This window comes from Gossypium arboreum, chromosome 5 (genome assembly GCF_025698485.1).
Source record: "Gossypium arboreum isolate Shixiya-1 chromosome 5, ASM2569848v2, whole genome shotgun sequence".
In the NCBI taxonomy this organism is placed as follows: Eukaryota; Viridiplantae; Streptophyta; class Magnoliopsida; order Malvales; family Malvaceae; genus Gossypium; species Gossypium arboreum.
Window position 1 is genome coordinate 31,191,370 of NC_069074.1, and position 122,963 is coordinate 31,314,332.

Here is a 122,963-nt window from a genome sequence, read left to right on the forward strand (position 1 = left end):
ACATATAAGGCACGTCCTCTAATTATTTTGATAAAATTTACGGTGAATTTTATAAGTCAAGACAGGGGATCCAGAATTCGCCCTGTCCCTGTTCCGCGAGAAATTAAATATCTCCTATCATACAGCTCATATGGATGTTTCGTTTCTTTCATATGAAAATAGACTCATCAAGCTTCGATTACATAATTTATTCATTATTTAATTACGTTTCTACTATTTTTAGTGATTTTTCAATCTCACATCACTGCTGCTGTCAGCATCTGTTACTAAAACAAACTATGCCTATTTCATGATTCCTTCTTGATCTAACTAATACTTCATCAAGCATATCACAATTTGTGACCATGACTAGCCATGCCAAAGGCTAATCATCACCGTGCATCTTCCTACTACATTATTACCATATCATGAATTTAACACCGAAATAATGAGCCATGACATATGGCATAATAATCGGGTAGGCCTCAACCAATACTCAACCAAAACCGAATTACCAAGACTTGTGTCCAAACATCATAGAACCAAATTCAACCGAACATTTATGCCATTTTCGCATGGCTAAAAGTTTACATACCAAATTTCAAACAAAACATTATAGCCTATACATGCCGAAATGTTCTTCTAGACCAACTAAGAAGAAAGTACCAAAATGGTTGCTAGTTGGTGTGATGACTTTGATGACGGTCCCGAGCACGCAAAAAGGATGAATCCAAGAAACCTAAAATAGGTGACAAGCAAACACCGAATGAGTATATAACTCAGTAAGTCATAAGCATTCCACAACCATCCATTAACAAAATTATCACAAAATGAAACAATGAAACGAGGCTAAGTGCTCCATCCATACCGAACTATACCATAGTTCCTTAGACCTTTCGGTTCAATCTCATACCAAGTCATACATTCACATTTCATATTCTATTCAATAGGATATTTGAGGCAATTTCCATACATCATCTCATTTCCGTTACAATCATACAACTAAATGACCTTTCGTCTATTCCACGATAAACTTTATGTACGTGACTTCAATTATAATCGTCCACGTGGGTTCAAAACTTACCAAGCTCAATTCCAAGTATAAACATAACGTCCATTCGCCATAAAATCAAAGTACTTACCCCTTCCGCTGTCCATGATCAACTCGATAAAGTCACACCCTCCATGTAAATAATCGATCGAAGATATATATTGAGTTCGCACACATAGTGCTTAATAATCGATCACGCACACTTAGTGCCATGTGATTTAAGCTCGCACACATAGTGCCATATAATTTGAGCTCGCACACTTAGTGCCATACATTTCAAGCTTGCACACTTAGTGCCAATCTCGTCACCGTGCACACTTATTGCCCGCACACTTAGTGCCGAAACCAAACACTCTACACATTTCACTACCTTTTTACATTCAACAATGTCACCATTCCATACACAAAAGATTTTTATATACATTTGGTTTTATTGAACGTAATCGCATAGATATCCTGCTCATTTAAATCGACATCAAACATATGCTTAATGACTTACCTTGTGTTAGGTAAAACGGTTCCAACTCGGCTACTCGATGTTCTTTCCTTTGCTTTTGCTTGATTCGCCTCCTATAACTTCTTGAGCTTAATCAATAAATTAACTAGATTAACCGTCTTGCTAAATATTTATATCAAAATATTAATGATTTCATAGCATAGGAGACACATGGCAAATTCATATCTTTCGACCTTATGCTTTTGAGCTATTCGGCCAATAACCTTATGCAATCACCATACTATCAATAATTCGATCACACATGCATATGCATACTTGGACATTCGGCAATCACCCTTGCTAATTTTCTCATCATTTTTTGTCGGTTATATACATACATAATCCTAAGGTAATATCGCGAATGGGCTTACATATATATGTATATATATAGCCGAATATGCAAAGCTCAAACTCAAAACCACATAAGCTCCTAAGTGATGGCCGAATATGTATATATATATATATATATATATATCAACTATACTATCACTTTTAATTCATCTAATCACAAAATTTCATTTCATGAACACTTGACCCATTTCTCACAAGAATGAAACAACAACTAAATGAACATCCCATTTTACCCCATATGGTAGAATGCTTCATTTGTTACCCAACTAACAATTCAACAAATTCAACCTCATTACAACCTCTACCTATTCAATATAACATGAAAGCAATCCTCCACCCCTAAATTAGATTCGGAAATCACTTAACCCATTTTTACCTCAACTTTCAAGTTAAAAGCAATTAACCACTCACCCTATCCTACATTACTATCCATTTTAATGACACTAACACATCTACTAAGAGTTTCAAGCTTCTTGGCCGAATTTCAACCTCAAAATCCTAAGTCTAATCTATAGGATGAGTAGAATTTGAACTAATCATCTCAAACATGCATAGATTTTCAAGAATCATTCAATACATACCTCATTCTAGCCATCTTCCAAGCCAAAATCAAATAACCAAATCTCCCTTCCTTCTCCTCACTCACGGCAATTGCCAAAGAAGAAAAAGATGAACACTCCTTCTTTCCTCCTTATTTTATTCATCTTTTTCTTTTTAATTACTTTCTTTAATTTATTTTAATTGTTAACTAATAAATTATTGCATTGAAATTCAACCTAAAGGATGGGCATCATGGCATGGCCGGCCACTATAAAGGAAATTGGGAAATTTGACATGCAAGTCCACCCTTGTGTTATCTTACATTAATAAGCCATTCAAAATTAGCCTATCATATTTCACTATGTCTCATATTGATCCCTATTTAATAATTTCTCATGCAATTGGCAAAATTAGTGAATGAAACTTCCACATATGCATGTACACACATAATAAGCATAGAATATAACAATTAATTATTTTTATGACTCGGTTTTGTGGTCCCGAAACCACTTTCCGACTAGGGTCATATTAGGGCTATCACAAGTGGGTATTTTGGAGATAAAAGAATTCGTAACACTAGTTGAACGAGCCTGCAAGGTGGAAGAACTTGGAAGGGAGAAGAAGAAGGCTGAATTTGAAGCTAGAGACTATCGTAAAAGATCGACGGGTAAAGCTCCATTTTCGGCTGTAAAGAAGTTCACGGAGGACACAAATAAATCAAGGATGTGACAGCCCTAAATTGGCCCTAGTCGGAAAGTGGTTTCGGGACTGCTAAACCGAGTCATAAAAATCATTAGCTGTGATATTTGATGCTTATTATATGTATATATGCATGTGTGAAAATTTCATATTTGAATTTTGTTGTATTGTAGGTGAATTTTAGTAAATAGGACTTATGTGATAAAAGTTTGAAATGTGATAGAACAAAACATAAGGACCTATTAGTGCATGTAAGAAAAAGGAGGGACTTGCATATCAATTTCCCCCCCCCCCAATTAGTAGTGGCCGGCCATGCTATGGGTGGAAACATGTCTCCAACATGTTATGTTAATAGTGTATGTAGGAAACAATTAAATAAAAAGCTAGCATTAAAGAAATGGAAAAAAGGGGAAATGATGAACAAAGAGAAATGGTCTCATGCATGCCCCCCTTGTTGCCGTGAGTTGAAGGAAAGAAAGAAAAAAAAAAGAAAGTGTTCATCCTTGGTTCATGCTTGGCCGAATTGAAGGAGAAAGGAAGAGAAGGTTTGGTCACCCTTGAGCTTGAATTAAGGTAAGTGAGTTCATGTTGGTTCTTGAAAGGTTAGCATACTTTAAGCTAGCTACTAAGTTTCCTACTTAGCCATGTCAAAACCTTGATGATGAATGTCTTGAGGAAAGAAATTGGTCTTTCTAAAAATATGAATGGTTAATGTTTATACTAGTAATAGCCGAAATAAAGATGCTTGATGTCATGAGTAAATGTTGTTTATATGTTTGGAATTGAGAAAAGAAAAAAGAAAAGAGATTGATGTTTAATCACTTAAGGATTCGGCATTGTTTAGGATGACTTAGTTAATATGTGATTTTGGGTATTTTGAGTTTGAAATGTAAGTATATGTGTGTGCTTGGTCATAAGAGTTTGCTAGAAAATTTTGTTGGTTGAGTGATTAATGGCCGAATGAACTATGAATGTTATGAAAAGAATGTAGGAAGCCCAAGGTGTGAATTTTAGTCTCGGTGATAGGAAGGATTCGGTTGGTGTTTTGATGTTGTGGATGAGACATGAAGTGTTTGGCCATGGTGTTAAAAATGTTGTGCTTGTGTTAAACTTAGAATCAATTTGCTAAATGGTTAGTATAGCTATGGATGACCGAATATGAGAGCATGATTAGATGAAGAGTTTGGTTAATTGATATGTGGTAAATGTTAAGTGTTAAATGAAGTGGAAATGATAGATTGATGTTGCACATTCGGCTATAGTTAGGCAAATTGATGATTTTTATCTTGACTTAGATAATTGGCTATAAGTCGAATAGCTTAAGAACATAAGGTAGAAAGATATAAATTTGCCATGTGTCTCCTATGCTATGAAATCATTAGTATTTTGATATAAATATTTGGCAAGACGGTTAAACTAGTTAATTTATTGATTTAGCTCAAGAAGTTAGAGGAGGCGAATCAAGCAAAAGCAAAGGGAAGAATGTCGAGTAGCCGAGTTGGAACCGTTTTACCTAACACAAGGTAAGTCATTAAGCATATATTTGATATTGCTTAAATGATCGTAATACCTATGCAATTGTGTTTAATGAGATGAAATGTATACAAATGTATGTGTATGAAAAGATGATATTGTTGAATGTAAAAGAGATAGTGATGTGAGTAGAGAGTTTGCTTTCGGCACTAAGTGTGCGAGAAATAAATGTGTACGGTGACGAGATTGGCACTGAGTGTGCGAGCTTGAAATGTTTGGCACTAAGTGTGCAAGCTTGGACTATCTGGCACTATGTGTGTGAGCTTAAATCACATGGCACTAAGTGTGCGTGAACGATTATTAAGCACTATGTGTGCGAATTAAATATAGATCTTTGATTGATTATTTTCATGGAGGGTGTGACTTTGTCGAGTTGATTATGGACAGCGGAAAGAGTAAGTACCTTGAGATCATGGCTAATAGACGCTATGTTCATGCTCGGGGTTGAGCTTGGTAAGTTTGAACCTATGTGATGATTTCAATTGCATTCACGTAAATAAGGTATCGTCGAATGGACAAAAGATCATTTAGTTGTATGATTGTAACGGAAATGAAATGATGTATGGAAATTGCCTCAAATATCCTATTGAATAGAATATGAAATGTGAATGTATGACTTGGTATGAGATTGAACCGAAAGGTCTAAGGAACTATGGTATAGTTCGGTATGGCTGGAACACTTGGCCTCGTTTCATTATTTCATTTTATGATAATTTTGTTAATGGATGGTTGAGGAATGCTTATGACTTACTGAGTTATATACTCATTCGGTGTTTTCTTGTCACCCATTTTAGGTTTCTTGGACTCGACCTGTTTGCGTGCTTGGGACCGTCATCGAAGTCATCACACCGGCTAGAAATCTTTTGGTATTGTCTTCATAGTTGATCTAGGAGAACATTTGGCATGTATAGGCTCTTTTGTTTTGTGAACTTTGGGTTGTAAACTTTTAGCCATGCGAAAATGGCTTATATGGTCGGTTGAATTTAGATCCAAAACACTTATTCATGAGTCTTAGAAATCTTAATTTTGATAAGGTGGTCATAATTTGTGATATGCATGATGGATGATTAGTTATGTCATGGAAGAATTATGAAATAGGCATTGTTTACTTAGTAATAGATGCTGACAGTAGCAGTGATCGGAGATTGAAAAATCACTAAAAATAGTATAAGTATAATTAAATAGTGAATAAATTATGTAATTGAACCTTGATGAATCTACTTTCATATGGAAGAAACGAAATGGTCATATGAGTCGGATTTTAAGAGATATTCAAGTTTTCGCGAAACAGGGCCAGAACTGTTTCTGGATCCCCTGTTCCGACTTTGAAAATTCACTATAAATTAACTAGAGAGAATTAGAAGTTATCCTCTATATGTAAAGGCTTCTTTGTGAGTTTAGTTTATTTAGAAACAAACGGCATAAGTGTTGGAGCCCTGTACAGGAGGATATCCAAGTCGTAGTGCGCAAAGGTCAGTGTAGTTGAACCCTGAAATAGGGGAGACTTTAACTAATACACTGTACTAATTGGCTCGACAAAAAATTCTAGAAAAAATGTGTAGATGGAATTATTAGTCTAGTTTCAGGAAAAATTTACGGAACTGGTTTTCGAGTTCTGGAACTCGAGATATGATTTTTTAAGGTGACAATGGCGCAGATTAGCTAGCTTTGCACGAATGTAAATTAACAATTTCTAAGGGGGAAATAAGTGAAGTAAGCCCGGTAACACCTCGTGTTCAACTCCGGTAATGGTCACGGGGTTGGGGTGTTACAGAGGACGACTGCGGGAATTTTCATTAGAGCACGACCATCGACGGACTCACGAGCTACTTCGGTTGCTAGTGTGGGCAATAATCGTCAAGAGAAACCTAAATGCCCCCAATGTGGAAGACGACACATGGGTGAATGTTGGGGTAAGTCTACTAACAGGGCCTGTTACGGGTGCGGTTCGAAGGACCACTTCATTAGAGATTACACGGAACTTGATGAGAAGAATAAGATGCAAGGTGCAAGACCTAGTGGAACGACGGCTAGAGGTAGACCACCGAGAATTTCAGGAGGTAGGGGTGGTAATCAGAGAGGGGCCTCTGATACGGCTGTTCGATCCGAGACCCGTGCTCCTGCTAGAGCATATGCCATCCGCGCACGAGAGGAGGCATCCTCCCCTGACGTTATCACTGGTACATTCACTCTCTTTGATACTAATGTGATTGCATTGATTGACCCTGGCTCTACTCATTCATATGTATGTGAAACCTTAGCATCCAATAAGACTCTACCTGTTGAGTCTACTGAGTTCGTAATTCGAGTGTCAAACCCTTTGGGTCAATACGTGCTTGTTGATAAAGTGTGTAAGAGATGCCCTCTAATAATCCGAGAATCCTGTTTTCCGGCCGATTTGATGCTTTTACCGTTTGACAAATTTGATGTTATACTTGGTATGGATTGGTTGACCGTACATGATGCAGTGGTGAACTGCAAAAGGAAAACAATTGATTTGAGGAGTGCAAATAATGAGGTAGTCCGAGTTGAGTTACTGATTTAAAGGGGGTGCCAGCGATAATATCTTCAATGACCGCTCAGAGATATGTGAAAAAGGGGTGTGAAACATACCTTGCGTATGTATTTGATAGCAAGGAGACGGAAAGGAAACTTGAATCAGTACCAGTGGTTTGTGAGTATTCAGATGTTTTTCCGGAAGAGTTACCGGGGTTGCCACCGGTTCGAGAGGTGGAATTCGGCATCGAAATTGTACCTGGTACCACGCCAATCTCAATAGCCCCGTATCTTATGGCATTAACGGAATTAAAGGAATTGAAAGTTCAATTACAAGAATTGACGGATAGAGGTTTCGCTCGACCGAGTTTTTCACCATGAGGCGCACCAGTACTGTTTGTGAAAAAGAAGGATGGAACCATGAGATTGTACATCGACTATCGTCAGTTGAATAAAGTGACAATAAAGAATAAATATCCGTTGCCATGTATTGATGATTTGTTTGATCAATTGAAGGGAGCCTCAGTGTTTTCAAAGATAGATTTGAGATCTGGTTATTATCAGTTGAGGGTTCGAGACTCGGACATACCCAAAACTGCTCTTAGAACGAGGTACGGTCACTACGAATTCTTAGTGATGCCGTTTGGGCTCACTAATGCCCCTGCGGTATTTATGGATTTAATGAATCGAGTTTTCAGGCCATACTTGGATCGGTTTGTGGTTGCGTTTATTGATGATATTTTAGTTTATTCACAAGGTGAAGCTGAACATGCCGAGTATTTGAGATTAGTATTACAGATTCTACGAGACAAACAGTTATACGCAAAATTCAGTAAATGTGAATTTTGGTTAAGAGAGGTTAGCTTTTTGGGACACGTGGTGTTTGTATCGGGTGTCAGAGTGGACCCGAACAAAATTTCGGCCATACTCGATTGGAAACCTCCAAGGAATGTTACTGAAGTTAGGAGCTTTTTGGGACTTGCCGGATACTATCGGCGTTTTGTAAAGGGCTTTTCGATGATAGCTGCACCGTTGACAAAACTACTTCAAAAAGATGTTGAGTTTGAATGGTCGGAACACTGTCAGGAAAGTTTCGATCGACTAAAAACCTGTTTAACCGAGGCCCCAGTGCTAGTACAGCCGGAGTCCGGCAAGGAGTTTGTCATTTACAGTGATGCATCCTTGCTTGGGCTGGGTTGTGTGTTGATGCAAGAAGGTCGAGTTGTGGCTTACGCGTCGAGACAATTAAAGCCGCATGAGAGAAACTATCCGACCCATGACCTTGAATTAGCAGCCATAGTGTTCGCTTTGAAAATATGGCGACATTACTTATTTGGTGAGAAGTGCCATGTATATTCGGATCACAAAAGTCTCAAATATTTGATGACTCAAAGAGACTTGAATCTGCGCCAAAGACGTTGGCTCGAGTTGTTAAAAGATTATGAGCTTATCATTGATTATCACCCGGGAAAGGCTAATGTGGTTGCGGATGCTTTGAGTCATAAATCACTATTTGCTTTACGAGCGATGAATGTACATTTGTCTGTTCTATCAGACAATGTGTTAGTAGCAGAATTAAAGGCCAAACCATTGTTTATTCATCAAATTCGTGAAGCTCAGAAAGTTGATGATGAATTGGTCGCAAGATGAGCTGAATGTGTTTCGAATACGGAATCGGAGTTTCAAATTGATGACGACGATTGTTTGAGGTTCAGAAGTCGTTTGTGTGTTCCAAGAAATTCAGAACTTATTTCGATGATTCTGAATGAAGCTCATTGTAGCCGAATGTCAGTCCACCCGGGTAGTACTAAAATGTACAATGACCTGAAGCGCCAATTTTGGTGGCCCGGTATGAAACGAGACATTTCTGAATTTGTTTCAAGGTGTTTGATATGTCAACAAATGAAAGCGGAACATCAAGTGCCATCGGGATTACTTCAGCCAATCATGATACCTGAATGGAAATGGGATCGAGTAACAATGGACTTTGTATCTGGGTTACCGTTGACCCAGGATAAGAAAGACTCAGTCTGGGTCATTGTCGATAGATTGACCAAGTCTGCTCATTTTATCCCTGTCCGTATAGATTTTTCGCTCGATAAATTGGTAGAATTATACGTCTCCCCAAATTGTTCGGCTGCATGGGGTACCTATTTCCATCGTGTCGGATAGAGACCCAAGATTTACATCACGATTTTGGAAGAAACTACAAGAAGCATTGGGTACTAAGATGCATTTTAGCACCGCATTTCATCCCCAGACTGATGGCCAATCTGAGCGAATAATTCAGATACTTGAGGATATGTTGAGATGTTGCGTATTAGAGTTTTGTGGTTCATGGGAAAAATATTTTCCTTTGATTGAATTCGCTTATAACAATAGCTTTCAGTCAAGCATTAAGATGGCGCCTTACGAGGCTTTATACGGTCGCAAGTGCCGTACCCCATTATTTTGGACTGAACTTAGTGAAAGTAAAATCTTTGGGGTTGATTTGATTAAGGATGCTGAGCAGAAAGTTCGAGTAATTCGTGAAAGTTTGAAAGCCGCTTCGGATCGTCAAAAGTCGTATGCGGATTTAAGGAGAAAGGACATTGAATATCAGGTTGGGGACAAGGTATTTCTCAAAGTTTCACCCTGGAAGAAGGTGCTTAGGTTTGGCCGTAAGGGCAAATTGAGTCCGAGGTTCATCGGTCCGTATGAAGTATCTGAACGAGTTGGGCTAGTCGCATACCGATTAATTTTACTCCCTGAGCTTGACAAGATTCACAACATTTTCCATGTCTCGATGCTTCTACGATATAGGTCCGACTCGTCGCACGTAATCACTCCATCTGAGATTGAGATTCATCCTAATTTGAGTTATGAAGAAGAACCGGTTCGCATTTTGATGCGTGAAGTAAAAGAGTTGCGAAATAAGAAAATCCCATTAGTGAAGGTGTTGTGGCATAAACACGGAATTGAAGAAGCCACTTGGGAACTTGAGGACTCTATGAAGGATCGATATCCAAAATTTTTCACCGGTAAGATTTTCGGGGATGAAAATTTCTTATGTGGGGGAGAGTTGTGACACCCCTAATGTGACCCTAGTCGGAAAGTGGTTTCGGGACCACAAAACTGAGTCATAAAAATAATTAATTGTTATATTCTATGCTTATTATGTGTGTACATGCATATGTGGAAGTTTCATTCCCTAATTTTGCCAATTGCATGAGAAATTATTAAATAGGGATCAATATGAGACATGGTGAAATATGATAGGCTAATTTTAAATGTCTTATTAGTGCATGTCAACACAAGGGTGGACTTGCATGTCAAATTGCCCAATTCCCTTATAGTGGCCGGCCAAGAAAGATTGATGATGGGCAATATATTTGTTTGGATTAGAAATTATAATAAGAAATTTGGTTATTGGGATAAAATAAAATAAAGAAAGGAATTAAAAAGGAAAATAGGAATAAAATAAGAAAGGAAGAAGGAGTGTTCATCCTTTTCCTTTTGCAATTGCCGTGAGTGAGGGAAAGAAAGGGGATGAAAAGAGAGTTCTCTTTTTTGTTGAACTTGGCCGAATAGAAGGAAGAAAGGAGGGGAGAATTTCGGTCACTTGAAGCCTTAGGGAGGTTAGTATATTGTGTTAAATTTGTGAAATGTTTACTTGTTTTAAGTAAATGATCATGGTTCTTGCTTAGCCATGCTAAAATGTTCAATAATGATGGGTGAATGGAGCATTCAGCCATGGTTAAAGGGGGGAACTTTTGATTGTTTAAGATAGTTTAGTAATATGTGATTTGGGTATTGTGAGTTTGAGATGTAAGTATATGTGTGTGCTTGGCCATAGGAGTTTGCTAGGAAATTTTGTTGGGTGAGTGATGAATGGCCGAATGAACTATGAATGTTATGAAAAGAATGTAGGAGGCTTAAGGTGCGAACTTTAGTCTCGGTGATAGGAATAATTCGGTTAGTGTTTTGATGTTGTGGTGATGAGGCATGAAGTGTTCGGCCATGGTACTAAAATGTTGTACTTGTGTTAAACTTAGAATAAAATTGTTATATGGTTAGTATAGGTATGGATGACCGAATATGAGAGCATGAATAGATGAAGAGTTTGGTTAATTGATATGTGGTAAATGTTAAGTGTTAAACGAAATGGAAACGATAGATTGATGTGGCACATTCGGCTATAGTTAGGGCCGAATGAGGTGTATAAAATATTAAAGCATGCTAGAATTATACATTAGTGAGAATGTGTAATTGTACTAAATTCTCTACTTGAATTCGGTTAGGTATAGTCATGGTATGAGCTCATTAAGGATGCTTATAAGTGAATGTAGCTTTAGTTAACCTTATGTGCCATGCGTGTGCTAAAATAATGATTTGGATGTTATTATAGGTGTATGGTTGGTCTTATTATTATAAACAAGGGTTGAGTACCTTGAATTTCTCTTTGATGTTCAAAATGATTAAATCAATTTAATTGTTAAATTAAGCTCAAGAGCAAAGGGGAACTAAATCGGATAAAGGAAAGGAGAAAGCAATCGAGTAGCCGAGTTGGAACCGTTCTACCCAACACAAGGTAAGTCATTAAGCATATGTTTGATGTCGAATTAAATGATCATGATACCCATGCAATTACGTTCAATGAAATGAAATGTATATAAATGTATGTGTATAGAAAGATGATATTGTTGAATGTAAAAAGGGTAATGAAATGTGTAGAGTGTTTGGTTTCGGCACTAAGTGTGCGGGCGATAAGTGTTCACGGTGGTGAGATTGGCACTAAGTGTACGAGTTTGAATTGCATGGCACTAAGTGTGCGAGTTTAAATCACCTGGCACTAAGTGTGCGTGACCGATTATTAAGCACTATGTGTGCAAACTCAATATATATTTTCGATCGATTATTTACATGAAGGGTGCAACTTTATCGAGTTGATCATGGACAACGGAAAGAGTAAGTACCTTGAGTTCATGGCGAATAGGCGCTATGTTCATACTTGGGGTTGAGCTTGGTAAGTTTTGAACCTATGTGATGATTATAATTGAAGTTCACGTATATAAGGTATCGTGGAATAGATGAAAGGCCATTTATTTGTATGATTGTAACGAAAATGAAATGATGTATGGAAACGCCTCAATTATTCTATTGAATAGTATATGATATGTCAAAGTAGGACTTGGTATGAGATTGAACCGTAAGGTCCAAGAAACTATGACATAGTTCGGTATGGATGGAGTAATTAGCCTCATTTCATTGTTTCCTTTTGTGATAATTTTATTAATGGATGGTTGTGGAATGCTTATGACTTACTGAGTTATATACTCATTCGGTGTTTGCTTGTCACCTATTTTAGGTTTCTTGGACTCATCTTTTTGCGTGCTCGGGACCGTCATCGAAGTCATCACACCGGCTAGCAACTTTTGGTACTTTCTTCTTAGTTGGTCTAGGAGAACATTTCGGCATGTATAGGCTATTATGTTTGTTTGAAATTCGGTATGTAAACTTTTAGCCATGCGAAAATGGCATAAATGTTTGGTTGGATTTGGTTCTATGATGTTTGGACACAAGTCTTGGTAATTCGGTTTTGGACGAGTATTGGTTGAGGCCTACTCGATTATTATGCCATATGTCATGGCTGATTATTTTCGGTGTTAAATTCATGATATGGTAATAGTGTAGTAGGGAGATGCTCGGTGATGATTAGCCTTTGGCATGGCTAGTCATGGTAATAATTTGTGATAGGTATGATGAATTATTAGTTAGATCAAGGAAAAATCATGAAATAGGCATAGTTTGTTTTAGTAACGGATGCTAACAGCAGCAGTGATGTGAGATTGAAAAATCACTAAAAATAGTATAAATGGAATTAAATAATGAATAAATTATGTAACCGAAGCTTGATGAGTCTATTTTCATATAGAAGAAATGAAACGACATATGAGCTGTATGTTAGGAGATAATTAAATTCTTGTGAAACAGGGCCAGAGCGATTTCTGGATCCCCTGTTTTGACTTAGAAAATTCACTGTAAATTGTATCAAGATAATTAGAGATCATGACTTATATGTACAGATTCCTTATCGAGTCTAGTTTCATTAGAGCCAAACGGAATAGGCATTGAAGCCCTGTACGGGGAGATATTTAAATCGTAAGGTACAGAGGTCAGTGTAGTCGAACCTTGAAACAGGGGAGACTTTAACAAATAAACTGTACTAATTGGCCCAAACAAAAATTCAATAAAAATTCCACCATATAGATATATGAGTGTAGTTTTGGGGAAAATTTACAGAATTGGGTTTCAAGTTTCAGAACTCAAAATATGATTTTTAAAGCGACTACGATACAGTAGCCAGCTTGCCTGGAACATACATAGAAAAAAAAATAGGGGGAAATAAATGAGGTAAGCCGGTAACACCTCGTGTTCGATTTCCGGTAACGGCCATGAGTTCGGGGTGTTACAGTTTTCACATTTCAATTCCATAACTTTCTGTCTACATTTCACTATAGCATCATGTAGTGTCAATCAATTCATACCCAATATGACATCAAATTCATCAAACGGTAACAACATCAAGTCGGTCAGAAAACAATGACCTCTAACTATCAAAGGGCATTTCTTACATACTTTATCAACTATCACATGCTTTCCTAACCGATTTGACACCTTCATCATAAATTCTATAGACTCGACAGGTATACTCATACTAGATGTCAATTTCATACACACATACGAATGAGTAGAGCCAGGGTTTATCAAAGCAATAACAATAGTATCGTAGAGAGTAAAATTACCAGTGATCACATCAGGAGAAGTTGCATCTTCACGAGTATGTACGGCATAGGCTCTAGCTGGAGCTCCAGCTTTAGACCTCACTGTTGTATCTTGTGTCACATTCTTACTGCCGGATCTATTCCCAGCATTTCTCAAGGATTTTCCCCTAGAAGTTGTGCCACTTGGCCTTAAGTTCTGAAATCTTTCTTTCTCTACCATCTCGGAGTAATATTTAATATAGTGGTCTTGAGAACCACACTTGAAGCAATATCCTTCACTCACCCTATAGTTGCCAAAATGACATCTCCCACATTGTAGGCACTTAGGTTTGGAAGGTTTGGTGTTACCCACACTTGCCACAGATGTAGCCTAAGATATAAAACTAGAATTCTGCTTTCTACAGTTCCCGTATGAATGTCCAGCTGACACATGTGGATGAGAGTACATCTCTCTAGATTTCTTAGGCTGAGATGGCAACGACTTACTCGGATATCTCTTTCTTGTGCCTCTAGCCTCAGACTCAGCTTTCTTCTTTTCTTTGACCAATTCTTCGGCTTTACAAGCCCACTCAACGAGTACCACAAATTCTTTCAACTTAAGAATACCCACTAATGTTTTAATAACTTCATCAAGCCCAACTTCAAATCTTCTGCACATCTTAGCCTCAGAAGATACAGATTGCCGAGCATACATACTGAGACTGACAAATTCTCTCTCATATTCATCAACTATCATACGACCCTGTTTCAAATCCAAAAGTTCATTACGCTTCTGATCGATGAACCGTTCACTAATGTATTTCTTTTGAAATTCCTCTTGAAAGAATTCCCAAGTAACCCTCTCTGGTGGTACTACAGATATCAGCGTTCTCCACCAATGATACGCTGCATCTCTCAGAAAAGATATATCACATTTTAAGCACTCATCGGGTGTACAGGATAGTTCATCAAATACCCGTATTGAAATTTCTAGCCAGCACTCTGCCTTCTCAGGGTCGTCATTGGCATTTGCCCTAAATTCCTCAGCACCATGCTTTCGAAATTTATCAACAGGAGTTCTAAAGAATCTAATAAAATCTATATTTTGAGACATCATGGGTATGGGTTGAGGATTGGTGGAGGTGGGAGAGGTTGAACGTTTGGGTTCGTTCGAATAAACTCTGTATACCATGCATTCATCACGTGGAGAAAGGCTTCTCGGCCTCCTTCTCTTCTATTGATAGTTTTGGGTCTACTCTCAGATGGCACCACCCCTTCAGCAGTAGTAGGTGCTTACTTTCTACATCATCTGCTACTGCTCTGTCGGGATCTATTTGCTATATGAAAACACACTTTAAAATTGTCAGGAGTAGTCACACTATCATAATATATATGACATGTATAGCTAGACTCATACACATGCTACATAGTCTGAGAACCGACAAACCGTAGCTCTGATACCACTAAATGTAACACCCCTTACAAGCATCCGACACCAGGACTGTAACACCCCGAACTCATGACCGTTACCGGCTTACTTCATTTATTTCCCCCATTTTTTTTTGTTCCAGGCAAGCTGGCTAACTGTATCATAGTCACTTTAAAAATCATATCTTGAGTTCTGAAACTCAAAATCTAATTCCGTAAATTTTTCCCGAAACTAGACTCATATATCTATATGGTAGCATTTTTTTAGAATTTTTGGTTGGGCCAATTAGTACATTTTATTTGTTGAAGTCTCCCCTGTTTCAAGGTTCAACTACACTGACCTCTATACATTACAACTTAAATATCTCCCAGTACAGGGCTTCAATGCCTATGTCGTTTGTCTCTAATGAAACTAGACTCGATGAAGAATCTGTACATATAAGGTATGACCTCTAATTATCTCGATAAAATTTATAGTAAATTTCCAAAATTAGAACAGGGGATCCAGAAATCGCTCTGGCACTGTTTTGCAAGAATTTAAACATCTCTTAACATATAGCTCATGTGGTTGTTTTGCTTCTTCCGTATGAAAATGGACTCATCAAGCTTCGATTATATAATTTATTCATTATTTAATTCCCTTTCTACTATTTTTAGTGATTTTTCAATCTCACATCACTGCTGCTGTCTGCATCTCTTACTAGAGTGAACTATGCCTATTTCATGATTTTCCTTGGTCTAACTAATAGTTCATCATACATATCACCAATTATGACCATGACTAGCCATGCCAAAGGCTAATCATCACTGAGCATCTCCCTACTACACTATAGCCATATCATGAGTATAACACCGAAAATAAATCAGCCATGACATATGGCGTAATAATCGAGTAGACCTCAACCAATACTCAACCAAAACCGAATTACCAAGACTTGTGACCAAACATCATAGAACCAAATCCAACCGAACATTTATGCCATTTTCGCATGGCTAAAAGTTTACATACCAAATTTCAAACAAAACATAATAGCCTATACATGCCGAAATGTTCTCCTAGACCAACTAAGAAGAAAGTACCAAAAGGGTTGCTAGTCAGTGTGATGACTTCGATGACGGTCCCGAGTACGCAAAAAGTCGAGTCCAAGAAACCTAAAATAGGTGACAAGCAAACACCGAATGAGTATATAACTCAGTAAGTCATAAGCATTACACTACCACCCATTAATAAAATTTTTACAAGAGGAAACAACGAAATGAGGCTAAGTACTCCATCCATACCGAACTATGCCATAGTTTCTTAGACCTTACGGTTCAATCTCATACCAAGTCCTACATTGACATTTCATACACTATTCAATAGAATAATTGAGGCATTTCCATACATCATTTTATTTTTGTTACAATCATACAACTAAACGACCTTTCACCTATTCCACGATGAACCTTATGTACGTGACTTCAATTATAATCGTCACATAGGTTCAAAACTTACCAAGCTCAACTCCAAATATAAACATAGCGCCTATTAGCCATGAACTCAAGGTACTTACCCTTTCCGCTGTCCAAAATCGACTCGATAAAGTTGCACCCTTAATGTAAATAATTGATAGAAAATATATAGTGGGCTCGCACACATAGTGCTTAATAATCAACCGCGCACACTTAGTGCCATGTATTTTAAACTCGTACACTTAGTGCCATGCATTTCAAGCTCGCACACTTAGTGCCAATCTCACAACCGTGAACACTTATTGCCCGCACACTTAGTGCCGAAAACCAACCACTCTATACGCTTCACTTCCTTTTTACATTCGACAATTTCATCTTTACATACATATACATTTGTATACATTTCATCTCATTAAACACAATTTCATAGGTATTACGATCATTTAAATCAATCCCAAATATATGCTTAATGACTTACCTTGTGTTGGGTAAAATAGTTCCAAGTCGGCTACTCGATGACCTTCGTTTTTCCCTTGTTGGACGCCTCTCCTTTAGGATCTTGAGCTTAAACAAATAAATTAACTCATTTAGCTGCTTTGCTACATATATTTGTATCCATATTTTAATGATTTTGTAACATACGGAACAACATGGTAAGATTTTTATCTTTCTACCTTATGTTCTTAAGCTATTCGGCTTATAGCCAATTAATATCACCTTACTATCAATAATCTAATTAATGTTTCAATTTCTCCAATGTTGAATGCAACATCACTTCCCATCATATCATCTTCTCAATATATTTACATCTAGTCATATATATGAAATCATGAATCAAATTCAACATATTAGCCAATATTTCCCCTTTAGCCGATTATCTAAGTCAAGATAAAATCATCAATATGCCTAACTATAGCCGAATGTGCAACATCAATCTATCATTTCCATTTCATTTAACACTTAACATTTACCACATATCAATTAACCAAACTCTTCATCTATTCATGCTCTCATATTCGGTCATCCATACCTATACTAACCATATAACAAGTTAATTCTAAGTTTAACACAAGTACAACATTTTAGCACCATGGCAGAACACTTCATGCCTCATCACCACAACATCAAAACACCAACCGAATCATTCCTATCACCGAGACTAAAGTTCGCACCTTAAGCTTCCTACATTCTTTTCATAACATTCATAGTTCATTCGGCCATTCATCACTCAACCAACAAAATTTCCTAGCAAACTCCTATGACCAAGCACACACATATACTTACATCTCAAACTCACAATACCCAAAATCACATATTAACTAAACTATCTTAAACAATCAAAAATTCCTTCCTTTAACCATAGCCGAATGCTCCATTCACCCATCATTATTGAAAATTTTAGCATGGCTAAGTAAGAACCATGATAATTTACTTAAAACAAGTAAACATTTCACAAATTTAACACAATATACTAACCTCCCTAAGGCTTCAAGTGACCGAAATTCTCCCCTCCTTTCTTCCTTCTATTCGGCCAAGTTCAACAAAGAGAGAACTCTCTTTTCATCCCAAAATTTCTTTATTTTTATTTCTTTTTAATTGTTAACTAATAATTAATTGCATTGAAATTCAACCTAGGGGATGGGCATCATGACATGGCCAGCCACTATAAAGGAAATTGGGAAATTTGACATGCAAGTCCACCCTTGTGTTATCATGCATTAATAAGCCATTTAAAATTAGCCTATCATATTTCACCATGTCTCATATTGATCCCTATTTAATAATTTCTCATGCAATTGGAAAAATTATAGAATGAAACTTCCACATACTCATGTACACACATAATAAGCATAGAATATAGCAATTAATTATTTTTTATGACTCGGTTTTGTGGTCCGAAAACCACTTTCCGACTAGGGTCACACTAGGGCTGTCACAGGGACAGGGTACGAGGCATTACCAAAGTTGTACTCATACATTCATGTAAAAATCGGGCTATAAAATTTTTATTTAAAGCAACTTCATTCATACATACACAATTGTCCTTAATACGGGCCAACGATGCCCAATCCAACCAACGAAAAAGGTTCGAGACTAAATCAAGGACTTTAGAAAAGTTTGGGAAATTTTCCCTAATACAAAGCCACATGCTGTTGTGAGACAGGGGACAAGCCCGTGTACTCTTGACACGCCTATGTCCTCCGGCCGTGTAACTCTCTGACTATAACGTCAACACCAATTTAGGGTCACACGGCCGCATCACACACCCATGTGGCTAGACCGCGTGTTCAATTAAAAATAAATGAATTTTTCATAAAATGGCACAGAATTCACACGGCCAGAGTACACATTTTTATCCCATGCTTAACACATTTATGGATGATTTCTCCTTAGATTTGGTGAATTCGATGCTCCTAATTCTTTAATTTCATGTTTTATACTTAGGTGAGCATAGGAGAATAAAAAGAGTGAGAAACAGGCCGAAAACGGAGAAAATGGACCCACATGGGAAAGTAACACAGCGTGGACTTCCTTACACGGGCATGTCCCACAGACGTGTCTCTTTGGCAGGATCGAAGCATGACTTACAAGGGTAGACTACACGCCTATGCCTATTCAACAACCTTGACCACGGGCCGGAGTAATCGTACACGGTCGTGTCCCTGCTGAGCCCAAGTATAACCCTATTTGGAAAAGGCCAATTTTGAGGGCTCTTAGGCATTCTAAAGCCTATTTAAACACCTAAGGAGGTATTTAGGAAGGGGGACGCAGAGTAGGAGGCAAGAAATTACTCAAGGGAAGCCGATTGGTCTATCTCAGAAGCTGGATTCATCATCAAGACTGAAGATCTTCCTTCAATTTTCATTTAGGGGTTTTGGGTTTTCTTTATGTTTTGTATTCATTATTCTTCTGAGATGTTTTCTTCTATAATTATGAACTAAACCCCCTAAATACCTAAGGGGAATGAAACCTAAGATGGATCTTGTTATTATTATCTGGATTTTATGATAAATATTTGACTTGTTCTTAATTATGTGTTCTTGATTCTTGTTTTAATATTCCAGGATATTGATTCGAGTTAATGCTCTTATTTAGAGGAGGAATAGACCATGTCTAAGAGTAAATTTGTCATAATTAAGCGGAGTTGATTGCACTGCCAGAGATAGGGTGATAAGATTTTACCAGATTAGGGTGAAACCTAATAAGGGGATCCATAGATCGAGTTAATGCAACACTAGGTGTTAATTAGAAAGAGATTTCAATTAATCAACCTAGGTTTAGACGTTATTAGTCTCGAGTGAGATAATAATATAACTTAGGGATTTTTACGGATCAAGTTAAATGAATAAATCGTTTGATTCAGAGTCAAATAACAAGTGAAGTTGATACGTGATATTCGTGACAGGTTTTAAATATTTATAATGAATCGTTCTTGAAACTAACTATTATCACAATGAAGGAAAGTGTACCTATCGAATAGTAGTATAGCTTTAGCAAGACTGGATTATCGAACCCAAAAGAATTAAAAGTACTAGTATAAACTTTCTTTTTATTATCTAGCCAAAACAATAAAAGGGTTTTTTTAGCTAACTAATTAATTAAACTAAGAAACCAAAGAAAAGAAATCCAGGGAAAATACTTTTTGGAAAACTCAATTGATTAAGACAATACCTAAGGAAAAATCCACCTAGACTTCACTTGTTATTTGACTCTGAATCGGATGATTTATTCATTCAACTTGTTCCGTAAAGATCCCTAAGTTATATTATTATCTCTCTTGAGACTAACAATGTCTAACCCTAGTTTGAATAATTGAAATCTCTTTCTAATTAACGCCCTAGGGTTGCATTAACTCGATCTATGGATCCCCTTATTAGGTTTTACCCTAATCTGGCAAAATCTTGTCACCCTATCTCTAGGCGCACAACCAACTCCGCTTAATTATGACAAATTTACTCTTAGACAGGGTCTATTCCTCCTCTGAATAAGAGCTTTAACTTGAATCAATATCCTGGAATATCAAAACAAGAATTAAGAACACATAATTAAGAACAAGTCAAATATTTATCATACAATTCTGATAATAATAACAAGATCCGTCTTAGGTTTCATTCCCCTTAGGTATTGATCGCGTGATTTCGTGATAGGTTTTAAATATTTATAATTACTCGTTCTTGAACTAACTATTATCGCGATGTAGGCAAGTGTACCTATCGAACAGTAGTATAGTTTTAGCAAGACTGGATTGTCGAACCCAAAGGAGCTAAAAGTACTAGTAATGACTGTGTTTTTATTATCTAGCCTAAGAATAAAGAGGTTTTGTTTTAATTAACTAATTATCTAAACTAAGAATGCACAGATAAAAGAATTGGGGAATTGCTTTTGGGAAAAATCGATTGACTTAAGACAATACCTAAGGAAAAATCCACCTAGACTTTACTTGTTATTCGCTCAATCGCATTTATTTATTCATTCAACTTGTTCTATAGAGATCCCTAAGTTATGTTATTATCCCTATTCAAGACTAACAACGTCTAATCCCTAGATTGAATAACCGAGACTTTTCTCTAATTAACACTCTAGGGTTGCATTAACTTGATCTATGGATCCCCTTATTAGGTTTTGCCCTAATCCGGTAAAATCTTGTCACCCTATGTCTAGGCGTGCAATCAACTCCACTTAATTATGAAAAATGTACTCTTAGACAGGGTCTATTCCTCCTCTGAATAAGAGCATGTCTTGAATCAGTATCTTGGGATATCAAAACAAGAATTAAGAACACATAATTAAGAATAAGTTAAATATTTATCATACGATTTAGAAAATAATAACAAGATTCGTCTTAGGTTTCATTGCCCTTAGGTATTTAGAGGTTTTAGTTCATAACTAAATAAGAAAACATCTCAGAAGAATAAAGAATACAAAACATAAAGAAAACCCAAAACTCCTGAAGGAAAACTGAGGAGAGATCTTTAGTCTTGATAATGAATCCGGCTTCTGAGATGGATCAATCAGCTTCCTTGGAGTAATTCCTTACTCCCCCTTCTCTGTCTCCCTTTTATTCCTTCTCTAGGGTGTATTTATAGGCTTTGGAATGCCTACAAGCCGTCAAAATTGGCCTTTTTGAATTGGAATCAACTTAGGCTCGGCAGGGACACGCCCATGGCATACGCCCTTGTTCGATTACTTCAGGCCGTGCTCGAGCCTGCCAAATTGACACGACTGTGTGGTCTGCCCATGTGAGGAGGTCAAGGCTGTGTTGATTTCGTACTTTGGCCCATTTTCTCCATTTTTGGCCAATTTCACGTTCCTTTAGCTCTCCTACGCTCTCCTAAGTATAAACATAAAATTAAAGCATTAGGGGCACCGAATTCACCAGTTCTAATGAGAAATCATCCTTAAAATGCATTAAACAAGGGGTAAAAATATGTATAATTTATGGTTTATCAAATGCCCCCACACTTAAGCATTTGCTTGTCCTTAAGCAAAATTCTCAACTCATAACCAAAATAAATTCTTCTCAACTTATAATTTCTATCGATAATATCTCAGAATAATCCATAGGTAATCATACTTTGAGAATTCAACTAAAAGAACATAAAAGTTTCAAACATTCCAAGTTGAGTATTTAATCATGCAAACATAGGTGTCTTTCTGCATCTAAGTAATTACCTTTGATTTAGAATATCATAGAGTTTCACATCCTCACTAAAGATTTACTCAAATCACTCGAGGTGTTTAAAGAAAATAAATGAAGCACTCAATAGTCAATAATGAAAATTCATTACCATAGGCTTGCATGAAAATCAAATCTCCACCACTATAATTTAAGATGATACATCAATCAAAAGGTCTTTAGAGGGTTGTAGTGAGGCTTGGTTAGGGGGTATGGTCACAACCTGAAAGGAAGGGTTAGAATCAAGATTGAATTGAAAAATTGCCTAACTAGAAAAAGAGTTAATCTTCACTTGCGTACAACAGAGCTTCTTCTCAGAATATGAAATTACAGATATATATACATAGTTTTTTTTGTAGAACAAGTTAAAATAATATAGACTAACTATTAAGAACAAAACATAGCTAAGCAATCAATTCAACTCAAATCTCAACAAAAATAGGGATTAATTTAGGGAATTTCAATAATAATGGGTTAAAGGTTAATATTGAGGTTAATACAAGGAATGACTTGTTAGGCTCAAATGGGTTTACCAAGGGTTAATGTGGAGGTAGGCTTTTCATGGCATGAGTGGGTTAATCCTAAGTGCCTTAATCATTTTGATATATCAAATCAAATAGTGTGATCTCGACATGCATAATCAAGCAAGTTCTAGAATAACAGTTCAATACTGACGCACTCAAAGCAATAATAAAAGTGAGCATGAAAGGATTAATAGATGCTCAAAAGGCTCAAAAGGCTAAAAAATCTCACAAAAAATTATGGCTTTTTGATGTTAAGACTTGTGAATCCCAATTCAAAGTAATACCTAGACTTGGGAAAACAACCTATATATTTAAATTCTTAAAAATCAACTTATCATGCTTGATTCTCTAATGTCTTAAAGTTTAAACAATCAATGCATAAATGCCTATGTTTTAATTCAAGATATATCAATCAAAATCATAAATCAATTAAAATTTATCTTAAATATGATAGGAGAGCTTTTTAAGAAAACAAGGCAGTTATTCAGGGATTTTTCTGATAAGGAAATGAATGCCCCCCCCCCCACATTTAAGATGTACATTTCCTCAATGTACAAAGATAGGTATTATAGAATATAAAAATAAGATAGGGAGAGAAGTGAAACTTTCTGTATGATGAATTCCTCGAACTAGAGTTTTGGAGAGTGATCGGTTCGAGAGTGGTGGAGGATACCCCGGTAGTCGTAGAGGTTCATTAGTCCATAAGTCCTATGCCAAATGAATATTATATCTAGTGGTAGCTATGGTCATGGTCGATTAGGACATGGCAGTCATGGAGAACCTTTCCTGGTGGAGTTTTAGTTCCTATGTGACGGTGAGCTTAAGAGCTCTATATAACTGTGATAAAATCAGGAACTTTTTAAGGGATATTAGGAAGAATAATTACTCAAAAAGGAATAATCGAAATTAATAATTAAAAATAAAATTCTAAAATCTGCTAAAAAAGTAAAAATAAAAGTAGTTTTAATGAAAATAAAAAGCATAAATAATAAATAAATGTTTTTAAACATCTTCATCGTTGGATGGTTCGCGAGGTGGGACTGGCGATGAGATGTGGAGGTGTTGACAAATCTGCTATAGAATAGCATCAATGTTGTCAAAATGTTGAAAACACTGTTGCTCGAATCAGGTAAGGCACTCAGAGATGTCAGCACATGAAGCCGCTACATGAACTAGACGAGAGGGTGGTGGTGGCTGAGTCGGTAGGCCCTCGTGCTGTGGGGGGATATCATCAGGAATGTCCTCATAGGCCTCCTCTTTGGTACATTGGGCGAGACGGTACTGGGGAGGGTAGGTTCCTCGGCGCCTCTCGATCATCCTCATGCTAAGCATGCTCGAGATGCCTTGTGGAGACATCTGGCCGATGAGGGCGAGGGATGATTCTTGGGTCACAGTGTTGAGGAGCTCAAAGTGTTGTGCCAGCTTAGTCACGTAGGGGCCAATAGAGATGACCCCCTTCTGATACCACTCCGTTTGGTGCTGAATTGCAAGGGCGATGAAATAGGCAAGGTCGATGACGTGCCCTTATGACATGCACCATAAGAAGTTAGCGTCGTGGATGTTGACGACACTAGTGCTCTCTCGTCTTCCTGTAATCGTGTGAGCTAAAATAGCGTGTAAGTACCTTAGGGATGGTGGGAGAACTGATGCCTTGGAGCGGCTAGGATTGTAGGAGGCCGTGCTAGGGGCCAAAGTGTGCCAGCACTTCGGGGGAGAGAAATGTATGTGGCAATTCAGAGCATGTAGTTCATTCTCCTCCTTGAACTCCTCTGTATATAAGCCTAGTGCAGCACCAAACTCTGGGACGCTTAGCTGGCAGATTAATCCGCCTAGGCAAAATTGAACCGTGCTGAGATCATTGTAGTTTGTCATTACGGTCTGAAGATGAAACGTTGAGCATAGTTCCATCGTGAGCTCAAGGTATGTTGGCTCGATAATCCCAAAGAATAGCTCCCAAGGGTCAGTGGTTAGGAGGGCTTGGATCGAATCAGCCAACTGAACCTATTCTACAGCAGCCCAGTCGATGCAGTGACCCGCAATTAAAGGTCGGGCCCGAAGTATTTGGAACAGTTCTTCTTGGGGCCCTCGGGGGAACTGTAGGAGAGGGTGACGAATTGTTGCAGTGGGACCCGTAGAAGAGGACGCTCCCTTCCTTTTCTTTAAAGTAGGTACGGCGGTTTTCTTTCCTCTTGAAGACGACATTTGTGAGCCTGTAATATAAAGAATAATAATAATAGGTAAACGAATTCGAAAAAATAAAAGGCATGAATTTGGAACTAATTATTTCAGCCAATACTATTAATATGAAGCAAACTCTACCACAATAACAATGAGAATGAGAATAGAAACGTAATGGGTATGATGTTCTCCTAATCTCAATTTAACACAGAATGTATGATAACTAACCTAGGAATGCAAATTAAATGATATACATTGGCATGGTAATAGCATGAGAATAAACATAGTAATGTCATTGGTATGAGGTGTTCCTAATAACTTGATTTAACACAAAATGTATGATAACTAACCTAAGAATGCTAATTAAATGATAGAAAAATGAAAAATATTTCAAAAGATATGAAGTTTAGGTTGATAATAAGCATTAGAAATAAGTAAAATAGAAGTGAAAGGAGTAAACAAATGCTAAGGGAAAGAGATTGAGCGTAAAAAATGAAGTGGGAAGCGGCACACGGGCGTGGTAGGGAGGCCGTGTGGAGTTGCAGTGGCTAGGGTTAGGGTTTTTGAATAGGAAAGAAAGTGAATAGTGCAGGGTATTTATAGATTTTGGGCCACACGGCCAGGGAACACGCCCGTGTCCCCCAATTTCAGCCCAAGTGATTTGCGAATTTCAAATTTGGGCGCGTCTGACATTTAGTACACGTCCATGTTTCTCAGGTGTGTGGGTTCACACAATAATGTAGCATGGTCGTGTCTAGCTTCATTCGCTTCTCCCATGCTCGTGTGTGCAAGCCCCACGCCCATGTTAATTTAACAGGTTCGACCACGGGTGTTCCACACAGGCGTGTCGCACGCCCGTGTTGTTTTGGCAGGCTCGCCCACAGTTCTTCCACACGGGCGTGTTGCACGCTCGTGTTGTTCTGGCAGGCTCGACCATGGCCATATCACACGGCCATGACATTTAATCGTAGCCCGTGTTGGGGAAATCTTTTGCCTTGTTTTCACACGGCCTTAAGCACGCCCGTGTGCTTGGCTGTGTCTTTGTGGAAACACCTATATTCAAGATTTCTATTAGTAAGTTAGGAGTTAAATATCAAAATGTAAAGAAATTAATATTGTTAGTGCTCGGGCTGCCTCTCAAGAAGCGCTTATTAATTGTCTAAGCTCGACTTACCTCTCCAATGAATGGTCATGGTGGTTTGAAGAGTTTATAGTCCTCATTCCTGCTATCAATCTCATCAAAATAAGGTTTTAATCGGGTGTTGTTTACCTTAAAAGTGCTGAACTTGGGATGACTCACCTCCACCGTACCAAATTGAAAAATACTAAGTACCGTAAGAGGGACTCCCTCATTCGGTGTGGTAGTGACAATGTGAGGATCTGGAGCATCTAATAAGACCTTATCATCGACCTTAAGTTGATTTGGAGAGGTATTGGCTCGTTTTGGCGTAGTTTCGATTTACGGGTGTTCTTGGTTTGTGCGTCTGCCATTCATCGAGTTCCTTGATTTGTAGTCTTCGATCTTCATGAATAGTGTAACACCCCGTAGCCGAGACCGTTGCCGGAGTCGAACACGAGGTGCTAACAGACTTAACTCATTTATTTACACCGTCCATTTTAAAATTTCTAGACAAGCTGGCTAACTGCATCATTGTCACCTTAAAACTCATATCTCGAGTTACAAAACTCAAAAACCAGTTCCGTAAATTTTTCCTAAAACTAGACTCATATGTCCATCTACACATATTTTTCTAGAATTTTTGGTCAATCCAATTAGTAGAGTTTTTTAGTTAAATTCTCCCCTGTTTCAGGGTTTGACTACTCTGACCTTCATGCATTACGACTTAGATATCTCCCTGTACAGGGCTTCAATACTGATGCCGTTTGTTTCTGAAGAAACTAGACTCGAAAAGGAATCTGTGCATATAGGGCATAACTCCTAATTATCTCTGGTTAATTTATAGTAAATTTCCAAAGTCGGAACAGGGGACCCAGAAATTGCTCTGGCCCTGTTTCACGAAATCTTAAGCATCTCCTAAAATACAGCTCATATGATCGTTTTGTTACTTTCATATGAAAATAGATTCATCAAGGTTCGATTACATAATTTATTCACTATTTAATTCCATTCCTACTATTTTTAGTGATTTTTCAAATGCACATCACCGCTGCTGTCAGCATCTATTTTTAAGGTAAACTTTACCTATTTCATGGTTTTCCATGGATCAACTAAAATTTTATCATACATAGCACCAAAATGATCATGATTAACCATTCCAACGGCTAATCGTTACCAACATTTCCATAACACTCCATGAACAACATACAAAATGATTATAGCGCTACGCTCAAAATATATATAAGCCATTTTCGCATGGCTATCCAAATATATACATTACCGAAACGTACATGACCAACAACAAAAGGGTAGTCCTATACATGCCATTAACAGAGTTCGACCAAAAGAGTACCAAAAGGGCTTTGATAGTGTGGATGACTTCGACTTTGACACTCCCGAATCCGATAGCTGACGAACCAAAATCTATAAAACAGAGAATCAAAGAAATGGAATAAGCATTTAATGCTTAGTAAGTTTTGAGTAATGAAATCATGCACAACTGAAGTATAGCATTCATATGACTAAACGAATAATTTTCATGTACACATATTCTCACAATCATACTTACTTCACATTTCCAACCCTTATATTCATACATAGGGAATCAACATGACTAAAGGCCGGAAGCTTGTTACTCGATTGAGCGAATACTATTTAAAACGAATCGAACTTTCCGATGCACATACAAAACATACCTCATCGTTGGGGTTTTACGAGCGTATTAATTGAAATTATTACAGCAAGATTGTTCATTCCCAAACCAAGTACCTTCGGGATTTAGCCGGATATAGCTACTCACTCAAATGCCTTCGGGACTTAGCCCGGTTATAGTAACTCGCACAATCGCCTTCGGGACCTAGCCCGGATATAGTAACTCGCACAAATGCCTTCAGGACTTAGCCCGGATATAGTAACTCGCACAAATGCCTTCGGGACTTAGCCCGAATTAGTCACTAGCACAAATGCCTTCGGGACTTAGCCCGGTTATCATCCGAATATTCATGCACATATCAATAAATCATGACACATCTATATTTCAATTTTCATAACTAGAATTCAAATACAAGTCACTTATCAAGCATTATCATTTTCGGCTCAATAGCTACATACAAAGAGCATGATTTTGATTTGCTTATAACATGATCTAATCGAATCATAATCTAAATTTCATCACTCGAAAACTTACCTCGGATGCTGTTGAACGATTTCAACGGCTATTCGATCACCTTTTCCTTTCCTTTATCGGATTTAGTTCCCCTTTGCTCTTGAGCTTAATATTAACAAATAAATCGATTTAATCATTTTGAACATCAAAGAGGAATTCAAGGTACTTAGCCCATATATATTAGGCATTAGAGTCATATATGTATGAAATCATGAATCAAATTCAACATATTAGCCACTATTCTCCTTTAGCCGATTTTCTAAGTCAAGATAAAGCCATCAATATGCTTACCTATAGCCGAACATACAACATCAATCTATGTATTCAGTCATGTGGCCGAATATGCATGTCTATGTTGAGGCCGATTATATACTTAATACATTCTACAAATATGGTTACTCGTATTGACTAAATACCATTTTGTTTCAAGTTCAAAATCTTCATATTCGGCATTAGCATCAAATATGATAGCCAATTCTTCCCACTTTGATTCTATGCCTCCATTTAATCATAGTTTGTTCAAGCACTCATACAACAAGATTCATCTAATTTAACAAGAAACAAAAACTTTATTCCTCCATAGCTACAATGGTCGAAAGATCTAGACATCTCAATACCGAAATTTCTAACATGAGTTGCCTAAAGAATTTGGTAGGGAGTTCAAATTTATCTAACATTTCAAGTAACTTAACACATCCATATATCTAACATGATAGTAGTATCAAGACATCAACTAAAATTTTGAAGCCTCTTAGCCGAATCCTAACTCTCCAACAATCCCAATTTCACCCATGAGATAAATAGAAGTAGGCTAATCCTCCAAAGGATGTGTAAACTCCAAAAGCAACATTGAACATACCTTAATCTAAAGAACCACCTTGGCCGAACTTCCCCTCTTCTTCTTCCTTCAATTCACGGCCAAGAAGAATCAAAAGGATGAAGCTTTTTTCTTCTTTTTTTTTCTAGTTACGGAAAAATGGGGGAGCAAGGATGAAAAAACTTTGGTTTCTCCTCCCACTCCCCTCATATTTTATTGTTCTTAACACAACATGTTGTCACAAAATGTTTATAATATGTTTTACCCATCACATTTTGTCTATCCTCATTGTCATGGCCGACCACTACTATCAAAGTGGGGAAATTGACATGCAAGTCCACCCTTTTGATTACATGCACTAATAGATCCTTATAGATTAACCTATCACATTTCAAAAGTGTCACACATAAGTTCGATTAACTAAATTCACATGCAATTAACTAAATCGAAGCTTAAAACTTTCACACACTCATATTCACATATTTTAGACAATAAATATTATACTCAAATACTTCGGTGACTCGGTTTAGCGGTCCCGAAACCACTTTTCGACTAGGGTCAATTTAGGGCCGTCACAACTCTCCCCCATTTAAGAAATTTTCGTCCCCGAAAATCTTACCGGTAAATAGGTTTGGGTATCGTTCTTTCATAGAGTTCTCGTTTTCCCAAGTAGCTTCTTCGATCCTGTGTTTGAGCCATAACACCTTTACTAACGGAATCCTTTTGTTTCGCAACTCTCTCACTTCACGAGCTAGGATACGAATCGGTTCTTCTTCATAACTCAAGTCAGATTGAATTTCAACCTCTGATGGACTAATTATGTGCGAAGGATCGATCAGAACGTCGAAGCATCGAAACATGAAAAACGCTAGAATCCTTTCAAGTTCGGGGTAAAAGCAACCTATATGCAATCGACCAACTCGTTCGGAGATTTCGTACGGCCCAATGAATCTCGGACTCAGTTTGCCCTTACGGCCAAATCTAAGTATCTTTTTCCAAGGTGAAACCTTAAGAAACACTTTGTCCCCCACCTGATACTCAATATCTCTTCGTTTAAAATCCGCGTACGACTTCTAACGATCGGATGCTGCCTTCAGACTTTCACGAATTTTTTTTTACTTTCTGCTCAGCATCTTTAATCAAATCAACTCCGAAAATTTTACTTTCACAGAGCTCGGTCCAAAACAATGGTATACGGCATTTACGACCGTATAAAGCCTCATAAGGTGCCATCTTAATACTTGATTGAAAACTATTATTGTAAGCGAATTCAATCAAAGGTAAATACCGTTCCCATGAACCACTAAACTCAAGGATGCAACATCTCAACATATCCTTGAGTATCTGAATTATCCACTCGGATTGACCATTGGTTTGGGGATGAAAAGCAGTGCTAAAATGTAGCTTGGTACCCAAAGCTTCTTGCAATTTCTTCCAAAATCGCGAGGTGAATCTCGGATCTCTGTCTGACACAATAGAAATAGGTACCCCGTGTAATCTCACAATCTGAGAAATGTACAATTCAACTAGTTTATCCAATGAAAAATCCGTACATACGGGGATAAAGTGAGCCGACTTAGTCAGTCTATCAACAACAACCCAAATCGCATCTTTCTTACTTGTCGATACTGGCAACCCAGATACAAAATCCATCGTGACTCGATCCCATTTCCATTCAGGTATCATGATCGGCTGAAGTAAACCCGTAGGCACTTGATGTTCCGCCTTCACTTGTCGACATATTAAACACTTCAAACAAAATCGAAATGTCTCGTTTCATACCATGCCACCAAAATCGACGACGATCGTTGTACATTTTCGTACTCCTCGGGTGAATTGCCATTCAGCTACTATGAGCTTCGTTCAGAATCATCGAAATAAGTTCCGAATTTCTCGGGACACACAAACAACTTCTGAACCTCAAACAATCGTCATCATCAATTTGAAACTCTGATTCCATATTCGAATCACATTCAGCCCGTTTTGCAACCAATTCATCGTCGACTTTCTGAGCTTCACGAATTTGATGAATCCACAATGGTTTGGCCTTTATTTCAGCTACTAACACATTGTCGGATAGAACAAACAAGTGTACATTCATCGCTCGTAAAGCAAACAGTGATTTATGACTCAAAGCATCGGCAACTACGTTAGCCTTTCCCGGGTGATAGTCGATGACAAGCTCATAATCTTTCATCAACTCGAGCCAACGTCTTTGTCGCAGATTCAAGTCTCTTTGAGTCATCCAATATTTGAGACTTTTGTGATCCGAATATACATGACACTTCTCACCAAATAAGTAATGTCGCCATATTTTCAAAGCGAATACGATGGCAGCTAGTTCGAGATCATGGGTCGGATAATTTTTCTCATGTGGCTTCAATTGTCTCGACGCATAAGCCACAACTCGACCTTCTTGCATCAATACGCAACCCAACCCAAGTAGGGATGCATCACTATAAATGACAAACTCTTTGCCTGATTCGGGTTGCACTAGTACTGGAGCTTCAGTCAAATAAGCTTTCAGTTGATCGAAACTTTTCTGACACTTCTCTGACCATTCAAAGTTAACGTCTTTCTGAAGTAGTTTTGTCATTGGCGTGGCTATCGTCGAGAAACCTTTTACAAATCGTCGGTAATAACCGGCGAGCCCCAGGAAGCTCCGAACTTCAGTAATATTTCTTGGAGGCTTCCAGTTAAGTATGGCTGAAATTTTGCTCGGGTCAACTTGAATACCCGATGCAGATACTACATGACCCAAAAAGCAAACTTCTCTTAACCAGAACTCACATTTATCGAACTTAGCATATAACTGTTTATCCCGTAAAACTTGTAGCACTAATCTCAGGTGCTCAGTATGTTCGGTTTCATCTCTCAAATAGACCAAAATATCATCGATAAACACAACTACAAACCGATCCAAATACGGTCTGAAGATCCGATTCATCAAATCCATAAATACCGCAGGGGTATTAGTGAGCCCAAATGGCATCACTAAGAACTCGTAGTGACCGTATCTAGTTCTGAAAGCAGTTTTGGGTATATCCGAATCCCGAATTCGCAACTGATAATAACCCGATCTTAAATCTAACTTTGAAAAGACCGAGGCTCCCTTTAGTGGATCAAACAAATCATCAATACGCGGTAACGGATATTTATTCTTTGTTGTCACTTTATTCAGCTGACGATAGTCGATACACAACCTCATGGTTCCTTCATTCTTTTTCACAAACAATACTAGTGCACCCCAAGGTGAGAAACTTGGTCGAGCGAAACCTCTACTCGTCAACTCTTGCAACTGAGCTTTTAACTCCTTTAACTCGGTTGGTGCCATACGATACGGAGCTATCGAAATCAGTGTAGTCCCAGGTACAAGCTCAATACCAAACTCTACCTCCCGAATAGGTGGTAAACCCAGTAATTCTTCGAGAAAAACATCCAGGTATTCACATACCACCGGCACAGATTCAGGTTTCTTTTCTAACTCTTTGTCATCAAGTACATACGCAAGGTATGCTTCACACCCCTTTCTTACATATTTCTGAGCCAACATTGATGATATTACAGCTGGCAACCCATTCAAGTCCGTAGACTCAACTCGGATTATCTTGTTATTTACACCCCTCAAATCAATGGTTTTTCTTTTGCAATTTACAATTGCATCATGTACGGTCAACCAATCCATACCGAGGATAACATCAAATTCATCAAATGGTAAAAGCATCAAATTGGCAGGAAAACAGGAACCTCGGATTACTAGGGGACATTTCTTACACACTTTGTCAACAAGTACATAACGACCCAAGGGATTCGACACTAAAATTACGAACTCAGTAGACTCAACAAGTAAAGTCTTACTGGATGCTAAGGTTTCACATATATAAGAATGAGTAGAACCAGGGTCAATCAAAGCAATCACATTAGTATCAAAGAGAGTAAAAGTACCGGTAATAACATCTGGCGAGGAAGCATCCTCGCGTGCGCATATAGCATAAGCCCTAGCAGGAGCACGAGCCTCAGATCTGGTTGTAGCGTCTCTAGATCCTCTCTGACCACCACTAAGATTTCCCGTGTTTCTAGATGGTCTACCTCGAGTAGTGGTAGCACCCGGTTTCCCACTTTGATTTAAATTCTGTTCAGACAATCTCGGGCAATCTTTAATGAAGTGGTCAACCGATCCGCACTTGTAACAGGAGCGGTCATGGAATCTACAACTCCCTGAATGCCATTTACCATAATACGGCACTCCGCTCGTCTCGACGATCATTTCCAACATCGGCGATCAAGTGACTCATGTACTCACAAGGGTCGATCACGATCTCGTCTAGAAAACCCAAAATGTCTCTAGACCGCCTAAGTCATCTCTAAATTTCTTCGACATCTTGTTGAAAGGGCTTTCCAAGATCTCTTACTGAAACTCCTTTGCTCCTATATCGGCTTTTCTTTTCTCCTTCTCGAGCTCCTCGGCTTTGCAAGCTCGCCGACAAGTACCACAAATTCTCGATTTCTAAAATGCCAACATACGACTTTATATCATCGCTCACCCATCCTCAAACGCTTACACATCACACTTCAAGAAATGCATTCTCGAGCGCATCGCTAAGTCTTACAAACTTTCGCTCATAATCGAGAACCGACATGGAACCTTGTTTAAGTTCAAGAAACTCCTTCGCTTTTGATCAATGAATCTCGATCGATATACTTTTTTCAAACTCGGTTTGGAAAAACTCCCAAGTTACTTGCTCTCTGGCACGATCAAATCAACGATTCAACCAATAGTAGGCGTAATCACGTAGCAAGGAGATAGTACACTTTAGGCACTCATCGGTGTGCAAGATAGCTCATCGAAAACCGAATAGTGTTGTCTAACCAAAATTCAGCTTGCTCGGCATCATCGCTATCCGTAGCTTTAAATTCAGAGCCCGTGTTTTAGATTCTCATCAACTGGGGCTTATTTGACCTTATTTGGTCGATTCATGGGAGGTATTGTAGGTACGGGGTTGTATTAGTCGGGAATGGAGGTTGTGGGACACCAGATTGGTTCGAATGTATTGGTTGAACCAATCATTCATCACGCTATAAAAAGCTTGTCTAGCTTCATCATTCGATTACTAGCAATAGGTTGAGAGTCCGGCACCTGTCCCTTGTGTGGGAGTAGGCGCTACACTCTCAAGATCATCACCACTGCTCGGTTGGGATCGGATCCATTTCTATAAGGAAACACATTTTAACTGTCAGAAATCACCACACTATCAAATAAACACATAATGGCATGTGTAGCTAGACCCAAACGTATTACGGTAGTCCTAGAATCGACTAAACCGTAGCTCTGATACCAATAAAATTGTAACACCCCGTACCCGAGACCGTTGCCGGAGTCTAACACGAGGTGCTAACAGACTTAACTCATTTATTTACACCGTCCATTTTAAAATTTCCAGACAAGCTAGCTAACTGCGTCACTGTCACCTTAAAACTCATATCTCGAGTTACAAAACTCAAAAACCAGTTCCGTAAATTTTTCCTGAAACTAGACTCATATTTACGTCTACACATTATTTTCTAGAATTTTTGGTTGAGCCAATTAGTACAGTTTATTAGTTAAAGTCTCCCCTATTTCAGGGTTCTACTACTCTGACCTTCATACATTACGACTTAGATATCTCCCTGTACAGGGCTTCAATACTGATGCCGTTTGTTTCTAAAGAAACTAGACTCGAAAAAGAATCTGTGCATATAGGGCATGACTCCTAATTATCTATGGTTAATTTATAGCAAATTTCCATTGTTGGAACAGGGGACGTAGAGATCGCTCTGGCCCTATTTCACGAAATTTTAAACATCTCCCAAAATACGCCTCATATGATTGTTTCGTTACTTTCATATGAAAATAGATTCATATAGGTTCGATTACATAATTTATTCACTATTTAATTCCATTCCTACTATTTTTAGTGATTTTTCAAAGCCACATCACTGCTACTGTCAGCATCTATTTTTAAGGTAAACTTTACCTATTTCATGGTTTTCCATGGATCAACTAAAATTTTATCATACATAGCACCAAAATGATCATGATTAACCATTCCAACGGCTAATCGTTACCAACATTTCCATAACACTCCATGAACAACATACAAAATGATTATAGCGCTATGCTCAAAATATATATAAGCCATTTTCGCATGGCTATCCAAATATATACATTACCGAAACGTACATGACCAACAACAAAAGGGTAGTCCTATACATGCCATTAACAGAGTTCGACCAAAAGAGTACCAAAAGGGCTTTGATAGTGTGGATGACTTCGACTTTGACACTCCCCAATCCTATAGCTGACGAACCAAAATCTATAAAACAGAGAATCAAAGAAACGGAATAAGCATTTAATGCTTAGTAAGTTTTGAGTAATGAAATCATGGACAACTGAAGTATAGCATTCATATGACTAAACGAATAATTTTCATGTACACATATTCTCACAATCATACTTACTTCACATTTCCAACCCTTATATTCATACATAGGGAATCAATTTGACTAAAGGCCGGAAGCTTGTTACTCGATTGAGCGAATACTATTTAAAACGAATCGAACTTTCCGATGCACATACAAAACATACCTCATTGTTGGGGTTTTACGAGCGTATTAATTAAAATTATTACAGCAAGATTGTTCATTCCCAAACCAAGTACCTTCAGGATTTAGCCGGATATAGCTACTCGCTCAAATGCCTTCGGGACTTAACCCGGTTATAGTAACTCGCACAATCGCCTTCGGGACCTAGCCCGGATATAGTAACTCGCACAAATGCCTTCGTGACTTAGCCCGGATATATTAATCAAGACAAATGCCTTCGGACTTAGCCCGAAATTAGTCACTAGCACAAATGCCTTCGGGACTTTTCCCGGTTATCATCCGAATATTCATGCACATATCAATAAATCATGACACATCTATATTTCAATTTTCATAACTAGAATTCAAATACAAGTCACTTATCAATCATTATCATTTTTGGCTCAATAGCTACATACAAAGAGCATGATTTTGATTTGCTTATAACATGATCTAATCGAATCATAATCTAAATTCCATCACTCGAAAACTTACCTCGGATGCTGTTGAACGATTTCAACGGCTATTCGATCACCTTTTCCTTTCCTTTATCGGATTTAGTTCCCCTTTGCTCTTGAGCTTAATATTAACAAATAAATCGATTTAATCATTTTGAACATCAAAGAGGAATTCAAGGTACTTAGCCCATATATATTAGGCATTAGAGTCATATATGTATGAAATCATGAATCAAATTCAACATATTAGCCACTATTCTCCTTTAGCCGATTTTCTAAGTCAAGATAAAGCCATCAATATGCTTACCTATAGCCGAACATACAACATCAATCTATGTATTCAGTCATGTGGCCGAATATGCATGTCTATGTTGAGGCCGATTATATACTTAATACATTCTACAAATATGGTTACTCGTATTGACTAAATACCATTTTGTTTCAAGTTCAAAATCTTCATATTCGGCATTAGCATCAAATATGATAGCCAATTCTTCCCACTTTGATTCTATGCCTCCATTTAATCATAGTTTGTTCAAGCACTCATACAACAAGATTCATCCAATTTAACAAGAAACAAAAACTTTATTCCTCCATAGCTACAATGGCCGAAAGATCTAGACATCTCAGTACCGAAATTTCTAACATGGGTTGCCTAAAGAATTTGGTAAGGAGTTCAAATTTATCTAACATTTCAAGTAACTTAACACATCCATATAGCTAACATGATAGTAGTATCAAGACATCAACTAAAATTTTGAAGCCTCTTAGCCGAATCCTAACTCTCCAACAATCCCAATTTCACCCATGAGATAAATAGAAGTAGGCTAACCCTCCAAAAGATGTGTAAACTCCAAAAGCAACATTGAACATACCTTAATCTAAAGAACCACCTTGGCCGAACTTCCCCTCTTCTTCTTCCTTCAATTCACGGCCAAGAAGAATCAAATGGATGAAGCTTTTTTTTTCTTTTTTTTTCTAGTTACGGCAAAATGGGGGAGCAAGGATGAAACAACTTTGGTTTCTCCTCCCACTCCCCTCATAATTTATTGTTCTTAACACAACATGTTGTCACAAAATGTTTATAATATGTTTTACCCATCACATTTTATCTATCCTCATTGTCATGGCCGGCCACTACTATCAAAGTGGGGAAATTGACATGCAAGCCCACCCTTTTGATTACATGCACTAATAGATCCTTATAGATTAACCTATCACATTTCAAAAGTGTCACACATAAGTCCGATTAACTAAATTCACATGCAATTAACTAAATCGAAGCTTAAAACTTTCACACACTCATATTCACATATTTTAGACAATAAATATTATACTCAAATACTTCGGTGACTCGGTTTAGCGGTCCCGAAACCACTTTCCGACTAGGGTCAATTTAAGGCCGTCACAAATAGGTCCTCTACTATTGCTTGAGAATGACTCGTGTGCTTCCTTCAGACTCATTTTCTGCAAAGTAGGAGGAGCTATTTCAGATACTACGCGCGCGACCCCTCACTATAGGTCGTTGCATCGACTGGGCTACTGTAGAGCAAGTCTAGCTAGCTGATGCCATCCACGCCCTCCTATCCATAAACCCATGGGAACGGTTCTTCGCTATTACAGAACCCACTTATTTAGAGTTAATTTTAGAATTATGCTTCACTTTTTACCTGCAGGTGGAGATGACAAACAATGACAACCCCAACACCATTCAATTCCGATTAGGCGGTCTAGTTCGCGCAATGAGTGTCCCAGAGTTTGGAGTCGCTCTGGGACTTTACACCAATGAGTTTATGGAGGAGGAGGACATGAATGCACTACCATGCAATATCCACATTTCTCCCTCCTTGTGCTGGAAGGCTTTGGCACCACTCTCTTCCACCTACGACCCCAGCCACTTGAAGGCCTCAGCTCTCGCCCCTTCCCTACACTATCTCCATGCCATATTGGTACACACCTTGATCGGAAGGAGAAAGAGCACCGGCGTCGTCAACACCCATGATGCTACTGAGTTGGCATACTTCATCGCCTTCACCATTCACCATTAAACCGAGCGGCATCGAAAGGGAGTAATATCTATCGGCCCCTACGTGACGCGCCTCACTAGACACTTCGGTCTCCTTAACACTGTGGCCCAGCCATCAGCGCTTACACTGATAGGTCTGATGTCCCACAGGGCATCTCGACTATGTTACACATGAGGATGATCAAGTGCCAACGTGGGACCGATCCTCCTCAGTACTGTCTCACTCATGCCATTGACAAGGAGCCTTCACCAAGCCACCTAGAGAGCGACCAGTTCATGCGGCTGCTTCATTGGAACACCTTTTCGACCGACTCACTCACTTCGAGTAGTATTGCACTACACAGTTTGAGATGATTCACAAGCGAGATCGGCAACGTGATAGATAGATAGACGACATGTAAGCCATGATGCAGTAGCTGTGCCAGCACTTTCACATCGCCGCTCCAGCGGCACCACCTAAGGGCCCCACTGACGAGGACCATTAAATCCTCCTATCTTTTTATTTTTTTATTTTTATTTTCATTTCAATTTTATTATTTTCTTTTGAAAGACATATCTGTATTAGTAAATTTTACTTTCTTCATTTTTCTGGTATTTCTAACAAGTAATCCCACTACGCTCTCTTCCGCATCCACTCTTAATAAGCTCTTCATGATTCTACAAACTTCCAAGCAAAGTTGCTAGGAATATTTTAATTATGAAACAAATGGGGAACAATACCTCACTAGCGCCATGTTCAATGACCCAATTTCTTCATCTAGCCAAGAACTATGGCAGCTACCACATTCCCCAAACACTCCAGCCTCAGAATCAAGCTCCGCATCCATATAACAGGGAGTTTCACCTCCTTCCCTCTTATGATTTTCTTTATTTTGAATAGTCTATCTTTGTACATTAAGGGCAATGTAAATCTTAAGTGTGAGGGGTGAACATGAACATAATGCCTAACTTTTTGCATTATTCTCAAATCCCTGAATTTGGTCTTGTGCTTAAGTGATTTTCTCATAATATTGATCGAATGAATGCTGAGTGATCTATAATTATTGTTGATATGTCATGAATTAGACCATGGGAATTATGCATGATTATTTGATTACAGGACATTAGAGAATCGAGCATGATAAGTTAATATTAATGACACCCAAAACCTAAATTTTTGGTGAGATTTTTGAGCCTTTTGAGTATATAGCTTTCTTTCTTGCTCACCTCTTTTATGGTTTGAGTGTGTCAACATTGAACTGTTATTCTAGAACTTGCTTCGATTATACATGTTGAGATCACACGTATGATTTGATTTACTGAGATGATAAAGGCACTTAGGATTTAACCCACTTACTCCATAAAAAGCCTTCCCACATAATTAAACCCTTAGTAAATCCCCTTGGGCCTTCTAACCCTTTTTATTGATTAACCCTCATCATTAACCCATTAACCCATTATTGTTGAAATCCTCTTACTTAATTTACCCTTTTTTATCGAGATTAAATTTAATATTGTTACCTCACTATGTTCACCATTTTTTGTTACTGAATCATGAAGTATGATTTCTATATTGTATTGACTTGATTTGTTCTTAAAAAAAAATCTCAGTATTATTATTGTAATCCTCAGCAAGCTAAAGTTGTCTTGAAAAAAAGAGAGCTCATGTAATATAGTTTTAGATATTTGTTTGTGATTCAGTAATTAAGTTTTTGATTGTGGGGTAATATATTGAAATTATCTCGATTCTAACCTTTTTCTCTTCAGCTTGTATCCATACCCGTAACCTAAACCCTGTTACAACCATGCAAAGACCTTTTGATTTGTGTATCATATCATTTACAAGTGGTGGAGATTTGATTTTCATGCAAGCCTATGGTAATAACTTCTCATGTTAGACAATCGAGTGCCTAATCTTGGACCTTAAACACTTTGAGTGATTTGAGTGAATCTTTAGTGAGGATGTCATCTCTTGTATATTTAGGACTAAAGTTAATTACTTAGAGGAAGGAGATTACCCATGATTTTATTATCAAAATATTCAATTTAGATTGTTTGAAGCTTTTAATGCCCCTATAGTTGAATTCTCACTGTATGATTTTTCGTGGAATAGTTCGTAACATTATCAGTAATGATTATGTGATTGAAAGGAATGAATTCTAGTAGTTAATGAGAGTTTTGCTTGAGGACAAGCAAATGCTTAAGTGTGGGGGTATTTGATAAACGCCAAATTATACATATTTTTACCCCAAATACCTAGCATATTTATGGATGTTTATTACTAGATTTGTGGATTTTGGTCCTCTTAATCTGGTTATTTCATGTTTTGTACTCAAGAGAGCACCAAGAGTCAAAAGGACCCAAAAAAATGAGCTAAAAAGGGACAAAACGGACCAAATCGAGAAGATGACACGGCCTAAGCCTTGCCACACGGGCAACTCACACACTCGTGTCTTTCGAGGGTATCGACCAAGGCTTTCACGATTCACACGGCCTGGCCATTGACCCATACGGACGTGTGCAATTTAACGGATCGAACACGGCCTGGCAATCACGTCACAGGGCCATGGCACACAGGTGTGTCCCTTTCCAAGAAGTTGTATTTTACACGAAAAAAGGATACTTAGGGAGGAAGAAAGCCAATCCAAAGCCTATATAAACACCCTAAGTATGACTTAGAAAGGGGTTCTCCTCCAGAACTTTTCTGGAGTATAGAACCACACTCTGTGAATTACTTAAAGGAAGCCAGATGATCCATCCCAAAAGCCGGAGCTACTCTAAGACTGAAGATCTCTCACAGAATTCCTTCAGGGGTTTTAGAGTTTTCTTTATGTTTTGTTATTTTCATACTTTTGAGATGTACTCTTATTTTATTATGAACTAAACCCCTTAGATACCTAAGGGGGTTGAAACCTATGATGGATCTTGTTATTATTATCTGAACTGTATGATAAATACTTGATTTGTTCTTAATTATGTGTTCTTAATGCTTGAGTTAATATTTCAGGCATTAATTCATGATTTGATGTGCTTATGCAGAGGATCAAAAGTCCCTGTCTAAGAGTAGATTTGGCATAATTAAGCGGAGTTGATCGAACGCCTAGAAATAGGGTTGATTGAACACCTAGAAATAGGGTTACGAGATTTTGTCGAATTAAGGTGAAACCTAATATGGGAGTCTGTAGATCGATTTACTGCTTCCCTAGGGGTTTTAATTAAGAAAGAGATTTCAATAATTCAACTGAGGGTTAGACGTTATTAGTCTCGAAAGAGATAATAATATAGGTTAGGGAGTCTCACGGATCAAGTCAAGTGAATAAATCGTCTGGTTCAGAGTTAGATAACAAGTGAAATCTAGGTGGATTCCTCCTTGGGTGTCGCCTTTATCAATTACTTTTCTTCAAGTCTTTTTCCAAATTTTCTCTTTGCTTTAGTTTAATTAGTTAATTAGTTTAGTTAATCAGTTTAATAAACAACCCCACTTTATTTCTAGGTTAAATAACAAAAAAGATAGTTATTACTAGTACTTTTGGTTCCCTTGGGTATGATATCCAGGTCTTGCCATTACTATACTATTGTTCGATAGGTGCGCTTGCCTTTTCGTCATGATAATAGTTAGTCTAGGTTTGATCTTCATTATAAATATTTATTATTTGTTTTGTATCACGCGATTATTAGGTTTAGTAGATTGGTTTAAATGAGCACCTTCAATTCCTTATGTGTTGCCAGAATTGCGAGCTTGAAGGGTGATTGTTTCGTCTTCCACCCAGAGTGTGAGTTCACCTGTGCCAACATCAATGATGGTTTTAGCAGTTGCCAAAAAGAGCCTTCCTAGAATTAAGGGAGTGTTGCTATCCTCTTCTACGTCTAGAATAATAAAGTCAATGGGAAATATAAATTTATCGATTTTAACTAGCATATCTTCAATAATACCTCTAGGGAATCTTATAGTTTTATCTGCTAATTGAATGCTCATCCTAGTCTATTTGGGTTTCCCGAGACCTAGTTGCTTAAACATTTTGTAAGGAATGACGTTGATACTAGCCCCTAGATTACCTATTGCATGATTAACATCTAAACTACCAATTAAGCAAGGAATAGTAAAGCTCCTCTATGCCCTCCTTTTCCTCCTCCTTTAGGGTGTATTTATAGGCTTTAGAATGTCTAAGAACCCTCAAAATTGACTTTTTCTGAGTTGGACTTAATTTGGGTTCGACAGGGACATGTCCGTGTGACACACCCGTGTGCGATTACTTCAGACCGTGGTCAAGCCTGTTAAATAGGCACGGGCGTGTGGTCCACCCATGTGTCGTACTTCGATTCTGCCAAATTGACACGGCCATGTGGTCTGCTCGTGTGAGATAGTCTAGGCCGTGTTGATTTCGTACATTGGCCTATTTTCTCTATTTTTGGCCCGTTTCTCATTCCTTTCACTCTCTTATGCTCACCTAAGTATAAAACATGAAATTAAGGCTTTAGGAGCATTGAATTCACCAATTTTAAGGAAAAATCATCCATAAAATGTGCTAAGCATGGGATAGAAATATGTATAAATTACGGTTTATCAAATACCCTCACACTTCAGCATTTGCTTGTCCTCAAGCAAAATCCTCAACTCATAATCAAAATAAATTCTTCTCAACTTATAATTTCTATCGATAATATCTCAAAATAATCCATAGGTAATCATACATTGAAAATTCAACAGAAAGAACATCAAAGTTTCAAACATTCCAAGTTAAGTATTTTATCATGAAAGCATATGTGTCTCCCCTCATCTAAGTAATTACCTTTGACTCAAAATATCACAGATTTTCGCAATATCCTCACTAAAGATTCACTCAAATCACTTGAGGTGTTTAAGGATAATACATGAAGCACTCAATAGTCAATAATGAAAAGTCATTACCATATGCTTGCATGGAAATCAAATCTCCACCACTATATATTGAGATGAACATCAATTAAAAGGTCTTTAAAGGGTTGTAACGTGGCTTTGGTTAGGGGGTGTGGTCACAAGCTGAAAGAAAAGGTTAGAATCGAGATTGAATTGAAAAATTGCCTAACTAGAAAAAGTAATTAAACATCAATGGAATACAAGTGAGCTTCTTTTCAGAAGATGGAATTTAGATACTGCGACTTAACAGTACCGAATTACTACTAATATGTAAGTATGAATTTTTTTTTGTTAGGAACAAGTCAGATACATAGAAGAGAAAAATATAGCTAAGCAATTAGTTCAAATCAAATCTCGACAAAAATAGGGATCAAATTAGGGGATTTCAACAATAATGGTTTATGGGTTAATATTGAGGGAAAACCAATTAATGGCTTGTTAGGGTCAAAGGGGTTCACTAAGGGCTAATTATGAAGGTAGGCTTTTGTGGAGTGAATGGGTTAAACCTAAGTGCCTTTATCATTTTGACATATCAACTCAAATGGTGTGGTCCTGACATGCATAATCAAGCAAGTTCTAGAATAACAATTCAATGCTGACGCACTCAAAGCAACAATAAAAGTGAGCATGAAAGAAATGATAGATGCTCTAAAGGCTCAAAATCTCACAAAAATTATGGCTTTTTGATGTTTAAACCTGTGAATTTCAAGTCAAGATAATACCTAAAAACTTGGGAAAAACAACCTAAAAGTTTTTAAATTTTCAAAAATCAACTTATCATGCTTGATTCCCTAATGTCTTAAAGTTTAAATACTCAATGCATAAATGCCTATGTTTTAATTCAAGACATATCAATAAAAATCATAAATTAATTAAAATTCATTCTAATAGTGATAGAAATGATTTACATGAGAATAAGACACAATTCAGGGATTTCTAATGATGATATAAAAGACCCCCATACTTTAGATGTACATTGCCCTCAATGTACAAAGATAGATATAATGAAAAAGATAGATTTATAATCATAAGATAGGGAGAGAAGTGAAACTTCCTGAATGATGAATGAATTCCTTGAACTGGAGTTTTGGAGGATAATCGGTGTAAGAGTGGAGGAGGATACTCTGGTGGTGGTAGAGGTTCATTAGTCCATAAGTCCTGCACCAAAAGAATATTATATCTGGTGGTAGCTATGGTCCTGGTCGAGCAGGACATGGAAGTCGTGGAGAACCTTTCCTGGGGTAGTTTTTAGTTCCTATGTGAGGATGAGCTTTGAAGGTCTTTCTGACTGTGATAAAATCAGGAACTCTTTAAGAGGTATACTAAAGCATAATTACTCGTAGTGACATAGCCGAAGAATAAAAATTGTAAAAACTCAAGATAAAATAGTATTAAAAGAAAATAAAAAATAATTTCAAAATATAGAGATAAAAATAATATAAAATAAATAATACGTGTTTATAGAGAAATTGGGGCACACGGCCGTGGGGCACGCCCGTGTGCTCTAATCTCAGCCCGTGCATTTCGTAGTTTTCAAAATTAGGTGCATTAGTGTACACGGCCATGTTGCACGACCGTGTCGATCTTCGTTCGCTTCTTAGACGCCCGTGTATGCAGGCGCATGCCCATGTTAAATTGACAGGTTCACCCACGGTTTCAACGACACGGGCATGTCGCACGCCCGTGTTGTTTTGGCAGATTCACCCAGGGTCCTAACTCACGGCCGTGGCGACTTATCGCATCCCATGTTGGGGAAAATTTCACCCTATTTTCACACGGCCTAAGGCACACCCGCGTGCCTGGCTGTGTGTGCTTTAAAAAGCCTGTGTTCCATGATTCGGTGAGTATGTTAGATGTTAAAACTAAAATTTAAAGAAATTAATTCTGTTAGTGCTCGGGTTGCCTCCTGAGAAGCGCTTATTTATAGTCTAAGCTCGAGTTACCTCTCTAGTGTGTGTTCATGGTGGCTCGAGGAGTTTACACTCCTTATCCCTGCTTTCAATTTTATCAACGTAAAGTTTAAGACAAGTGTTGTTTACCTTAAAAGTGCCGAATTTGGGATGACTTGTAACACTCCGTACCCGAGACCGTCGCCGGAGTCGGACACGAGGGGTTAACGGGCATAATCCACTTATTGCACAGACCAATTTAACATTTCCAGACAAGCTGGATAACTGCGTCATCGTCGCCTTAAAAATCATATCTCGAGTTCCAAAACTCGAAAACTGATTCTGTAAATTTTCCCTGAAATTAGACTTATATATCCATCTGTGGATTTATTTCTTGACTTTTTGGTCGGTCCAATTGGTACAGTTTATTAGTTAAAGTCTCCCCTGATTTTGGGTTTGACTACTCTGACCTTCATGTATTACGACTTGGATATCTCCCTGTACAGAGCTTCAATACTCATGCCGTTTATTTCTAATGAAACTAGACTCAAAGGGGAATCTATAAATATAAGGCATGACTTCTAATTGTTTCTGGATAACTTATGGTAAATTTTCAAAGTTGAAACAGGGGATCCAGAAACCGTTCTAGCCCTGTCTCACAAGAACTTTAATATCTCTTAATATACTGTTCATATGATCGTTTCGTTACTTTCATATGAAAATAGATTCATCAAGGTTCAATTAAATAATTTATTCACTATTTAATAACATTCCTACAAATTTTAGTGATTTTTCAAATCCACACCACTGCTGCTGTCAGCATCTGCTTCAAGGTAAACTTTACCTATTTTGTGGTTTCCATGGACCAACTATAGTTTTGTCATACATAGGTCCACATATGATCATATTTAGCCATTCCAATGGCTGATCATTTGCCCAACACTTCCATTCCAGTCCATAGTCACATCATGAAACCATATATATATATACATAAACACAAATGTTCTAATGCCATACCCCACTTCTACGAGCCATTTTCGCATGGCTGTACACATATACATCACAAAAAGTACTTGAAAACAACAAAGGGTAGTCCTATACATGACATATCCCGAGTTCAACTAAAAGAGTACCAAAAGGGCTTGGATAGTGTGGATGACTTCGACTTCGATGATCCCGAATCCGATAGCTAACGAGCAAAATCTAGAAAACAAAGAGCCAAAGCAACGGGGTAAGCATTTTTATGCTTAGTAAGTTTCAAATAATGAAATCGGCTTTGACTAAAGTATTACATTCACATAGCTAAATGAATCACTTTATTAATACACATTCTCATAATCATACTTACTTCACACTTCATCAACATATACACACATAAGGTATCAACCTATCTAAGAGCCGAAAGTTCGTTAGTCGATTGAACGAACACTATTTCAAACGAATCGACTTTTCCGATGCACATGCAAACATACCTTATCGTTTGGGTTTTTCGAGCGTATTAATTGGATTTATTACAGCACAAAACGCTCACCTTTAAACCAAGTTTCTTCGGAATTTAGCCGGATATATCCCCAAGCACAATTGCCTTCGGGTCTTAACCTGGGTATAGCAACTCGCACAAATGCCTTCGGGTCTTAGCCCGGATATAACAACTCACACAAATGCCTTCGGGTCTTAGCCCGGATATAACAACTCGCATGAATGCCTTCGAGTCTTAGCCCGGATATAATCACTAGCATAATTGCCTTCGGGACTTAGCCCGGGTATCATTCAAATGCTCATGCACACATATATCAATAATCATGACACATCCATATTTCATTTTCGTTACTAAGGCTCAAACACAAAACATTTATCAAACCTTTCCAATTTCGGCTCAATAGCCACACACAAAGAGCATGATTTCAATTGACTTTATAACGTAGTCCCTACGCACATTCGGCTGTCCGCCATAATATGACAAATCATTTCAATATAATTCAAGTAGGGTCATTACTCGAAGACTTACCTCGGATGTTGTCGAACGGCTTCTACGGCTATTTGATCACTTTTTCCTTTCCCTTATCCAACTGTGGCCCTCTAAGCTCTTGAGCTAATTCACACAAATTCAACTTATTAAAGTCTCACTTGCTAGCTTATGGCCGAATACACATATCATTAACCCAATATCAAATAACTAAGCACTTTAGTCAATTCTCTTTAACTATGCACACATTCGGCACTTTCATTCACCACTCTACCAAGCATGTGATATTCAATCACAACCAACTTACATTCGGCCCTAGCTCATAACAAGGTAGCTGATTATCTAAGTCAAGAATAGGCATCAATATGCTTGCCTCTAACCGAATGCATGCACAACAATCCACCTCATGTGGCCAAATATGCATGTCCATGTTGAGGCCAATTATATACTTCAAAACCGAAACATCATCATATGTAAATGTATACCTTGAGATAGTATATATGTCTTACCAATACATCATGTGCAAACATATATATATATGTGCAATAGCCGAATCACAAGTTGATTATAACCACATATAGACATATATCCAAAACACAAATTTTACCTATCATGCAATAAGCATAAATCACACATATGAATATACCATGGGCGAATACATCACAACACCATACCCTTTCAATTTTTGGTCATGGTTAAACAAAGAACTTAATGTCTCACTCAAGGATGCTAAAAAGGAGATTTAAGAGTTATCAATCCCCATCACATGCATCATTAACAAGCTTCACATTTAGCATGCAATGATATCAACACAAAATTTACCTTGGCCGAATACCATCCCCATGACATAGCAAAGATTTGAACCATGGGCTAATAAGAACATCAAGCTAGCAACTAAAAACATGCATGAATCTCATGGCACAACATCAAACATACCTTAATCTTGATACAAGTATGGCCAAACCTTCTCCTAATCCTCTTCTAAACCAAACATGAAGCAAGAACCCCTTTCCTTCCTCCTTAGGATTTTCGGCCAAAAGAAAATGAAAAGGATGAACAATTTTTTTTCTTCTCTTTTCTCCAACACACGGCAATGGGGGGGGAAATCACACCCACACACATTTTTTTTGTTTCTCTTCCTACAACCTTTAATTTTTTATCATTTTTAACATCATCCATTAACAAAACATGTTATGACATGTTTTCTTTGCCCATCATCCTTGTCATGGCCGGCCACTAGGCTATCTTTAGGGAAATTTGACATGCAAATCCCTCATTTTCACAACATGCATTATTAGGCCACTTTGCATTTGCCTAGCACATTTCTAAATTTTCTCACATAAGTCCTACTAACTGAATTCACATGCAATCGACTAAATCGAAGCTCGAAACTTTCACACATTCATATTTACATATTCTAGACAATAATTATCACATTCAAATATTTTGGTGCCTCGGTTTAGCGGTCCCGAAACCACTTCCCGACTAAGGTCGCTTTAGAGCTGTCACAACTCTCCCCACTTAAGAAATTTTCGTCCCCGAAAATCTTACCGGTAAATAGGTTTGGGTATCGTTCTTTCATAGAGTTCTCGGTCTCCCAAGTAGCTTCTTTCATTCCGTGTTTGAGCCATAACACTTTCACTAGCGGAACCCTTTTGTTTCGCAACTCTTTCACTTCACGTGCTAAGATACGAATCGGTTCTTCTTCATAACTCAAGTCAGATTGAATTTCAACCTCTGATGGACTAATTACGTGTGATGGATCAGATCTATAACGTCAAGCATTGAAACATGAAAGACGTCGTGAATCTTTCCGAGTTCGGGGCAAAATCAATCGATATGCAACTAGACCGACTCGTTCGGATATCTCATATGGCCCGATGAACCTCGGACTCAATTTGCCTTCTGACCAAATCGAGTATCTTTTCCAAGGCAAAACTTTAAGAAACACTTTATCTCCCACCGATACTCAATGTCTTTTCGTTTCAGATCCGCGTCGACTTCGACGATCGGAGGCTATCTTCAGACTTTCACGGATTACTTTTACTTTCTGTTCAGCATCTTTAATCAAATCCACTCCGAAAATTTTGCTTTCACCGAGCTCGGTCCAAAACAATGGTGTACGGCATTTACGCCTGTACAAAGCCTCGTAGGGTGCCATCTTAATACTTGATTGAAAACTATTGTTGTAAGCGAATTCAATCAAAGGTAAATATCGTTCCCATGAACCATTAAACTCAAGGACGCAACATCTCAACATATCCTCAAGTATCTGAATTACCCGCTCAGATTGACCATCGGTTTGTGGATGAAAAGCGGTGCTAAAATGCAGCTTGGTACCCAAAGCTTCTTGCAATTTCTTCCAAAATCACGAGGTGAATCTCGGATCTCTATCCGACACAATGTAAATCGGTACCCGTGTAATCTCACAACTGAGAAACGTACAATTCAAATAGTTTATCCAATGAAAATCCGTACTCACGTGGATGAAGTGAGCCGACTTAGTCAGTCTATCAACAACAACCCAAATCGCATCCTTCTTACTTGCTGACAATGGCAGTCCGGATACAAAGTCCATTGTGACTCGATCCCATTTCCACTCGGGTATCGTGATCGGCTGAAGTAATCCTGAAGGCACTTGATGTTCCGCTTTCACTTGTTGACATATTAAACATCTAGAAACAAAGTCGAAGATGTCTCGTTTCATACCATGCCACCAAAACTAACGTTTCAAATCGTTGTACATTTTCGTACTCCCCGGGTGAATTGCCATTCGGCTACTATGAGCTTCATTCAGAATCATCGAAATGAGCTCCGAATTTCTCGGGACACACAAGCGACTTCTGAACCTCAAACAATCGTCATCATCAATTTGAAACTCTGGTTCCATATTCAGAACACATTCAGCGCTTTTTGCAACCAATTCATCATCGACTTTCTGAGCTTCATGAATTTGATGAATCAACAATGGTTTGGCCTTTAATTCAGCCACTAACACATTGTTGGGTAGAACAGACAAGTGTACATTCATTGCTCGTAAAGCAAACAGTGATTTACGACTTAAGGCGTCCGCAACCACATTAGCCTTTCCCGGGTGATAATCAATGTCAAGCTCATAATCTTTTTACAACTCGAGCCAACGTCTTTGTCGCAGATTCAAGTCTCTTTGAGTCATCAAATATTTGAGACTTTTGTGATCCGAAAATACATGGCACTTCTCACCAAACAAATAATGTCACCATATTTTCAAAGCAAATACGATGGCGGCTAGTTCGAGATCATGGGTCGGATAATTTCTCTCATGTGGCTTCAATTGTCTCGACGCATAGGCCACAACTCGACCTTCTTGCATCAATAACCCAACCCAAGTAGGAACGCATCACTATAAATGACAAACTCTTTGCCTGATTCGGGTTGCACTAAAATTGGAGCTTCAGTCAAATAAGTTTTCAGTTGATCGAAAATTTTCTGACATTTCTCCATCCATTCGAACTTAACATCCTTTTGAAGTAGCTTCGTCATTGGTATGGCTATCGTCGAGAAACCTTTTACAAATTGTCGGTAATAACCGGCGAGCCCCAGGAAGCTCCAAACTTCAGTAATATTTCTTGGAGGCTTCCAGTTAAGTATGGCTGAAATTTTGTTCGGGTCGACTCGAATACCCGATGCAGATACCACATGCCCCAAGAAGCTAACCTCTCTTAACCAGAACTCACACTTGCTGAACTTAGCATATAACTGCTTATCCCGTAATATTTGCAACACTAATCTCAGGTGTTCAGCATGTTCGGTCTCATCTCTTGAATAGACCCAGATGTCATCAATGAACACAACTACGAACCGATCCAAATATGGTCTGAAGATCCGATTCATCAAATCCATAAATATCGCAGGGGCATTAGTGAGCCCAAACGGCATCACTAAGAATTCGTAGTGACCATACCTCGCTCAAGGCGCTTTGGGTATGTCCAAATCTCGAATTCAGAATCGATAATAGCCCGATCTCAAATCTATTTTGAGAACACCGAGGCTCCTTCAGTTGATCGAACAAATCATCGATCGCTGTAACAGATATTTGTTCTTTATTGTCACTTTATTAAGTCGACGATAGTCGATGCACAACCTCATGGTTCCGTCCTTCTTTTCACAAACAACACCGGTGCACCCCAAGGTGAAAAACTCAAAGAGCAAAACCTCTATCCACCAACTCTTGCAACTGAGCTTTCAACTCCTTTAATTCCGTTGGTGCCATACGATACGGAGCTATCGAAATCGGTGTGGTCCCAGGTACCAGTTCGATGCCAAACTCTATTTCCCGAACAGGTGGTAAACCCAGTAATTCTTCGGGAAAAACATCTGGGTATTCACAAACCATCGGCACAGATTCGGGTTTCTTTTCTAACTCCTTGTCATCAAGTACATACGCAAGGTATGCTTCGCACCCCTTTCTTACATATTTCTGGGCCAACATTGCTGATATTACATCTGGTAACCCCTTTAAGTCCGTAGACTCAACTCGAATTATCTCGTTATTCGCACACCTCAGATCAATAGTCTTGCTTTTGCAATTTACGACCGCATCGTGCATGGTCAACCAATCCAAACCAAGAATAACATCAAATTCATCGAACGGCAAAAGCATCAAATCCGCAGGAAAACAGGAACCTCGAAATACTAGGGGACATTTCTTACACACTTTGTTGACAAGCACGTAATGACCCAAGGGATTTGACACCCGAATTACAAACTTAGTAGACTCAATAGGTAAAGTCTTACTGGATGCTAAGGTTTCGCATATATAAGAATGAGTAGAACCAGGGTCAATCAAAGCAATCACATTAGTATCAAAGAGAGTAAAAGTACCGGTAATAACATCTGGCGAGGAAGCATCCTCGCGTGCTCGTATGGCATAAGTCCTAGCAGGAGCACGAGCCTCAGATCTGGTGGTAGAATCTCTAGATCCTCTCTGACCGCCACTAGCATTGCCCGTGTTTCTAGACGGTCTACCCCGAGCGGTAGTAGCACCTGGTTTCCCACTCTGACTTACATTTTGTTCAGGCAACCTCGGGCAATCCTTGATAAAGTGGTCAGCTGATCCACGCTTATAGCAGGAGCGGTCACGGAACCTACAACTCCCCGAATGCCATTTACCACAATGCTGACACTCCGTTCTATCTCGACGTTCATTCCCAACATTGGCGACCGAAGTGCCTCGTGTACCCACAGGGGGTCGATCACGATCTCGTCTAAAGAGGCCCGAAGCGCCCCTAGACCGGCCCACATCGTCTCAAAATTTCTTCGATGCCTGTTGAAGAGACTTTCCCAAGGATCTTTTACGAAACTCTCCAGTTCCCACATCAACTTTTTGTTTTTCTTTTCTAAGCTCTTCGGCTTTACAAGCTCGCTCGATAAGTACTACGAACTCTCGTATTTCAAGAATGCCAACGAACATTTTATATCTTCATTCAACCCATCCTCGGCGTTTACACATGATAGCCTCGACGAAACACATTCCCGAGCGTATCTACTAAGTCTAACAAATTTTGCTCGTAATCGAGAATCGACATAGAACCTTGCTTAAGCTCAAGAAATTCCTTCCGTTTTTATCAACAAATCTCGATCGATATACTTTTTCCGAAACTCGCTTTGGAAAAACTCCCAGTTACTTGCTCTCGTGGCACAACCAAGTCGAGTACTCCACCAATAGTAGGCGTAATCGCGTAGCAAGGAGATGGTACACTTTAGGCATTCATCGGTGTACAAGATAGCTCATCGAGTACCGGATAGTGTTGTCCAACCAAAATTCAGCTTGCTCGGCATCGCCGCTATCCGTAGCTTTAAATTAAGTAGCCCCATGTTTTCGATTCATCAACTGGGGCTTACTTGACCTTATTTGGTCGATTCGGAGGTATTGTAGGTGCGGGGTTGCATTAGTCGGGAATGGAGGTTGTGGAACAACAGATTAGTTCGAATGTATTGGTTGAACCAATCATTCATCACGCTATAAAAAGCTTGCCTAGCCTCATCATTCGGATTGCTAGCAATAGGTTGAGAGTCCGCCACGCTGTCCATTACGCAGAGCAGGCGCCACACTCTCCACATCATCAGCTATCGCTCGGTTGGGATCGTGATCCATTACTATAAATAAACATAAATTCAAATGTCAGAAATCACCACACTATCAATTAATCACATAATGGCATGTATAGCTAGACCCAAACGTATTACGGTAGTCCTAGAATCGACTAAACCGTAGCTCTGATACCAATAAAATTGTAACACCCCGTACCCGAGACCGTCGCCGGAGTCGGACACGAGGGGTTAACAGGCTTAATCCACTTATTGCACAGACCAATTTAACATTTCCAGACAAGCTGGATAACTGCATCACCGTCGCCTTAAAAATCATATCTCGAGTTCCAAAACTCGAAAACTGATTCCGTAAATTTTCCCTGAAATTAGACTCATATATCCATCTGTGGATTTATTTCTAGAATTTTTGGTCGGTCCAATTGGTACAGTTTATTAGTTAAAATCTCCCCTGATTCTGGGTTCGACTACTCTGATCTTCATGTATTACGACTTGGATATCTCCCTGTACAGAGCTTCAATACTCATGCCGTTTCTTTCTAATAAAACTAGACTCAAAGGGGAATCTATAAATATAAGGCATGACTTCTAATTGTTTCTGGATAATTTATGGTAAATTTTCAAAGTTGAAACAGGGGATCCAGAAACCGTTCTGGCCCTTTCTCACGAGAACTTTAATATCTCTTAATATACTGTTCATATGATCGTTTCGTTACTTTTATATGAAAATATATTCATCAAGGTTCGATTACATAATTTATTCACTATTTAATACCACTCCTACAAATTTTAGTGATTTTTCAAATCCACACCACTGCTGCTGTCAGCATCTGCTTCAAGGTAAACTTTACCTATTTTGTGGTTTCCATGGACCAACTATAGTTTTGTCATACATAGGTCCACATATGATCATATTTAGCCATTCCAATGGCTGATCATTTGCCCAACACTTCCATTCCAGTCCATAGTCACATCATGAAACCATATATATATACATAAACACAAATGGTCTAATGCCATACCCCACTTCTACGAGCTATTTTCGCATGGCTGTACACATGTACATCACAAAAAGTACTTGAAAACAACAAAGGGTAGTCCTATACATGCCATATCCCGAGTTCAACTAAAAGAGTACCAAAAGGGCTTGGATAGTGTGGATGACTTCGACTTTGATGATCCCGAATCCGATAGCTAACGAGCAAAATCTAGAAAACAAAGAGCCAAAGCAACGGGGTAAGCATTTTTATGCTTAGTAAGTTTCAAGTAATGAAATCGTCTTTGACTAAAGTATTACATTCACATAGCTAAATGAATCACTTTATTAATACACATTCTCATAATCATACTTACTTCACACTTCATCAACATATACACACATAAGGTATCAACCTATCTAAGAGCCGAAAGTTCGTTAGTCGATTGAACGAACACTATTTCAAACGAATCGACTTTTCCGATGCACATGCAAACATACCTTATCGTTTGGGTTTTTCGAGCGTATTAATTGGATTTATTACAGCACAAAACGCTCACCTTTAAACCAAGTTTCTTCGGAATTTAGCCGGATATATCCCCAAGCACAATTGCCTTCGGGTCTTAACCCGGATATAGCAACTCGCACAAATGCCTTCGGGTCTTAGCCCGGATATAACAACTCGCACAAATGCCTTCGGGTCTTAGCCCGGATATAACAACTCGCACGAATGCCTTCGGGTCTTAGCCCGGATATAATCACTAGCATAATTGCCTTCGGGACTTAGCCTGGGTATCATTCAAATGCTCATGCACACATATATCAATAATCATGACACATCCATATTTCATTTTCGTTACTAAGGCTCAAACACAAAACATTTATAAAACCTTTCCAATTTCGGCTCAATAGCCACACACAAAGAGCATGATTTCAATTGACTTTATAACGTAGTCCCTACGCACATTCGGCTGTCTGCCATAATATGACAAATCATTTCAATATAATTCAAGTAGGGTCATTACTCGAAGACTTACCTCGGATGTTGTCGAACGGCTTCTACGGCTATTCGATCACTTTTTCCTTTCCCTTATCCAACTGTGGGCCTCTAAGCTCTTGAGCTAATTCACACAAATTCAACTTATTAAAGTCTCACTTGCTAGCTTATGGCCGAATACACATATCATTAACCCAATATCAAATAACTAAGCACTTTAGTCAATTCTCTTTAACTATGCACACATTCGGCACTTTCATTCACCACTCTACCAAGCATGTGATATTCAAACACAACCAACTCACATTCGGCCCTGGCTCATAACAAGGTAGCCGATTATCTAAGTCAAGAATAGGCATCAATATGCTTGCCTCTAACCGAATGCATGCACAACAATCCACCTCATGTGGCCAAATATGCATGTCCATGTTGAGGCCAATTATATACTTCAAAACCGAAACATCATCATATGTAAATGTATACCTTGAGATAGTATATATGTCTTACCAATACATAATGTGCAAACATATATATATATATATGTGCAATAGCCGAATCACAAGTTGATTATAACCACATATAGACATATATCCAAAACACAAATTTTACCTATCATGCAATAAGCATAAATCACACTTATGAATATACCATGGGCGAATACATCACAACACCATACCCTTTCAATTTTTGGTCATGGTTAAACAAAGAACTTAATGTCTCACTCAAGGATGCTAAAAAGGAGATTTAAGAGTTATCAATCCCCATCACATGCATCATTAACAAGCTTCACATTTAGCATGCAATGATATCAACACAAAATTTACCTTGGCCGAATACCATCCCCATGACATAGCAAAGATTTGAACCATGGGCTAATAAGAACATCAAGCTAGCAACTAAAACATGCATGAATCTCATGGCACAACATCAAACATACCTTAATCTTGATACAAGTATGGCCAAACCTTCTCCTAATCCTCTTCTAAACCAAACATGAAGCAAGAACCCCTTTCCTTCCTCCTTAGGATTTTCGGCCAAAAGAAAATGAAAAGGATGAACAATTTTTTTTTCTTCTCTTTTCTCCAACACACGGCAATGGGGGGGGGAAATCACACCCACACACATTTTTTTTGTTTCTCTTCCTACAACCTTTAATTTTTTATCATTTTTAACATCATCCATTAACAAAACATGTTATGACATGTTTTCTTTGCCCATCATCCTTGTCATGGCCGGCCACTAGGCTATCTTTAGGGAAATTTGACATGCAAATCCCTCATTTTCACAACATGCATTATTAGGCCACTTTGCATTTGCCTAGTACATTTCTAAATTTTCTCACATAAGTCCTACTAACTGAATTCACATGCAATCGACTAAATCGAAGCTCGAAACTTTCACACATTCATATTTACATATTCTAGACAATAATTATCACATTCAAATATTTTGGTGCCTCGGTTTAGCGGTCCTGAAACCACTTCCCGACTAGGGTCGCTTTAGGGCTGTCACATGACTTACCTCAACTGTACCAAGTGGGAAAATGCTAAGTACCGTAAGAGGAATTTCTTCATTCAGTTTGGCAGTGTCAATGTGCGGATCTGTGGCATCTGAAACTTTATCTCCAACCTTAAGTTGATTTGGTGATGTATAGATCTCGTTCTGGCATAGTTTTGGTTTATCGTGTTTTCTCGGTTTAAATGACAGCCATTCATCTAACTCCTTGATTTGTAACATTCGTTCTTCATGTGTAGATCCTTTGTTGTAGATTGAACATGGCTCATGTGTGTCCTTTGAACTTATTTCCTGCAAAATAGGTTGCACCATATGATCAATCTTAGTAGAACAATTTGTACAATCACCTTCAATTTTCGATGTGTTGTTCAGGTTGCGAGCTTGAAGGGTGATTGTTTCGTCTCCTACAATAAGTGTGAGTTCACCTGTGCCAAGTCAATAATTATTCTAGCAGTTGCTAAAAAGGGCCTTCCCAAAATTAAAGGAACATTACTATCCTCTTCTATGTCTAAAACAACAAAATCAACTGGAATATAAATTTTTCAATTTTAACGAGTACATCTTCAATGATACCCTTAGGAAATTTGACAGTTTTATCTGCTAATTGAATGTTCATCCTAGTTTGTTTGGGTTTCCCTAGACCTAGTTGTTTAAACAATTTGTAAGGCATACATTGATCAGCCAATGCATTATTAACATGTAAACTACCAATTAAATAAGGAATCGTAAAAGTCCCTGGATCTTTTAGTTTGTTGGGTAGCTTATTCTGAAGAATGGCTGAGCAAACTGCATTCAGCTCCACATGCGACCTTTCATCTAACTTTTGTTTATTTTCTAGAAGCTTCTTTAAAAATTTGACTGCGTTTGGCATCTGCGAAAGTGCTTCAATAAACGGTAAGTTAATATGTAGTTTTTTTAAAAGTTTAAGGAATTACCAAATTGTTCATCTAAGCGGTCTTTCCTTGTCGCATTGGGGTATGGCACACGAGGTTTATATTCTATACTTACAGATTTTTGTTCATTTTGGCCTACATCATTCTTACTGATAAACCATAATTTATACATATTTCTATCCCATGCTTAACACATTTTATGGATGATATTTCCTTATATTTGGTGAATTTGATGCTCTTAATGCCTTAATTTCATATTTTATACTTAGGTGAGCATAAGAGAGTGAAAGGAACGAGAAATGGGCCAAAAATGGAGAAAATGGGCCAATGTACGAAATCAACACGGCCTGGACTTCCCCACACGGGCAGACCATGCGACTGTGTCAATTTGGCAGAATCGAAGCACGACTCACACGGGTGGACCACACGCCCATGCCTATTTAACAGGCTTGACCACGGCCTGAAGTAATCGCACACGGGCATCTCACACGGGCGTGTTCCTGTCGAGCCCAAATTGAGTCCAATTCGGAAAAGGCCAATTTTGAGGGTTCTTAGGCATTTTTAAGCCTATAAATACACCCTAGAGGAGGAGGTAAAGGAGGGCACAGAGGAGGAAGTTGGGAACTGCTCTAGGAAAGCTGATTGATCCATCTCAGAAGCCGGATTCATCATTAATAATGAAGATCTCCCCTCAATTTCCCTTTAAAAGTTTTGGGTTTTTCTTTATGTTTTGTATTTATTATTCTTCTGAGATGTTTACCTTTTTAGTTATAAACTAAAACCCCTAAATACCTAAGGGGAATGAAACCTAAGACAGATCTTGTTATTATTATCTGAATTGTATGATAAATATTTGACTTGTTCTTAATTATGTGTTCTTAATTATTGTTTTGATATTCCAGGATATTGATTCAAGTTAAGCTCTTATTCAGAGGAGGAATAAACCCTGTCTAAGAGTACATTTTTCATAATTAAGCGGAGTTGATTACGCGCCATAGGGTGACAAGATTTTGTCGGATTAGGGAGAAACCTAATAAGGGGATCCATAGATCGAGTTAATGCAACCCTAGGAAGTTAATTAGAAAAAGATTTCAATTATTCAACCTAGGGTTAGACGTTGTTAGTCTCGAGAGGGATAATAATATAACTTAGGGATTTCTACGGATTAAGTCAAATGAATAAATCGCCCGATTCAGAGTCAAATAACAAGTGAAGTCTAAGTGGATTTTTCCTTAGGTATTGTCTTAATTCAATCATTTTTCCAAAAGTAATTTCCCAATTCTATTTTCTGTGAATTCTTTGTTTAGCTAATTAGTTAGTTAGTTAAAACAAACCCCATTATTCTTAGGCTAGATAATAAAAAGATAGTCATTACTAGTACTTTTAGTTCCTTTGGGTTCGACAATCCGATCTTGCTAAAGCTATACTACTGTTCGATAGGTACACTTGCCTTATCGTGATAATAGTTAGTTTCAAAAACGATTCATTATAAATATTTAAAACCTGTCACGAATATCATGTATCAAGTTTTTGGCACCGTTTCCGGGGAACTAAGATATTAGGAACACTCAATTTTTATTACTTTAGCCATTTATTTTTACTGCAATTTAAATTTTATTCTAATTTTTATTACTAATTCTTCTTTTTCTCTTTTTTCTGGCAGGTTTTTATAGTTTATGACTAGAAACAACCTGTCAGGACCATTACTTTTTGACAGTGAGATCGATTGTACAGTTTGTAGAAACCAAAGAGAAATAAGGCGAAGCTTAAGATACACAGAGAATGAGCAAGAGGACAATACTTCAACCACAACCGAGGAGATGGCTGAAAACCAAAAATATCCGCTACCTTCTGCGATTGCTGTAAATTAGAATCCTGCTCCACGCACTATGTATGATTATGCTAAACCTAATTTAATAGGAACTGAGGCAAGTATAGTTAGACCTGCTATTGCTGCAAATAATTTTGAACTGAAACCCAACACAATTCAAATGATACAATAGCTTGTTCAGTTTGATAGTTTGCAGGATGAGGATTCAAATGCTCATTTGGAAAATTTCCTAGAATTCTACGATACATTTAAAATTAATGCCATTTCTGATGATGCCATACATCTTCGGTTGTTTCCCTTTTCATTGAGGAACAAAGCTAAATAGTGGTTGAACTTGTTACCACGAGGGTCAATTACTACTTGGGAACAAATGACCGAAAAGTTTTTATTAAAATATTTTCTGCCGACTAAAACGGCTAAATTACGTAATGATATCTCTTCTTTTGTGCAGATGGATTTAGAAACACTCTACGATGAATGGGAGAGGTACAAGGACCTTTTGCAATGATGCCCTCACCATGGGTTACCATTCTGGCTACAGGTCCAAATGTTTCACAATGGCCTGAACCTTTCGACTTGGCAGATGATTGACGCAGCTGCTGGCGGAACCATCAATAATAAAACACCTAAAGATGCCTATGGATTTATAAAGGAGATGTCACTGAATAACTATCAGTGGCAAGTCATATGGACAAAGCCAATGAAAATAGCCAGCATTTATAACATCGATTCGGTCACCATGCTTTTTAATCAGGTAGAACTCTTGAATAAGAAAATTGATGGTTTTCTTAGTTCTTCACAAGTTCACCCAGTAATGCATTGCGAAGCAAATGGAGGTGGATCGAGCAATTCAGAATACCCACCTTATGGCCACAACATGGACAACGAGCAGTTAAATTACATGGGTAACAATTCTCGATCTCAAAACAATCCTTATAGCAATACTTACAATGCAGGTTGGAGGAACCACCCAAATTTTTCATGAGGAGGCCAAGGAAATCAGAGACCACCTCCAGGCTACCAACAACCACCCTACTAACAAGAAAAAAAGCAAAACCTTGAAGAGATGCTCTCAAAGTTTATATCGGTGTCAGAAACTTGTTTCCAGAATATTGAGGCAGCACTCAAAAATCAACAAGCATCAATCCAGGGGCTCAAAACTCAGATTGGACAGCTCGCCAAATTGATTTCCAAACGACCACAAGATAGCATGTCAAGCAACACTAAATCTAACCCAAGGGAGCAACTCAACGCAATTGCCATTCAAGATGAGGAAGGGTTAGTGGCAAAACCAAGGCTATAACCGGTGGTAAGCGAAGGTAAGAATGAGGTTGGCCAAAGCGAACAAAAATTGGTAAGTACAGAATATAAACCTCATGTGCTATACCCCAATGTGATAAGAAAAGATCGCTCAGACGAACAATTTGGTAAATTCCTTAAACTGTTAAATAAACTAAATATTAACCTACCATTTATTGAAGCACTTTCGCAGATGCTGAACGCAGTCAAATTTTTAAAGGAGCTTTTAGCAAATAAATGAAAGTTAGATTTAAGGTCGCATGTGGAGCTAAACGCAGTTTGCTCAGTCATTCTTCAGAATAAGCTGCCCAATAAATTAAAAGATCTAGGGAGTTTCACGATTCCTGTCTTAATTGGTAGTTTAGATGGTAATAATGCGTTGGCTGATCTAGGGGCTAGTATCAATGTTATGCCTTACAAATTGTTTAAGCAACTAGGTCTAGAGAAACCCAAACAAACTAGGATGAGCCTTCAATTGGCTGATAAAACCATTAGATTTTCTATTGGTATCATTGAAGATGTTCTTGTTAAGATCGATAAATTTATATTTCCCATTGACTTCGTTGTTCTAGACATGGAGAAGGATAGCAATGCTCCTTTGATTTTAGGAAGGCCCTTTTTAGCAACTGCTAGAACGATTATTGATGTTGGAACACGTGAGCTCACACTTCGTGTGGGAGACGAAACAATCACCCTTCAAGCTTGCAATTCCGGCAACACATCAAAAATTAAAAGTGATTTTCTAAACCATTCTACTAAAACTGACAATATGGTGCAACCTACTTTGCAGGAAATGAGTTTGAAGGAAATATATGAGCCATTTTCAAGCAATAGTAGAGGACCTATTCATGAAGAATGAAGGCTACAAATCGAGGAGCTAGATGAATGGCAGACACATAAATTGAGGACACACGATAAACCAGAACTACGCCAAAACAAGCTCAATACCTTTCCAAATCAACTTAAGGTTGGAGATAAAGTTTTATTAGATGCCGCAGATCCTCACATTATCACTACCAAACCGAATGAAGAAATCCCTCTTACGGTACTTAGCATTTTCCCATTCAATACAGTCGAGGTAAGTCATCCCAAATTCGGCGCTTTTAAGGTAAACAATACCTACCTAAAACCTTATTTTAATGAGATTCACAGCAGGAATGAGGAGTATAAACTCCTCAAACCACCATGACCATTCAATAGAGAGGTAAGTTGAGCTTAGACTATAAATAAGCGCTTCTCGGGAGGTAACCCGAGCACTAACTGTATTAACTTCTTTAAATTTCAGTACCTAACTCACTAACGGAGCTCTTGAAAACCTTCCAAAACAACACGGATGTGAGACACGCCTGTGCCTTGAAACCGTGGCTGAACATGTTAAATTAACATAGGCGTGCCACACGCCCATGCCAAGCAACCGTGGGTGAACCTGCCAAAACAACATGAGCATGGGCCTACATACACAGGCGTGGGAGAAGCGAACGAAGACAGACACGGCCGTGTACACCCACACTCCCAAGGAACACGGGCGTGGGCCAAATGTCAAACGCGCCCAAATTCAAAATTCGCAAATCACACGGGTAAAAATTGGGTAACACGGGTGTGTCCTTTGGTCGTGTGTCTAAAAATCTATAAATACCCTTCACTATTCATCATCTCCCTCACCCAAAATCCCTAACCCTAGCCGCTGCAGATTCACACGTCCTCCTGCCATGCTCGTGCGCCGCCTTCAACCACATTTTTGACGCCTAAGCTCCTCCCTCTTGCGTTTGTTTACTCTTTTATCTCAATCTTCTTCAATTATTTTGCTTCTTTCATGATTTTTATGCTCCATTTGACTACTTTACGTGCACATTCATAGTTAGAATAGTAGATAAATTTATGTTTTTAAGTTTTGCTTTGGTAATTTTTTTTTATTTTCTTAGTCAGTATATTAGGCTACATTCATTCATTGTTCCTATGAGTTTCATGCTATTAACCCCACACAAATTCATTCTTTAGATATCTCCATTACTTATTCTCATAGGGTTATTAGGCACATTTATTTTGGTTGTTATAGTATAGGTTAATATGTAAGCCCCATGGAAAGTATTCACATTCCACTTCAATTTCCATTATAGGTACATTATGTCTACCTCACAAGGAAAGAAAGTCGCCGTCCCTACTTCGAAAAAGAGAAAGAGAGTGTCATCTTCCTCCGGTCTTACCGCGAAAATTCATCACCCTTTCCTACAGTTCCCCATTGGGCTCCAAGAAGAACTTTTCCAGATTCTACAAGCCTGACCTTGGAAGTGGGCCGCTGTATAGATTGGGCCGCGCTAGAAAAAATCCAACTCGCGGATGCAATTCTAGCCCTCCTCACCACCGATCCTTAGGGGCTCTTCTTTGAGATTGTCAACCCGACATATCTTGAACTTATGATGGAACTCTGCTCAACGTTCCATCTTCAAACCATGATGGCCCGCTTTGATGATCCGGGAACAATCCAATTTCACCTCGGCGGTCTAGTCCGCCAGTTGAACGTCCCAGAGTTTAGAACTGCACTAGGCTTTTGCACTGAGGAGTTCATAGAGGAGAATGAATTCCACGCTCTCAATCACCACATCCATCACTCTCCTTCACGGTGTTTGAACGCCCTCACCCCCGGTGCTGCCTCCTACAATCCTAGCCGTTCCAAGGTATCGTCTCTCCCTCTATCTCTGAGGTACTTACACACCATTTTGGCTCACAAGTTAATAGGAATGCGAGAGAGCACTGGAATTTTCAACACTCACAACACCTACTTTCTATGGTGTATGTCACACAGGCACGTCATAGACCTTGATTATATCATTGCCCTCGCCATTCAACGGTCATCTCCATTAGGCCCTATGTGACGCGGTTGGCTCGGTACTTCAGGCTCCTTAACACAGCAGCCCAATCATCCTCCCTCACTCTCATGGGCCAGATGTCCCCACAGGGCATCTTGAGCATGCTAAGTATAAGGATGATCGAGAAACGGCATGGCACTTTCCCTCCTTAGTACCATCTCACCGAATCCACCGAGAAGGAAGCCCACGAAGACATTATTGATGATGTCCCTCCATGTCACGAGGACCCACCGTCTCAGCCACCACCTCTTTCTCGTCCAGTTCATGCGGCGACTTCATATGCTGACATCTCTGAGTGCCTAACTCGATTTGAGCAGCAGTGTTTTTAGTGCTTCGATCACATTGATGCTACACTACACCAGATTTGTCAGCACTTCCACATCTCATCGCCACCCCCACCTCGTGAACCATCTCGCAATGAAGATGTTTAGAAACTTTTATTTATTATTTTATGTTTTTACTTTTATTCTACTTTAAGACTACTTTTTATTTTTCTTTAAGCTTATTTTTATTAGGTTTTATAATTATTATTTTACAATTTTTAATTTCGGCTAATTCATTATGAGTACTTACTCTTCCTTATATATTTCCTAAAAGAGTTCCTGATTCTATCACAGTTATAAAGAGCTCCAAAGCTCACTATTACTCAAGAACTTGAAACTCCACTGGGAAAGGTTCTCCACAACTACCATGTCCTGCTCGACCATGACCATAGCCAACGTGAGATATAATATTCTTTTGGCGCAGCATTTGTGGAACCCAACCTCTACCACCACTGGAGTATCCTCCTCCACTCTCACACCAGTTATTCTCCAAAACTCCAGTTCAAGGAATTTATTCATCATTCAGGAAGTTTCACTTATCTCCTTAACTTATGATTACACATCTATCTTTTTCAATATATCTACCTTTGTACATTGAGGTCAATGTACATCTTAAGTGTGGGGGTCTTTTATATCAGAAAAATCCTTGAATTTTGTTTTATTCTCATGTGATCTTTTCATATCATTATTAGAATGAATTCTAATTAGTCTATAATTTTATTGATATATCTTGAATTAAAACATAGGCATCTATGTATTGATTGTTTAAACTTTAAGACATTAGGGAAGCAAGCATGATAAGTTGATTTTTGAAGAATTAAAAACTTTTAGGTTGTTTCCCAAAGTTTAGGTATTACCTTGAGTTGGAATTCACAAGCTTAAACATTAAAAAGCCATAATTTTTGTGAGATCTTGAGCCTTTAGAGCATCTATTATTTATTTCATGCTCACATTTATTATAAGTGCATCAGTATTGAATTGTTATTCTAGAACTTGCTTGATTATGCATGTCAAGACCACACCATTTGATTTGATATGTCAAAATGATAAAGGCACTTATGTTTAACCCACTTACTCCATAAAGGTCTACCTTCACAATTAACCCTTAGTGAACCTCCTTGAGCCTAACAACTCATTCATTAATTTACCCTCAATATTAACCCATAACTCATTATTGTTGAAATCCCCTAAATTAATTTGATCCCTATTTTTGTTGAGATTTGAGTTGGAATAGTTGCTTAGCTATGTTTTATTCTATTTTGTAATTTGACTTGTTCTAATATATATATACATGTATACATATTAGTAGTAGTAATCTTTTGAGCTAAAGAAGTTAAATTCCATATTTTGAGAAAAAGCGCTATTGTACGCAATTGATGTTTAATTATTTTTTCTATTTAGGAAAATTTTCAATTCAATCTCGATTCTAACCCTTTTTTTTAGTTTGTGGCCACACCCTCTAACCAAAGCCACATTACAACCCTCTAAAGACCTTTTGATTGATGTTTCATCTCAATTTATAGTGGTAGAGATTTGATTTTCATGCAAGCCTATCATAATAACTTTTCATTATTGACTATTAAGTGCTTCATTCATTGTCCTTAAACACCTCGAGCGATTTGAGAAAATCTTTAGTGAGACTGTGAAACTCTGTGATATTTTGAATCAAAGGTAATTACTTAGATGAGGGGAGAAACCTATCTTTTAATAATAAAATGCTCAACTTGGAATGTTTGAAACTTTGATGTTCTTTCAGTTGAATTTTCAATGTATAATTACCTATGGATTATTTTGAGATATTATCGATAGAAGTTATAAGTTGAGAAGAATTTATTTTGATTATGAATTGAGGATTTTGCTTGAGGACAAACAAATGATTAAGTGCAAGGGTATTTGATAAACCGAAATTTATACATATTTTTATCCCATGCTTAGCACATTTTATGGATGATTTTTCCTTAGATTTGGTGAATTCGATGCTGCTAATGCCTTAATTTCATATTTTATACTTAGGTGAGCATAGGAGAGTGAAAGGAACGAGAAACGGGCCAAAAACAGAGAAAATGGGCCAATGTACGAAATCAACATGACCTGGACTTCCTCACACGGGCAAACCACACGGCCGTGTCAATTTGGCGGAATCAAAGCACAACTCAAACGGGTGGACCACACGCCCGTGCCTATTAAACAGGCTTGACCACGGCCTGAAGTAATCGCACACGGGTGTGTCACACGGGCATGCCCCTGTCGAGCCTAAATTGAGTCTAATTAGGAAAAGTCCAATTTTGAGGGTTCTTAACATTTTAAAGCCTATAAATATACCCTAGAGGAGGAGGAAAAGGAGGGCACAGAAGAGGAAGCGGGGAACTACTCAAAGAAAGCCGATTGATCCATCTCAGAAGCCGGATTCATCATCAAGACTGAAGATCTCCCCTCAATTTCCCTTCAGGAGTTTTGGGTTTTTCTTTATGTTTTGTATTCATTATTGTTCTGAGATGTTTACCATTTTACTTATGAACTAAAACCCCTAAATACCTAAGGGGAATGAAACCTAAGATAGATCTTGTTATTATTATCTGAATTGTATGAGAAATATTTGACTTGTTCTTAATTATGTGTTCTTAATTCTTGTTTTGATATTCCAGGATATTGATTTAAGTTAAGCTAAGCTCTTATTCAGAGGAGGAATAGACCCTGTTTAAGAGTACATTTTTCATAATTAAGCGGAGTTGATTATGCACCATAGGGTGACAAGATTTTGTCGGATTAGGGAGAAACCTAATAAGGGGATCCATAGATCGAGTTAATGCAACCCTAGGAAGTTAATTAGAAAAAGATTTCAATTATTCAACCTAGGGTTAGACGTTGTTAGTCTCGAGGGGGATAATAATATAACTTAAGGATTTCTACGGATCAAGTCAAATGAATAAATCGCCCGATTCAGAGTCAAATAACAAGTGAAGTCTAAGTGGATTTTTCCTTAGGTATTGTCTTAATTCAATCATTTTTCCAAAAGTAATTTCCCAATTCTATTTTCTGTGAATTCTTTGTTTAGCTAATTAGTTAGTTAGTTAAAACAAACCCCATTATTCTTAGGCTAGATAATAAAAAGATAGTCATTACTAGTACTTTTAGTTCCTTTGGGTTCAACAATCTTGTCTTGCTAAAGCTATACTACTGTTCGATAGGTACACTTTCCTTCATCGTGATAGTAGTTAGTTTCAAGAACGATTCATTATAAATATTTAAAACCTGTCACGAATATCACGTATCTCTAACCTTCGCTTACCACCGGTTTTGGCCTTGGTTTTGCCACTAACCCTTCCTCATCTTAAATGGAAATTGCATTAAGTTTCTCCATTGGGTTAGATTCAGTGTTGCTTGGTAGGCTACCTTATGGCTATTCGGAAATCAACTTGGCGAGCTGTCCAATCTGAGTTTTGAGCCCTTGGATTGATGCTTGTTGATTTTTGAGTGTCGTCTCGGTATTCTGAAAATGAGTCTCTAACACCGAGATGAATTTGGTTAGCATCTCCTCAAGGTTCAGCTTTTTCTCGTGCTGGAATGGTGGTTGCTGAAAGCCTGGAGGGGGTGGTGGTTTCTGATTTCCTTGGCCTCCCCATGAAAAATTTGGGTGATTCCTCCAACCTGCATTGTAAGTATTGCTGTAAGGATTGTTTTGAGATTGAGGATTATTACCCTTGTAATTTAACTGCTCGTTCTCCATGTTGTGGCCATAATGTGGGTATTCTGAATTCCTCGATCCACCTCCCTTTGCATCGCACTGCATTACTGGGTGAACCTGTGAAGAACTAAGAAAACCATTAATTTTCTTATTCAAGAGTTCTACCTGATTAGAGAGCATGATGACCGAATCGATGTTATAAACACTGGCTATTTTCGTTGGCTTTGTCCTCATAACTTGCCACTGATAGTTATTCAGTGACATCTCCTCCATAAATTCATAGGCATCTTCAGGTGTTTTATTATTGATGGTTCCACTAGCAGCTGTATCAATCATCTGCCGAGTCGAAGGATTCAGGCCATTATGAAAAGTTTGAACCTATAGCCAGAGTGGTAACCATGGTGAGGGCATCTTCGCAAAGTTCCTTATATCTCTCCCATGCATCATAGAGTGTTTCTAAATCCATCTGCACAAAAGAAGAGATATCATTACGTAATTTAGCCATTTTAGCAGGCGGAAAATATTTTAGTAAGAACTTTTTGGTCATTTGTTCCCAAGGAGTTATTGACCCTTGTGGTAACGAGTTCAACCATTTTTTAGCCTTATTCCTTAATGAAAAGGGGAACAACCGAAGGCAGATGGCGTCATCAGAAACACCATTAATTTTAAAGGTATCACAAAATTCTAGAAAATTTGCCAAGTGAGCATTGGGATCCTCGTCCTGGAAACCATCAAACTGAACAAACTATTGTATCATTTGAATTGTGTTAGGTTTCAGTTCAAAATTATTTGTAGCAATAGCAAGTCTAACTATGCTCGATTCAGTTCCTGTTAGAGAAGGTTTAGCATAATCATACATAGTGTGCGGAGCAAGATTCTGATTAACAGCTATCGCAGGAGGTAACAAATTTTCTTGGTTTTTAGCCATCTTCTCGGTGGTGGTTGAAGTATCTTCCTCTTACTCTTCTGTGTAACGTAAGCTTTGCCTTTTTTCTCTTTGGTTTCTACAAACCGTGCGATCGATCTCACTATCAAATAGTAATGGTCCTGACGGGTTTCTCCTGGTTAGAAACTAGAAAAAACTGTCAGAAGAAAATAAATGAAGAGTTAGAAAAGAAAATCAAGTGTTCCTAATATCTTAGTTCCCCAGAAACGGTGCCAAAAACTTGATACATGATATTCATGACAGGTTTTAAATATTTATAATGAATCGTTCTTGAAACTAACTATTATCACGATGAAGGCAAGTGTATCTATCGAACAGTTGTATAACTTTAGCAAGACTGGATTATCAAACCCATAGGAACTAAAAGTACTAGTATCAACTTTATTTTTATTATCAAGCCTAAAAAATAAAAGGGTTTTATTTAGCTAACTAATTAATTAAAATAAGAAATCACAGAAAAGAAATTTGGGGAAAATACTTTTTGGAAAACTCGATTGATTAAGACAATACCTAAGGAAAAATCCACCTAGACTTCACTTGTTATTTGACTCTGAATCGGACGATTTATTCATTCAACTTGTTCCATAAGATCCCTAAGTTATATTATTATCTCTCTCGAGACTAACAACGTCTAACCTTAGTTTGAATAATTGAAATATCTTTCTAATTAATGCTCTAGGGTTGCATTAACTCGATCTATGTATCCTCTTATTAGGTTTCACCCTAATCCGGCAAAATCTTGTCACCCTATCTCTAGGCGCGCAACTAACTCCACTTAATTATGACAAATTTACTCTTAGACAGGGTCTATTCCTCCTCTGAATAAGAGCTTTAAATTGAATCAATATCCTGGAATACCAAAACAATAATTAAGAACACGTAATTAAGAATAAGTCAAATATTTATGATCGCGTGATTTGTAACAAGTAATAAATATTTATAATGAAGATCAAACCTAGACTAACTATTATCATGACGAAAAGGCATGCGCACCTATCGAACAATAGTATAGTAATGGCAAGACTGGGATATCGTACCCAAGGGAACCAAAAGTACTAGTAATAACTATCTTTTTATTATCTAGCCTAAGAATAAAAGGGATTATTTTAATTAACTAATTATTTATACTAAGAATGCACAGAGAAAAGAATTGGGTATTGCTTTTGGGAAAATTGATTGACTTGAGACAATACCTAAGGAAAAATCCACTTAGACTGTACTTGTTATTCTGGCTCCGAATCGGACGATTTATTCATTCAACTTGTTCCGTAGGGATCCCTAAGTTATGTTATTATGCCTATTCAAGACTAATAATGTCTAATCCCTAGATTGAGTAACCAAGACTTTTCTCTAATTAACACTCTAGGGTTGCATTAACTCGATCTATGGATCCCCTTATTAGGTTTCACCCTAATCCGGCAAAATCTTGTCACCCTATTTCTAAGCATGCAATCAACTCCGCTTAAATATGGAAAATGTACTCTTAGACAGGGTCTATTCCTCCTCTGAATAAGAGCATTTCTTGAATCAGTATCTTGGGATATCAAAGCAAGAATTAAGAACACATAATTAAGAACAAGTTAAATATTTATCATACGATTTAGAAAATAATAACAAGATTCGTCTTAGGTTTCATTCCCTTTAGGTATTTAAGGGATTTAGTTCATAACTAAATAAGAAAACATCTCAGAAGAATAAAGAATACAAAACATAAAGAAAACACAAAACTCTTGAAGGGGAATTGAGGAGAGATCTTCAGTCTTGATGATGAATCCCGCTTTTGAGATGGATCAATCGGCTTCCTTAGGGTAATTCCTTACCCCTCTTCTCCGTCTCCCCTTTTCTCCTCCTCTAGTGCGTATTTATAGGCTTTGGAATGCCTAAAAACCCTCCAAAATGGCCTTTTCTGAATTGGACTTAACTTGGGCTTGGCAAGGACACGCCCATGTGACACGGCCATGTGAAGTGATTGCCAGGCCGTGTTTAATCTGTTAAATTGCACACGGCCGTGTGGGTCAATGGCCAGGCCATGTGAATCGTGAAAGCCTTGGTCGACACCCTTGAAAGACACGGGCATGTGATTTGCCTGTGTAGCAAGGCTTAGGTCGTGTCATCTTCTCTATTTGGTCCGTTTGTCCCTTTTTGGCTTGTTTTTGGCTTGTTTTTGGCTCCTTTTGACTCTTGGTGCTCTCTTGAGTACAAAACATGAAATTAAAGCATTAGGAGCATCGAAGTCACCAATTCTAATAAGAAATCATCTATAAAATGGATTAAACATGGGGTAAAAATATTTATAATTTACGGTTTATCAAATACCCCCACACTTAAGCATTTGCTTGTCCTCAAGCAAAATTCTCAACTTATAATTAGAATAAATCCTTCTCAACTTATAATTTCTATCAATAATATCACAAATTAATCCATAGGTAATTATACATTGAGAATTTAACTAAAAGAACATAAAAGTTTCAATCATTCCAAGTTGAGCATTTTATCCCAAAATTATAGGTGTCTTCCCTCATCTAAGTAATTACCTTTAATTCAAAATATCATAGAGTTTTACATCCTCACTAAAGATTCACTCAAATCACTCGAGGTGTTTTAAGGACAATAAAGGAAGCACTCAATAGTCAATAATGGAAAGTCATTACCATAGGCTTGCATGAAAATCAAATCTCCACCACTTTAATTTTAAGATGATACATCAATCAAAAGGTCTTTAGAGGGTTGTAATGAGGCTTGGTTAGGGGGTGTGGTCACAAGCTGGAAGAAAGGGTTAGAATCGAGATTGAATTGAACAGTTGGCTAACTAGAAAAAGAGTTAATCTTCACTTGCGTACAACAGAGCTTCTCTCAGAATATGAAATTATAGATATGCATACATAGTTGTGTTTTTTGTGTTTATTTTTTTTTAAGAACAAATTAAATAATATAGACTAAATATCAAGAGCAAAACATAGCTAGACAATCCATTCAACTCAAATCTTGACAAAAATAGGGATTAATTTATGGGATTTCAACAATAATGGGTTAAAGGTTAATACTAAAGGTAATACAAGAATTGGTTTGTTGGGCTCAAGGGGGTTTACTAGGGGTTAATCGTGGAGGTAGGCTTTTCATGGCATGAGTGGGTTAATCCTAAGTGCCTTAATCATTTTGATATATCAAATCAAATGGTGTGGTCTCGACATGCATAATCAAGCAAGTTCTAGAATAATAGTTCAATACTGACGCACTCAAAGCAATAATAAAAGTGAGCATGAAAAGATGAATAGATGAGCATGAAAGGATGAATAGATGCTCAAAAGGCTCAAAAATCTCACAAAAATTATGGCTTTTTGATGTTTAGACTTATGAATTCTAATTCAAAGTAATACCTAGACTTGGGGAAACAACCTATAATTTAATTTCTTAAAAAAAAAATCAACTTATCATGCTTGATTCTCTAATGTCTTAAAGTTTAAATAATCAATGCATAAATCCCTATGTTTTAATTTGAGATATATCAATCAAAATCATAAATCAATTAAAATTTATCCTAAATATGATATGCGAGTTTTTCATGAGAACAATGTGATTATTCAGGGATCTTTTTTCTGATAGTGAATTAAATACCCCCCACACTTAAGATGTACATTGCCCTCAATGTACAATGATAGATGTTAGAGAATAAAAATAAGATAGGGAGAGAAGTGAAACTTCATGTATGATGAATTCCTCGAAATTAGAGTTTTAGAGAGTGATCGGTTTGAGAGTGGAGGAGGATACTCTGATAGTCGTATAGGTTCATTAGGCCATAAGTCCTGTGCCAAAAGAATAATATATCTAGTGGTAGCTATGGTCGTGGTCGAGCAAAACATGGCAGTCGTGGAGAACCTTCCCCGATGGGGTTGTAGTTCCTATGTGATGATGAGCTTAGGAGTTCTATATAACTGTGATAAAATAAGGAACTTTTTAAGATATATTAGGAAGTATAAGGATTTGAAAAGAAATAAACGAAATAAAGAATAAAAATAAAATTCAAAAATCTAATAAAAATAATAGAAATAGTTTCAATAATAAGTAAAAACAGAAAGTAATAAATAAATATTTCTAAACATCTTCATCGCTGGATGGTTCGCGAGGCGGGACTGGCGATAAGATGGAAAGGTGCTGACAACTCTGCTGTAGAGTAGAATCAATGTCGTCAAATTGTTGAAAACATTGAAGCTTGAATCGGGTGAGGTGCTCAGAGATGTTAGCATATGAAGCTGCCACATGAACTGGACAAGAGGGTAGTGGCGGCTGAGAATAGGGATCAGGAAGTGGAGAAGGGGAGATTACGGCTAGGGCTTTGGAAAGGAAGAAGAAAATAAACAGTGATTTTGTAACAGCCCTAATTTAACCCTAGTTGGGAAGTGGTTTCGGGACCACAAAAATGAGTCATCAAAATAATTAACCGTCATATTCTATGTTTATTTTATGTGAATATGAATGTGTGAAAGTTTCATGCATTAATTTTGTCATCAGTATGTGAAATTTTGAAGAAGGGACTTAGGTGAGACTTTTGTGAAATAGGATAGGTAATTATAAAAGGATCTAATTGTGCATGAGGTTAAAAAAATGTACTTGCATGTCAATTAGTCAAAATTTTTGTTAGTGGCCGGCCATGTTATGGATTTATGTACAAAATAATTATTTTTTCTAATAATTAATATTACAAAAATGAAATAATGAATAAAAATTAATAAAATATTGGGTGAGTGGGAGGAGAAACCAAAGTTGGCTCATCCTCACTCCACCATTGCCGTAACTTGATATTAGAAAGAAGAAAAAAATTTCTTTGTTTGATTTCGGCTTGGAGAATATTTAGAAAGAGGTAAGTACTTTGAAATTCTTGAAAATTTATGTATAATTTTCGTGATTTGTTCAAATTAGTTGTAACAACCCGTTTTTAGGGTTAATCAGAACAGTGGTTTCGGGGCCACTAAATCCGATGAGTAGGTTTGTAAATATTATGAGTTAATTGTGAGTTTAAAAAAAAAAAGGTTTTTGATATTGTGATTCTTGTTTTATAAGCGATTTATTAAGCTCAAGTGGTATGACCCTAAGGTCAAGTGGGTTTAGAAAATGAGGTATCGAGACCTCATTTCTATAAACCGAGTCGTAAATATTTTTATAAATATTTACGGAGTGGCAATAAGATGATGTTAAAGTTTCGTGGAAAAATTTTATTGTTTTGATAGTTAATTAAGCAAAAAGGACTAAATCGCGCAAAGCGTAAAAGTTGTGTTCTATAAGTTAAAGATATTAAATAGCTATGGAATTAAATAGTGGGAGTCCTTAAGTGGTAATTATTCCATAATTGTTGATAGTGGAATTCCATGGCTTGGTATAATGGAAATTATTAATGTATATTAAGGTTAAATATGGTATTTGGTAATTATAATAAAATAAAATAAAACAAAAGCCAAATTACATGCTATCATCTTCATCAATAGCCGAATGTGAGAAAGAAAATAATGTTCTCAAAGCTTTGAAGGTTCGGCCATGGTTGTTCATGCATGTAAGTCCATGTCGTCTCGGTTTTTAATAATTTTTACGTTTTTGAGATCGTTGCTTCGTAATCTAGCTGGCCTGTACCTCTAATTTTAAATTTGTTAAAGTATTTGGATGATGCCATTATTGAATGTTTGAGTATCTTGTTGTTTGATGATGAGTAATAAATCTTTGATGTTTGATTTTCATGTTTGATTAAGTGATTTTTGATAAAAATGTGTATTAAGGACTAAATTTAGAAATTTGTAAATTGAGGGGTCAAACATGAAATAAATAAAAGAAATGGGTTGCTAGAGACCTAAGGTAAATTTGGCCTAACATGGGTTTGATGAAATTTTGAGTAATTTGTGTTATTTTGAAATAGGGATTAAATTGTAAAAATGTGAAATGTTAGGGGATAAAATGTAAAATGCCCAAATTATGTGTCTTTAGATAAAATTTAATGAAATGTTGAATAAGTGAGTTAATTTTGATATTAATTAGATTGGCAAAAGTAGAATTCGGATTTGGATCGGGGGGAAAATCAAAATGGTCGATTAGTCGTCTCGTTCCGATCATCGTCTTCCGAGGTAAGTCCTTAAGTAATTATATTTGATTTGCTGCGCGCTTAAGATTATATAATATGATAAGTAATTATTTGACGTTTACAAGTTCGATTTGCAATAATGTATATTGAATTTCGGCTATAAAGCCGAATATTAGATGGATGATTTATGTATATAATGTGGCTGAATGACTATTAAGTGATGATGTGAAAGTGTGTAATATGTGTATACAATTTTATTGTACTTGTTTGTATAAAGTCGAATGTGAATTAAATGGTATATATGTGGTGACAGAATAGCTATTATGAAACAAAGTCAAAGAATGAGATATTTGTATAATAGATGAATTGTGACTATTGTTCCTACTTGATCGAGGTTGTGTGTGAAATAATTTGTGAATATGGCATATAGTCGTATGGTTATTAAAAGTGAAACTAGGATAATGAAAAGATTATGTGTTCCTTGTGTATGATTATTGAACATAAAGTTAAAAGGTAGGTGTACCTTTCGTACTTATATTCGAATGAAGCAATTAAATTGCTAATGTGAAATGTTATGTGAAATGTGTTAACATGTGAATAAATATGCAAGACACTGGAAATATATCCGGGCTAAAGTCCCGCAGGCTTCGTGTTGGAAATGTATCCGGGCTAAAGTCCCGCAGGCTTCGTGCTGGAAATGTTTCCGGGCTAAAGTCCCGCAGGCTTCGTGCTGGAAATATATCCGGGTTAAAGTCCTGCAGGCTTTGTGCTGAATATATAATTTTGGGTTTTATATCTAGTAGGCCAAGTGTCGATGAATTTGATAAAAGTATACAATTACAAGATCCTACACTAAGTTGACAAATTGAAAGTGCATTACATATTAAGTTGGCCAGGTATGTATCATGTACTCGTATGCGATTTTGATTTGAATTAAATTATAAATATATAAAGTGATGCATCTGTGAATAAGTGTTATGACTATAAATGTGATTGTGATATATTCGGTAAATGTGTGAAGTTATGTGAAGTGATTCTATGTTTATATTCAAATATAAACACTTGGTCCTTGTGGAAAGGTTTGTGGAAGTATATGATTTTATTTTTAGGTGATTACGATCTTGGAAAATTAAATGTGAATATGATCTTGTATTTCATTCATTTCAATTGAACTAAAGCTGATAGTGAAGCATTTTAATGCCTATGTTATATGAGTTCGATCTTGAATGACATGATATACATGTTTAGATAATTTGAATGCAAGGAATGTGTGAAAGAGCAAATTGGTAATAAATCTGCTTGGGACAGCAACTATAGTGTAATTTTGAAAAATCACCATAAATTGTGGAAATTGAATTAGAAGCTGAATAAATTATGAAATTAAATCTTAATGAGTCTAGTTTCTTATAAAAGAAACCGTGTAAACAAAAGAATTTTAGATAATGAGATATTTTGAAGTGGAGTGAGACAGAGTCAAAATGAATTTGAAATCCCCTGTTTTGTCTTTAGAAAATCATTGTAAATTGTACAATGATGATTATAAGATAAAATTTATATTATTAGACTCCTTAATGAGTCTAGTTTCAAATGAAGTAAACGATAACATATTTTGAATTCTGTATAATGAGAAAATTGATTTGTAGTGAAGAGTGGTCAGAATAGTCAAACAGTGAAATAGGGGAAACTTCAATACAAATCTGGTATTGATTGGTCAAACCAAAAATTCTGAAAATTTTATGGATGGAAGATATATGAGTCTATTTTTAGTAAAAATTAACGGCACTTTATTTTGAGTTTCTTATCTTCAGTTATAAATAATTTAGTGACTGTTGCTCAGGAAGACAGCTTGTAGTGAATTTGTGATTTTGTTGCAAACATGGTTAAAACTAGTTAATGAGATACTTTTCGAGTTCTTATGATCTTATTTGTGATTTCAATATTTGGTTTTAATTGAGTTCAGATTCAAGTGAGGTGAATTTGCTAAATATGCATTATGTTCATGGATACTTGGCCGAAATGGCAATTACCTAGGAATGATTTCTTGAAAATTTGAAATAATCGATCTATAAGTAAATTAATTGTTTGCATTGCTTAAAACTTACTAAGCATTGAAGCTTACTCCGTGTTCTCTTTTCCATTCCTTATAGGTTTATCCTTTAGTTTGAGTTGGAAGAGCCGGAGATATCATCACACTATCAAGTCATTATGTGAGTTGAGAAGATGGTATATCATCATGATTTAAGGCATGTATAGGATAGACTATAGGTAGAATGATATTTTGACTTTGTATACATTATAGCCTTGCGAAGATGGCTCGCTTATTTTGTTTAGTATGGATGTGTTAGTAAAAGTCAGGTAGCACCTCGAACCCCGTCCCGGCGTCGGATGCGGGTGAGTGGTGTTACATTTAGTGGTATTAGAGCTATGGTTTAGTCGATTCTCGGACTAACCTAGCGTATGTGAGTCTAGCTATACATGCCATATTACTACTCGTGATAGTGTGACATCTCCCGGCTCTAATGAAATTGTTTTGTAAGACAAATATGCTTTCCAACCGAGCTAATTCTGATAGTACAGAATGTTATACTCAGACGTTTGAGTGAAAATGTGTTGGTGATGAGTTGAAACTCATAAAAGGTATGAATCAGAATGCATGATATTCTGCTATTAATAAATGTTATAATTATATGAGTATATGAGTTTTGATGTTAGGTAAATGATGGTTGTGTGAATATTTTGACTTAGAATTTATGATTTGATTTAGCGTATGAGCTATGTGTTAAGTACCAAGTGATCATAAGTAAATGATTGCTAGATGTTTGAGAATGCGGACTTAGTAATGAACTATTCATTCATAATAGTATGTGTGATGTACATGCTTACGTAAGTATTAAAATTGTTGGCTTTACAACCCACACCCCCTCATCGGTAAAGTATTGTAATGAGATCCGTACTATATGGATTAAATACGCTTACGAGTGTGAAAATTTACAGAGTTTCGTGGTTGAAAGATTAGTATTGTGATCATATAAGAGAATGAGTCCGCAAGTGAAGACAGTAACAGAAAAGATATTGGATCATGTTGAAGACAATTCGTTATATGCCAATTCACTGTTAAAGAAGAAGTTGAATTCGATGAGATGAAAGTATTCAGGTATGATGTCTAAAGAACGTATTAATCGGAAGTTTTTCTAAATTGATTTCATTAGTAATGGGATATTGTGAAATCGGTGATGATAGAATTAGACAAGAGGATAATGTTTGAATTGAAATGATAGTTGAGTGCAAGTGGTTATAGTCGGGTAGTTACTACGTTTTCTTCGGGCAAATGATTATAGTCTTGGGGTTACGGCGAGAATCTTTATGTGTTTTACGATCGACAATCATGTGATTAATCTTATCAAATGATGAGTAGTTATTGGTGAGCTAGAGACTAAATTGATGTTTAATCAGCAAATTTGTGAGGCTAAGAGGTCTCATCGTTGAATTACAAGTTAAAAAGGGTACAACGTAAATTGATTTCGATTTAGAATTTGATTGGAACCGACAATCATTCGTTGTGTCGAGATAGAGTTCGTGTATTGAGAAATCTAGAGATTTTACAACAATTGTGACATCTAGCACAGTGGTGATTATCTTTCTGTACGGGGAGTACTAAAAGAGTACCAGTTTTTATTGTTCAAATGGAGACACGAGGATTGTATCGTGTTACTAAAATAAACTACTGTGAGCTTTGGGTATGGAGTTACTTTGTCACACTGTGTTCTAGAACTTGAAAGCAACCGAGAAAGACATTTATTATTGGTTAAGTTTCCGTATAATAATAATGGTCATGAGATGAATGTTAAGATAGCATTGTATGAGAGAGGTATGGTTGCAATTACTGAACTTTGTTCTATTGAATTGAATTTTGATAAAAAGAATTTCGGGGTTGATGTGATTGGAAAGAGTGAGGGAAATAAAAGTAATTCGTGACCGTCTAAAAGCGCTTTGATTAGCGTAAAATATATGTGGGCTTGATGTGCAAAAGCATTGAATTTACATTCAGAAAATTGAGTATTTGTGAAAGTATTATAGTGGGAGTAGAATTTTTTTCGATTTAGCTATAAAGAGAAGTTGAGTTCGCAATTCATCAGATTGAATGAGATTATTAGTAGAACTTGGGAAGACCCGTAATGTGTTTCTTATATATATGATGTGACGATACAAATAAGATCCTTTATATATAGTATCTCTTACAGAAGTAGAAACTCAGCTTGTTATGATGTATAGCAAAGAGCAGATCATAATCTTAGCTCATGAGATTGAAAAGTTGAGAAATCTGAGGCTAGGTGAGAAATTGATGAGCCTTGTGAAAGTAAATCTAATTTATTTCCTGATAAGATTTTTGGGGACGAAAATTTCTTAAGTGGGGGAGAGTTGTAATAGCCCTAATTTAACCCTAGTTGGGAAGTGGTTTCGGGAACACAAAACCGAGTCATAAAAATAATTAACCGTCATATTCTATGTTTATTTTATGTGAATATGAACGTGTGAAAGTTTCATGCATTAATTTTGTCATCAGTATGTGAAATTTTGAAGACGGGACTTAGGTGAGACTTTTGTGAAATAGGATAGGTAATTATAAAAGGATCTAATTGTGCATGAGGTTAAAAAAATGTACTTGCATGTCAATTAGTCAAAATTTTTGTTAGTGGGCGGCCATGTTATGGATTTATGTATAAAATAATTATTTTTGCTAATAATTAATATTACAAAAATGAAATAATGAATAAAGATTAATAAAATATTGGGTGAGTGGGAGGAGAAACCAAAGTTGGCTCATCCTAACTCCACCATTGCCGTAACTTGAGATTAGAAAGAAGAAAAAATTTTCTTTGTTTGATTTCGGCTTGGAGAATATTTAGAAAGAGGTAAGTACTTTGAAATTCTTGAAAATTTATGTATAATTTTGGTGATTTGTTCAAATTAGTTGTAACAACCCGTTTTTAGGGTTAATCAGAACAGTGGTTTCGGGGCCACTAAATCCGATGAGTAGGTTTGTAAATATTATGAGTTAATTGTGAGTTTAAAAAAAAAAGGGTTTTTGATATTGTGATTTTTGTTTTATAAGCGATTTATTAAGCTCAAGTGGTATGACCCTGAGGTCAAGTGGGTTTAGAAAATGAGGTATCGAGACCTCATTTCTATAAACCGAGTCGTAAATATTTTTATAAATATTTACGGAGTGGCAATAAGATGATGTTAAAGTTTCGTGGAAAAATTTTATTGTTTTGATAGTTAATTAAGCAAAAAGGACTAAATCGCATAAAGCATAAAAGTTGTGTTCTATAAGTTAAAGATATTAAATAGCTATGGAATTAAATAGTGGAGTCCTTAAGTGGTAATTATTCCATAATTGTTGATAGTGGAATTCCATGGCTTGGTATAATGGAAATTATTAATGTATATTAAGGTTAAATATGGTATTTGGTAATTATAATAAAATAAAATAAAACAAAAGCCAAATTACATGCTATCATCTTCATCAATAGCTGAATGTGAGAAAGAAAATAATGTTCTCAAAGCTTTGAAGGTTCGCCATGGTTGTTCATGCATGTAAGTCCATGTCGTCTCGGTTTTAATAATTTTTACGTTTTGAGATCGTTGCTTCATAATCTAGTGGCCTGCACCTCTAATTTTAAATTTGTTAAAGTATTTGGATGATGCCATTATTGAATGTTTGAGTATCTTGTTGTTTGATGATGAGTAATAAATCTTTGATGTTTGATTTTCATGTTTGATTAAGTGATTTTGATAAAATGTGTATTAAGGACTAAATTTAGAAATTTGTAAATTGAGGGTCAAACGTGAAATAAACAAAAGAAATGGGTTGCTAGAGACCTAAGGTAAATTCGGCCTAACATGGGTTTGATGAAATTTTGAGTAATTTGTGTTATTTTGAAATAGGGATTAAATTGTAAAAATGTGAAATGTTAGGGGATAAAATGTAAAATGCCCAAATTATGTGTCTTTAGATAAAATTTAATGAAATGTTGAATAAGTGAGTTAATTTTGATATTAATTAGATTGGCAAAAGTAGAATTCGGATTTGGATCGGGGGAAAATCAAAATGGTCGATTAGTCATCTCGTTCCGATCATCGTCTTCTGAGGTAAGTCCTTAAGTAATTATATTTGATTTGCTGCGCGCTTAAGATTATATAATATGATAAGTAATTATTTGACGTTTACAAGTTCGATTTGCAATAATGTATATTGAATTTCGGCTATAAAGCCAAATATTAGATGGATGATTTATGTATATAATGTGGCTGAATGACTATTAAGTGATGATGTGAAAGTGTGTAATATGTGTATACAATTTTATTGTACTTGTTTGTATAAAGTCGAATGTGAATTGAATGGTATATATGTGGTGACAGAATAGCTATTATGAAACAAAGTCAAAGAATGGGATATTTGTATAATAGATGAATTGTGACTATTGTTCCTACTTGATCAAGGTTGTGTGTGAAATAATTTGTGAATATGGCATATAGTCGTATGGTTATTAAAAGTGAAACTAGGATAATGAAAATATTATGTGTTCCTTGTGTATGATTATTGATCCGAAAGTTAAAAGGTAGGTGTACCTTTCGTGCTTATATTTGAATGAAGCAATTAAATTGCTAATGTGAAATGTTATGTGAAATGTGTTAACATGTGAATAAATATGCAAGACACTGGAAATATATCTGGGCTAAAGTCCCGCAGGCTTCGTGCTGGAAATGTATCCGGGCTAAAGTCCTGCAGGCTTCGTGCTAGAAATGTATCTGGGCTAAAGTCCCGCAGGCTTCGTGCTGGAAATGTATCCGGGCTAAAGTCCCGTAGGCTTCGTGCTGGAAATATATCCGGGTTAAAGTCCCGCAGGCTTTGTGCTGAATATATAATTTCGGGTTTTATACCTAGTAGGCCAAGTGCCGATGAATTTGATAAAAGTATACAATTACAAGATCCTACACTAAGTTGACAAATTGAAAGTGCATTACATATTAAGTTGGCCAGGTATGTATCATGTACTCGTATGCGATTTTGATTTGAATTAAATTATAAATATATAAAGTGATGCATCTGTGAATAAGTGTTATGACTATAAATGTGATTGTGATATATTCGGTAAATGTGTGAAGTTATGTGAAGTGATTCTATGTTTATATTCAAATATAAACACTTGGTCCTTGTGGAAAGGTTTGTGGAAGTATATGATTTTATTTTTAGGTGATTACGATCTTGGAAAATTAAATGTGAATATGATCTTGTATTTCATTCGTTTCAATTGAACTAAAGCTGATAGTGAAGCATTTTAATGCCTACGTTATATGAGTTCGATCTTGAATGACATGATATACATGTTTAGATAATTTGAATGCAAGGAATGTGTGAAAGAGCAAATTTGTAATAAATCTGCTTAGGACAGCAACTGTAGCGTGATTTTGAAAAATCACCATAAATAGTGGAAATTGAATTAGAAGCTGAATAAATTATGAAATTAAATCTTAATGAGTCTAGTTTCTTATAAAAGAAATCGTGTAAACAACAGAATTTTAGATAATGAGATATTTGAAGTGGAGTGAGACAGAGTCAAAATGACTTTGAAATCCCCTGTTTTGTATTTAGAAAATCATTGTAAATTGTACAATGATGATTATAAGATAAAATTTATATTCTTAGACTCCTTAATGAGTCTAGGTTCAAATGAAGTAAACGATAACATATTTCGAATTCTGTATAATGATAAAATTGATTTGTAGTGAAGAGTGGTCAGAATAGTCAAACAGTGAAACAGGGGAAACTTCAATAAAAATTTGGTATTGATTGGTCAAACCAAAAATTCTGAAAATTTTATGGATGGAATATATATGAGTCTATTTTCATGAAAAATTAACGGCACTTTATTTGGAGTTTCTTATCTCCAATTATAAATAATTTAGTGACTATTGCTCAGGAAGACAGCTTGTAGTGAATTTGTGATTTTGTTGCAAACATGGTTAAAACTAGTTAATGAGATACTTTTCGAGTTCTTATGATCTTATTTGTGATTTCAATATTTGGTTTTAATTGAGTTCAGATTCAAGTGAGGTGAATTTGCTAAATATGCATTATGTTCATGGATACTTGGCCGAAATGGCAATTACCTAGGAATGATTTCTTGAAAATTTGAAATAATCGATCTATAAGTAAATTAATTGTTTGCATTGCTTAAAACTTACTAAGCATTGAAGCTTACTCCGTGTTCTCTTTTCCATTCCTTATAGGTTTATCCTTTAGTTCAAGTTGGAAGAGCCGGAGATATCATCACACTATCAAGTCATTATGTGAGTTGAGAAGATGGTATATCATCATGATTTAAGGCATGTATAGGATAGACTATAGGTAGAATGATATTTTGACTTTGTATACATTATAGCCTTGCAAAGATGGCTCGCTTATTTTGTTTAGTATGGATGTGTTAGTAAAAGTCAGGTAGCACCTCGAACCCCGTCCCGGCGTCGGATACGGGTGAGGGGTGTTACAGATTTACTTATATAGAGGGGCCACACGGCCTAGGGCCACGCCTGTGTACTTATGAGGGTGAGCCCGTGTGTTTCGAATTTTGCAATTTTAGGTCATGATTGGTTTTTCTCCCACGCCCGTGTGTCTGGGCGTGTGTGGCACACGACCATGGTGCACAGCCGTGCCTAGCTTTGTTTGCTTCTCCCATGCCTGTGTTATGGTAGCATGCCCGTGTATTGTTGTACACGGCTGAATGGCACGAGCGTGTCGCACGCCCGTGTCGATGAAATAAACTCGAGCCTTGTCCCTGGCACGCCCGTTGGTTTTCATTCCCACGCCCGTGTGTTCCTATCAAGTTCACCCACGGCCATGTCGCACGACCGTGGGGATTTATCGTACCTCATGTTTTGGGGAAATCATGTCCTGCTTCAACACGGCCGTATCGCACGGCCGTGTCTCTTCCCCTATTTGGCCATGGCTTTAGGCACGCCCGTGTGCCTGGCCATGTGTGCTGAAAAAATTTGCAATTCAAAGATTAAGTTAATTGATTCGAAGTGTGAGAAAATAAAAATAAAAATAAAAATAAATAAATCAAAATATGTTAGTGCTCGGGTTGCCTCTTGAGAAGCGCTTATTTATAGTCTAAGCTCGACTTACCTCTCCGTTGAATGATCATGGTGGTTCGAGGAGTTCATACTCCTCATTCTTGTTGTCAATTTTAAAATAAGGTTTTAAACGGGTTTTGTTTACCTTAAAAGTGTCAAACTTGGGATGACTCACCTCCACTGTACCGAATGGAAAAATACTAAGTACCGTAAGAGGGATTTCCTCATTTGGTGTGGTAGTGACAATGTGAGGATCAACGGCATCTAGTAAGACTGTATCGCTGACCTGAAGTTGATTAGGAGAGGTATCGGGCTTGTTTTTGCGTAGTTTCGATTTATCATGTGTTTTCGGTTTGTGTTCTCGTCATTCGTCAAGTAGTCTTCATTCTTCATGGATGTCTTTGTTCTCTTCATGATAGTAGCGCAATGTCTCTATTGTCTTTGTTTGAGGAAGTTCCTGCAAGGACGATTGAATATTAGTTTTATCATCGACAGTTTTTATAACATTATCTTGAGTCTTAGAGGTTTTGACTGAGCCGCGTGCTTGGAGTGTTACTGCATCGTCGAAGTGTTAGCTCTCCTGTGCCTACATTAATAATGGTTCTGGCAGTTGCTAAAAATGGTCGTCCTAAAATTAGAGGTACTTCATTATCCTCATCCATGTTTAAGACAACAAAGTCTACTGGGTAAATAAATTTATCAATTTTATCGAGAACGTCTTTAGTAATACCCTTAGGAAATCTAACTATTTTGTCAGCCAATTGTATACTCATCCTAGTCTGTTTGGGTTTACCGAGATCTAGTCGTTTAAACATTTTATATGGCATAACATTTATACTTGCCCCTAGATCAGCTAAAGCATTATTCGCAGATAGACTACCAATTAAGCAAGGAATTGTAAAACTCCCTGGATCTTTCAATTTGTTAGGTAGCTCATTCTTTAGAATAGCTAAGCAGACTGCATTGAGTTCCACATGTGATGTAGCATCTAATTTCCTTTTATTGCTCAGAAGTTCCTTTAAGAATTTTGCTGAGTTGGGCATCTGCGAAAGAACTTCAATAAAGGGTAAGTTAATATGTAATTTCTTTAAGAGTTTAACAAACTTACTAAATTGTTCTTATGTTCTGTCTTTCGTCATCGCTTTAGGATATGGCATACGAGGTTCATGATTTGTACTTAACTGTTTGGGATCATTATTGTTTACCTCTTCTTGTCCTTTGTTCATCGCGTTGTCTTGCTGTATTTCTGGCTCAGGTGTAATGAATCCTTCCGTATATTGAGTGCTAATTGCATTGAGGTGTTCCCTTGGATTAGGTTCAGTATTACTTGGTAGGCTACCTTGTGGTAGTTCGGAGATAGTTTGGACAGCTGGCCTATCTGAGTTTCGAGTCCTTGGATTGATGCTTGTTGATTCTCAAGTGCTGTCTTGGTATTTTGGAAATGGGTTTCTGACACCGAGATGAATTTAGAAAGCATCTTTTCAAGGTTTGGTTTTTAAAGCATCTCTTCAAGGTTTGGTTTTTTTTCCTGTTGATAAGGTGGCTGTTGAAAACCCTAAGGATTTTGTGGCTTTGGATTTCCTTGACCTCCCCAAGAAAAATTTAGGTGGTTCCTCCAACCTACATTATAAGTATTACTGTATGGGTTATTTTGAGATCTAAAGTTATTATTACCCATATAGTTGACTTGTTCCTCTTCAGTTGTGGGACTGAAGGATTGATATTTTGTATGCACACCACTTCCGCTTGAGTCACCCCTCATTACTGGATGTACCTGCGTAGAACCAAGAAAACTATCAATCTTTTTATTGAGAAGTTCTACTTGATTTGAGAGCATGGTGACTGAATCGATGTTATAGACGCTGGCTATTTTCGTTGGCTTTGTCCTCATAACTTGCCACTGATAGTTATTCGGTGACATCTCCTCTATAAATTCATATGCATCTTCTAGTGTTTTATTGTTGATGGTTCCACCAGCAGCTGCATCAATCATTTGTCTTATCGAGGGATTCATACCATTGTAGAATGTTTGAACTTGCAGCCAAAGCGGTAACCCATGGTGAGGGCACCTTCTCAATAAGTCCTTGTATCTCTCCCATGCATCATAAAGTGTTTCTAAATCCATCTGCACAAAAGAAGAGATATCATTACGTAATTTAGCCATTTTAGCCGGCGGAAAATATTTTAGTAAAAATTTCTCGGTCATTTGTTCCCAAGTAGTGATAGACCCTCGTGGTAACGAGTTCAACCACTGTTTAGCTTTGTTTCTGAGTGAAAAGGGAAACAATCGAAGATGAATGGCATCATCAGAAATACCATTGATTTTGAATGTATCGTAAAATTCAAGAAAATTTGCCAAGTGCGTGTTGGGATTCTCATCCTGCAAACCATCAAACTGAACAAACTACTGTATCATCTGAATTGTGTTAGGTTTTAGTTCGAAATTATTCACAGCAATAGCAGGTCTAACTATACTAGACTCAGTTCCTGTTAAAGAAGGTTTAGCATAATCATACATAGTACGTGGAGCAGGATTTTGATTAGCTACAATTGCAGGAGGCAGCTGATCGCCTGGGTTTTCAGCCATCTCATCGGTTGGGGTTTGAGTATCGTCTTCTTGCTTGTTCTCCGTGTAGCGTAAACTACGCCTTATTTCACTTTCATTTTTACGAATTGTATGATCGATTTCTTTGTCAAAGAGTAATTGTCCTGATCGGTTTGTTCTAGTCATAAATTATGAAAACCTGCCAAGAGAGAGAAAAAAGTAAAATAAAAAATAAAATAAAATAACATTGCAAGAAAAATAAATGGCTAAAGTAATAACTTTTTAGTGTTCCTAATATTTCAGTTCCCCGACAACGGCGCCAAAAACTTGATCGCGTGATTCGTAACAAGTAATAAATATTTATAATGAAGATCAAACCTAGACTAACTATTATCACGACGAAAAGGCATGCGCACCTAACGAACAATATTATAGTAATGGCAAGACCAGGATATCGTACCCAAGGGAACCAAAAGTACTAGTAATAACTATCTTTTTATTATCTAGCCTAAGAATAAAAGGGTTTGTTTTAATTAACTAATAATTTAAACTAAGAACACAGAGAGAAAATAATTGGGGAATTACTTTTGGGAAAATTGATTGACTTGAGACAATACCTAAGGAAAAATCCACCTAGATCTACTTGTTGTTATTACGCCCCGAATCGATTTATTTATTCATTCAACTTATTCCGTATAGATCCTTAAGTTATGTTATTATCCCTATTCAAGACTAATAACGTCTAATCCCTAGATTGAATAACCGAGACTTTTCTCTAATTAACACTCTAGGGTTGCATTAACTCAATCATGGATCCCCTTATTAGGTTTCACCCTAATCCGGCAAAATCTTGTCACCCTATTTCTAGACACTCAATCAACTTCGCTTAATTATGGAAAATGTACTATTAGATAGGGTCTATTCCTCCTCTAAATAAGAGCGTGTCTTGAACCAATATCCTGGGATATCAAAGCAAGAATTAAGAACACATAATTAAGAACAAGTTAAATATTTATCATACGATTCAGAAAATAATAACAAGATTCGTCTTAGGTTTCATTCCCCTTAGGTATTTAGGGGATTTAGTCCATAATTAAATAAGAAAACATCTCAAAAGAATAAAGAATACAAAATATAAAGAAAACTATAAACTTCTGAAGGGGAATTAAGGAGAGATCTTCAGTCTTGATTATGAATCCGGCTTCTGAGATGGATCAATCGGCTTCCTTGGGGTAATTTCTTACCCCTCTTCTCCGTCTCCCCTTTTCTCCTCCTCTAGTGCGTATTTATAGGCTTTGGAATGCCTAGAAACCCTCTAAAGTGGCCTGTTCCTAGTTGGACTTAAATTGGGCTTAGTAGGGACACGCCCGTGTGGCGTGATTGCCAGGCCATGTTCGATCCGTTAAATTGCACACGGCCGTGTAGGTCAATGGCCAGGCCGTGTGAATCGTGAAAGCCTTGGTCGACACCCTCGAAAGACACGGGCGTGTGACCTGCCCGTGTGGCAAGGCTTAGGATATGTCATCTTCTTGATTTGGTTCGTTTTGTCCCTTTTTGGCTCCTTTTGACTCTTGGTGCTCTCCTGAGTGCAAAATATGAAATTAAAGCATTAGGAGCATCGAATTCACCAATTCTAATGAGAAATCATCTATAAAATACATTAAACATGGGGTAAAAATATGTATAATTTACGATTTATCAATTTATCATACAATACAAATAATAATAAAAAGATCCGTCTTAGGTTTCATTTCCCTTAGGTATTTAGGGGTTTTAGTTCATACTAATGAAAGAAAACATCTCAAAAGAATAAAAATAACAAAACATAAGAAAACCCAAAACTCCTGAGGGAATTTGAAGGGAGATCTTCAGTTTTGATGGTGAATCCAGCTTCTGAGATGGATCGATCAGCTTTCCTTGAGCAATTCCTTGCTTCCTCCTGTGTGTCCTCTTTCTAAGTGCCTCCTTAGGTGTTTAAATATGCTTTGGAATGCCTAAGAGCCCTTTAAATTGGCCTTTTCCGAATTGGACTAAACTTGGGCTCGGTAAGGACACGCTCGTGTGACATGCCCGTGTGCAATTGCTTAAGGCCGTGGTCAAGGCTGTTAAATGGGCACGGGCATGTGATCTACCCGTGTAAATCGTACTTTGACCATGCCAATGGGACATGGCCGTGTGGTCTGCCCGTGTGAGGAATCCAGGCCGTGTTGATTTTGTACGTTGGCCCATTTTCTTCGTTTTTGGCCTGTTTCTCGTTCCTTTCACTCTACTATGCTCACCAAAGTATAAAACATGAAATTAAGGCTTTACGAGCATCAAATTCACCAATTTTAAGGAAAAATCATCCATAAAATGTGCTAAGCATGGGATAAAAATTTGTATAAATTACGGTTTATCAGAAGTATAGGTGGATTTTTCCTTAGGTATTGTCTTAATCAATCAAATTTTCCCAAAAGCTTTTCCCCAATTTCTCTCTGTGCACTCTTAGTTTAGTTAATTAATTTAGATAAACAAATCCCTTAATTTTTAGGCTAGATAATAAAAAGAAAGTAATTACTAGTACTCTTGGTTCCTTTGGGTTCAACAATCTGGTCTTGCTAAAGCTATACTACTGTTCGATAGGTATACTTGCCTTCATCTTGATAATAGTTAGTTTCAAGAACGCTTAATTATAAATTTTTAAAACCTGTCGCGAATATCATGTATCAAGTTTTTGGCACCATTGTCGGGGAACTAGGATATTAGGAACACTCGATTTTTATTACTTTAGCCATTTTACTTTTATTGCAATTTAAATTTTTATTTTCTTTTCTAATTCTTCATTTATTTTCCTCTGACAGGTTTTTCTAGTTCATTACCAGAAGAAACCCATCAAGACCATTACTATTTGATAATGAGATTCATCGCACAGTTTGTAGAAACCGAAGAGAAATAAGATGAAGCTTAAGATACATAGAGGAAGAGCAAGAGGACAATATTTCAACCACAACTGAGGAGATGGCTGAAAACCAAGAAAATCCGCTAGCTACTATGATTGCTGCTAATCAGAATACTGCTTCGCGTACTATGTATGATTATGCTAAACCTTCTTTAACAGGAACTGAGTCGAGCATAGTTAGGCCTGCTGTTGCTGCAAATAATTTTGAACTGAAACCTAACACCATTTAAATGATCCAACAGTTTGTTCAGTTTGATGGTTTACAGGATGAGGATCCCAACGCTCACTTAGCAAATTGCCTAGAGTTTTGCAACACTTTTAAATACAATGGCGTTTCTGATGATGTCATTCGCCTTCGGTTATTTCCCTTTTTGTTAAGGAATAAGGCTAAACAATGGTTGAACTCGTTACCACGATGGTCAATCACTACTTGGGAACAAATGAACGAAAAGTTTTTATTAAAATAGTTTTCACCGGCTAAAATAGCCAAATTACATAATGATATCTCTTCTTTTGTGCAGATGGATTTAGAAACACTCTACGATGCATGAGAGAGATACAAGGACCTTTTGAGAATGTGCCCTCACCATGGGCTACCACTTTGGCTATAGGTTCAAATGTTTCATAATGACCTGAATCCTTCGACTCAACAGATGATGGACGCAGCTGCTGGCAGAACCGTCAATAATAAGACACCTAAAGATGCTTATGAATTTATAGAAGAGATGTCACTGAATAATTACCAGTGGCAAGTCATGAGGACAAAGCCAACGAAAACAGCTGACGTTTTTAAAGTTGATTCGGTCACCATGCTCTCTAATCAGGTAGAACTTTTGAACAGAAAAATTGATTGTTTTCTTGGTTCTTCACAGGTTCACCCAGTAATGCAATGCGAAGCAAGTGGAGGTGGGTCAAGCAATTTAGATTACCCACCCTATGGCCACAACATGGAGAACGAGCAGTTAAATTACATGGGTAATAATCCTCGATCTCAAAATAATCCTTATAGTAATTTGTACAATGCAGGTTGGAGGAACCACCCAAATTTCTCATGGGGAGGCCAAGGGAATTAGCGACCACCACCACCTCCAGGCTTCCAACAACTACCCTACCAACAGGAGAAAAAGCCGAACCTTGAGGAGATGCTAACAAAATTCATCTCAGTGTCAGAAACTTATTTTTAGAATACCGAGATAGCACTTAAAAATTAACAAGCGTTGATCCAGGGGCTCGAAACTCAGATAGGTCAGCTCGCTAAATTGATATCTGAATGACCACAAGGTAACCTGCCGAGTAACACTAAATCTAACCCAAAGAGCAAATCAATGCAATTACCATTCAAGATGAGGAAAGGTTAGTTGCACCCGAACTAGAACAGAGGCAAGAAACTGTGGTAAGTAAAGGTAAGGGTGAGGTGGAGCACAATGACCAGATACCGGTAAGTAAAGAGTACAAACCTCGTGTGCCATACCCAAACGTGACAAGGAACGACCACACAGAAGAATAATTCGACAAATTCCTTAAATTATTAAAGAAGTTGCATATTAACTTACCGTTTATTGAAGCTCTTTCGCAGATGCCAAACGCAATCAAATTCTTAAAGGAGCTTTTAACAAATAAGCGGAAGTTGGATAAGGTGTCGCATGTGGAACTAAATGCGGTTTGCTCAGCCATACTACAGAATAAGCTGGCCAACAACTTAAAAGATCCAGGGTGTTCTACGGTTCCCTGTTTAATTGGTAGCCTAGATGTTAATAATGTTTTGGCTGATTTAGGGGCTAGTATCAATGTCATGCCTTACAAAATGTTTAAACAACTAGGTCTTGGGAAACCCAAACAAACTAGGATGAGTATTCAATTAGCTGATAAAAGAATCAGATTTCCTAGGGGGATTATTAAAGATGTACTCGTTAAAATTGACAAATTTATATTCCCAGTTGATTTCGTTGTTCTAGACATAGAAGAGGATAGTAATGTTCCTTTAATTTTAGGGAGGCCCTTTTTAGCAACCGCTAGAACAATAATTGATGTTGGCACAGGTGAACTCACACTTCGTGTGGGAGACGAAACAATCACCCTTCAAGCTTGTAATTCGAGTAACACATCAAAAATTGAAGGTGGTTGTATAAATCATTCTACTAAAACTGGCCACGTGGTGCAACCTACTTTGCAAGAAATAAGTTCGAAGAACCTACACAAGCCATGTTCAAGCAACAACAAAAGACTTATCTATAAAGAACGAAGGCTACAAATTGAGGAACTAGATAAATGGCAGACATAGAAATTGAGAACACCCGATAAACCGAAACTGAGCCAGGACGAGCTCAGTACATGACTAAATCAACTTAAAGTTGGAGACAAAGTACTACTAGATGCAGCAGATCCTCGCATTACCACTTCTGAACCTAATGAAGAAATTCCTCTCACGGTACTCAGTATTCTCCCATATGGTACAGTCGAGGTAATTCACCCCAAATTCAAAACTTTTAAGGTGAACAATACTCGTCTTAAACCTTATATTGATAAAGTTGATAGCAGGGATGAAGAGTGTAAACTCCTCGAGCCACCATGATCACACACCAGAGAGGTAAGTCAAGCTTAGACTATAAAGAAGCGCTTCTCGAGAGGCAACCCGAGCACTAACAGTAATAATTTATTTAAATTCTAGTTTTTCACATCTAACCTACTAACTGGGTCTTGAAACATAGGGTTTTCCCATCCACATGGCCAGGTACACGGGCGTGCCTTAGGGCGTGCTCACACCACAAAAGGAGACACGATCGTGCGATACAGCAGTGTGAAAACAGGGCAAAACGTTTTCCCCAACACAGGATGCGATAAGTTGCCATGACCATGCGACATGACCGTGGGCGAAACTGCCAAAATAACACTGGCGTGAGACATGCCCGTACCTTGAAACCGTGGTTGAAACTGATAATTTAACACGGGCGTGCGACACGCCCGTGCCATTCACCCGTGGTCGACACTGTCAAACTAACACAGGCATAGGATATCATCCACGGGCGTGGGAGAAGCGAACGAAGTAAGACACAGCCGTGCAACACAACTGTGTGCACCTAGACACCCAAGGAACATAGGTGTGGGGTGAATCCGTGTGCCCAAAACCTATATAAACCCTTCACTATTCATCATCTCCCTCCCCAAAAATCCCTAACCCTAGCCGCTGCAACTCCACACGCCCTACCTATCACGCCCGTGCACCGCCTATAACATTGTTTTCGACGACCTAAGCTTCTCCCTTTTGCGTTTGTTTACTCTTTTCTTTCTATTTGTTTAAATATTTTACTTATTTTATGTTTTCTCTGATCCATTTGACTATTTTAAATGAACATTCATAGTAGAATAATAGAAATACTCATGCTTATTATTAAAGAATTTTGCCATTTTTCATATTACATTCATCCATCTTTCTTGTTTCCATGGATTTTATGCTTACCCATATGCATTCATACATTAGATATTCCCGTCGTATTATTCTCATAGTCCTATTTTAATAACTTGATATATTTTCCTTATTTGTTTTAGTTTTGTTCTCTTCATCTAATACACGAGTCTCATGAAAATGGCTAAAGTAATAAAAATCGACTGTTCCTAATATCCTAGTTCCCCAGCAACGGCGCCAAAAACTTGATACGTGATATTGGCGACAGGTTTTAAAAATTTATAATTAAGCGTTCTTGAAACTAACTATTATCACGATGAAGGTAAGTGTACCTATCGAACAGTAGTATAGTTTTAACAAGACCGGATTGTCGAACCCAATGGAACCAAGAGTACTAGTAATTACTTTCTTTTTATTATCTAGCCTAAAAATTAAGGGATTTGTTTATCTAAATTAATTAACTAAACTAAGAGTGCACAGAGAGAAATTGGGGAAAAGCTTTTGGGAAAATTCGATTGATTAAGGCAATACCCAAGGAAAAATCCACCTAGACTTCACTCGTTATTTGACTCTGAATTAGACGATTTATTAATTTGACTTGATCCGTAGAAATCCCTAAGATATATCATTATCTCTCTCGAGACTAGTAATGTCTAACCCTAGGTTGATTAATTCAAATCTCTTTCTAATTAACACCTAGTGTTGCATTAACTCGACCTATGGATCCCCTTATTAGGTTTCACCCTAATTCGGCAAAATCTAATCACCCTATCCTAGGCGTTCAATCACCTCCACTTAATTATGACAAATTTACTCTTAGACAGGGTCTATTCCTCCTCTGAATAAGAGCATTAACTCAAATCAATATCCTGGAATATTAAAACAAGAATTTAGACCACATAATTAAGAACAAGTCAAATATTTATCATACAATTTAGATAATAATAACAAGATCCGTCATTCCCCTTTGGTATTTAGGGGGTTTAACTCATAATTATAGAAGAAAACATCTCAGAAGAATAATGAATACAAAACATAAAGAAAACCCAAAACCCCTGAATAGAAATTGAAGGGAGATCTTCAGTCTTGATGATGAATCCGACTTTTGAGATGGACCAATCGGCTTCCCTTAAGTAATTCCTTGCCTCCTACTCTGCGTCTCCCCTCCTAAGAGCCTCCTTAGGTGTTTAAATAACCTTTAGAATGCCTAAGAGTCCTCAAAATTGGCATTTTCTGAATAGGGTTATACTTGGGCTCGGTAGGGACACACTCGTCTCTGATTACTTCAGCTCATGGTCAAGGCTGTTGAATAGGCACGGGCGTGTAGTCTACCCGTGTAAGTCATTCTTTGATCCTGCTAAAGAGGCACAACCGTGTGACACACCCGTGTGAGGAAGCCCAAGCCGTGTTGATTTCCCATGTGGGTCCATTTTCTCCGTTTTCGGCCCATTTCTCGCTCTTTTTACTCTCCTATGCTCACCTAAGTATAAAACATGATATTAAAGAATTGGGAGCATCGAATTCACCAAATCTAAGGAGAAATCATCCATAAATGTGTTAAGCATGAGATAAAAATATGTATAAATTACGGTTTATCACCCGTGTCTTAGCCCGTGTGTTTACTATTAGGCATACTGACTTTTAAATTTTAGGTGCAAGAGACACAGCCATTCAACACACTTGTGGGGCAGACCGTGTGTCACACACGGTCTAGACACATGCCCATGTATCTACCCGTGTGGACCATTTAAAGGCTATTTCTAAGCCAATTGTCACCCTCAACCATTCTTACACTCAAACATAATTCATAGCATGCAACATGACATATTTAGACACTCAAATATTCAACATCATGGCACTTTCACACCTTCATAATGTCGTTCTATTACACATTCAATTAGTGACACCATTTGGAGGCATTCCACACCAATTTCATACATAATCACATTTGTTATCATGACCTCAAATTACACATTCATTCTATAGTCATCTTAAGTTATTAAGTCATTCCTTATTTCTAGGTACTTAATTCATTCATCATCACACATCCATCAAACAAACCACATAGCACATCATCAAGGCATTAACACATACATGCATGAACAATTAGACATTACAACCCAATAATCAATTATAAGCCATGTCACATGGCTATTACAAATTGAATCATCAACATCATAGGCCTTCACCATTTGGCCAACTAGCATGGCACATATCACAAAATGACCAAGTCCCCTATACATGCCATACTCAAAATAGCAAATTCACTATACCCAATAATCTTTTGATAGTGTGATCGAATACTGATCGCTAGGTTTCGTGATAGGTTTTAAATATTTATAATTACTTATTCTTGAACTAACTAATATCGCGATGTAGGCAAGTGTACCTATCGAACAGTAGTATAGTTTTAGTAAGACCGGATTGTCGAACCCAAAGGAACTAAAAGTACTAGTAATGACTGTCTTTTTATTATATAGTCTAAGAATAATTGGGTTTTTTTTAATTGGCTAATTATCTAAAATAAGAATATACAGAGAAAAGAATTGGGGAATTGCTTTGGGAAAATCGATTGACTTGAGACAATACCTGAGGAAAAATCCATCTAGAATTTACTTATTATTCTGGCTCTGAAACCGGACAATTTATTCATTCAACTTGTTCCGTAAATATCCCTAAGTTATGTTATTATCCCTATTCAAGACTAATAACGTCTAATCCCTAGATTAAATAATTGAGACTTTCTCTAATTAACACTTTAGGGTTGCATTAAGTCGATCTATGGATCCCCTTATTAGGTTTTACTCCAATTTGGCAAAATCTTGTCACCCTATTTGTAACCCCCCAAACCCGACCTAGACGTTATGGCCAGATCTGACGTGTCACATGGACTTACGACTTAGTATGCATTCGTTGGTTTAAGTGATTGGGGTGGTCTTTGTAAAAACAGCGGTTGAATGAAAAGCCGGTTTATCAATCTTTAGGCTATCCATTTGTTGTGCTTGTTGAGTCTTAGAAACGTTTATTAATTTTGAAGACCCGCGTAGCCTAACACTAGCAGTTTCGACATAATATAAATATAATCAGAAAATAAAACCATAGCGGAAAAAGAAATTTAAATAGCGGCCTTATTACAACTTAAAACCCAAAATTAAATCAGAATATAAAAGTAATAAAAATAAACTAACTTAGAAAAACCAACTTTGCAGATGATGTGGCCACTCCGAATCCCTCACGGCTCCAAGCCCACTATGGTTGGGGATTTCCTGCAGAGATGAAAATAAAGGGTAAGTTCGGTAAACTCAGTGTGTAACATAACCCAACCATAGCCCAAAACAGATCAAACCTCGAGTAACAATTATCGGGCCTTGGCCCAAGATCTGATATCGAAATAAAACCCATAGGCCCATAGCGAATCTGAACAAATATATCATGAATGCGAAATCCCAACCCATCCATCCATAACACCCCATACATTTCCTTACACCATGTGAGGAGACTACTCGACCCACCCAACTGCTACACACCACGAAATTGCAGCGAAGTCCGGATATTGTGACAAAGTCACCAGATACAGATATTGTGGCTAGGCCACCAGAACAAAAATATATATGTGGCGAGCGACTAGATTGCGACAAAATCGCCGGATATTGTGACGAAGTCACCGAATCGAATATATGTGGCAAGGCCACCAGATCGCAAATGAGGTCGCCGTAACGCTTCCTCCATCAATATAAACCCATGTCCTATGCAATGAAATAATATGTCCCGCATACGATACGTAAATGTAACTTCATGCTTTTGGAAAAAAATAACCCTAGGGGTAAAATCGTAATTTTGCATGCATAAGGGTATTTCAGAATTATTACCTATTGCTAAGGTTTCATGCTCATTCTAACGTTTACCAAGTAAACAGAAGTACTTACCTCGTCTTTTTACCAAAGTGGGCCCGTTGGCCCATTGGCCCTTTTCGGCCCATTAAGCCCAAAAATACCGTTGTGCACGAAAATGCACACTCTGCACTCTAATCATCCAAATGCACCATATTCATTAACAATTGTCTCACGAGCGCTCGCATGCTCACGAGTTCACAAAATACCAACGTTTCGGTATTTCAGCTTTTACCGATTTAGTCTAAGGGAGGGTGTCGTTTACACACCTGGTTGATGACGATATCTCCCACGCGATAATCCTACAATCGATCACTAACACATTTAGACTTACGAATTAACGATAACTAACATAAATCCACGTCAACTAACCCAATCATCACACAAGTTAGTCATTTACGCACGAGGGTCAAAATAGTCATTTAACACCCTAGGGGTAAAATGGTAATTTTACCCCACAAAGCTATCTCGGTAATTCTACCCTAAATGCGTATTTCGGTATTTCTACCCTACAAGGGTATTTCGATAATTATATCCTACAGGGGTATTTCAGTAATTCTACCCTACAGGGGTATTTCAATAATTTTAACCTACAAGGTTATTTCGGTAATTCTACCTTATAAGGGTATTTCGGTAATTCTACAACTTACCCACTTGGGCCTACGGACCCATTGGGACCACATGGCTTATTTCAGCCCATCGCGGCCCGAAATAGCCGTCCTACTGCTTGAGTAATGAGAAATACACACCTGTTAGGAGAATGCAGTTTAATCCACGCTCCAAACACTCTTAGCTGACGCCCAACCCAAACGAACACGTCACAAAGCGAAAGGGATCAGCCAAAAAGGGTATGCCTACTCTCCTCATGGTTTGCTCTATTTAAAGCCAGCTCTCCATCTACTCTTATGTTAGCTACCAGATGTGGGATCCCTCCATCACCAGAGTTTAAAACCAACACCAACTCTTGCCGTCCCAACATGGGAAAATAATCAACCTTTGCGTGCCAAAGGATTCGAACCAAAGTCCTCTCACATGCCAACTCACGCCACCACCACTAGGCCATCAACTCATTTGTGTCATAAATCCAACACATTAAACTTTAAAGCGCACCTACTTGCTTCCAGATTTATTGAAAAGAAAAACCAAAATATATTGTAAGAGCCAAGACTTGAAACTTGGACCCCTTGTTTCCTCTATGGCGTCACTTCCTTGTCCCCTAAGTGGCGCCACCTTGCCACTACACCACACTCCTTTTTGTGTCATCTTTTACCCCTTTACTCTTAAAAGCCCAAACTCCAATTGCATCACCTGTTCATAAAATTAAAATTCCAAAGACTACCACGGATTTAACTTAAGTTTGGGCCTTCCAAAGGCCCACTAACCTACTAAAATATATATTTTAACCAACCAGAACAAACACAAATTTTAAAAATCACAGAAACACAGAAAACCCAAAAATTGGGGCGTTACACTATTTCTAGGCGCGCAATCAACTCCGTTTAATTATGAAAAAAGTACTCTTAGACAAGGTCTATTCCTCCTCTGAATAAGAGCATGTCTTGAATCAGTATCCTAGGATATCAAAACAAAAATTAAGAACACATAATTAAGAACAAGTTAAATATTTATCATACGATTCAAAAAATAATAACAAGATTCGTCTTAGGTTTCATTCCCCTTAGGTATTTAGGGGTTTTAGTTCAAAATTAAATAAGAATACATCTCAGAAGAATAAAGAATACAAAACAAAAAGAAAACCCAAAACTCCTGAAGGGAAATGGAGGAGAGATCTTCAGTCTTGATGATGAATCCGGCTTCTGAGATGGATCAATTGACTTCCTTGGAGTAATTCCTTACCCCTTATTCTCCGTCTCCCCTTTTTCTCCTCTTCTAGGGTGTATTTATAGGCTTTGGAATGCCTAAAAGCCCCCAAAAATGACCTTTTCTGAATTGGACTTAACTTGGGCTTGGCAGGGATACGCCCATGTGCCACGACTGTGTGACGTGATTACCAGGCCGTGTTCAATCCGTTAAATTGCACACGGCCGTGTGGGTCAATGGCCAGGCCGTGTGAATCGTGAAAGCCTTGGTCGACACCCTCAAAAGACACGAGCATGTAAGCTATCCATGTGGCAATGCTTAGGCCTTGTCATCTTCTCGATTTGGTTTATTTTGTATTTTTTTGGCTCGTTTTTGGGTCCTTTTGATCTCCTATGCTCTCCTAAGTGTAAAACATGAAATTAAAGCATTAGGAGCATCGAATTCACCAATTCTAATGAGAAATCATCCATAAAGTGCATTAAACATGGGGTCAAAATATGTATAATTTACGGTTTATCAAATACCCCCACACTTAAGCATTTACTTATCCTCAAGCAAAATTCTCAACTCATAATCAACATAGATCTTTCTAAACTTATAATTTCTATCAATAATATATCAAATTAATCCATAGGTAATCATACATTGAGTATTTAACTAAAAGAACATAAAAGTTTCAATCATTCCAAGTTAAGCATTTTATTCCGAAAACATAGGTGTCTTCCCTCATCTAAGTAATTACTTTTAATTTAGAATATCACAGAGTTTTACATCCTCACTAAAGATTCACTCAAATCACTCGAGGTGTTTTAAGGACAATAAAGGAAGCACTCAATAGTCAATAATGGAAATCACATCTTCACCACTATAATTTAAGATAATACATCAATCAAAAGGTCTTTAGAGGTTTATAATGAGGCTTGGTTAGGGGGTGTGGCCACAAGCTGAAAGAAAGGGTTAGAATCGAGATTAAATTGAAAAGTTTCCTAATTAGAAAAAGAGTTAATCTTCACTTGCGTACAACAGAGCTTCTCTCAAAATTATGAAATTACAGATATGCATACATAGTTTTGTTTTTTTTAAGAACAAGTGAAATAATATAGACTAAATATCAAGAACAAAACATAGCTAGGCAATCCATTCAACTCAAATCTCGACAAAAATAGGGATTAATTTAAGGGATTTCAATCAATAATAGGTTAAAGGTTAATATTAAGGGTAATACAAGAATTGGTTTGTTAGGCTCAAGGAGATTTACTAGGGATTAATTGTGGGGGTAGGCTTTTCATGGCATGAGTGGGTTAATCCTAAGTGCCTTAATCATTTTGATATATAAAATCAAATGGTGTGGTCTCGACATGCATAATCAAGCAAGTTCTAGAATAACAGTTCAATACTGACGCACTCAAAGCAATAATAAAAGTGAGCATGAAAGGATGAATAAATGCTCAAAAGTCTCAAAAATCTTACAAAAATTATGGCTTTTTGATGTTTAGACTCGTGAATTCCAATTCAAAGCAATACCTAGACTTGGGGAAACAGCCTAAGATTTTGAATTCTTAAAAATCAACTCATCATGCTTGACTCTCTATTGTCTTAAAGTTTAAATAATCAATGCATAAATCCCTATGTTTTAATTCAAGATATATCAATCAAAATCATAAATTAATTAAAATTTATCCTAAATATGATATGAGAGTTTTTCAAGAGAACAAGATGATTATTCATGGATTTTTCTGATAATAAAATAAATACCCCCCACACTTAAGATGTACATTGCCCTCAATGTACAAAGATAGATATTAGAGTATAAAAATAAGATAGGGAGAGAAGTGAAACATCCTATATGATGAATTCCTCAAACTAGAGTTTTGGAGAGTGATCAGTTCGATAGTGGAGGAAGATACTCCAGCGGTCGTAGAGGTTCATTAGGCCATAAGTCCTGCGCCAAAAGAATATAATATCTAGTGGTAGCTATGGTCGTGGTCGAGCAAGACATGGCAATCGTGGAGACCCTTTCCTGGTGGAGTTTTAGTTCCTATGTGATGATGAGCTTAAGAGCTCTATATAACTGTGATAAAATTAGGAACTTTTTAGGGGATATTAGGAAGAATAAGTACTCAAAAAGAAATAACCGAAATTTATAATAAAATTTTAAATCTACTAAAAAAATAAAAATAAAAAAATAAAAAGTAGTTTGAATAGAAATTAAAAACATAAAATAATAAAATAAATATTTTTAAACAACTTTATCACTAGATGGTTAGCGAGGCGGGATTGGCGATGAGATGTGGAGGTGCTGACAAATCTGCTGTAGATTAGCATCAATGTTGTCAAATCGTTGAAAACACAGCTGCTCGAATCAGGTGAGGCGCTCAGAGATGTCAGCATATGAAGCCGCCGCATGAATTGGACGAGAGGTTGGTGGTGGCTGAGTCGGTGGGTCCTCGTGCTATGGGGGTACAGCCGTGTGGAGGAAAAATGGAGGGAAAAGGGAGGGGAAAGTTAGGATTAATGCAGGTGGAGTGGAGTTTAGGGTGGTTTGGGGGTTGAGGAAGTGAAAATCTATAGAATGATGGCCGAAATAGGGATTAGGAAGTGGAGAGGGGGAGATTTCGGCTAGGGTTTTGAAAGGAAGAAGAAAATGAACAGTGGTTTGCTTATATAGGGGGAAGCCACACAGCCTAGGGCCACGCTCGTGCACTCTGAAAGTGAGGCCATGTTTTTCAAATTTTGCAATTTAAGTCGTTCCCAGCTACTATCCCACGCCCGTGTGTCTTGGGTGTGTATGGCACACGGCAATATCGCACGGTCGTGCCTAGCTTTGTTCGTTCTTCCACGCCCGTGTGTTAGGGTACCACGCTCGTGTATTGTTGTCCACGGCTTCATGGCACGGGCGTGTCTCACGCCTGTGTCAAAGAAACAGAATCAAGCCTTGTCCCTGGCATGCCCGTGTTTTTCCATTCCCACGCCTGTGTTCACCTATCAAATTCACCCATGGCCATGTCGCACGGCCGTGGGGATTTATCGCATCCCGTGTTTTGGGGAAATCATTTACCCTATTTTCGCACGACCATAATGCATGGTCATGTTTCCCTCCGTGTTGATCACACGGCCTTAAGCACGACCGTGTTATCGGTCGTGTAGAGCTGGGAACCTGTGTTTCAAATACCCTGTTAGTGACCTAAATGTTTAGAACTTGAATTTAAAATAATTTAAAATTGTTAGTACTCGGGTTGCCTCCTGAGAAGCGCTTATTTATAGTCTAAGCTTGACTCTTACCTTGTTGGTATATTCAAGGCGGTTTGTGGAGTCTTAACTCCTCTCCATCGACTTTAAAATTCTCACCATTATAAAGTTTGAGACGGTGTCCATTTACCTTGAAAATACCGTATGATAAGTGACTTACCTCTATTGTGCCATATGGATGAATAGATTAAATTACGAAAGGTCCTGACCATCATGATTTTAGTTTCCCGAGAAACAATTTGAGTCTTGAGTTGTATAATAAGACGAGATCTCCAACTTTAAATTATTGTCGTTGCTTTAAATGAACGTCATGGCGCCGCTTTGTTGCTTCCTTATATAGGCGTGAATTTTCGTATGCATTGGCTCACCATTCATCTAGCTTGTTTAGCTGCATCAACCTATTTTTTCCTGCAAGTTCAGGATCAAGGTTTAGAAATTTAATAGCCCAAAAAGCTTTATGATCTAGTTCAAATGGTAGATGAAAACTTTTTCCATAAACAAGTCTGTAAGGTGATGTCCCTATAGAAGTTTTAAAAGCAATTTTGTAAGCCCATAAGGCATCGTCTACTTTTGTTGCCTAGTCTTTTCTGTTTGATTTTACTATTTTTCAAGGATCCGTTTGAGTTCTTGGTTTGCTACTTCAACTTGTCCATTAGTTTGAGGATGGTATGGGGTGGTTGTTCTATGATGAACTCCGTATTTCTTAAGGGTTTTTTGAAATTGGGTATTACAAAAATGAGTGCCCCTGTCACTGATAATTGCTCTAAGTGTTCTAAATCTCTAGAAGAGTTTTTTAAGGAAATGTACTACCACTCTAGCGTCATTAGTAGTTAGAGCTTGGGCTTCTACCCATTTGGACATGTAGCGAACTGCTACTAAGATGTATTTATTTCCGAATGAACTGGGGAATGGGCCCATGAAATTGATACCCCAAACATCAAATATTTCACAAGAAAGCATATTGTTTTGAAACATCTCATCACGTTTAGATATGTTACCTGTCTGTTGCCATTTGTCGCATAAAATAACATACCTGATAGCGTCTTTGAATAACGAAGGCCAATAAAAACCTGATTCAAGTATTTTGTGTGCGATCTTAGTGCCATTATAGTGTCCTTTCGGTTGGCCCTGAGTGAAATGTTCCACTTTTTTTGATATTTCTGATCCTGTAACATATCTTCTGATGACTTGATTTGCACATCTGTAAAACAGAAATGGATCGTCCCAAAAGTAGTTTTTCACATAATTAAAAAATCGCTTCTTTTGCTGGTGTGTTAACCCTTTTGGGATAATGTTAGCAGCTAAAAACTTCGCGATGTCTGCAAACCAAGGTACCTCGGAGTTGGATATAGCAAAAAATTGTTCTTCAGGGAACGAATCATTTATTTCCAAGTCATCTAGTTCTCTGGTATTGGATTTCTCGAGCCTGGACAGATGATCAGCCACGAGATTTTCAGCTCCTTTCTTGTCCTGAATTTCCAAGTCAAATTCCTACAATAGGAGAATCCATCGAATGAGTCGAGGTTTTGCATCAGTTTTAGTTAAACGGTACCGAAGGGTAGAATGGTTAGAATAAACAACAACTTTAGACAATATGAGATATGATCGAAATTTATCAAGTGCAAAAACCACAGCTAACAACTCTTTTTCCATAGTAGTATAGTTTTCTTTTGCAGCCGTTAAAGTTTTTCTAGCGTAATAGATAGGTTGAAAATGCTTGTCTCTTCGTTGTCCCAATACTAAACCTACTGCAAAATCACTCGCATTACACATTAGTTCAAATGGCAAGTTCCAATCAGGTGCAACTATGATTGGAGCATTAATTAATTTATCCTTTAAAGTATTAAATGCTTCTAAACATTCCTGATCGAAGTCAAAAGGTATATCTTTTTCTAGAAATTTAGTCAAAAGCTTAGCTAAATCCTTAATAAATCTTCTATAAAAACCAGCATGTCCTAAAAAGCTTCTAATAGCCTTAACTGAACTAGGGGGTGGTAATTTTTCAATTGTTTATATTTTAGATTTATCCACCTCAATCCCTTTACTAGAAATTTTATGCCCTAATACAATACCTTCTTGAACCATGAAGTGACATTTCTCCCAGTTAAGCACAAGGTTTGTTTCCTCACATCTTATTAGAACTAGTTTTAAATTTTTGAGGCAGAGATGGAAAGAGTTACCGAATACCAAAAAATCATCCATGAAGACTTCCATGATATCTTCCACGAGTTCGTCAAATATGGCTATCATACAGCGCTGAAAAGTGGCAAGAGCATTACATAATCCAAAAGGCATTCTACGATAAACGAACGTACCATATGGGTATGTGAATGTCGTCTTTTCTTGATCTACAGGAGCTATTGGGATTTGGAAGTAACCGGAGAGTCTGTCTATAAAGCAGTAATACATGTGTCCGGATAATCTTTCCAACATTTGGTCAATGAATGGTAAGGGAATGGTAAGGGGAAGTGATCTTTTCTTGTAGTGTCGTTCAATTTCCTGTAGTCTATGTAAACTCTTTACCCTGTAACTGTTCTTGTTGGGATTAATTCATTCTTCTCATTGGTCACAACTGTCATGCCTCCTTTCTTGGGGACAACCTGCACTGGACTTACCTAAGAACTATCAGAAATAGGATAATTAATTCTAGCATCTAGAAGTTTAATTACCTCGGCTTTACAACTACCTTCATGTTGGGGTTCAGACGTCTTTGAGCTTGCACACACGGTTTGTATTCATCTTCCATCAAAATTTTATGGGTGCAGAAAGAATGGCTGATTCCTTTAATGTCAGAAATTTTCCACGCTATGGCCTTCTTATGTTCTTTTAATACTTGTATTAATTTCTCTTTATCATTGGGTTGCAAATTAGAAGCAATAATAACTGGTAATGTAGAATTATTTCCAAGAAATAAGTATTCTAAATGGTTTGGTAATTGCTTAAGTTCATCGTTTATCTTAATACCCTCATATTCTATTTGTCTGGACGAATGGTCATTAGGTTCCTCACATGTCTCCTCGTCTTGAGCTGGATATGGTTCCGTCATCTCCTCTTGTATAATCTCTGAAAAGAGTCTTGAGTAATATGATCAATAAAGTCAATGAAATAACATGAATCATCTTGTTTCCTAGAAAATTGCATAGCATCGTAAATTTTAAAGATCATCTCCTCGTCACCTACTCTAAGTACCAGTTTACCGTCACCTACGTCAATCACCACTCTAGCAGTGGCTAGGAATGGGCGTCCTAAAATTAAGGGTACTTCCACATCTTCATCCATGTCAACCACAAAAAAATCAATAGGGAATATAAATTTATCTACTTGTACGAGTACGTCTTCTATAATAACCCTAGGATATTTAACAGATCTATCGGCTAATTGAATACTCATCCTAGTAGGTTTAGGTTCCCCAAGACCAATTTGTTTGAACATTTTATATGGCATCAAATTAATACTGGCGCCTAAATCAGTTAGTGCTTTTTCAACATTCAGATTACCAATTAAGCAAGGGATAGTAAAACTTCCTGGATCTTTTAGTTTGGCTGGCAGCTTGTTTTGGAGTATGGCGAAGCATTCCTTGTTGAGTTCTACTGTAGATAAGTCCTCGAACTTCCTTTTGTTTGTTAAAAGCTCCTCCAAAAATTTTGCGTAAATAGGCATCTGCGAGATGGCTTCAACAAAAGGTAAGTTGATATGTAATTGCTTAAAAAGTTCAAGAAACTTACCGAATTGTGCATCAATGCGATCTTTTTTTAATTTTGCTGTATATGGAACCGGTGGTGTATATTCCTCTAGCACTGCTTTGTCACTATTTTCGGGTTTTTCTTCCCTTCTTTCGCTTTCCACGACTTCTTGTGCTAGCTTCTTTTCAGATTCCACAACACTTTCCCACTCCTTAGTGTAACTGCTTTGACATGCTCTCTTGATTTGGTATTACTAAGTAAATTTCCTAGTGGTCTTTCTGAGATTAGTTTAGAGAGCTGACTTATCTGAGTTTCGAGCCCTTGGATTGATGCTTGTTGATTCTTAAGTTCTGTCTTGGTATTTTAGAAGCAGGTTTCTGACACTGATATGAATTTTGAGAGCATCTCCTCAAGACTTGGTTTTTTCTCTTGTTGGTAAGGTGGCTGTTGAAAATCCTGATGATTTTGTTGCTTTTGATTCCCTTGACCACCCTAGGAGAAATTCGGGTGGTTTCTCCAACCTGCATTATAAGTATTATTGTATGGGTTATTTTGAGATCTAAGGTAATTGTTACCCATATAGTTGACTTGTTCTTCTTCGGTTGTAGGATTGATATTCTGTATGCACACCTCCTCCACTTGAGTCACACCTCATTACTGGATGTACCTGCGTAGAACCAAGTAAACCATCAATCTTTTTATTGAGAAGTTCTACCTGATTTGATAGCATAGTAACTGAGTCGACGTTATAAACGCCGACTGTTTCATTGGCTTTGTCCTCATTGCCACTGATAGTTATTCTGTGACATCTTCTCTATAAACTCATAGGCATCTTTTGGTGTTTTATTGTTGATGGTTCCGCTAGCAGCTGCGTCAACCATTTTTCGAGTCGAGGGATTCAAACCATTGTGGAATGTTTGTACTTGAAGCCAAAGCGGTAACCCATGGTGAGGGCACCTTCTTAGTAAGTCCTTGTATCTTTCCCATGCATCGTAAAGTGTTTCTAAATCCATCTGCACAAAAGAAGAGATATCATTACGTAATTTAGCCGTTTTAGCCGGCGGAAAGTATTTTAGTAAAAAATTTTCGGTCATTTGTTCCCAAGTAGTAATTGACCCTCGTGGTAACAAGTTCAACCACTGTTTAGCTTTGTTCATCAATGAAAAGGGAAACAACTGAAGACATATGACATCATCAGAAACGCCATTGATTTTAAATGTATTGCAAAATTCCAGAAAGTTTGCTAAGTGAGCGTTGGGATCTTCATCCTACAAACCATCAAACTGAACAAACTGCTGTATCATTTGAATTGTGTTAGGTTTTAGTTCAAAAGTATTTGCAGCTACAGCAGGTCTAACTATGCTAGATTCAGTTCCTGTTAAAGAAGGTTTAGCATAATCATACATAGTATGTGGAGCAGGATTTTGATTAGCCACAATTGCAGGAGGTAGCTGATTGTTTTGGTTTTCAGCCATCTATTCGGTTAGGGGTTTAGTATCGTCTTCTTGCTCGTTCTCCGTGTATCTTAAGCTACGCCTTATTCCTCTTTGGTTTCTGCGAACTGTACGATTGATTTCTTCGTCAAAAAGTAGTGGTCCTGACGGGTTTCTTCTAATCATAAACTATAAAAACCTACCAAGAAAAAGAAAAAGTAAATTGATAAATAATAATAATTATAAAATTAAATTAAATTGCAAGAAAAATAAATAAATGGCTAAAGAAATAAAAATTTAATGTTCCTAATATTTCAGTTCCCCGGCAACGGTGCCAAAAACTTAATCGCGAGGTTTCATGATAGGTTTTAAATATTTATAATTACCCATTCTTGAACTAACTAATATCGCGATGTAGGCAAGTGTACCTATCGAACAATAGTATAGTTTTAGCAAGACCGGATTGTCGAACCCAAAGGAACTAAAAGTACTAGTAATGACTGTCTTTTTATTGTCTAGCCTAAGAATAATAGGGTTTTGGTTTAATTGACTAATTATCTAAACTAAGAATGCACAGAGAAAAGAATTGGGGAATTGCTTTTGGGAAAATCGATTGACTTGAGACAATACCTAAGGAAAAATCCACCTAGACTTTACTTGTTATTTTGGCTCCGAACTGGACGATTTATTCATTCAACTTGTTCCGTAGAGATCCCTAAGTTATGTTATTATCCCTATTTAAGACTAATAATGTCTAATCCCTAGATTGAATAACCGAGACTTTTCTCTAATTAACACTCTAGGTTGCATTAACTCGATCTATGGATCCCCTTATTAGGTTTCACCCTAATTCGGCAAAATCTTGTCACCCTATTTCTAGGCGTGCAATCAATTTCGCTTAATTATGACAAAAGTACTTTTAGACAGGGTCTATTCCTCCTCTGAATAAGAGCATGTCTTGAATCAGTATCCTGGGATATCAAAAAAAAATTAAGAACACATAATTAAGAACAAGTTAAATATTTATCATACGATTCAAAAAATAATAATAAGATTCATCTTAGGTTTCATTCCCCTTAGGTATTTAGGGGTTTTAGTTCATAACTAAATAATAAAACATCTCAGAAGAATAAAGACTACAAAACATAAAGAAAACCCAAAACTTCTGAAGGGAAATGGAGGAGAGATCTTCAGTCTTGATGATGAATCCGGCTTCTGAGATGGATCAATCGGCTTCCTTGGACTAATTCCTTACCCCCTATTCTCCGTCTCCCATTTTTCTCCTCTTCTAGGGTGTATTTATAGGCTTTGGAATGCCTAGAAGCCCCCTGAAAATGGCCTTTTTCGAATTAGACTTAACTTGGGCTCAGCAGAGACACACCCGTATGCCGCGGCCAGGTGATGTGATTACTAGGCCGTGTTCGATCCGTTAAATTGCACACAGCTGTGTGGGTCAATGGCCAGGCCGTGTGAATCGTGAAAGCCTTGATCGACACCCTCAAAAGACACGGGCATGTGAGCTACTTGTGTGGCAAGGCTTAGGCCATGTCATCTTCTAAATTTGGTCCATTTTGTCTCTTTTTGGCTCGTTTTTGGCTCCTTTCTCTCTTCTATGCTCTCCTAAGTGTAAAACATGAAATTAAAGCATTAAGAGCATCGAATTCACCAATTCTAATGAGAAATCATCCATAAAATGCATTAAACATGGGGTAAAAATATGCATAATTTACGGTTTATCAAATACTCCGACAGCTTCCGATCCCCGAGCTAGCTTGGCGGAACTACAAGGGATGGAAAGAGAGGGGGTAAGCATTAAAGCTTAGTAAGTCCACATGCAAATAATATGCAATGATATTAAGCAATTAACATGCAAAGATGTAGTAACGTATACATAAAGATTATTCATCATTTAAACCTTTTGACTTACTTATCATATGCACATATATACTTTCTCATCACAAATCATCCTTTATCAAGGCATTATTCATGGGTTTAGCGTACATACCTGTACTCATCGTAGTATCATATAATCATACCCTTTAACATGCCCTCCTTGGGACTTTTATCACATTCATTGCATTACCTATTGAACACTCGGAATACTATTGGATACGCGAAAAACTTGCACATAAGTGCCACATATACATACGTAGCCAAAGCTACCTCATAAAATGTAACGCTCGTAAAGGAGCTACTCAGAGCTTTCTCATATAAGCTATTGATCAAGGTTTAACTACACGGGCTGCTCACACAAGCTGATAGGTATTCGACCAACTCAAGGATTATTTAGCCACTGGTAGGACAAACAAGACCATTGCCCGAAACCCAATTACATGTATCGCATCCATTATGAACTTGAACCAACTCAACGAGTTCGGATGCCTCATATATATCATGAACCCAGACCAACTCAATGAGTTTAGATTTCTAAATTCCTAGTGACATGTCACTTGTATCCTAAACTATTCCTAAGGTTCAAACGGGATTTTCCTACATGTACATAACATCTCCACCGCACTTGCTTGTAATTTCGTGGATAACGACCAATATCATTCATACTTACACAGTTATCATTAGGCATAGCATACACAATATTGATAAAACATTTATCACATTATATCAATACATCAAAACATAACACATTGTCACATTATTTACGTATGTACTTACCTCGGTACAAAATGATGGTAATCGAGCCTAATCGTCGTATACTTATTCTTTCCTCAATCAAGACCTAGTTCACATTTTTCTTGATCTATAATGCCAAATTTAACTTTTTTTTATCAATCGTATTATTCAAATCAATCCATAATTCATGGTTTCGTAAAATTACCTTTTTACCCCTAACTTTTCACTTATTTACGATTTAGTCCCTAGGCTCATAAAATGAAATGCATGCATTTTCTTGGTTACCCAAGCCTAGTCAAACCTATACCATGCTTATATCATCCCACATTTTCCTTTATTTTACATTTTTACTACCCACTTTTACACTTTTACAAATAGGTCCCCTTTTAGGTGTTTTCACTAAAAATCACCTAGTAAAAGATGTTTATCATACATCAAACATTCATATTCCCCCATTAATCATAAAAATACATGCATATTACACATGGGTCAAATTTCATACATGAACCCTAGCTCAAAATATAGTTAGAAATGGGTAGATCATGCTTCAAAGACTTCAAAAAATAAAGAACATTAAAAACGGGGCTAGAGAGCACTTACAATCAAGCTTGGAAATGTTGAACAAAACCTTAGGTATGACTATTGAGAAATTTGGCTAGCACTTGGAGAAGATGAGCACATTTTTGCTTTGATTTTCCCTTTTTATTCTTTTAATTACCAATTGACCAAAATGCCGTTAGGGTCTTTATTTCAAAATTTTCCTATGCATGCCCATTTTTGTCCAAAATTATAGAAATTGGTCAAATTGCTAATTAGGACCTCCTAATTTATAATCTAAAGCAATTTCATGCTAAAAGCTTCTAGAATACAAGTTTTCCATCTTATTCAATTTGGTCCCTAAAATTCAATTAGACATTTTATGCATAGAATGTCTTCATGAAACTTTCACATGAGCATGCATTCATATCATAGAACTCATAAGAATTATATAATAATTATTTCTATCTCATATTTTTGGTCTCAAAACCACTGTTTCGACTAGGCCGTAATTTTGAATGTTACATCTGCTCTCTTACGATGACTTTGAAACTTTGTTCCTGAATCTCCACTCTCATAATTTCTTCGATTACATCTTCTTCATATCCACAAACATTGAACCCCAATTTCTTTCCTATTGCCCACGTGTTATTTGCTTCCCTAAGAATCACTCTCATTCTGTTGCTTATATCTGAATCTGAAAGGGATAAATTTATAATCCTCACATCTTCCTTATAAAACTCCCTTCTTTTTTCCTTATGCAGGGCTTCGTCCCTCTTCTTTCTCTCCTTAGATGTTAAAATGTTGCTTTGAATTTCCTACATAGACCGAATCATCTAATTCAAACCTTTCTTCTTCTTTTTTTCATGCGAAGAAGCACCCAGTTTAATTCTTCTACTAATTTTAAATTTGATTCCAAAAAGTCACCTTTATCTTTATCATTTTCCTGACACCTATTGTTTCCTTCCACATGACTTATGTTTTCATCTGAGTTAGAAATTCTTACTTTCCTATAGCCCATGCCTAAGCTCGATCCATTATCAATACCCCATCTTTTGAAACTTTTAAAGGATCCCCTATCACATCCAAGCCCATATCCCTTACATCCTTCAAAGCCCTTTCCTTACCTTTATCCGCTTCATCTGCTACTCCCATTTTAATTCCATTAGAAACATACTCTGTCTCTGCCTCTTCATTTTCCATCTCCAGCATACTCTAACATCCATAATTATTATTCCTATTTTCAATAATGATATCTGTTAATGCTCCTGACTTGATGCTTTCTTTTCCCTCTAAAGGGATCTCCAGCCTTAATCTTCTTCATTATTCTTTCGCCTAGCCTTACAGTTTAAGCTGTCATCTTTCAACTCTGACAGTCCCCTTTCCCTTACTCTGATTGGGAAGATATCCTCACCAACTTCCATGCTAACTAATTCATCAACCATATTCGATTGAGTAATAGATATCAGGAGCTCAATTTTTTCAAAATTATGGACTTTAGTTAAATTTTCACCTACTGACACCAACTTCCCTATAACCCAGCAACTTGTTTAAAAGTTTCATAGTTCCAACAATGCAACGGAACTCCTGATACTTCGATCCAAGTCACCCTCTCATTTATCTTCAATTTCTCTGACCATGGATCTATTTTGATGAAAAAATCTTTCAAATAGGACCACTTAGTTTACCTTAACAGATCCATCAGTTCTTCATCCGAAATTTCGACCAAAAAATATCTTCCTTGAATCCTTCTTACAATTATTTCCCCAAGACCAATTTTTTCTATTTGATCATTAAGGCCTTTTGAATCACATACCGAAATCGATTTGCACACCAGACATTTCTGTAGATTCCATAGTAGTTCGTCTTGAACATGAGCTTGCATAATTCTTTTGTCAGGTTTCATAACTTTTTGAACCTTTCTTCACTCTTTACTTCTTGAGATATTTCTACACCCTGTTCCCGATCCTTTTGATCTGAAGCATTCCTCCAAAACTTTCTTTTTCCATTATATCTAGCCATTTTCACCCTGATTCTCTTCCCCAATAAAAAGAAACCATTTAACCTCAATATCACCCTTTGCGCATCCTTTTCATTAGTGAATCTCACAAACCCAAACATTTTACCATTTCTACACCTTTTAGATGGGATGAAAGCATCAACAACATCTCCATGATAACCAAGTAAAGCCCACAAGCCTTTCCAATGCATAGATGTCGGAAAGTTTTATGTTTTGATATGATGTTGAAGAAAGAGATTGAAAAAATGAATCAAGTGATGAGGAAAAAGAAAGAGCAAGTGATTTAAATTTGGAAAAGGTAAGTACCCATGAATTCTGTTGTTATTTAAGGATTAAAAATGTAAACTTATCGAAGTTTTGTGGTAAAATTAGTAAAATAAAGTGTAAAACAATTTAATATGTGAATAAAGATAAAAGTTAATGTGTTATGAGATGATGAAATATGCATAAAATATTGTAAAAGTGAAATTGTGGAAAAAAATATGGAATTTTTATGATAGCAACGACTAAACTGTTAAACTTTAGAAAATATATGGATCAAATAATAGAAGTGAAACACATAAAAATTGATATGTGAAACAAAATATTGCCCTATTTGAGAAAGTATTAAAAATTTAATCAATTAAAAATTAATATTTTCAGCGACTTAATTTTTTAAAACATTTGATATCCCACAATGAAATTAACTAGATCAAAATTTTTTCCACAAAAAGAGTGGAAAATGATAAGTAGGCGGGGACCTACTTATTGTTTAATAGAGAATAAATCAATTGTTTTTTTTATTTTATTCTATTTCATTTAAGGTTATATTATTCTTTATAAAACAACTAATTATAATCAATTTTTAATTTTAAGTAATACACCAAACATATTTTATAAACTAAATTCAGCATTTAATTTTTTAGTTTATCAGCATTAATGTTTTATGTTAAGTTCTGGTAGTAGTATATCAACTCTCAATTCAAGACAAATTACTTTAATATGGAATAATGTTTTACTAAAAGGAAAATCGTTGATTGAACTTACTCTAGCAACAATTCCAGTGGCAATAAAAGGAGCTTCAAATTTGATCGAACTCTTTACTGCTATTCATCTCATTGCAAGTTTACCGCTATTCAAATTTTATGCATTGTTTTTCTAATTTGGAAATGTCAAAATCAATGAATTGATATACAATTTTAGTTGAAATTTTATGAATTGTTTTAAAAGAATTTGGAATAGCAGTATCTATAAATAATCATTTTTCTATATTTAATCATGAATTATTAAAATAAATATTTATTTATAATTTTGTAATTACATTTCAATTTGAAAAAAAAAATTTAACTTGGATCGGGTTTGGAAAAAATTTCAAGCACAGATTTTGGACTTGATAAAGCTTGGACAAAGAAAATATCTAGAATCCCTTATCTAGATTCAAACTGAACCCAATTCGGCTCGATCCATGAATACCTCTATGCATAATGTTTTAAGATCAAATATCATTATGATCAAATTTTAGATCCATAAAAATCTGGAAAACATGGCCATAAAAACAAAGTACTAACCTCTAAAGAATGTTAGATCCAATCGGTTAGAGTATCCTATACCATTGAATTTCGAGTTTCCAACCAAGTGGGTGGCTCTTTATTCTGTCTCGATTATGGATTGAATATATACGGATTATCATCCTCCTATTTTCACCTTTTCTTCTATGACTTCCTTTTTGTCTTTTCATGTTCCACAGGTGTTTTGCTTAGAGTAAAAAGACAATTGAAGGAATAAAAAAATTAAAAAATTATATTTTTTGTGTACTTGATAAGAAGGATGAAAATGACATAAAACTTTTAAAAAATGTATAATTTAAATTAATATTTTTGCAATTCTCATTTTCTCTCTTCTTATCATTCTAATTTGAAAGAATAAATAAATAATTAACACAAATCCCAGAAGCCTTTACATGTTGAGAGTTTTCTACAACCATATGATAAATAAGAGAAGTAACTTCGAAAATTCCATTTTAAAGAGAAGTGACATTTACCTCGTTCATTCGTATCGGTTTATCATGTTTGAATCCGAATTATTGCAAATTAGTAGCCATGGTCGAAATCAACTTTCTTATCTCATGAGGAGTTTTATTCACTATGGCGCATCTGTTGACAACATCCATCATATTTCTTTCTATAGGTAGGAGTCCTTCATAAAAATATTGGATGAGTAATTGTTTCGAAAAGCAAAACGACATGGAGACTCTTCACGAGTATTGGGAGAGATTTAAGCAACTAGCACATAGTTGCTTAAATCTCTCCCAATACTCGTGAAGAGTCTCCATGTCGTTTTGCTTGATGTCGCATTTTTTTTTTCATGATAGAAGTAGCACGTGAAGAAAAAAAATATTTAAACAATCTTATCATGCCAATCTATGTGGTTATAGATTCAGGAGCTAGATAAAATAGCTAGGGGTGAGTAAAATTTGATTCGATTCGAAAAAATTGAAAAAAATTCAAACTTCGAGTTAAACGAATCGAGTTATTCGAGTCAACTTGAATTTTTTTTTTTTGAATTTCAAGTTCGAATCGATTTGAGTTTTTGAATTCGAATAACTCGAATAATTCGAATATCAAACTATAATATTTTACATTTTTACCCCAAACTCCCAAACCTTCCCACTTTTCCCTCAAAACTTTTACTCCTTGTCACTTTCCCCCCAAAACTTTTACTCCCCTTCCATCCCAACCCCTATCTACTCAAAATTCATTTCCCACTAAAATTTTACTCTCCCATTAACTTTTCCTCAAAATTTTACTCCCAAAAACCCTCAAAACTTTTTTTCCCCTAAATTTTTTACTCCCTCTCACTTTACCTCTAAAAACTTTTACTGTATTCTCATCCCACCTCCCATCTACCCCAAACCCATCCCCCCCCCCAAGTTTTTTTTAATATTTTCCCTCTAAAATTTTACTCTACCCTATTTACTTTCCCTCAAACTTTTACTCCCCAAAATTTTTATTTTCCCCCTAAACTTTTACTTCTCACCCTTTACTCCCAAATAAAAAATCAAAATTATCCAAAAAAAAATCTCTAAACATAAATAGTAATAATTATTAAATTAAATTTCACATTTTATATTATTTATATTATTGAATTGTATAGTCATATTGAATATTTATATTAAAATTGAATTATTAATGATGCCATAAAATATTCGTGTTAAAATTTTATAATGGTATCAATTTCTCATTTTATTTTTAAAATAACTTTTATTAAAAATCCATTTTACATTTAATATATTTTTTAATTCTAAAATACATAGTGACAAGAATCTGAAGATATTTGAAACAACTAAGCAAGCAAAGAAGCTAACCCGTATATAAAAGATTAATAAATAAATTATAAGGTGATGAAAGTTAATAAAAAATTTGACTATGGTGGACCTCTCTATAGTAATGAGAATGAATGTAATGCTTTCGCATCACTTGCTTCAACTCGTCCTATGTTTCAATTACCATTTCATAATTTCTTTGATGATTAATTCCAAGTTGAATCCACCAACTCAACCCAAAATTTGAAAATCCAAGGGTAGCCAATGAGACTTTTTCCTCTTTCCAACATTTATAGTAACAAAACATAAGTTCAATTTTTGAGTCTCACTCACAATATGCTTCGGGATCATACCTCCCTCAGAATGGTGGAATGTTGAACTTTGATTTAGCTAAAAAATGTTGCCCATGGTCATTATTAACCAAAGTCTCATCATTTGCACGAGAAACACATCGAGCATTATTTGCACGAAGACGAGGTTGATCAACCTTATCTCCTCAATTACAATTCTGACGCTCAATTTTGGTACTTAGACATTTCAAAATTCTGCTGATTGTGTCTAGAATAGTGTCAAGTTTCTAATCTTGAGCATTTCGAACCTCTTGATCCCTCTGCAACTTCCCAATCATAGTATCGTGAATCATTATGAAAGCTTGAAAAGAACATAACACTCAAGAAAAGAAAAACTAAGCAAACCTCACTGTTATACACTCGCAATAAATAAAAAAACTCTAAGAGACAAAGAAAAGAAATTAAGATTTTCTCGCTTGTAACTTGTAAAGAGTAATCAAACTCAATAATATTCAAAAAGATGTAGGATCACTCTCTAACAAAGTCGACCTAAGGCTCTAAGAAGCCAAAGAAAAACTCGACCCCAAAGGAAGTATTCGCACGGAGAAAGGAGAGGCAACTCTCTTCGTACCTATTAACACAAGAAATGAAAATGTATTAGAATGCGTAATAGAATAAGAAAAGTTAAAACAAAAGAAACCCTAATGTTAGAATCAAAGAGTATAAACTAGCCAACCGAAAACCCAAAACAATGGAAAACAAATTGAATTTTTTTCGTTTGAGGTGTTCCCAATTTTCAAAAATCATAAAATTTAAACTAGAGCCTTCTCAAATAATGTAGATTTGATTTAAAAAATTTCAACACAAAATTCAACCCACAATTTTTTTTATTTTTTTTATATTTTTTATTTTTGCACTTTTTTGATCACTTATTTTTTTGTGGAAATATTTTATATATTCTAAGAGAGTGACAAGAATCAATATATAAACTTTCATATCGTTTGGAAAGCGTTTACCCACTGAAAAATATTTTTTTTGAAAAATTTCTAGGTAAAAAGAAAAAAAATTGTTTTGAAATTGTTTGTTGGAAATTAGTTTTTAAGATCACAAAGAACACCTAAAACATCCAAATCTGATACCAAATGATAAGGATTGAAGTGGAGGAAGGTTTGAATTCAAGTTGTTTGACTTAAGAAGGAAAGATTTGGATGTGACCTAAAATGAAAAAACCAAATAAATTTAGAAAATAACAAAAGAAATAAGAAGAAAAAAATAAAAAAAATAAAGGATACCTATTCAAAATAATAACTAAATAGCGAAAAGATAGATTAAAGCAAAGTGGAAGATGCAACAATAAACTAATGGATATGATGGATAGAAGGATAAATGTCTAATTGAACCCTTTGAGATATGAATCCCAATAAACTCAATTAATGGCTCTAATCAACCACCAATAAATAATCTTTTACAAATTGTAGGGTGGAGAATGATTCTCACGACTCCTTGAAGAAAATCAAGAAGAAAACTACTTTTAAAAATCACAAGAAAGAAATCTTGCATAAGACACAAATTCTCTAGTTAAAAAATTTATTAATGAAAATAATTGTTTGATTTGTGTTAAATGCAAAGGCCTATATATAAACTAGCTAAATAAATCTAAATAAAACTCTTAAATATACTAGTTAATAATTATTAATTAAAAATTCCTAATAATAAAATAATATAATAATAAGAGATGATAAATACAATATTTGGTTCACATATAATAAAAATTAAGCCCAAAACCTAAACTCAATATGATTTAAACTCAAGTTAAATGTCCGAAACTCGTAATTCCTATCATAATCTCGACCAGAAATTCTGCTCGTGTAGTCTTCAATAAAACGATCATAACTTGAGCTCTTGAATTCGAAATCGACTAATTTAAAGTGCGTTTCGAAGTTAAGAGATAGATCTTTGAATGCCATTGCAGACATCTCAACCCAAAAATGTCTAGATCCCATTCAAAAAGTTGTCGCAAGACTGTTGATTTCCCAAACTTGAAAATTGACAGCTTTGGTAAATGAAATTTAATAAATTGCACCCCATCCGTACATGTATCAAAAATAAATAAAATTGTTTCATTTTTTCTGGATGTATCATATTAATTCCTTATCGATCTAAACATCTCTTTTGTGGTGACATCCACTTTAAACTTCATAATTCCAAAATAAGGTGAGTAAATAAGAGATTTGCCTTCCAATTATATATCCTAACTAAATGAATATATGCCTATTAATTTCCTTTTTGTTTTTCTTAGAAAAAAAAGGGAATATGCAAGTACCATAATTCTTCATCATCTTCATTGTTATCATCATGTGCTTGATTTTGCCTTTTACCTGGCTAATTGGAATGTATACATGTGTGTATATATATACATGCTAATTGTCACCATCTTTTAAAGCATATATTCACCTGCTTGATCAATTATAGAGGAATATATGTTTGTTAGCATCCTTGCAAATTCAGACTTATTTATTAAAGTGAGATATTTAATAAATACGAGATTTATTATACACTTACATTCATAATGTAAATGAAAAAATTTTAAAAATATATTTATTAAAAATTCACATAAAACCAATTGATATTTTGATTATAATTATAAAGTTAATTATTGACTATGCATGAATTTAGAGCTCTCTAAGTGTCTGGTTACCCGTCTAAACCCGAAGGCCTACTCGATATATGAGAAGGTTTGGACAAGTAGATAAAGCCCCAAAAATGGGCTTGGGAAAATGTATAGGCCCGTTTTATATTTGATAGCTTTGTAGAAAGGTCTGGATAAGATGATTTGGCATTGGCCTACTAATGGATTTTATTCGATGAAATCGAGATACAAGTTAACCTCTGATCTATATTCCAATTGTGACACCCTTACCTAGCCTAAACGTCAGATCTGGGTACAGGCATCACAACCTAATTAGGTTATTGCTCAGTCTATAACCTTACTACATTAAAACAATCTATATTACCTCTTACAACATCTTACAACAGGGTCTAAATTTAATACAAGGTTTATTATTCTAACTCTAAACTCAGAGGAGTTTCAACAAATACAAATTGATCGCTCCATTTGGCGTAGTCTCTAATAGTTACCCCTATCCTATGTGCATGACACTTCTCTTTAATACTTTTTGTCTCAACACGATTTGTCTTAGTCCCTTCTCGAGTCTCTTATCCTGCATATCTTGTGATCACAAATCAACCCTCATAAGTTCAAATGAACTTAGAGAGTTTTTTTTTCCTAAACATAACCTGCCATGTCGGGGTTCAAATAATAATACTAATAGTAATAATGTAATGACTCCCTTCTCGTTTAGGCATTACTCATAAACTGTCATAGTGGACTTTTTCCCAATCCCGATCCTATTCACTGGCAGATGGATCATTGAGTGATTTCCTTCCGACCATTCTCTCAACATTCATTTAGCCTTGATAGATTTTCTATATGCTTCACCATCTGTGCTGACTCTATATTTTCATATACTCAAATTCTTCCATTTGGTGCTTATTCCTAAATCTGTTTAGTCCATGTCAAGCTCTTTTCTTATCGTGGTCCTAAAGGACTTGCTAACATTCCATCCACTAGGATAACCATTGGGGCCCTTCCACTACTTAGTGGATGAAGTCCTACTTGGGACTTTTAACAATTGGATTACTTCCTCGTAATCCACCTTATTCTCGTTACCCCACACGTAGTATGGCATACTCGTGAGTGATAGTTCACTTTACCCTTCAGTACCTAGTAGTCTACCATTAGAGTAAATAATTTGTTTTCACTCCTAAGTTGGTCCCTACAAAACTAGCTATTTGGATAGTACATTCTCAGTGGTTGTCCACTTTAAGGGAATGGTCTTGATAGATAGATCTGTCGTCTGATATATCCTTCTTTGTCAATGGATTCTCTCTATCACCTCTTTTCCTCGTAATCCACCTTATTCTCGTTACCCCACACGTAGTGTAGCATATCCGTGAGTGGTGGTTCACTTTGCCCTTTAGTACCTAGTAGTCTACCATTAGAGTGAATAATTTGTTTTCACTCCTAGGTTGGTCCTTACAAAACTAGCTGTAATAGCCTAAATTTATCCGGGCCCATAAAAATAAATAAATATAATAAAAATTAAAAAAACAAAAATTTATTAAAATAAAGTCCATTTACAGTCCATTAACAAAACCCAAAACCCAATAGCCCAACTGATGACCCAATACCCAATCAGCCCACACTACCCAGTACCAGTTACACTCAAGCCCAAGTGCCCAAGTGCTGCACAAAATACATAGGGCCCAAGTGGCCCAATTCGTTAACAGGAGACAGAAAGGCCTAGGGTTTCAGAAACCCTAGGCGCCACAAGCACCCCAACAGACGGGTCCGTTCATCTCGCAGTGACCCACCATCAGTGCCGTGATTCCAGGCTCCATATCACGCCATGATCGACGCCTGAATCAATGCCGGTGTGTCATCGTCAGTGCCCGTTTATTACTAGCCTCCTCGCTGGTACTTGCAAAAGGAGAAGAAACCACAGCAACCAAAGAAACAAACAGGGAAAGAAATCAAAGGATTCTTTCCTAAAATGTAACAGAGGGTTATAAAAACCCCTTTTTTTTATCTTTTTTAATACTATGATTTTTTTGAATATACACACAGATTCAATAAAAAGGACACAGATTTTACAGATATAAATAGATATACATATATAAACAAGGGAGACGAACAGTTTCATTGTGGAAAAGGTGATTCAGTTACATTTTTGATTTACTTCCTGTTGTTCTGCATGTATGAATTGTTTCTTTTTTTAAAAAACATCAGTATTTAAAAGAGGGAAGAGGTTACCTGTGTTTCGCCTGGAAAGACGAAGGTTTTTAACCTTCTGACCACCGCATATGGTGGCGTGTGTGGCGCCTGGGTGTGCTGCCCAGCAATTGGAGACCGGAGCCCGGATTGCCCTTTCCTCTCTCATTTCAGAGAGTTTCAAAGTTTTTTTTAAAAATGGTTTCTAAAATGAATTTTGGCCCAAAAAAACTGACTTAAATAGCATAATAGAAACGGTGTCGTTTTTGCTTAATCTGATAAGTACCAAAACGGCACTGTTTAAACCCAGGTTCCGTGTGTTGACTCGAGAACCGGATGAGATCCGCGTGTTTTCATTTAAATGGGCTAATTTCCCAATTAGTCCTTCCGCATTTTTAATCTTTACAATTTCATTTTATTTTTATTTTAAATTGACCCTAATCTTCTACGATTAATTCAATCTAGTCCTAATGGCTATTAAAGCCTATTCTGGGAACAACATCACTTTATGGGATTAGGGCAAATTGCCCAGTAAGTCCCTTGTAGTTTTGAATGCGTTCCAATTAGGCCTAAATTTTTTTATTTTAAAATTAGCCCTAGAACCCTAGTTTTATTTAATTTTAATCCTTTTAAATATTTTTGCATAATTTATTTATTAAATACCTTTTACATTATTTATTTTTATAAATATTAGTTATATAAAATAATATATATTATTTTTTATTTATATATATTTCATTATATTATTTTTATTATTATACATTTTATTTATAAATTTTATTATACATTATATGTTTTACTATATATATTTTTCCTTGCATTTTTTATTTTTATTTTATTATAAATTATGTATTATTTTATTATTCATTAATTATGTAAATTTTAAATTTTTATTATTAAATAATAGTATATATATTATCTTTATTTATATGATAGTTATCATATTATTATATTTCATTATATTTTATTTATTTTTTATTACATATCATATATTATTATATATTATTCCTATATTATCTTCCTTTTTTATATATTATTTCATTATTTATTATTTATTAGTATAAAAATTTAAATTTGTAACTTATTATAAACTAATACATATATTGTTATTATATATATTTAATGTCTAAATTTAAAATTTACTACAAAATTTTGTTCTAATTTAACATCCTTTTTTATAAATATATCAAGCTACTATATTAAATAATATATATTTTTAAAATTTTTATTACTTATATATTGCTTAATATTTTTTTATTGTTTTCATTTTATTTTTTTATCCTTCTTTTATTAGGTATTGTTTTAACACTCTAATTTCATCTTATAAATTATTTGTTATTTATCATATTATTTATTTATTGTTATGTATTCACGTGCAAATTGATCATTTTATGTTATTATTTTAAGAATATATTCGCATGAAATATTATTATATATGTTTAATATTCATTATTCTTGCTGCTTTGTACTTTTGTATGAAATGATAATGTGTATATTCATGTCATTTATGATTATGTATCATGAAATGTTAAAACATATTGTGATTTATGTCGTATTTACCATTTTCCACATTATATTTGTATGAAATGTTAAAGTATGTAGTTTAATTAATCCAATATTGATCTTTTGTAATATGTTAAATGCATCAATATTTTTAAAAAATTATATTTCATTTAATCCAAAGGAATCTTAAAACCAAGGCAATGTCTTTTGTATTTAGGAATTCGGGAAATAGTGCCCTAACATGCTGGGTTGCAATTTCACGTTTGTCTAAATATCTAAAGTATCATTTTTAATAGACTTTGCAAATTACTAGATGATTTTTAGTTACGAAAGTTTAAGAACATCGCGTCCAATCATGCTGGATGTGATGTTCGCATTCTTTTGGGATGAAAGAATTTCGATTTTCAACTCAAATTGTTATGATTTTAAAAGAGATCTTATTGCTAAATTCTTTCAAGCTTTTGACATTAAGACAAAACTATTCAATTTGGTACCAATTTTGGGCGTTACGAGGGTGCTAACCCTTCCTCGTACGTAACCGACTCCCGAGACCATTTTTCATAATTTCGTAAACCAAAATGTTTTATAAGGTGATCCAATCACACTTTGAAAGGTTGGTGGCGACTCCTTTTCAAAACACCCTACCCATTTAAAAGGATGTTTCGACACTAGCTATTTGGATAGTACATTCCCAGTGGTTGTCCACTTTAATGGAATGGTCTTGATAGATAGATCTGTCGTCCGATATATCCATTCTCTAGTGAAATAGAGAAGGCTCTTAGTTTGATTTCCTCTTACCGAAAAGCGAAAATATAAAATAAAGTTTTAATATCAAAATTTGATATTTCGTGCTAAACTTTATTTCGTATTAAAATTTTGTTTGAATTTCTTTTAATATCAAATTACTTTTTATAACTTATCGTATTTTATTTCATATTTAATTATTTTTAAATTGTGTACGTGCAATTTAGCATGTATAATATTAACGATATTACTAGATTTAGATTTTAATTGTTCTTTTAACTTTGAATTTCCTTTTTTTAACTTTTTTAAGAATAACCAAATATTTGGAATTTAATCAAATGAGATTTCGGTTCAAGTGGCAAAAGCAAACGCCTTGAGCCTTGAGTCAAATGCTCTTAATCTACAATTAAGATTAATTTAATTAAAACTTCAAACATAG

The 122,963-nt window shown here is 36.6% G+C and overlaps 1 protein-coding gene and 5 non-coding genes across 6 annotated transcripts; 3 read left to right on the forward strand and 3 right to left on the reverse strand.

The window, feature by feature from the left end:
* Nucleotides 1–59,804: 59,804 nt before the first annotated feature.
* LOC128293460 (small nucleolar RNA R71) lies at nucleotides 59,805–59,911 on the reverse strand. Its single transcript, XR_008283642.1, has one exon. It is a non-coding gene; the product is annotated as a small nucleolar RNA R71 (small nucleolar RNA).
* An 8,042-nt stretch (nucleotides 59,912–67,953) lies between these two features.
* On the forward strand, nucleotides 67,954–68,056 carry LOC128293429 (small nucleolar RNA R71). Its single transcript, XR_008283611.1, has one exon. It is a non-coding gene; the product is annotated as a small nucleolar RNA R71 (small nucleolar RNA).
* A 17,703-nt stretch (nucleotides 68,057–85,759) lies between these two features.
* On the forward strand, nucleotides 85,760–85,866 carry LOC128293376 (small nucleolar RNA R71). The gene has a single exon (XR_008283560.1). It is a non-coding gene; the product is annotated as a small nucleolar RNA R71 (small nucleolar RNA).
* Nucleotides 85,867–89,680: 3,814 nt separating this feature from the next.
* On the reverse strand, nucleotides 89,681–89,786 carry LOC128293482 (small nucleolar RNA R71). The gene has a single exon (XR_008283663.1). It is a non-coding gene; the product is annotated as a small nucleolar RNA R71 (small nucleolar RNA).
* A 16,390-nt stretch (nucleotides 89,787–106,176) lies between these two features.
* LOC128293468 (small nucleolar RNA R71) lies at nucleotides 106,177–106,283 on the forward strand. The gene has a single exon (XR_008283650.1). It is a non-coding gene; the product is annotated as a small nucleolar RNA R71 (small nucleolar RNA).
* A 4,862-nt stretch (nucleotides 106,284–111,145) lies between these two features.
* Nucleotides 111,146–112,046, reverse strand: LOC128292641 (uncharacterized). The gene is made up of 3 exons (XM_053027526.1): nucleotides 111,754–112,046; nucleotides 111,353–111,366; nucleotides 111,146–111,264 (listed from the first exon to the last, which is right to left on the reverse strand). The coding sequence occupies exons 1-3, from the start codon at nucleotides 112,044–112,046 to the stop codon at nucleotides 111,146–111,148; spliced, it is 426 nt and encodes a 141-aa protein (XP_052883486.1).
* Nucleotides 112,047–122,963: the final 10,917 nt, after the last annotated feature.

Coding starts and splice junctions, on each gene's coding strand:
- LOC128292641 (XM_053027526.1), bottom strand. CDS start 112,046: ATGCATTGGAAAGGCTTGTGGGCTTTACTTGGTTATCATGGAGATGTT.